The sequence below is a fragment of the Pseudopodoces humilis genome, chromosome 5, assembly GCF_049639895.1.
Source record: "Pseudopodoces humilis isolate 2021_Gansu_Grassland_sample_001 chromosome 5, ASM4963989v1, whole genome shotgun sequence".
Lineage (NCBI taxonomy): Eukaryota > Metazoa > Chordata > Aves > Passeriformes > Paridae > Pseudopodoces > Pseudopodoces humilis.
Genome location: NC_142204.1, coordinates 7,686,067 through 7,830,245, shown reverse-complemented (window position 1 = coordinate 7,830,245; position 144,179 = coordinate 7,686,067). Strand labels below are relative to the sequence as shown.

At 41.8% G+C, this 144,179-nt stretch overlaps 1 protein-coding gene and 1 long non-coding RNA gene across 5 annotated transcripts; one reads left to right on the top strand and one right to left on the bottom strand.

The window, feature by feature from the left end:
* The first annotated feature begins 29,236 nt into the window (after positions 1-29,236).
* WNT7B (Wnt family member 7B) lies at positions 29,237-122,690 on the top strand. Of its 3 annotated transcripts, none has more exons than XM_005527000.3 (4): positions 29,237-29,309; positions 81,371-81,597; positions 108,391-108,662; positions 120,656-122,690. In XM_005527000.3, the coding sequence occupies exons 1-4, from the start codon at positions 29,239-29,241 to the stop codon at positions 121,133-121,135; spliced, it is 1,050 nt and encodes a 349-aa protein (XP_005527057.1). In that variant the 5' UTR covers positions 29,237-29,238; the 3' UTR covers positions 121,136-122,690. The 3 variants fall into 3 exon arrangements, with proteins under 3 accessions (XP_005527057.1, XP_087911587.1, XP_087911588.1); XM_088055461.1 differs by lacking the exon at positions 29,237-29,309 and adding an exon at positions 36,296-36,341; XM_088055462.1 differs by lacking the exon at positions 29,237-29,309 and adding an exon at positions 49,045-49,066.
* Positions 41,201-46,291, bottom strand: LOC148184257 (uncharacterized). Of its 2 annotated transcripts, none has more exons than XR_015772540.1 (4): positions 46,230-46,291; positions 45,633-45,774; positions 44,952-45,061; positions 41,201-43,016 (listed from the first exon to the last, which is right to left on the bottom strand). It is a non-coding gene; the product is annotated as an uncharacterized LOC148184257 (long non-coding RNA). The 2 variants fall into 2 exon arrangements; XR_015772541.1 differs by lacking the exon at positions 41,201-43,016 and adding an exon at positions 44,301-44,734.
* Positions 122,691-144,179: the final 21,489 nt, after the last annotated feature.

The window sequence follows — 144,179 nt, the reverse complement described above, 5'->3', positions numbered from 1 at the left end:
AAATTACAACTAGTCACTTACAAATAGCAAAAATATTATTTCCTCAGATATACAAAAAATAATGACCCTATCATTTGAGCATTCAAGTCTGGTCAGAGAAAAATATAATGTATAACACTTTTATCACTTTCCCTAAGCTTTCCCACTGATGGAACACAACTTTTTGGTTATGAACTTCGCTGCTTCTCTCTCAACTGCAGCCCCTCTTGTTGGATTGCAAAAGACTCAAGGAAATGGTGTTGTTGAATACAAAATTCTATGAATGTCCTAATGGAAAATGTTTCACTGTATAACTTCTAGGAAGTTTAGCCTTACTATGGGAACACTCATGAACTGGGAACTTGATTTTTACTGCCTTTTTGATTAAGTTAATTACATTATGATTCCTAGCAATTTTTCATCAAAACAGGAGGCCAACAGTTTTACCATATCTTTTATGTTTTGCTTCTCTAGAAAGTATCACAAATGTAGACAGAGGATCATTGTTAAACGGTGGTATTTGTGCTTGTAAGTTTAATCCAAAATAAATTTGCCATAAACCAACAATAAAATCGAATATAATACTGACATTAAAGAATTGGATTTTGCCACAGTGAATTAATGAAAAGAGGAATCTTAGAGGTATATTGGGTGAAAAATAGGTAATACATAAAGTTTATTGTTTTCAGTCTCCTACTGCATGTGTTACTTGACAGTGCTTTGGGGTTCCAGCTGTGGACACAAACATGGTCAGATGAGCAACTAAACAAAAATAACAACAAAATAAGCACAGAGACTCTGCTGATGCCAGTGTGTGTGTACAGACTCAGTTTCCTCACCCAAAAATCCCACTGAGGTCTCTACTTCCATCCTACTCACTCTAACCACAGAGAGAATCCCTTGTTATTTCAAGGAAGATATTAAAGTCAAAATGGGCCATATTGCACTAACTTAAAGAATAATTACTATAATTCTTCCTAGTGCAGTTAGAATATGCCCAACAAGCTCTGTTGGTTTATATGTCGGCACTTTCATGCTTGCAGTTGTGTGCAGAGCTGAAACCCTAGGAGCTATTCTTGTATTCACCATGTCCATCTCTGTGTTTTGCCAGTGTTTTGATGTGAAGCTGTTTTTCAATCTGCTTGCAAGTCTCTGAATCAGCACCAAAAGAGAATTAACTGCTTTCAGTGATTAAAGGCAGATACCACTAAACACTTTCAGGACATAATTACAGAGCATTTTCACTCCTCTGCTATTGCTTAAAGGAGTTTGAGTTTCTGCTGATAGTTATCCTCTAACAGCTGGGACCACTGTTGACCCAAACACATGGATCTGATCTATGTGGTACCACCATGGTCCTTAGAGATACCTGGTTAAGGTGTTCTTCAAGATCAGGCCCAGAGCATGAAGGAAAGGTTACTTGACTTTTATGAAATACACAAGTACCATTGTAGAACTATATTCTGTTTTCTCTACTTTTATCATGACTTTGTTGGTAGTATTTCTATTTTTTTCCCCTCTGAAAAGACCACAGTTTAAAGCCTCTCCCCACCAAAGATATATTTGCTTCCAGCGGGTTTATAGCTTGACATTTTTTGGCTTTTATTCCCCTTGAAGTACACCTTTAAACATTTAAATATTTTTGGGCTGTGTGCATCTTAGAAAGAGCCACAGGTATTTCCTGAGACAAGGAAGGTGCAGAGACAACAAAATTCTCCCTTCTCACCACAATGTATATGCACCCTCATCCCCCCCTTTTTTTTTTCCCTTTTTTAATCATCATCTACTTAAAAATATGGATTTAAAAGATCACTCTGTCTTTCTTCAGATGAGGGCATCTTATCACCAGTAAATTGTAAGACTGAGCCACTGCACAAGATGCTATCAAGACAGTTCCTCCCCTGAAAAGCTTACTATAAGACATCACAGTTGGAGACAACACACCCAGAAAAAGAAAGAAAACTGAGACTTGTAGCGGTATTTGGCAAAAAAACAGGTAAATTTTCATGTGGACAGTACCCCCCTGTTAGGAGGAGATCGCTGGTAAGACCTGTATGACTACATTAATTACTGCTCAGTTGTACTTACCCAGCCAAGCTAACATTGGGGGAAAACAAACAACTAATCCACAGAAGTTGTATTCCTGAGTGAGAAGACATGGTGCTGGGCAGGTATCTTGGTTTAGGGCAAATTTGGGAGACAGCAGCATCACAGCAGCTCAGGATTTCGATCTGAACCCTGGAGCCTCCATAGATCTGGAGAAGGCAGCCTCCCTGACCTACCCAAACTGTAGTATTTCAAGGGCTTTTTCTGCTACTGTTCTCTCACTTAATCCTTTTTAAAACCACTGCCAAGGAGGGAAGAAGTTCCAAAGATGAGAATTTTACAGTTCTCCAAGGTCCCAAAGGTGTGAACTTGGCACATGTGGAGAAGAAGGCTGTTTCCTCCTTCTGTGTCCCTCTTCCTACCCCTACCCACATAGTTCCTCCATACTATTGGAAAATTTAGATTTGAGCTTAGCTGTAACCAAACTCTCTACTCCACTAAGGCTCAGCTAAAAGACCTGATGAGGAAATTCTGCTGATGAGAAACATCTGGGCTTTGTTTTATGCAACCAAAGAGTTAAAATTATTGTCAGAAATACCATAATGTATAAAAGCTAAAAACACCCGACTGTAGTGTCAGACTTCCAACTTTTACAAATGTATTTGTCTCTCCTATTTGTAAACGTTATTTGAACAGAAACAGCACATTGTAACAGCCTAACAAGAAGCAGTCTTTCTGATGACGTTTGAGACTTTGCTCCACTGTATGGTAATATTTAAGACTTAAAAGACTTATATTAGAAAATAGCGTTTTAAATGTCTCAGTCCTGTTACCAGTAAAGTCAGAGGAGGTTACCATCAGCTTCAATGAAAGTGGCATAAGGGCCAAAATGCATTTTAACATGATTTTTTTTCTGTTTTGTTCCAAGAGTCAAGAAGTCTTTCCAAAGGCCCCCCCTACTCCTTAAAAAAAAAAAAAAAAAATCAATCTAAGTTATCAAGCATCCATCACTGCCATGGCCAGACATGAACATCCATCGAGACCTCTCTAAGTCAGAGTTCCACCACACAGAGCCTGTTGAGCACAGAGAAACATTGTGTATTTATAAGTGTAGGACTGGAAGGTTTCTGTTGCCTTTTAAGATATTTTCTCACAATGTCCAATACACCATCCCATTTGTTCTGAGACAAAGATTCTAATCTTATGCACACACTTCAGCGAAAAACTGAACATGAACAAGTAAGTAGTACAATCTGACCCATTAAAGGGATTAGAGTCTGAGTAAAGTCAGCAATCTTTGATTAATTTTCTTTTTTTATGATTGATAGATGCTAAATTGAATTATATAAATGAACAAACCAGCCCATAAATCTTTTAAATCCATATTTTAATTTAAATAGCACAAGGACAAACATTTATCTTCAACTGAGTTTTCCCACCAGCCTCCAGAATCAAAATGTTTTTCTTTGTTGGTTTTTATGCTTTATGCTCAGATTTTTTTAATAATTATTTGGATCGTGCATTTTGCATTTCTGTTGATCCTCAGATGTGAATAGCAAAATCATATCTAGCTTCTTGACAAAAGTTTACAGGAAACATGGAAATTACATATACTAATATTTAGTTTATTCTTCTCTTTCTTACTGTTTACCTTCCATTTTAGTAGTTTATTTGGAATGATAAGCTCTGTTGGAGACCTTATACTGTGCATATGTGGGCTGGGACACTCTTTACTAGTCCAGGTTGCTCCAAATCCTGGCTGTGAACACTTCCAGGGATTAGGCAGTCACAGCTTCTTTGGGCAACCTGTGCCAGGGCCTCACCAACCTGTTTCACCTTTGGTGCCATGATTTGGTGTTCTGCTTGAAGTGCCCTAAGTGACTCTTTAAGTTTAAACAGAGCCAAGACAAGTTTCATCCCAGAAGTTTATAAGGGACAACACGGTAATGTCATGCAAACGTGATCCAGTGATTTAATTAAAATCAAGTTAGCAGAGACAGAGTGAAGCTGTACATCTGAGAGTCCTGGGGGAATGCTGCAGGAAGGTGAAGGCCCAGAAAAGCTGGGAAAAGGTACTGCAAGGACAGGGAAAAAAATCTTGCAAACCCAAACCAAAACAAACCGACACGCATTTTATAGGGGGGGAAAAAAGTCAGAATCCAGTTGTATATTTTAAAAGGGAAAGGTTAGAAAAACATTCAAGGAAAGTGCCCAAAGAGTTAATTTCCAGCAGCTCTTGAGGCAGCAAAGCCTGGGAAGGCTCCTGGCGCCCTCTGGTGTGAGGCGGCAGCAGGAGTGGAAATTTCCTCTGGAAAATAGCTTTGTCCTAAAGTTCCGGCAGATAAAATGACTGCGAAAAATGAATGCGTCCCAATGGGAAGAGGGGTAATTTGACTCCCCAAGCGAAGCCTGGATTGGGGTGCAGCTTAGTTTTGGGGTGAGGGGGAGGAAAGGAGGACGGTTGCTTTATATTTTTATTCTTTTTGTTTTTACTTGTTTTTGGTCTTTTTTAAAATTATTTTTCTCTGGAGTCTCACGTTGGGCCGGCTGCAATATGAAGAAAGGAGCCCTGAAAGCCGGTAAATTAAAACCTCGCAGAATCCTTGGAATAATGGTTGCAGCATGACAAACGTTTTTTTAAAAATAACAAAACCTCCCAAATTATGTGTGCCTGTTTCCCTCCCATCTGGAGTTTTCAAGGGAGGGATAGCCTAAAAGAGCACGGAGGAGAAATGTGTTCTTCCAGCATGACTTAAATACTAAAAAGGAAAAGCCTTCGAAAAAAAGAGAAAACAAACAAATAGATAACAAAACAGAAAAGGCATTCTTGACTTGAAGCACTTTTCCGTTAAAATTGAAGGATGCTCCCTAACCCAAATCGACACCCTTAATTTAATTGCCAGGAGAGTGAGGAGCGCTCTCTGCTAGCAGGCTAAGAATTCACATTTTCAAAAATCTTTTTTTACATTTCTACAATCATTAACAGCGATAATAGCTACTTGTGAGGAACAAATACACAAAATGCAAAAGGGCCGACAGAACAAACCGGCAGAGCAAACATCAAGGTTCTTCCTTTAGGTACCTGCTGAGGAAATATACTCTGGTTTTAACCTCTAAAATTAAAAGGGGGGTGGGGCGAGGTGTTCATGCTGATCGGAGACAAATACAGAGCTTTCCAGCTCATCTTTACCAGCTGTTTTTCCTTCATTCCTAGTATCTTCCAGCAAATATATCTTCCGACCCCTCCCAGGAGACGTGATTTTTGGCAGGAGCCGCGTTTTCACGGGGGGCGGTCCGGCAGTCGGGCCGCGGTGGGGGGGTCTCGGCTGCAGGTCCGCCCCCGCGGGGTGTCAGGTGCGAGATGGTCCCGTCGCGGGGATGGGAACGGGGGTTTCAGCTGGCACTGGATTGCAGCTCGTCCTCTCGGCACCCCTTCCATGCGGGCAGGAGCCGATGGGCTTCTCCTTCAGCTGAGGACAAATTTACCTTAAAAACAAAACATAGGTTTATTATTTTTTTCTCATTTTTTAAAATTTAATATTTTTGTTCGTTTGTTTTTGTGTGTTTATTTGGTTTTTTGTTTGTTATTGGTTTTTTGTTTGTTTTTTTTCTTTTAAAAATGAGGCATTTCAGGCAAGTGCTTTCACCTCCTGATCTCACAACGCATGACAAAGTTTGGGGAAATTAGCGGCAAGTCCGCTGTGCTTTTTGCATACCAACCAAAACACGCTTCCTTGGGATAAAAAATGCTAAACTAAACACAGTTAATTTAGTAAAAGCCAGCAGATTTCTGTTGTCGAGATGCAGGCGAGGGTCGGCACCTATCTTAGTTTGTAGACATACACGCGTGGTGCCCTTCCACTTCAAGCTCCCCATCGAAGTGCTGTGACAGGGAAAAGATACTCGTATTTTTTTTTTTTTTTTTTAATTAAAGGACCCATTTTACAGGCAGCGATAAGTCAAAGCAAACCGTAGTCGAATTCTTGTAGGAAGGGTCATGCGCGGGCGGATTTGTCCTATTAATAGGACAGGAAGAGCCGGGAGAGCAAACGCCTGCCCTGAACACAACGTGGAATGTTATTTGAGGTAATAGGATTGAGAGCAGACACAAAACCAGTACTTTGTGGGCGTTCAAACGCGTCGTTACTTCGCGTTAAATAACATTTTAGAAGACTCTAAAACTTTAGAAGGCTCTCCCGGATTTTCTGCTGGAAGGATGCGGGATTAGTTGGAAGCATTTAAAATGGAGAGGAAAAAAAACTGTATCCAGACGACAGCTCCCTGGGGAAGCTAATCAACATTATAGATAGTAAACGTTCTACTATTGAGGGCTACTTTGCCGCAATTGGTTTCAAATCATAAACATATAAATACAGGAGATAATTCTGAGATCACATAGGAGTTTACCTGGAAATGACGAGAGAGCAACAGAGCATTTCCGAAACTGTCAGTACCTTTCAGGGAAGTCAGTGAATGCTGAAGGACTGATAGTTGGCGAAAACAAACAAACAAAAATATCCCCAAAAAACCAGGACACCCCCCGAGCCCAAACATGGCCGCACTTAGGAGGAAACATACAATACGTTTCTAAAAATCCCGCTCCCTTAATTGTTACTTTTGTAGTTAAAATATTGGCTGACACTGCATTAAAGACGGTGGTTACAGACCTATGGAACATTTAAAACATGACCCTACCAGTTTAAGAAGTAAGCATTTTAGGTAAAAAGACCCTGATAACTATTCATTTTCCTTAATTAGGAATTAGTGGACTTTTTAAGGAATTCTTTTTACAACAGAGACTTCACAAAACAAGATTTCAGATTTTTTTCTTGTATTGACCTTCCTCTTCACAAGCAGTAAAAAAAGTAGAGTTCAGGAGGTGCTGGATTTTTGGCTGGTTGTATTTTATTTTATTATTTTATTTTATCTTGAGCTTTTATTGTTGTTTGGTTGTTTTTTTTTTTCAGTATCCACTTTATATCCATGTTTATTACATTATTCCATTACTAAGAATTTCCAGAAAAAAAAAAAAAAAACCAACAAAAACCAAAACTATGGAGGCGACGAGTAGGGCCTTACTGTACTTTTTTAATTAACGAAAAGACAAAATTTCGATTGACTTAGGGTGAAAGGGAACGAGGCCCCATGAGAATCACTACAGGGACGAGGTGTATTTTCCTTTCTCTCCACAGCCTTGAGAAGCTAAGCGGACAATGCGGCACAGCCGGCGGCTGCACCATTCCGGGGCAGGGCTGCTCCGGCCCAAGCGGCACGGAGCCGCTCCCAAACCCCCTCGGGATCCCTCCCCACCGTCCAGGATCCCTTCCCTTGCAGGGGGAGGGCACACGAGTGGCAGGCGGCAGCTGCCCTGCTCGACGGGCACCGAGGGACCGGCGCGGCAGCGGGAGCCAGAACCAAGGCAGGGGCTTTGCGAATATTCCCTTCCAAAGCAAAGCGAAAAGGGATTACACTGAATTATCAAGTACCCCACAACATCCTGCTTCCATTCACGTTTCAAATAAGTTACTTTTCTAATAATCCATTAGCTGCTTTAAAGACCAGTGTTACTTATTCACCAGTGCTCCGTGAAAGTTATTATTCACTTGAAAATTCTTTTCGATTTCCAGTTACTCTCCACATAACATGCACTACTTGAAGAAAGCAAGAGGGCTCTCAAACAAGAAAACTCAGAGTTAGTCCCTCGTTTTGCAAGACGACACGCCACTGGGGCTCCTAGTTTCATTTTTAATATAAAGAAAATTATTTTCCTCCTTGCTAAGCACTCACTATTCCCGTGGATCTTCCTGGCAGGTGCTGGGTGCTGAAGCCTTAGGAGAAAACAGGCCACCTTTTCAGAAAGGCCTAACTATGGACCTAAACAGCCTCACTTGAAGAGCTCACATTAACAAGCAATAAACCCTACGACTTCGTTTCAATCCCAAATTCAATGTACCACGATCAAAGGATCACATAAACAATGTGAGCACTACAGAAACAGTGTAGGAAAGTTACAGCCAAAACAGGAATTAAAAAAAAAAATAAATAAAATTGAAAAAGGGGTTTCATAACCGAAAAATGCTTTTAAGAGATGTGACAGCCGCAGTCTGGAGCAGGACCTGTAGAGTCGTTCGTTCTCTGAGGAAGCACAGGCAGTGCGCTCCGGCCGCCGTCCCACGGCCACCGCAGCGTTACGCGGGCTGCAAATGCCGCTGCCCCGGCAGCCGCCCGCGGGGGATGCTCAGCACAAGGGCCGCCGGCTGAGAACCAAAACCACCGGGGGGAGAGAGCCGAGGCGGCCCCCGACTCCCACCAGTTATTTTTATCCGCGTCCGCCTTTCAAACCCACCAGATATTCGCTGCGAGGCGGGGCGATAGAAGAGCACAAGTCAGCCGGGCTCGCAGGGACACAGAGCCCACCAGCGGGGGCGAGGAGCCCGCGGCACCAACACGGACCCGGGCGGGGCTGTGGCATCGGGCCCACACGCCGCCCTCCCTGACCGTTAAATCAGTAACAGAAAGAGTTAATTACCTAAACCCAAAATACTGAGGAGATATCAGTAAAGCAAAAAAAGAAAATAAAAAAGAAACAAAAATACATCCCCCCCAAATATCAGTTTAGGACAGGCGGGCAGCAGTCTGGGAGTCCGCACTGCTGGCTCCCGGAGACTGAGCTGCTGCTCGGATTACCCTCCGCGACATTCCAACCACCAAGGGAAGGAACATTCTTTTTTTTTTTCCCCTGTTGGCTTAGTTATTTTTTTTTTTAGTTTGGTTTTTGTTTATTTGATTGTTTTCCCTCCTGCAATGTCTCTTCTGTTTTCTGTATGAAGCAGCAACCCCGTCCCTGTGCCCTAGGCCTTGCAGATTCTCCCAAAACAGCTCAATAAAGGGTAAACCCGGGACTGAGAGATTCTGATTGGCATTTAGTTTTTATACATATAATATTTATAAAGTACATATTATATATTTATATACACATATATAAATATATATCTAACCTCGCCCTGGCCTTTTTCAATATATCGGGAAAAAATCAGACTCGAGGTAATGCGAAGTCAGTAACACGAGCAGCTTTTCTCTGGTTCTGTCTGACAGGCTTTGTCTCTATGTCTGCGTCAGACAGCGCTCAGTCTGAACCAACCGGATTAACCAGGACGATCCCCGGGAGATCCTGAGCAGCGTGACAAACCACACTGATAAAATATGACCGTGGCACTCTCTGCAGACACCTCGGGATTGTTTTACAGTGGTACATCCCCGGTTATCCCTCTGCTCGTGACTGCTGGCCGCCGCGCTGGCTGCGGCAATTAAAATCCACCATCGCATCCGGGGAAAGTTTTAAATCCCAGGATTCACTTTGTGTTCACGAGCAGTGAAACAAATGCAGGTGTAGTGACACGCTCTCATGTTAAAATCGTGACACGGGGACAACGCTTTTTTTTTTTTCGTTATTTTTAAAAATAATATTTTTAAATAAAAAATGTACTGTTCAGAAGTAGCGATAAACCCATGTAAAAATCGCGACAAGGGTGCAATGCAAGTATTTTTAAACAATCGGTATGGGTTTCTTAGAAGGGTTAGTATGATTTTCAGCAACCTTGTGATTGGAATACACTTTGGCGGTCCAGAATGTTACGTGCTCTGTTACTCGGGAGGAAAAGGACAGACCGGGACCCCGTGGATGTAACCATTTTGGGGAATTTATGTTCGATCCAAGGACAGGAGCCCCGGGGGGAGCAGCCTGTCCCTGCATCACTCAGCCAGCCTCGCCATTTTACACAGCCACCGCTCCTGCGCATTAAACGGGACAGCGGAGGATGGGGTGGGATCACATCCAGGACTGGCACAAGCGTTAATCCGGGACTGCGGAGGAGCCAGGGAAGCTCTACAGGGGTATGCGAGCAGACAGAGCCCTACGCCCACCGCGCCCCTTCAGCGCTGCTTCCAGAGAGCCCAAGATTTTAAAAAACCTGATTATAACAAGGGAATAGAGCCGCGACCTCTTCGCGGTTTGTGTTTCCAGGCACGGCCCTCCAGGCGAACACGACTGTGTCCCCCCGCGAAGGGGCGACCGAAATGAAAATGCCTGTGGGCCGCCGGGCCCTGCCCCTCACGGCGGAGAGGGCTCTGCGCCTCGCCAGCAGGGGTCCCGCTACCCTGCACCAGGCCTGCGGCCTCCCGGCCGTGCCACCCCGCTCGGCTCGCCGGGAAGAACGGGCTGGGAGCGGCGGGTGCGGTGGCTGAGAACGGTGGCTGAAGACGGGAGGGAGCCCAGAGAAAATGGAGGCAGGCGGCATCGCAACGATGAGTGGCTGCATGGCGGCCGAGGGGCGGTCCGAGCTTCGTGCTGAGGAGGGAGCGAGTGAGCTTCCCCCCGGCCGCCTGGGCTTAACGGGGACACGGTAGCGACACGCCGGCCAATTGTTCCCGGGCTGCGGACACGGCGTGGCCCCTCACGGCGCGGCCCCTCAAGGCGCCCTGGGGATGTTCCAGAAAGTTCCCCGCGCGCGGGCTCTGCCAGCCCGGCATGGCGGGCGGAGGGTGCCCCCTGCTGCCCGCACGCAGCGGCTACGGGCCTCAGGGGCGCCGGGACAGGTAAACACGTAAAATACAGAAATTCTGTGGGGAAAAAGTCATCTTTCAGTGCTGGTTTGGCATCCTTCAGTATATACGCCTTCTCTCCCGCCCCCCACACCTGCTAAGTGTATAATTTTTGTCAGGATTTTACCAGTTTTTTCATTTAGCAGTGTAAATCGAAAGTGCAGAGTTGCCAAGAAAAATGAATGTTGAATTAAACTCAGCTGACAGGCGCAATGCAGTTTATTTTCCCAGGTTTTTTTCCTTCGAAAGTATATGTCCATTTTGTCACCCCTTTATGATGATTTATGGTTCCTTTAAATAGCTCTGAACGTCAGATCGCAAATACTGAAAACGTAAATCTGGTTTGTCTAATCTGGAGTTTAAAATATTCTTGTGATGTCAGAAAGTGATGGCTTATAAAATATTTTCATTTAATTAGGAAACGCTAAGAGGATTTCTGGAAGGAAAAAAAATAAAGGCAAGGAAGCTCAGTTTGAATTATTTATGTGCTATGAACTATCATGATTGCTGCTGCAGCTTTTCAAGTACAAAAATGGAGGATTTTCTCGCTTTTCATTTCTAAAACCTAATTCTTTAATTATTCAGGCATGCAAATTACTGTGAACAGGGATTAATTATGCAGGTAATCAAGGTTTTATTCTAAGTTTACTTTTAAAAAGCAAAGATTGGCTAATACTATGTACAGGGTTGCTGACACTGGACTTGTGCACTGAAATACTCCTTTAAGGTGTGATAACAGTTTGGTATTTCATGGAAGTACATGGGGTAGGAATGAATTTGTGCCTTGCATAAGCTAAAGAACACAATCCACAGCATAAATCTTGTCCTGTGAGAGAGAATGATCTCCTTAGGACCAAGTGCTCATCATCCCCTTTCTTCTCACAGAATCATAGACTATTCCAAGTGTAAAATGGACCCAAAAGGATCATAAAATCCAACTCCTGGCCCTGCACAGACACCCCAACAGTCCCACCCTGTGCATCCCTGAGAGCGCTGTCCAAACACTCCTGGAGCTCTGGCAGCCTCGTGGCCATGTCCATTCCTGGGAGCCTGTTCAGTGCCCGACACCCTCTGGGGGAAGAACCTTTCCCTGATGTCCAGTCTGACCCTCCCCTGACACAGCTCCAGCCATTCCCTCGGGGCCTGTCCCTGGTCCTAGAGAGCAGAGATTGGAGCTGTCCCTCCACTGCTCCTTGGGAGGAAGCTATGATGAGGTGTGACCTCAGTCTCTTCCAGATAAAAAGCAAGAACTCTTCCCCTCAACGGTGTGAAGAAAATTACATTCTGTAGAGTATGTCTTGAAGTGGGGAGGTCAGAGGATGTTTCAGATTGGAAAGAAGTGCAAGTAAGAGGAAAGGGGCAGACATTTAATTCCACCATTTTGTCAAGCTGACTGGCCTCTGTCAGGGGTGGGATCTGGTGCCCTCAGGGGTCTGTTTCCTCTGGGAAGGTGCTGCATCCATTACACTGTCATGGAGTTTTAATTCGCCTGTGCTCAGACTCTCTCTTGGCATTGGCTATCTTGGTTTGGCTGCCAAAGCACACAAATTCAACCTTGGCAGACTGTAAGATGGAGAAGCTCAATTTGTGTGCATAAACACTGCTCTCCGTCATTTAATAAATTATGCTGTCAGAAGTACCACAGAAGTATACCATCACTGAGCACTGGTTAGATTTTGCAGCTGTAATCACACTTAGATGCTTCAATTAGCAATCCCTTACTTAAAGCTGATGGGTATACTCATAAACTTTCCAGATATAGAAGTGACATTATATCTTCAGTATGACTGATTTCAGTGGGATTATAATTTGTTATGAAAGACTTTCTCCCAGCCCTTCAGACTCATATATTCCATTGTAAAGATGAGCATAAGTCGCTTAAGAAAGTGAGGCTTAGGGCAGGGAGTGGTGGGAGGGGGCCAATGCCTATTTCAAGGGTCTCTTACAAGCTGTCAATCACTTCAGTGCTTCTGGCTTTAAGGCATGTCAAGTTAGAAAGTCAAGATTTGTGGATTTACCTGCTTTGGATGCTGCTTAATTACGAGTCCCTTTTGGTCAGTTATGGAAATAAAGCCATACCATACACAAGGCTTTTTTGGTGTTGGAGAAAGAGGGATGTTATATACTTCTGTAAAAAGAGCTGGATCTGTAGAAGTAAGGAGTAAAGTTATCTTTTTCATTGTCCAAAGAGAATTGTTACTTGTTGTCCAAAGAGAAGAAAATGAGAGATTTTTAATATGTCAGAGGAATATTTTGAAATGTTAGGACAAGAGTTAAATGAGAATGGGGCAGCCTGAGTCTTTTGGAGGTGTCGTGACTCGTTTCATCTTCCTCCCTCCCCAGAACTCCCATTCCATTGCAATTGTTTGAGCCACTTTCTGGGCAGCAGGGAGGAGGAGTCCACACCATTAAAAGGGCTATTTTATTTCAGACTGACAAAAATGTGCTACAGTGTCCACCTGAGCAACTAACAAAACCTTTTAGCTTCTCCCTGCCAAAGCAGTTTCTTCAAGCATCTTTCAATAGCCACTCCTTAATGCAGGAGAAAAAAGACCTCAAACACTAATCCCCACCAACTGCTCTGCTGGCAGATAGCCAAAAGGAGAAATGGACCTCTTGCTTGCATTGAAGGTTTACTTTTTTGACTCACTGATGAGAATGGTAATTAAGCAACAGCAGTGTAGTGGCTCTGATGATGTCAGAAGGAAAAGATGGCTTGGTGGATGCTGATACAGCAGGGGAAAAGTCTGCATGCTTGATAACCAGTTATATTCAGTTAGATGAATATCACAGTGCAATTAATTATGTGGAAAATGCTACAGAAGATATTTATAGCAAATATAAATTTACTCCCTACAAATAGTGAATAGCCCTCTCAAAGAATGGAAATAGTAATGCTCATACTAAGCAGTACTGGCGTTAGCATTGGCATAGTGGGGTTGGTTTTGCCAACTTGAAGGAAGACATCCTGTCATGAACAAAACATACAAGTTCAAGCTCCTTCTTTGTTCTGAAGATAAGTCCTGCAATCTAAGAAAAAAGCTGCTTAGAAAAGGAACATGGTCAAAAGAAATCATGACTATAGAATACACGCACTTGCATGTTCTGGTGACATGTACTTAAGGAAGAAAAAGGTGGGCAGAGAGAAAGTGACAAACTCACAAAAAAAATCTGATATACCCCTTTATTTTGTCCACATGATGAAATGTGAACATGGGGAAAAAGCCCATGCACACAAAGGATACAACCATCAGCGTTTAGTAATGGGATTATGACATTTGATTAACTTCCCTGTAGCAGTAAGGTGTCATATAATGTCCTGCTTACTTGGCAGTTTACAGATAGTTTACAGAGCGCTCACCCTCAGGACATGCCAGCCATGCAGTTGGGATACTTCACTGTACTGACATTGATGTAGCATCGTGGTGCAAACCCTCTGTAGGTACCATAGTGTGGTGGGATTGCTGGAGATATTTCCTGCTTAGGGACAGGAGTGGGTCGGGTGGATCAGACATCTCCTCCTTGCCTTTAGTTCAATTTCACAAAGCATTGTTTCTTCTGCCCCAGGGGTGGAAGCCACTTCCAGTTTTGAGTGGATGGAAGAAGAAGGGGTGAGGAACTGATCCTTAATTGTATAGAGTGAACAGCAACAGATGGAAAAGTAGGAGACAAATTATTTTTCCCTTCCCTTTCTGGATATCTCTCTAATAATCCTGGGATTTTATAGTTGTCAACTGATGGATGCACAGCCTAACAGTGCCTGCTGGCTAATACACTTTGGGGCTATGTTAGATTGGTTGAAAATGACTGGATTAGAATAATATTCTGCTGTAACATAATAATGAGAGAATGAAGAAGTTTATGGAATAGGTATTATTGGTGTCAATAGAAGAAACTGTCAATTTCTAAGAGGTAGATCTGAGTTTCAGTAACATTAGTGCAGCAACAGAGACATTTGGGCTTGTTTATATGAGACTACAATTTACATAAAAGACAAAAAAAGGCAGAAAAATTAGAAAAATAAAGAAGATATATGGTCTTGTGGTTTGGTAGGAAACCAAAGACAGGATATTAAATTATGTATGGTCAGTAGCATCTTGTAAACCCAGATGCAGGACATAGAGTGGTAAAACAATTGGAAGAAGAGAAACGGAAAGTTGTAGACCTGTCAAAAGAAATACAAGTTAACTCCTTTAAATGAGTCCTTGGGGTTTGCATAGGTGAAGATATGTCTTAAGCCATGAGAATTCTTACTTTGTGTGAAGTTTTTATTTAATGATTCATGCTCAAGCAACCCACCACCATGGTGCATACAGCTGAGTGTGTTTTGACGTTGTGTGTCCAGTTCCTCGCTTGCTCTCATGAATAAAGGCTTACTCTTAAAGCACTCATTTGGAATTGAGTAAAATGAGAGATTCTCTGTATATGTTAAGGTCTAAGGTTTAAGGAAGCTTGTTTTTATATACATGGTTTTTCACTTTTTTTGTGCTTAGTGCAACAATCACACAGTGGGTCTTTTGGCATAAGTGTGAAAATTGTTTCTGCACCAACGCTATGCTTTTATCATCCTGAATTGTTTCCTTCAAGATATGTCTACATGCCAGTATCACCTTTATGTTGTTTGAATTGAGTATGATGCATTTTCTCTAAGCAATTGGGAAAGAAAAGTATTTTTTCATGCAAAGTGTTTGCAAACTGAGAGAATAGAATAGAATAGAATAGAATAGAATAGAATAGAATAGAATAGAATAGAATAGAATAGAATAGAATAGAAATAGAATAGAATTTAATATTTTCAGTTGGAAAGGAGCTACAACAATCATCTGGTCTAACTACCTGACCACTTCAGGGCATGCCAAAAGTTAAAGCATGTTACCATTGTCCAAATGCACCTTAAGGTCTGACTTTGATCATTGATCACCTCTCTAGGAAGGGTTTTCTAGGGTCTCTGGAAACTTTAATGCTTTTGGGAACAATAAGTAAATCATTATCTTAGTATCTTAACGGAGTTGAAGTAGCCACAGAAATCAGAGTCCTTGTACTTCTGTAAAGCTCCCTGAACAAACCAAGAGTGATTCAGGGAGCATCAGGGATCTCATAAAATACATGTGGTGTCTTTAACAAGGTAAGCCTGACTGGTTTCTCCCCCTGGGAGGAAGTGGTAATTTTCCCTTGTTTCATCCATATTAGTAATTAAACAGATAACTTACAGAAGACCTCTTAGGTGAGGTCCTCTATCAGCAGCTTAATTGCCTGTAATGAGCAAAAACTGATGCAGTCACTGGCATTAACAGATGCTTTCTGTAGAAATGCCTTCATTACAAATTGTGTTGAAGTGACCAATACCCTGCCCTTTATGTAGAAAAGTGTTAACAATTTTCTCAGTAATAGCATGAAAACCTCGATGTTGCTTTTTGCAAGCCATGGATGCAAAGGTTTAGGTCACAGGTTTGCCGTTTCCCATTTGGCAAAACCAGCTCAGACATCCAAAGACTGTGGAACATTTATATCCTTTGGCTTTCTTGTCACTTTTTCCATATCAGCCAAATCTACTGCCACCTGTTTAGCTTTCCCCCCACTATTGATATCCCTGCTGTCTTTTCTAGCACTGATTCTGGGTAGATAGTAAAGCCTGTAGAGAAGGAACTGGCAGGAAAGTCCCCATCTCCTTGCTGAGGCAGGAGGCACTGTGGTGGAAGTGACGCGCAGTCATTCAGTAGGGCAGTGATTCAGCGCAGACTAGCACTTAGGCATGTCAAATTCAGCATGCTCAGGTTTCCTGAAGTCCTGACAAACCACAGGAACAATGATGAGCTGAAGTAATCTGGGACAAAGGATGAAAAGGCAGAAAGCATCCACTTGCCAGTTGTTTGATTTCTATGGTTGTATTATTTCACTGCATTATCAGCAGTATGACTTGAAGGACTAACAATGTAATACACTTAAAATGACTGAGCTGGAGCTGAAATGCATTGTTCTGTCAGCATCTAAAAGGAAGACCATCAGAAAAGCCAGTCTGAAGGAGAGACAGCGTAATAATTTCGAAAAAGGAGCTCTAGGGATGGAAATTGTAAAAGAAACAGCATCTTGTGGATTCTAGAAATACTAGCTTTTCTGTCAGATTACACTCTTGAACCCAGATTTTATTTTTATTTTCAAAATATAGTTGTTGATTTACAACAAATTCTTAGAAATACCAAATAAATGCTGTATTTCCTATATATTTTTAATACAGTGATTGATTTTTTCAAAGTGCTGGATTTTATTTCATTCCAGAATCTCTTTCCTTTACTCCTATTTCAGTTAACTCCTATTTCCTTCAGTCCTCTTCTCTTTCCTCTATCTGCTGATTCTCTTCTGCACACCATTTTTCTCTTATATCACTGTTCTTCAGTTTCTACCTTCCCTTTTCTGTTCTCTTGCAGACTCTGTTTTCTGGTCAATATGTAAGTAGAAATAATAGCCACCCTTAAAGCCCTCTAAATATTTACTGTCCTAAATCAGATTCTTCCAAAACATGCACTACATATAGAAAACAGATTGTTCTGTTTTATGACAGGAAGAAAAGTAAGATTTTTTTGAACAGGCCAAGTTTTACAAGAGCTGCCACAGTGCAGTTCTATAAAAGACAAGTTTTGATTTTCAAATTACAAAGGAAAAGTACCCATACAGCAATATGGTAATAGGAAGGAAACTTCTAGGAAATTGCTTTTCTTTCTTCTCAATTGCCGAAAGTAAGGGAACACCTACAGCTGTCAGCCAAAAGAGGGGCTTTTCTCCCTATATTTATGCCTCATGATTGTGGAAGATGCTGTCCATGGGCCATTGACTTTAGAATCAACCCAAGTTATGTCTTTTTAAAAGAAGAAAAAATGTAGTGAAAAGATATGATAAAAAGATAGCCAAGAGACTCTGTTTAATCAAGGCAGTAAATAGGTTCTCACTTTATGGCTCATGGAGGCTCAGTAGACAATTCATAACAATCAACTGGAGTTTGGAAGATCCCAAATAACAAAGGGCAAAAGATTGTATTAGCTCTGGCATGCACACGAACAAGTCCAGAATGATTCCATGAATAAAGCCTTTGATCACTTTAGAGGGAATAATTTACTCAGTATAAAATAATTTATTTGGTATAAAATCCCTCCTGCATCCAGAGACCACATGGACACAATGCAAAGTAGTGCAGAACATTCCCAAGAGCGATACTGGGTGTTGGAGCTATGCTTTGGATTTGGAAGGATGCTGGGGACAAATCAAGTGCCCTCAGTAATCAGAAATTCTGTGTTCAATTACGTGAAGGTCACAAAGCTAGGCTGCAATTTGCTAACCCTCATAGGAATTTGTAGCAAAAAGTTATTGTCTGCACCCAAAGAATGAAAGAATTTAATTAATACTCTGGGGTGAAGCATGGTCACCCTACAGGAACTGTTTGTACTTCCTCAAAGATTCTCCAATTCTTCGCTTTTCTGAAAGCACAGATAGGGGTGTGCAGGTACAAGCACAGTGGCATCTATTCTTAGTTCCATCCTTCTTTTAAAAAAGCAGAAAGATAAATCAATTCTAGAAATGACAGAGAACTGAAGACTTGCTATGCCAGGGCCATGGCTGAAGACACTAAATAACTGGTCTCTGCTCTGTGCTTGTTTTGCTCTCAGGGGTGGTAGGTATGGCAGGAGCCAACACCTGCCAGCCCAGTGTCATACAGGTTTGGTTTGGTGTGCTTCCTTAGGTGACTGTCTGCATACTGGCAGCTTTCAGGGAGATACTGGGTAGGGGGAGAGACAGACACTATGGTGGCCACACAATGATTTCAGATAAACATAGGATCATAGAATAGTTTGGATTGGAAGGGACCTTTAAAGGTAACCTGCCCCAGAGTAGGACTGCAGGTCTCATGCCAGAAGGGCTTAATGGGGAATCTCCTGCCGTTTTGGGCCCTTGCTCAGGAAGCCTGTGCTTGGTTTGGAAAGAATTTTAAAATTATTTTTATAACGCATATAAGGCATGTTAGGGCTGCATTCAAACAATCTGTGGAAAACCTTCAGCTCCAAAGAGGGTGAAGAAAGAGTAGAGGCTGTCAGCACTGCATGAGATTTAAACTGGTCTCTACAGATATCTTGTACTGAGTTTAAGCAGACACTGGAGTCAAGCAAAGAGTTAAATCTGTAAAGTGAAGTATGCACTTTTAAACATCTCATAAATTGCTTGTAACTGCACAAAATACCGCAGGGTGCATGTGAGCACCCCCACATGAAGCTGAATTGCAGCCAGTTAAAATATCCTGCAGCTTTTGCTGATAATCCTGATGAAAGAGAGGCTTATTGTAATAGAAAGAAAACATAGGAAAGATTTGTAGATAAGTGACCATTCTAAGTCAGTGACCTGGGAGAGGACATGATGCAAACAATGTTCTGCTTTGTCATAGAACTGCAGCATGACAACACAGCTAGGTTAGTCAAACCCTGATGCTCAGAGGCAGTGATTAAAATATCCATGTAAAAGAGATAAATGTTCTGGAAAACACATGAAGGATAAATGAAGAGTAAACTTTGTTGGACACATCCTTATAAAACTATTCACTAGGGGTCATCTCCACCTGAAAAACTCCTTAATGGGGCATTTTTTTTAGATTTAAGACACTAGAAATGTTTCTAACTCCTAAGAAGCAGCCTAATGAATAGACACTTATTTCAGTGCTGACTTTACTGTAGCTGTAAATAAATTGCAGACTCTCTTAGGAACGAGCAGTAGCTACTTTTAAATGATGGCTGGTGAAAAAGATAGCAAGCTAAACAAACCAATGTTCTCATGTTTAGGTTGGCAACATTAATATCATCAATCCTGTGCTTTCAAAAATAATGTTGGGACTCTCCCTTCCCCCACTTCCATTATTAGATTACTTTAAAAATCAGGATAATTTAAAATATTGCAGTTCTAGATATGCTTGTTTTTCTTAGATGGCCACAGTTTCTGTGAGCAGGGGGAAAAAATATCACATTTAGGAGATTTTTTTGGCATCTCACATGTATGGAACAAAATAATCCAGAGGCTCTCGTCATTTAAAAACATCAAGCATTGGAAGGCATATGATTAGCTTTTGAAATCTAGAAATGATGTACTGTCAAATGTATATAAATTCAGATAATCAGAGTAATTTTTAAAAACAACCATGCACAAAATTGAGAGATGATATTTTTATTCCAAACAGGAGGGTTCATATTCACACAGATTTGTCTCAAAATAGTAAGCAGTATACAATAAAACAAATTATTAATTTCAATACGAATAAAGCCTGTAAAGTCCTGTATTTTTATGAAGAGATGATTATCAAGTCTGTTAATGAGTTATTCTTAGGAGAAAAATGAATGTTTAAAGGCTCAATTACAAGATAACAGATATGACCTAAACATAGGTCTGATATTATGGGGTTTCTTACTGGTTGCTGAAAGAAGTTGAATATTTGTTTTTCATATGACAGGGAAAAAAATTATACTCTTAAATCTGCACTATTTGTCTTTCAGGATGTTTCCCTAACAGGAAGCTGCACCAGGTAGCAAGACACAAATAGGCACTTTGACTCTAGACCTGAGATCTCTGGGAAGTGTAGTTTAGAAATCAGAAAGAAAAAAAAGGTTTCTTTTCTCTTTTGTAGATGGTTACTTGTAAGTAGTGAAATAACAAGGGGTTTGGTTCTGCAATTAATGAAGCTACAAGATTTTGTATTTGCTGTTAGTGAAAATACAAGATTTTTGTGTGGTGCTGTTCTGGTCTGGGGGCAATCCCAGAGGCATGTATTTTTTCTGATGACAGAAATGCATCTAAGCATTTATCTGAGAGATTACGAGGAATACCTTTGAAAGGAGTAAGATGAATTGCTAGAGGGATTCACATGATTAAGCTGTACCACCAGTGATGTATTGACAAATGAAAAAAGAGGTATGCTGATCCATGTTGTGGTCAAGCCAGTGGGAACTGTGTAATCTCTGCACTGCTCAAATTAGAATCAAGTCAATTTTCACTCAGTGTGTGTGGCAATGAAGCCAGAACATGGATGGATGAAGATGAGGCAGGATAAGTGGAAACCTCATGATATCTTAGAGCTCCAAATGTTGATGTCTGGCTTGATTGGAAGAGAGAACCATTGTCACATTTGATTTGTCAATTAATGCTCTTCCCTGCTATATTTCTCTTGCTTATTCTTACTAAGGTGCCCTGTCTTCTGGCAATGAAAAGTACATCTCTGGAGGGTTACCTGAGGAAGGAATCCAAAGTACCCTCCAACTCTAGACTCACAATCTCTCTACATACAGCAGCGATAAAACCAATATCTAGTAAGGGGACAGCTACAATGGTGAAAATGCTACAGCAGGACTTGGTAGACTTTCCTCTATGGCAATTAAGAGTAGGAAGGTTTCTGTCATAATTCTGCTAAGAAGCAATCTTCCCTTGATAGAAGCATTGGTAGAAGAGTGCCATGCTCACTATCTACAAGCTCATCCCCAAATTTTGACACTGTGGCCACTTTGGCCTTATACTGGGATGCTGCCCTGGTGACAAACACTCTGTGGTCTCACTCTGTCTGAACCAAGGGGACTATGTTGCTTACCTCAATGAGATTTCAAGGTTTCTCCCTGTGATGAAAGCTGTAATTCTTAGTTGTGTTTGAAGTGTACTATGATGCAATTTCACTGGGACAGAACACCAGACTAAACACACAGAAGAGGTAGACCTTTAGTCTTCTCAGGCTGATTATCAATATTTATTGTTTTGCAACCCAGAAGCTAAAAAGCATTTTGCACTAGATGGAGTGCAAATAGAGAAGATCAGTTAGAAAGAAAAAACTGCTTAACAATGTGCATCTTCCCTTGTAACGTTTACAAAAATTGCAGTGCTCAATAGGCACGCAAAACAAAATTAGTATATCACATTAAACTATTCAGTCCCTTAGCTTTTGAAAGATGATTTTAAAGGTTAAGTGTAATCTAAACCTACCAAAGTATCTTTTGTAATCTTTCAAAACCGTAGATAACCAAAAATTTGTTTCCCCATCTAGAGATGTCTGAGAATATAATAAGAAAATAGGAATGAGCATATAAATCACAGCAAAAATTACTTCTGAGTCTTGATTTTTCCTTTTGTTGCATCATATGTAGTTGTAGGACCTAGAGACTTGCTGATTATAGATTAAATTACTATTCTAAAATTGTTTTATCTTGATTCCAGTTAGAAAACTTGCTAAACTCAATATTTGGTTTGCATTCATTTGGTATAAGGCTTCTTTAGTAGGGCTACCTTTGGCAAGTCATGGACTTGGGGTCAATGATGATGTCTCACTGTATTGTCTGAAGCATACAATGAAAGTTGTTCACAAAACTTCAGAATCTACAGTCTCAAATCTTAAGTGTCTGAATTGCTGCACTGATTAGAAATGTGTAAAGGCTCCTATTATTAGACATTTGCTTCAAGAGGACTGGGGAGAGTGCTTGTTTTGGCAAGACAGGATGAAAGGGCTTACTTCATGAAATATAGCCTAGAGACTACTGCTCTGGATGTTCCTCTAGACTCCTGGATGCAAACTCCATCTCCTCTGGTCAGCTAGATGCTTTCTGGAAAACTTTCAGAAGAAGTCGGGAAGCGTCTCACCATGCTTTATGAAAGGAATTTTCACAGCACAGTGGTTGAAAGCAGAGTCACAGACTCATTGGCCTCATGCCTAAAAGGAACCTGGATGTTTGGAGACTGTGGTAGGATCCCATACTGCTAAATTTCTGTAGATGATTATTTAACCTGATCTTAAATCTTGGCAGTATTTGCCATTAAACTAATTTTGTCTAAATGCTGCTCAAGTCCATTTATCATGAGTACAACAGTTCCTTATCTTGCTGTCTTTGCAATGTGTTTTTGCACGTTTGAAGACTATTTCACTTTCCCTGCTCAGTCTGTGTTTCCATAAAATATGGTAACACAACCTTTCCTCGTGGATCATGTATTTCATTGTTGTAGTGGATCATTTTCCTGTTGTTCCCCTCTGGGTCACCTCTAGCTAATATATGTACTTATTGAAATTCACTGCCCAGAAGACAATTTTGTACATGAGTCTGGACTTACTATGGCTTCAGAGTAAGAGAACATGTTATGTTCCTTCCTATATATCTCAAGCCCCAATAGTGGCGGCGATTTTCAGAGAGTTGGATGAGAATCCACAGTGGCTGATGCGAAGAAGAAGGATGGGCAGGCACACTTTGATGTCATCCAAAACAGAACTGGTTTAATGGGCAAAACAACAAACAGGAATCTGAACTCGGTATGGGTGTACACCGAAAGGGCAGGGTCCAGGATGGATAGAGTATTTATATAAGGTAGGGTTGAGGGACAGGGTCCAATGGGGAAACATGATAATAAATATTCCTAACAATGCAGTAAAAATGAACTAATCATGGAACAAGAAACAGAGAACTTTCTAGACTAATTAACATAGAGGACTCCCATGGGGCCTTACAGGTGAGATTTTTCTCACTCTAATCTCGGACATTTCTCCCACGGCCTTAGGGGTTAGTCCTCGGAGGCTGGAGATTGATGCTGGGGGCTGGATCGACTTCCACACCCATACAACGTGCCTGTTTATTCATAGTGTTTCTCTTTTTTTGCAACCACATATTATTGCTATATTACATTCCTTTTTAACTGCCCAACCTTCTTCTGCAGAGAATTTTTCAAAGTAGTACAGTCAATGAAGTAAGAAATCAGTTCTTGAAGAACAGAGGAAAGAATATATTAAGTCCAGTGCAGCTAAGCCAGTAAAGCTTCAATTATCAAGGGAGGAGTTTGTGAGAAAGTTTGTAAATTCCATTTCATGCTGCTGTATAGACATGTGTACTATACCTCTGCTTGAACAGTGCCTCAGCTTGGGTGACACAAGTAAGCAGAAATTTTTAATCCAGCATTTACCTGTAAATATGAAACATCTGAAGCAACTGAGCATGGACAACTGTGTTACTTATTAATCTAATTAGGTGTCTGCTAAACTGGTGGAGGTTTAGCAGGCTTGGGAATTACAGGAAGACTTATAGCTTAAGAAAGTAGAACATATTCCAGGCAATGAGATATAAAAGAGAGGAAAGAAAAAGAGGGAGAGAAGCAGACAAGGAGCTGAGATGAAAGCCAGTGGTGATCGAAGATGTGACTGGATGCTGTTTTGCCTCTGGAAAGTGTTTTGCACTTTCTCTCAAGTGAGAGAAGAACTAAGAGAGCAGTGGAAAGGTCAGTTACTATGTAAGACCAGATTCAAACCATGACTATGGTGCAGGTTTTGTTGCCATTAAGTGGTGCAGTGCAGGACACTATGCCAGATGGACATGCCAAAAGCATAATCTCTTACCAGATGAGTTTGGTACCCTTCTGCTTAATCAAAGCTCAAAGACCAGATGATTGAAAACACATCTCAGTATCAGAGGCTCACTGAAGGACATCTCGAGTCTGAAAAAACTCTGGAAGCATAGAGTGGATTTGGTAGTCTCTCGGAAAGAAGGGACATCTTAGAATAGGAAGGAGATGGGTAAATAAAATAGTGTGATTTGAGGAAAGACTTCATGTGTGAAGGCATGATAAGACATGTATGAAATATTAATGACTAGTAGTATGTGCATATGCTTAATGTGTACATTTGTTAAGAACATGTGTGAATTGTAAGATCCTGCTCAGATGCAAGATACCTATCTTTGTGTGCTGTTTTTTTTTAAAATTTTTCTTCTCTTAGTCCTTTTCCTCTCTCTTTCTTAACCCCATATGCTCTGGGTGTTTCCCCTAAGGAATGTTTTTGTGCAATTGTTTTCACAGTGATATATGGGGCCTTCATCTACAACTGCATGGAGCAACAGTGCCAGAGAGTGGCTGGCTGGGATAAATGCAGCTGGATTTGCCTTGCAGTTAAGCCTTTGGGACTTATAGCAAGCAAACACAGAATTGTAGAATATGCTGAGCTTAGGATCACTGAAGTCCACCTCCTGGTCCAGTGGTTGATCTGAGCAGTACAGAAAGAAAAGTGGCTTGTCACAGAGTAATTATCTCTGTTGTCTGCGTTCCCTAGAAATATCACAGGATTTACTCTGTTTTTGAACACTGTTCTTGGAAAAATGCTAGGGAAGATTATATGAGCTGTGACCAACAGTTCCTTTTCCCTGCTTGCTCATACTTCCATTTACAGAGCTGTACAGACTGCAGGTTGTTCCCATACTGTGGGGCTTGCTTCTCCTGCTTGGGCAGAGTTCCCTGTTCATGAAACCCTATAAGCCCCAGGTCAGACAAACAGCACTGTGTCCTTTCTGGCATATCCTGGAATAAAGGGGACCCATTTCTGGGCCAGTGACTCTCATTCCTGTCATCGTCATTTTTTCAAGAGATGTACACCTAAGTTGCTCTTGACTACCTGTACCCAATAGTAACCTCCTGTTGACTAACCTTTCAGATTCACAGCCTGACTGGTGACTTCTGAAGGTCTCTTGGATTCTCCTCTCTAGATGAAGGAAAAGGCTCTCCAGTTGGAGTGGGGGTAAATACATTTATGATGGATTGGGAAAGCTACAGCTCAGTAGTGCTTTGATATATTTTACCACAGGAGCCACTTTATCAAAAGGCTATAGGGAGGTGTGGGAGGGGTGTGGGGACCAGCAGCAGTGTGTGTAGGTGACCTCTCCTTTGGCAGGTTTTGGAGGTGGGAATGTCAGCAGAAGGTCAGTGGGTGAGAAAGTGAATTACTGAATTTTTAATTGACTATATCCCCTACTATGCCAATTGTTTAGGATGAGTAATAGATAAGAATTGTATACTAGAAGACCATTCAGCAAATGGTTCCAACCCACATCTACCAGTGCTTTTGTATTTAGGAATATTACCTTGCAACCAGAAAGCCTTTTAGAATAACTAAGGTGGTATTTATTTAAAATAATTCAACGAGCTTTATATATTTTGCACATCATCAGGTGAAACTCTGAATACTAATGTTAAAATTAAGCATTTAAATATTCTACAGAGATCTTTTTTTTCTTAAATCACAGAATTATTAAGCTTCCTTAAATCTTCTTATCCTCAGCCTAAGTTTTCAGGAGTAGTCAAACTGATATTTGAAGGTACGAAAATGTATTATTTTCCCTCAGTCAGGGATCTTCAAATCAATTAGCTGGAGATAACCGTGGAGTAAGGGTCAAAAATACAGAAAATGTTTGCCCTTTAAACGATGTTACAATCTAGTCTAGTTTCTATTGTTGAAACTTCTTGGGTTTGCATTAAGAATACTCACTGGTTAGCAGAAGCAAGTGGGATGTGCTAGCCTGACAGTCACTATGGAGACGGAGATAATGTGAGTTGTATTCCCACTTCCATGGGGTTTGTGAGAAAACAGGAACGAGGGGTCTGTAGAGGAGACTTATAACAACAAATAGTTGTGATGCGGAGCCCCTCGCTCCTCCTAATCTCCCTGGCCGGTGAGTGCCCGGTTCCCGCGCCGGTTCGGAACCCACGCCCGGGTTTGTGCGGCTGCGGGGCCAAAGGGAGGTAGCGCAGGGGCAGCTCCCAGGTGCTGCGCTCCTAGAGCCAGCGGCATCGGGGGTCAGCTGTGCACGTCCCGGCAGGGCTGCGGCTCCTGAGCGCATCCCAGCGCGACAGGACGGGGCAGTCCCGCAGCCTCCGAGCCCCGCAGCGCCCCCGGCCCCGCCACACCGCCGCAGGGTGGCGCTGTCACCCCGCGGGACCGGCCAGGGCCGCCCGGTGCCGGTGCCGGGCCAGCGCTCCGGACACACGGCCGGGCACATCCCCGGGACAGCGCTCCGGACACACGGCCGGGCACATCCCCGGGACAGCGCTCCGGACACACGGCCGGGCACATCCCCGGGTCAGCGCTCCGGACACACGGCCGGGCACATCCCCGGGGCAGTGTTCCGGACACACGGCCGGGCACATCCCCGGGGCAGCGCTCCGGACACACGGCCGGGCACATCCCCGGGGCAGCGTTCCGGACACACGGCCGGGCACATCCCCGGGGCAGCGCTCCGGACACACGGCCGGGCACATCCCCGGGACAGCGCTCCGGACAGAGCATCGGGGCATCCTCCCGCTGCAGCCGCCCGCGGCGTCGCCGGCCCCAGGCGCAGGGAAGATCTTTACTTACTCCGCTCCTCCTGCCACCGCATCCCCGCGACTCTCGTGAGGGACACATTACACTTCGTTTCCAAAAAGTTTCAAAAACGGGAAAAAAGCTTCACAGATGTTGGTGGGGCTGCACCGTGAGTGGCCTTTTGATGTTGGTGGAAGAGTTTGGGAGGCAGCTGTGGGTAAAGTTATGAGGCTGTTGGAGACAGGGTTCTGCAAAAGCGAAACACAGACTCAAGAAGTCACGGAATATTCTGGGTTGGAAAGGCCCCACAAGGATCCAAAAAGTCCAACCCATGGACCTGCACAGGACAGCCCCAAGAATCGCACCATGTGCCCGGAATTCCTGTGATTCTGTGAAACACGGCCTCATCTTACAAAAAATTGCTTAAAAAATAGGGGGGATGAAGAACTAAAAAAAACTTATGTTGGTTCAGGAAAAAAAAAAAAAAAAAGACATTTACATACAAGGAAATGAGTGTGAAGGGAAGACTCAGCATTTTTTAAGAACAAATTGTCTGTAGTTGGGTATTGATGGCAGTGCCGAGTGGACTGGAGGAGATCTGGCTGCCTCTGAGAGCCGGAGTGCTGATTATTAAAGAATAAAACTGTGGAATGCAGGGGGGAAAAGAGCCAAACCGATCTGCAGCAGGGGAATCAGAGCTGGCAGTGGAGTGGGAAGTCTCGGCTGCGTTCGTCACTACTGGGGGGCTCACTCTGAGCCCCGCTTTCCCAACACGGCCCTTCTCTCCCGCTTAGCTTCCCCTTCCCCTTCCCCTCACAGGGACTGACATGGGGTCTCTGCATGATGCCTGGAGAGGACATTGTTCTTGTGGGCTAGGTGGGTGATGTCAAGGTGCGGGCAGCCTTTACTGTGGGAGTCTAAACATGACCTGCGATTTCACACTGCGCCTCTTCAACCACGGCAGCCTGGCTGGCCTCTAAAAAATCCTTTGTTTTCTCGTCAGGATAGATACTTTACGATGAAGTTCTGTGTTCAGCCTCGTTTGCTTGCTTGTCACTGCCTGCTTTCCTTTCAGCCTTTCCTGGTGTGTGTTTAGCCGATTCTCTTCGAGAGATGCCTAGAGCCATCTGTGCTGACTGTTGCTACACGTATATGAATGTATGTGTAGGAGAGGGCAGAGGTGCATGAGTTTTTCCGTATCTGTGTAACTCCCTACAGCCCACAGACTTGTATCGGAGTGCTATTTAAGCGTGCATATGCATGCAGATCTGTGCCTCCGGACAGGCACACTTTGTGTAGTAGAGTGGAATAGATAATTCCACAGAATGCAGGAATAAACGGAGCAGCTCAGAAAACAGTGAGGAGGGAAAACAGAAAAAACAGAGAGAAAGAAATTAAAGGGGAAAAAAAGAGCAACAACCAAAAAAACTGAAACAAAACAAAACCAGAAAGAAGAGGAAGCCTTGCTTCACTGTTTATGTCTGAACACAAAGTGAGGTTTTGTCCCACCGATTAATCTCTTTAGGAGCAGCAAACTGAATATCCTAAGATATTCAGTGTTAAAGGCCAAGTGTATCTGTTTCTCAAAGGAGGAAGCATATTTTCTTACTGCAGAAAATTATATCGAATCTGGTAGCAGGCATTTGTGTCCAGCAGGGTCAAACGGCCGAAGAAGTAGTCTGGACACACGTTGCCTGTTAGGATACGGAGCTACCAGCAAGTGGGGATTAACGCCTGCCTCCTCTGTTTGTTTAGAAGGGGGGGGTGGGGGGGGGAAGAAAAAAGAAAAGAAAAAAAAAAAAAAAAAGTTTAACAGTTACTGTTTCTTTTGTGAAGTCTGTACATTGCAAATTCAGACGCGTTACCATACTAGAGGAAATGAAAAAATGCTTCGGTTTGAGAGGACGAGTCCTTTATTTCCCTTATTGGATACGTTTCATGTGTTTTCCCCGACACTCCGGCTTAAGGACATGCCTTTTGAAACACAAACACACGCACAGCTCGCACACGCACACACAGATAAGATATGAATTAGATCCTGACACATGCGGGGTGGAGGGAAGAGAGAGAGAGAGAGAGAGAGGGAGAGAGAGAGAGAGAGAGAGAGAGATCCTCCTACCTGGAGCCATAGATTGCAAGATACGTAGTGTTACCTGGGGAAGTCAGAACAAGTAAAAACAGATTGAACTTCAGGGCTCTATGAGGCAGTTGATCAAGATCAGTGCTTGCTCATTCTCTCCCTCAGACTGTATGTCTTGGGGTTTTATTTTAGTGTTTTGAGCAGCCCTTTCCGTTTTTTCTTCCTCTTTAGCTTTAATATCGGAGCCGGTTTCGGTCACCATGGCTCTGGGAAGAGCTGCCTATTTGCGCGGAGTTGACTTTTCACAGCTCGGCCGACTTTGCTCCTGGGTAGCTTCAGCAATGTTCTTGACTGGGATTTAATCGACAAGATCAGTTCGGCTTTTTGTGCAATTTTTATGGCTCAGTCCATTTTCTAGATCATGCACAGAAACTTTCGGAAGTGGATTTTCTACGTGTTTCTATGCTTTGGAGTCATCTATGTCAAGTTAGGGTAAGTCCTGCACGACAAATCTCCTTGGCTTTTGGGTCACGTTAGTGCGGAGTTGGGAGCAAAATACTGCAGAGGAGAAGGAAAAAAAAAAGGAAAATATTATCTCTCCGCCCCTTAGTGTCGAAGCGCCGGCAGCCCCCCGAAGTACGGCCGTGGGTCTCCCCCGATCCCGGGCCATGCCCGGCGGCGGGGCGCTCCGCCCGCCCCGAGCCTGCAGGGAGCCGGTCGCGGGTGATGACGGATCCTTTTATTTTGTACTGCTTAAGCGAACTTAAATATTATCTCTGGCTTACAGTACCCTCAGAGGAAAAAAAAAAAAAAAGAAAAAAAGAAAAGGCAGCCTGACAGAGTTAACTCAGGCGCTGCTGCTGGGACAATAGAGCAGAGCTGAGGTATTAAGCTTAAGGGGCGGGAGGAGGGGAATCCCTGCTCTGAACCTGCGCTCAGGGATTTGGTTTATGCAGGCCTAGACACAATTTGCGTTTCTATCCATCACACGGACGTGTTGAAATTAACTTGACAACTGGTCCGGCTACCTCTGCACTGGTCCTCCCGGGAAGGCAAGCGGGCTCAGGCGAAGGGACCTGCCCGGGGCCCTGGAGGGTGCGACGGGGGCTCCCGGGGAGCCCGCTGTTTGCTCCTTGGTGTTTGATCATCGCAATCGAGAGCACACGGTTATTTTGGTTGCCAAGTTTCGCCCTCCTTCCCTCAGCCTCTCCCCCCATTGCCTGTATGCCCTTATTAATATTGCTTGTCGCAGTAGGCTGACTTGAGTTGAATTTCCACATTCCTGAGCCCCAGCCGAGTCCTTACCTGTCGAACTACAAACTCTTTAAAGATCCTGTCCTTGCACAGCTGAGGGATTTTAAATTTTATTTATTTATTTATTTAATTTTTAATGCTCAAGAATACGTAAGGTGAGTTGAAATTCAAAAACGCTCGCTTCCCACCTTGAAAACAATACGTGGAAGAGGACCGGGAAGCCAAAGGGCAGCTCCCAAAGGCAGGAAGACGGGCACAGCTCCCCAGAGCGACGGGCAGGCTGGAGCCCGGTCTGGGCAGCGGAGCGGGAGGGTGCTGGGGAGCGCCGGGACCCGCCGCCGCGGGCGCTGCTCCGCGCACGATGCGCGGTGGGAACAGCCCCGTCCCCGCTGTCAGCAGCCCGGGCAGGGGCGGGAGGAGGGGGCGAAGAGAGGGAGGGAATCTGCAAGAGGAAGCGCGCCAGAGCCGAGGATTAAGGTTAAACAGCGGGGGGAAGGAATTAAACCGGGCTCCTCGGGGATGAGAAAGGGAGCGGCACGTTCTGTATACCACACCGGGAGCTCCCGCAGCTGCGGGCAGTAAGGGCAGAACCGTCTCATTTACAGGGTGCCGGCGAGACCCGCTGGCGGCTTCCCAGAGGGTTCCTAGCGGGTTGCTCGGCGGGCACCATCCGGATCGCATCCCTTTGTGTTTGCTTATTTAGGTATTTTTGGCACGGCTCTCGCTCCTGCAGCCGCGGCGCACGGCGCTGCCCCGCAGGCGACCCCCAAAGGATGCGCGGATGCGGAAGGGGCACGGAAGACGCTCTCCGCTCTGCCCCCTGCCCTGTCCCGATGGGGAGCTCGCGTCCGCCCCTGTCCCGGCTGAGCCACATGCCGGGGGTAGCTCCGAATCCTGCCTGCTGGAGACAGGTCCTTTGAGTGCTCTAACCTTTGCGGGGCCGAGAACCTGCGCCGCCCCTTGTCGTAGCCGGGGTCGGCAGCGATGGGCTCTGTCCCCCTCTAGGCTCGGATTGCCGGGAGTTCAGATGTGTAATGAATCTGTCGAGGCTGTGTATCCATAAATGAAGCTATGACAGGGCACCCAATCTACTTCAATAGTGTGAGGACTTTGTACAGCAGGCGAGCTCAAACAAAACACTTTGCAAAATAAGGGCAGTGGTACAGCTATTGCTTTCGCTGCGGCGGAAGGGAACAGAGGATTGGGCACATGTTGCAGTCTAGAAGGTAGATCTCTTTTAGAAATTGACTTTGGCTGTTTTAGAAGGGGTTTCAGAGCAAAAATCACAAGAATGCTGTCGGACTGAGCCTGGAAGTGAAAATGAGCGGACATCAGGAACAGTAAAAGCCTTTGCGGAAACCCTATCAGATCCATCACCATACCTGTAAGGCGATGAGGATACTTCACTTTCTCTGAACAATAGGAGAGAAATTTGCTCTGAGATCCAGGGCTACTTCTAGGCTAGGCATGTGGGATGCAATTATTTCCTCTTTCATCAGCCACTGGAACTACCATTTTGTTGAAACCATATCCTTTGGGTGTAATGATGCCTTTTCTGGTGAGCTCTTTGCTTTGAAAAGGGGGAGGTGAAGGTGGATAAAATGTCTTCCAGGGCATTCGGTTGATTTTCAGCTGGAAGGAGAGAGCCGTCGTGTCAGCTATGGCAAGGAGGGAGGGCTTGACAGGTTTTGGTTTTTTTTTTCCTTGCTGCTGAGCACGTCTTCGTGTCTTAATAAAACGTGCTATAAACTCCGCTTTTGGTGGCAAACATGACACCGAGGGGAGAAAAAATAACCCAATACATAAGCTGTTGAACGGGCCGGGATGTTGCATGGGGTGACATGACAGTGTCCCATAAAGAAGCCACTACCTCTTCCAGTTAGAAGAAAGCAGAGTCCCACTCAGATAGTCCTTCCTCTCAGGGATCTTCCGTTGTTCCAGTTTCTATTTCCGGCCCCTAAGTTTGCTGGAGAAACAGGGCTGAGGTAAAGCATCCCTTTATATTTCTGTCCATGACGTTTCCAGGCACCGAAGCTTAAAAGCATCTGCAGCCGTGCTGACTTCATGTAACCCCCCTCCACAACAGGTCACATCAAATATTGACCTCAGGCAGGATTGAAACAGAAATATTTTCTACCAAGATCACAGAGCATTCGGATACCGCTTAATTAATGAATATGTAAGAAATTAAAAATCACAGCAGTACCACAGATGCAAATCACAGCGGAAGCTCTGGGTATTAAGTGAAGTGTCTTTTGGAAAGATGAAGTCGCGGACAATACCCGGATCAGAGATCTGGAAGCAAACCCCATCCTTTTCCTCTTTATTCTGGAGGAAAAGAAGGGTGGCAGCTGGGCAGCTCCAAAGAGAGCCGAGAAGACCCCTTTTTCCCGGGGGGAGAAGGTCACTATGACATTAGAGGGATGCGGGCGGCGGGAGCTGGCCCTGACCGAGGGAGCAACGAAAGGTGTCTGCACCCCTTTGTGAGGCGGCAGGGACGCTTCTTGAGTGCCCATCCGAGCTGAGGGCGCAAGGGACTACGGGCGTGGGGGACCTCGGCCCATTCTGGGAAGGCCGGAGTACACCGCGCCCTCTTGGGACTCCCAGGGATGCTGCGGCGGGGAACGTGGGAGCCGCTCTCACTCGCCGCCCCTACGGCGAAGTTCGCCTTGGCTTTCCGGCGTTTGCAGTAAAGGCCAACGAAATCGCGCTGCCCTTGCCGTCCCCGGAGCTGTCCGGCCGGGGTGAGGCCCGCCCGGATCGGCCCTGTCCCCCCGGCCCTCGGCGGGCAGGTCAGCCTCGAAGGCGGGCAGCACGTGGAGCTCCGGGAGCCGGGCGAGGCCGCCACAGGAAACTCGTGCGATTTACGGCCGGAGCGGCCCGGGGCTGTCTGGCGCCGTCCCGCCGCCGGGACTGTAAGCTCCCCGGCCCCTCCACGAGCCCCTGCCGCTGTGCTGCCGCCACCGCCTTGCCTGCCCTGCCGTCGGCCAGACACCGCTCATTCTGTGACCCGTTGCCTTCTTTCCCTCGGCACTGGACCTGCAGCTCGGCTAGACACAAGAAACGCACGGTTCTGCCCGGAAAGGACCCGGGCTGTTGCCCGCCTGGCGCCCCTTTCCGGATTCCCACGTGCCCTTCTGCCGGATTCACCCCAGGCTTGGGGTAAAAAATGAACCGCGGCTGGGAATAGATAGATAATGGAGCGGGGGCGGGGGGGAGAACGGGGGAGGGGGGATTGGAAAGCAAATAGTTTATTAGTGCCTGCCCGACTATAGTGTCGGCAACTATTTCAGTGTAATTCTGCCCCATTTTGTCCAAAATACAGCTGTTTGTGGAAAAAGGAGCGACAGATGCCCATATTGAAGTGCCTATATTAGACGTTACCGACAATACCTCTCTTCCAGTGTGACATTTTATTGAAGGGAATGTTTTCGTCTTCAATCAACAAAATAAGTGTGGTTCTCGCTGCCCCGGCTGACATACGTATATAAACCATTTGGATAGAATTTACAAGGTTATTCTCATCATCATCGTCATAATTGTCATCCTCGTCCTCCTAATCATCATTCATCGTCAGTAATTTTTCGACATAATAACCGGCCCGTGGTTTTAGAATAAAAATTTACTCCTCGGAAAGAAACTGCATGGTTTGGTTTCTTTATACGACTTTTCTTCCCCTACAGAACACATCTGTGGATAAAGTCAGTTTCGACCTGAAAACTGGAAATTGGCAAACCGTCTTCGTTTCAGGTGGAGTGGGTCAAACTTTGCCAGCACAAGTCCGAAGCTTTCCAGTGCCAACATTTACTCTGCATTTTTACAGCTCTCTCTCCCCCTCCTTTTTCCCCCCGGGCAAATCTTTAAAAGCAGACGCACATTTAAAATACCTATCCGAAGCAGAACAAATTCTAGAAATAAAACATTCAAAGTGGCTACTCGTTCTCCTGGTTTCACGTTCAGCAGAGTTGCCCCAGCCACATGTCTAGCAGGGGAAAGGGCACTGCAGGAGATATACATCTCTAACTCTTTCGCTATATATAGACTTACATGCACACTTACAGAAGTGTAAATACGTCCATTTTAGAATCTAAAATAATTATAAATATGACGGTTCTGGGGTGTAAATAATCGTTGAAAGGCTTAAGCGTCCGTCGCTTGTGAATCGAGATCAGCGTTTCTCGGAGGGACATTGACTGCCTCAACGTCTGTGCTGAACTTGCAGATTAAAGTGGTTAAAGCAACCAAACCCCGCGAAGATTTTTATCGCATATTTAGCGGCATACAACGTTTTTGCACCAATTCTGCAATTCTCATTCCATCTGAAGGAATATTTCGTTGTGCCACTGAGACAGCTGCACCCATCTTCTGGGACTGGTTAAGCGGAGGAGGTGTTACCAGGGTGTTTGGTAGAGCTCTTAGCCAAGACATCTTCTTCAGTCATTAGGCAATTAACCTAACTGACGAACATTTACAGACCAAGGACACTTCGGAGTCTGCTTCTTGCTCATTTCAGCTGCATTTCGGTCTAAGTGTCTTTGGTTACCGTTTCTTTTTCGGGGTTCGTTTTCAGCCCCCAGCCCCGGTATCCACAGCGCACGCATTTTACCATCGCTCTAAGCACTTCCGAAATAAAGGACAGACACCCAACAACGCAGAGGAAGAGCGACTGTCTCCTGCACGCCTGGAGCGGGAAGGATCGAGCATCTCTTTGCCGCGGGGCGCGGCGGTGCCAAGGGGCAGGAGTCACTCGGCTCAGGGAAAAGGCGGGGGAAAGGCAACTAACCTGCCGGGAAACGTCTCGTCAGACTTGCATTTTCTCGGAAAATCTTTCCTTCGGAGAGAAGAAGAGGCAAGAGCGGAGACGAAAGCTCTTCCTGCATGGGTGGCGAGAAGTGTGGGGAGCCGGCAGCCGCCGGCAGTCGCCCCCCGCTCGCTCCCTGCAGCGGCTGTTCCACACTAGGCTTTTCTAACTTCCCTGCTCTCACGCGAAACCCAATCTCGCCAGGAAGCTACGAGTGTGCATGTCTTTATTTCTCACTCAGTAAGGCTATGACTACATATACGTCCCTTTTTTCTTGACTTTGCTCCTGAAATCGAAGCCTAATTTTTCACATCGGGGGGTCGACAACAGGCAAACCCCCGCCGAGTCTGGAGGGAAGGCGGAACCCTTCGGTGGAACCGGGACAGCCAGCCACAATATAGCGATTAACCCAGAGTGGAGCTGGGAGCTGCCAGCTCGTTCAGTCTCTCCCCAGGGCGAGCTAAGGGTGCCACGGCAGACGCAGGGAGCTCTCAGCCCACGGAGCGCTGTGAGGGAGTTAAAAATGCCCCATGGAGCACGAAAGGAGCTCTTGCAGGGCGAGGCTTGCAGGAGAGGGCTCAGCTAGGGAGCACGAATTCATTGCAGCCCGGGCTAGATCAGTGTCTTTCCATTGTCATCCTCCCACTGAAAAAAAAAAAAAAGGAAAAAAAAAAGGAGAGGGAGAGAAAAAAAGTAGGCGGATTGCAGTGACTGACTGCCCAATGGCAGCCCCGGGTCTCAGGAGAGTTACAGAGAGAGAGAGAGGGGGAGAGAGAGAGAGGCACTTTCTGCCATCCAAATCCCTTAAACCATCCTCATTCCAACACGAGAACCCACTGTAACAACTTCCAACCACTGAGACATGACAGGCAGGAACCCAGAGGCAGCAGCAGCAACGAGAGCAGCAGCAGCAGCAGCACACACTCTGCACAGGGAGCAGCATTAGCACCAGGGGAATACTACACACAACAATACAAACAAACAAACAAACAAACAGACAAAGCCCCCCCAAGCCCAAGGGACTGGATTCCAACTCAGATTCAAGCCACAACTGACACCAAAAAGGGTGGGGAATTACGAGCAGGGGGGGCCAGAAAGGAATAACCAAGGAAGCGAACTCAAGAGTGTAAACGGGATTCAGCCATGATCCTTTTTTCATCTCGCAGTGTGTTACTCTCAGTGTATTACCCTCAGATTTTCCTCATCCTTACCAGTGGGAGTTACCTGTAAGTGATCCAGATTTTTTTTTTTTTCGAAATACTGTTTGCAATGCCCCCGCTAGCAGCTACCTAGGGGCAACGCGCAGAGCGAGCAGAGGGAGCCGGGAGAAGCCAGCACGGGCGGCAGCTCCGTGCGGTGCGTGGTGGTGAGGATGGTGGTGGTGGCGGAGGAGGAGGAGGAGATGCTGTGCTGGTGGCGGTGCTGGCGCTGCTGGTCGGACCCCACCGGGGGAAGGGACGCACCGCCAGGTAACTCCCGGGGCTGCCCCGCCGGCGAGGCCGGGGCCCGGCGTGCCCGCAGCGGGGGCGGCGCACCTGGGAGGGCGGCGGGGCAACGGGACGCGGAGCGGCCGGCGTCTCCCCTGGGATTCCGACCCCGACTCCTCCTCCTGCCAAACCGGAGATGGGCATCGCTTCGCGCCCATCGGGGGAAGACTGTTTGCTTGCGGAGATCCCGGGGAGCGCGGGGTTGCCGCAGGCGGCGGCCAGTGCCCAGCCCGGGCCGCCCGGGGAGAGCCCCCGCCGCCGAGGCGCTCGCCGGCCCGCTGCTTTCGCTCCGGAGGGATCTCCTATCCCGCAGTTAGAGCTGGCTCCAGGATCTTTTCCTTGTGAGGAAGGGGGTGGAGGTAAGGGTGGGGGAAATGAGAGTCGGTGGGTGGGACTGCGAGGAATTTCGGTCTCTTTTTTAAATATCTATATCTGTATCTATCGTTGCGGTGGATAAGAAGCGGCTGGGCTAGTCCTTGAGGGCTGCGGAGAGAGTGTCCGCCGTCGTTCTCCTGCGGGTCCCCCAGCAGGTCTCTGTGCCCGCCGGCCTCCGCGTTAGGGTGGTGGGGGAAGTGGGTCGGGGTCCCCGCGCCGGCCGGAGGGGAGCCGGGCCCATCCGGGACTGCAGCCGGAGTCCGGAGGGGCTGCCGGGGAGCTCTCAAGGGCTCCTGTTCTCCTGCACTCCGGAGGACACCTGAGCGCGCCGCGGGGCAGCCGTGTGGGGAGGAGGGCGCTGGGGCAGCAGGTACCCGGCGGAGGGGCCGCTTTAAAATCGGGGAGCCTTCTCCCTCCCTTGAGCATCCCTCCAGCCCCGGGGCAAGAGTCTCCGTGCGGGAACGCGGGGATTGGGCCCGGGGGAGCTCTGGATCTGTTCGAAGCCTGCCCAGGCTGCCGGGGCTGCGGCAGAGGGGTTCACCCCTGTCGGTGCTGGGGAACCCCGCCTCGGTATCCCCGGCCCCGCATTTATCTCGGCTGCCGGAGCCGGACGGCGGACGGATTTTTCTATTCTCCCACCCCCATGCCGATCTGGTTTTTGTGCCCCGACGGATGCGAATTTGAGGTCCTGTCCCTGAATTATACATGGATTTATACATATTTGGGTTTTTTTCTCTCTATGCGCACACAGCAGGACATGCACATGAACAAGCACGTGTGCGGGTGCTCCCCTGTGTGTGTGTCCTTCTGTTTTCTGTGGGCTATGGAAAAAACAAATCCCACTTCTATGGGAGAAAAGTAGGAATAAACACACCCATTAAAAAACCCCAAAACTAAAAGTCTATTTCTACATTCTTAATTCTTAGTGAAATGTATATGTCTTGGCCACCGATTTTTAAAAATCTCTTAGATTTCTGGAAGCACTTTTGATTAATTCAGCCAGAGCTGCCTGTTTCTGTTCACAGGAGGGATATGTCTGCTGTGTAGGTGACCAATAGCTTGTAAAAAAGCTTGCCGTGCTATCTTTGGTTGGTTGGGGGTTTTTTGTGTTTTCTTTTTCTTTTGTGGTTTTTTTTTTTTTTTATGCAGGAGGAAGGAGTCGTAATAAATAAATAAATACACCCTTTTAATATAAGTGTAGCCATATTTTTCTCAAAACCGTAGGAAATTACTATCCTACAAAGTTTTCCTTCTATAAATAGTTCAAATCTTAAAACAAAAGTTTGCAACCGCACACCAGATGCTGGGATGCTGGCGGTTTCCCTTGCTGTGTGACATAATTATAAGGTCCGAAAGCAAAAGCTATAGAAGTATAATAATAATACTAAGGCGAATGCTGAGGGGAAATACAAGGGAAGCAATGCCTGCTTTATTTAAAGCCAGCTGCTTGGGATCTTTTGAGCGCTGCCCCGCGACAATGAGAAGTTGTGGTGGATAAATAATGCTCTCTCGCCTTTCCCTGGGCCGTACCCAGTTCATCCCCTCCGCAGCAGGTCACTCGGAGCTGGACCCGCGGAGCCGGGGCCGAGGTGGCTATTGCAGCCCAGCAGAGCAGAAGCGAAAGGGATCAGGAGGTGAAAACCAACAAAGCGGAGCCCCAAAGCGACGCGTACCTCCCTCCATCCATCCATCACTCCGGAGGGACGGAGCCGGCTGCTTCCCGGGGAGAAAGCAGCGCACACGGGGCCGCCGGGGACAGGGTGCCCGTGACCCAACCCCCGCCCCCACTTCTCCTCCGGACCCCGGCCCCAGCCCCCAGTTACACTTGCTCCATCTCCGCTGTGTCCCCCCTCATCCCTCCCAGAGAGCGAGAGCTGCGGCGGGAGAGCCGGGTGGGATGCGGTGCTTCGCCTCTCTCCGTAGGAAGTGAAAAGAAGGAGTTATTTCAGTGCTTAATGAAGAGTAGCCTATTGAACTTGTGGTGTTTGTCTGGTGGGTAAATATACTTCTCTGGGTTACTAATGGTAGCTTTTGAACATTAAACCATAGTAGAGCCTGTTGGAGCATTATCTGCTGGTGTCTGTTTCTGCTTCCCTTGCTCTCTGGAGGAGAGGATGCTACCCAAGCTGCTATTCAGTGAGCTCTCAGGGACCGTCAATGGTTATGTTAATTTTCCCCGAGATCTCTATCATCTTTCGGCTATGGGAATGACTCCTTGGCTTGTGCATTCCTGCTTCTTCAGGGACAGAAGGGGTGACTTTCAGAGGGCAAGCAAATGGAGTACAGGGTGTCCATGCTCAGTATCTCTTGGTGTGGGGAATACAGGCCGAGGGAGATGGGATGCTGCCCTGTTATTCTGTGAGAAAACCTGTCAAGCAAAAATCCCATCGTGATGAAATGGGGTTTTCAGAATGGAAAAGGCAATGATGAAATGAAATGAAATGATGAAATGAAATGAAATGGGCACCACACCTCAGTGTTTTTTGTGCAATAGCTGGGAAGAAAGTTAAATTATAGTCAACAACATCCAAAATTAATTTAAAACCCGACTCCTTTATGAAATTGATTCCTATATTGTAAGTGTGCTATCTGAAAGTCATCTTCTTCAGTGTGCTTGCCTAGTAACCTTCGGCCTGCTGAGGCACTGTGAACATTTTTACAACCAGAAGAAATTAATGTCTGAGTCTGAAAAAGAAAACTAACTGTGGCTTCAATAGCTGATGCATTTTAATGCTGGACATATTTTAGTAATCCAATTAAATATTTAAAGTATAGAGCTGCCATTAAATAATATCACTGTAATTAGTATAAATGTCTTAACACCAGGAATTATACAGAACACTGGCACTGTTTTTTTGCAGTGCATATGGAAGTGTGCATGTGTCTGTACACATACATGTATTTAGCTGCTTCTAAAGAAGATGGTGCTTGTTGGTTTTCCATTGGTGCACCCCTTTCACTGTTCATCTTATTTAGGGCTGGATGCATTCACCAACAACATGAGAGTCAGTTCTGGAAAAGCTTATTTTGGGGATTATCTGATGGCACATAGATACAGTTAATTCAGTTATTTGCTATAAAGTGTTTTGGAATAACTCTTAAAAGAATATGCGTGTATGTAATAACAGCAGCACAAATCTTCAGATACATTTTCTAGCACCATAACACAACAAATCGTTTATATTGGTGAGTAGATATCACTGCTTGGTTAGGAAGTGTAGAGGAAGAAAAATTCTCTGCCTGTTTTGCATTTGTTCTCCTGGCGCTTCCACATCCTTACAATTCTGTATCCTTAACAGCAGGGCTCCTCAACACTTGTGGGAAGCAGATTAGAAGGAGTGCAGATTGTTCATATGCCTACAGGAAAGTGGTCATGCCTAATCCCTAAAGATTAGGACTGCTGGAGAGAGCTCCTGGAGTTTGACTCCTAATCCCTGTCAGTGCTGGAGGGAGCTGCACAGGCAGAGAACAGCCCGGCTGCTCTATGAGGCAGAGCCTTCAAGGGGACAGTGGGCACAGCTTCACCAGCAATGCCAACCAGTGTGACTGATGCTCTCACTTTAGCTGGTACAGTCAGAGTTACACAGGCTCACCCACTCTTCTCATTCTGGTTTGATCAGGGCAGGATCAACATCTGTGATTAAGCTGGCTGTTATGGGAATGTGATTGTCTCTGGCTCAGTCACTGTGCTGCAGTGTAAATCTATCATTTCCCTGCTTTTGCACCTTTTTCATTTTATAACTGAGACTTTAGGGCAAGCTTTCTCTCTCAACCTCTAGTTATGCAATGTATAATGCCCAAGGAGAGCTCTGTTGAGATCCTTAGATTCTCCTTTTAAGTGGTATTGTAATAATGATTCTCTATAAGAGGATTTGTTATAGGACTTCCTTCCACTTTACCATCCCTCGAATATATGTTCATTTATAGAGAGAACAGGTGAGTCTTCAAAGAGTATCAAGTATTTTCAGGCCCATCTAAAGCTAATGCTTTTGCTCAGCAGAAAAGAGAAAGATAAAGAATATTTTTATGCTGGACTGCCATAAGCTTGGCTACCTGCCCGACACAGGATATTTCCATGTGTTGAAGCAGCTACACAAAGATGGGAGAATGATTGTGAAATGATTTCTTGGTAGCTCTAGAAGGTGAAGTCCAGCATTCCACTGTGAGACCCAGAATAAAATTTTCTTCTAAAACCAGAGACCTCTGCTAAATCTGCAGGTACCTCATGCAGTTAGTTCATTCCCCTGGCAATCTGCACTGCCCAATTCACCAATCTGTGACTGACCACTCCTCTCCCTTCCAAGGAAGGTCTAGATTAAGCACCCGGGTCCTGAATATCCTTGAATCCAAATGCATTTGGATGAAGGCAACTTCCTCAATCCTTTACAACAATCAGGTTCCAGCACACCTTGAAATCGCAAAAAAATAATTACTTTAGAAATTATAAGGAAAGGTGGCAGCATCCAGAATGTGCAGGATGACAGTGTGGAATTACTACATATGTTGTATTACTAACATAAAATAAAAAGTGTGTATAAAGTAATGTGAAATATTCAGATGAATAGGTAAGGGTGAATACAGATGTGTTTGCATATTAAACACCCAACAAGGCTAATCTCTCGGCAGAGACTTTCAAAGAAGGTGTTAAAGAGCTAAACAAAATGACCTGCAATTATACAGTTAGACTGACAGACACCTTTTTTGCAATGGGAAAAACCACGTATACCTGGCGATGTGGCATGCTGAATGGTGTCATAGGCTTTGTCAGTGTGCAGGATTGTGTAATTTGGGCTAAAAGACAGTCAGAGAGCCTCCTGACCCCAAAATACAGTTTAACCCTCTAGACCTCCCAAGTTATGCCAAGCAACAAAAGGACCTAGGACAAGCTGTAGATCAAAGGAGTTCTACAGATGTGCTGACACCATGAGTTACAGAACTGGTTAATGTTGCAAGCCCAATTTCTTCAGCCCACAACTTTTGCACGTTGTTTTACCCTCAGTGGACTCTCACCAGTGCCTTTCATGGCTGCTGGCAGAGCACATCTACTTGTTAATTACCTGACAGATGAGTTTTTTGCAATAGAGGTTCACCTGTCTGTTTGGTTCTTCTCATGATTTTTGCTCTTTCTCCCTTGATGCTCCACTGCCCTTCTGGAGAAGGTTGGAGAGCATCTCTCCAACCTACCCCAGGTATGTAACTTGCATAGTGTTACAGTAAAATTCTACAGGGAAGGGTTCAGTGAGAACCAGACAGGCCTCTCTCCATCAGGACCATGACTGAAAAGCAAAATTTCCATGACTTTTTTGTTCTGGAATTGTGCCATGCACATGTGAATACCCTGTTCAATGAGCTGAAGAAACTTGTCACCAAAAGCTTCAGGTTTACAAGCCTTATGTAGCAGGATAAGAAAGTCCAGGAGTGTAGGCACAGGAGTACTTTGGAAGAAAAGCCAAGGAAGGCATGTTTCTGGAGAATGTCTTTCAGTCTTTGAAGGGTTATTAGAGCCTTCTCCTGTTTTGCTGTCCCTTCAATCTTCCCTCAAACGTAGGATATACTTTCTCTCCATTGTGGAGAGCTGTTTAGGACTTGCTGTTAACTTCTTGTCAAGACAATTCCTATGTATTTGCATTTAGGAACATTGCAAATTCTGCACTAGAAAAAATGGAAATGAATTCTAGATACAGTGACTTAAATATTTGCCCAGTAGATTTTTCTGTCCATAGGCATTTCTATGACTTCTCCCTTCCATTACCACCAAAAATATTTTCAGGACAAATCTTTAGATAACACGCTGAGTTGTTTTTTCTATGCTTTCCTCTTGGGCTTTCTTTCTAAAAGTCAGTTTTCTGGATGGAGCTGAAACTTCGCTGCCTTGTTCAGTTCTAATGGAGTATGGGCAGTTTTTCTGAAGTTAGGATAATTAAGGCCAAATAGTTGGTCTCATAAAAACATCTTTCTTCCACTAGGATCTGATAGTAAGATGATTATCACCTACTAATAATTTTTCAGCAAATCATACCTTCTGTAGAAAATCTCAAGACAGAGTAAATCAGAGAGTTATTGTATCTTCCTTTTCTGGGAACAATTTTAGTAGTGCATACAGTTTGTACCCATATCGCTGTTACGGTTTTGAACATTTATTTTTGTTTCAGCCTATGCTTGTGGATTATATTTCCCTTAAAAAAGGATAAACTTCGCATTTATGCAAGAATCCCACTTAATCATCGTGGTGACAGTCTTTGTTCCAGCTCTTTGTCCAAGGTCAGATTTCACCCTGAGTTCCTAATGAGGAGAAAAAAGGCATCCAATGGTATAGCAAGTGTGCAAATGAGGGCAGAAGTGAGGGTCAGGTGTTTGATAGGTGGCAGAAGCATTTGCCCCGTGTAGTGGCACCAAGTCCACTGGTCCCTGTGTGTCTCAAATGTTTTATCTGAAATAGAGCTGCACTGTTACTAGGCAGTGGCACCACTTTCAAAGCTGATGGAACTCTGTGGACTTTACTGGCAGATTTGTGATGCAAAAAGTAATGCTGGTGAGTTGTGTCTCCACTAGCACGTATTTGGAATGCACAACAAAGGCATTCAAAATAATTTCCTTCTGGATGGCCATCACTGTGTTGCATTTGGGAAGCTCTTACATTTTGTCTTTTAAGCACTAAGGGCCTAAGGCTTCTCTCCTCTGAGGCCATATCCACAGCTTAGCAAACTAATAAAGCAGGAGTAACTCTGCTGCAGTCAACGGAGTGGCTCCAGTGCAATCAAGAAGAGTACCAAACAGAAAGACAGCACCAGCCTTGTTCTTATGGTGTCTGTTTGAATGCAGCCTTGACACAGGCTGCTATTTTATACAATTTATAGGTAATCTGGCCATAGTTCGCAAGAACATACACCAAAGACAATATTAATAGGAGGCCATGCCAGACAAACCCCAAAATCAGTTCCATGGGCCACTGAAAGAATCATGGCCTTTGGAATCAGCAAGACCAGACATAAATCCAAAACCTTATTTAATTTTTTGGTGGGGGAAACACACCAAAAGCCTTGCAGCATTTGCTGTTGCATGTGAGGCATTGCAGAGCAGCCCAAAGCTGGAAGTAAGCATAAGCCAGGAAGATAGAAACCACTGTCTGCATGCAAGCAGGGCCTGGGAAATGTTGAGTTATATCTAATTTAAAATTTTCAAGTGCTGCAATACTGGGACTGGATATCATATGCACCTTCCTTGTCCGGTTAAAGTGAGACATAATTACCAAATGTTACTTCTATTTAATAATAATTTCTTTCATTCAGTGATTGTAAGTTAATTAATTCTACCAGTATTGAAGTGAATTGGGCAAGGTTCATTTCCCTCACTGCTGGGGTGGAATGCAGCAGTTGCTGCGTAGCACTCAGCAGAGCTGTACGGACACGCAGGACCAGCACCAGTCCTGACGTTCCTGGCAGCAAGGCAGGAAAGCATCTGAAAAAGCCCAACCACATCTCTAATTGAACTGGACCCTGGCCAGGGCCAGTCCCTCTAAAGATTGTACTTTCCCATGGTGGGTTTCACTCTGTGGTGAAGATAGCAACGGTCTGAGACCAGGCCAATGTCTGAGATGCTGAATAGCAGTATCATGACTTCTGCCTGCCTCAGTTTCCCACAGCTTTAATAGGGCAATAACAGCACTGGCAAGGCTTGAAGGTAGGGGAGGGGCAGGAGAGCAAGAGCTGCCACAGCACTTTTGAAAGAGAAAACGCAGCGTAAGTGCCTCGTCATTACTTTCAGTGACTCTCTTTCTGACCACAAGCACAAAGACAGTGCGATTGCGTCTCATCTGAAACACGACGTCACCACCGCTCTCTTCACCACCGTGACCAGCATGGCCCTGGGGAGAGGTCAGGGGAAAGGGCTGCTCACCAAAGTCATGAGCATCATTTCTGACAGTGGCTTCTCCTTCCATGGGAGCCAGACAGGCACTTTGGGCAGCATGGAGCAAGTCTTTACCTCGGAGAGCTGCTGGCCTAGGGGTACAAGGTGGTGGCTGGCATGCTGGGCCCCAGGCAAGACATGGTTAAGGGAGTGTGGAGGGGAATGGCCACATCTCTCATGACTCCTTTGGCTGCTTGCCAGGGAGCCATGTGACTCCTTGGTCAAAAGAGTCCTCTCAACCATGAGACACTTTTTTCCCCCTCTGGTTGTACCTTTTATTTTCTGAAGTTAAAAGAAAACAAAACATACCCACAAAACTTTCCACATTTCCATATTGAAGTCCGATGACTCAGGGTGAGAAATTCAAGGAGAATGAGGAGGAAGGGAAACATTCCTGAATCAGATCTGTTGTGCTGAGCCTTAAAGAAGAGGATGATTTTTCTGGATGGAGAACAGCTCTGCTGCAGCACAGTGAGCAAGAAGCAAAGGATGGAACTTAAATCCCTCCCCTGCTGCTGTGGACTACTGCTAAATCTCTCAGGGTAGCTTTAAACCCAGTGGACTTTGACGCTATCAAGAGGGCTGAAGGTGGAAGCACAAATAAATACGGCCTCATCTGATTCACAGTAAATTCCTTTTTCTTCACTCCCATGGCCTAAAGGGTACATCAACTAGCTTTAGAGTTTTTGGTTACCTTTTTTTTTTATTTGCACTGCCCACAATAATTACATTGGCACATCCCTAGTAGACTCCCTGGAGTATTTTGTTCCTCTGCCTGCTCTGTCACTGGGGAGCTCTACCCAGGGAAGGTGCTTCTAAGGGGAGGGATGGGATCAGGTTATTGTTGTTAGTGTCACTCTGGTTATGTTGTAAAAGATGTATCAAAGAGGAAGTTCTTGCACTATGACCTAAAGGTCATCAGACTGTGGATTAGGCTAATCTCTAAAACTTTCTTCCCCAGACAGATCCTTTTGACCGAGAGTAACTTACCTCTAGGCACAGAGCTTTGTCATGTGTTTTATGATATCCATTGTTCCAGAGAAGCTCCACAGCTGAGGCAGAGGTTTGTTCTGTCTTCTCTTGCTGGGCCATGATCCATTCATTGTGTTGAGGTTAGGCTTCGCACCTTGAACTAGGGATGAAAGAGAGCAGGGGAGATGAGAAGGACTTGCATGCAGAGGTGACGTGCCTCACCTGGACATATGCTCTCTAGTTTGAAGTCAGTATGCTGTATTCATGGTCAGAACAATTTGGAAGTCATAAAGTCTGCATCTCTCTGTGGCTTTGTCCTCTCTTTGGAGAAAAAGGGCAAAACACTTTGAAAATTGCCAGCCAAGAAGTTTTCCAGGCTTGTCTGTCCCTTTAGGACACTTGTAGGCTGCACTCAGTGGCTGGAAAAGCTGTGGATAGAGAGTGACAAGTTCAGGGATGTCCATTAAACAGTAACACAGAATGCAAGCTGTGCCAAGGGCATGGAAGTGCAGGACAGGATTCAGAAAAAGCAGCTTGCTCCTTCCTTTGTAACCCCCAAATGCAGACATGCTTCTGAGCAGAGCCAAAGTGTAAACCCTTGATGTAAACACCCACTTTTAAGGAATGCACTTAAAACAAGCATGTGTGCCTGGCCCTGTATGCTCCTCTCCTCTCCCCACCCCAGTTATGCAGTGTGCCAAAGCCAGTTCCTCAGCAACAAGACTTGGCAGGTGGCACCTGATGAGATAATTGTGCCCCTGGGACATTAGGAGTCATGAGGTGCATCCAGGTGCTCCTGATCTGTCCATGGGTGTGATTTTCTGCCATAACCACACCCTCAAGTGTTGTCTTAGTGCAATTAGTAAATTTGTTCAGTTTGGGTCAAGTACTTCTATTAGGGTGCTCTTCACACGTAACATGTGTTGGTATGGGAGAAATGTGTGGATGTCCAGGGCCAGGAGATGCACTAGGCTGAGGGGTGTTCCTCCAAATAACAAAGAAGAGATCCTACTTTTCACCACTTTAATCTCTGCTTATTTCCAAATCTACACCTTCCCTTCAAGAAGACCCACAAATCTGAGCATTGATTCAGGTGCAAAATATGAAATGGCTCCCTTGGATAAGATTCTCCATTTTGTGTGTAATAGATGAGGAATCTTTTAAGAGTTTGCCACTTTTGCTTCCTGGGATTTCCATTTTGCAAGAAAGTCTTTTAAATCTTAAACATATGAGGGCCACACAGCAGGAGAGATCAATTGTAGTTTGAAAATGCCTTGCTGTCGCAAACTGGCATGCCTTCCTATCTTACTCTCAATGTGGAAGCTAGAGGTTGAATCAGTCACACCTTCATATTAAAGACTTGGTGTAGCAAAGTCCAACAGGAAATGAAGTGCTCTGTCATGGAGGTGAATAGGCAAGGGGGGGGCCTTCAGTGAATTGCAGCTTGTTCTCTGTGTCTTTCCTTGGGCAGAGCTGTCATTGCTTGCCATGTTTGCTGCAGTGCTGTGGGACGCAAGAAATGAGACAGCTGAGAAGTGTCTTGAAGTGCTGCCAAGTCTTGCTGCAACTTTGGGGAAGTCTTTCCTGACAGTGCACAGGAAAGTTCTTCCAGCATTGCCTGTTTGATCTGCAAGCAGGGGAGGATGGCTCTGTGCCTTCACGCAGGGAAGCACATGCAAGGCTTGTGCTATTTGCCCTTCTCACAGCCAGCTAGGTACTGCTTAAAGTCGAACTTTAAACTTTTGTTCCACCCAAACATCACCTGAATAGCTTCAGAATTTAGCTCACAGTATTTTGTTAGGAGAGTGCTGCTTTTTGGAAAGAGAAACTGGTGCATTTTACCTCTCCAAAACTGAAAACCTCTTTCAGCACTAAACAAAGTCCTGCTTTTCTTTGATATGCCCAGATAGGATTTTTTGAGGTGTATCAAATCTTTTTTTACATGATAGTTGCCATTGTATACCTAATTAGAAATCAGCTTTAGCTTTCTGACAATAGCTGGCATAGTTTATGTACACTCTAAGACATTTTGTGAGATAATTAAAGTGTTGACTGAAAACATAGCACAGCAAAAGGAATGTTTCTCAAAGCAGAGCCACTTTACAGGTTGGTTGTGTGCATTTTGTTAAATGCAGCCTGGGTATAACTTCTGACTTGGATCAATTCCCCAGAAATTGGTGCCTTAGTTTTTGGAGAAAAAAAAAAGAAAAAAAAAGAATCCTGAAATTCTTTCACTTTCTGTCTCCTTTTTAAATTAAACAGATGTACATGAAAATACTGCTTGTGAAGGGTGCCTGAATCACAACCCTGGAAAATGAATTCCTCTTCTTACCCACAAAACCAGCACAGCACAAGCAGAGGGTGTGTGAGCTTCCCCACTCCACCCCATCCTCATGTCTCATCCCTGACCTAGAGGGGCAACCTCTAGCTAGGCATAAGCGGGTGGCTCAGTCTCTGTACTTATTTAATCCTTGGCCAACCTGCCAAGGCTGCTGAAGAGGGTGCCAATTGTGGTGGTGGTTTCTGTGATGTGGATAGTCATCCACTGGGAACTGGATTAAGACCATCAACTCATTTCAAATACTCTAGGCCACAAAGCTTCTGCCAACCAGTAACCATTTTTTTGGTCACTACCAACTTGGGTCATGTTTGGATCAGCGATGAAAGGCTCCATATCCCAATACCAAGCCCCTGAGCCAAAGTTTCCCGAAATAATTTTTTTAAAGAAGGAAAACATTATTTTTTGTCCTAGATTCGACTTTGATATGCTGATTTTTAATATGCATATTGGCACTTAAAGATACATAATTTTCGTTACTTGACTGTAGAGGGCTCAGATGATGGGAAGGATTTTGGAAGACAGCAGGTGGCAGACCCATGTGGTGTAATTCAAAATAAACTCTCAGAGAGATATCTCAGAAATAGTGGCTACACACTCTGGCACCGCAACTTACATTATATTTTGACCTAAAATTGATTTTGCACCTTGAAATTTATCTCACAGTCCCTCAGGAGAAAAACTGCCATTAAAATTGAAGATCAGATTCTCCATTGTTCTTGTTCTTTCAGAGATACCTAGTTGTGGGTCAGAAATGCTCTAATACTGATGGTCAAAAGCTGCTAGCATTTCTAGCAGCTGTTTATATTGTCAGTGGCCCCTGTTGAACCCAGCACAAATCTCTGTTTATGCCCACTAGCACCCTGAGTTCTTGGGAGGTGATTTATTTCTCAGAGATAGAGACTAAATATTTTTTTCTCAAATCGCATGGCCCAGCAGGGCACAGAAATGGAGTGGAGTTCCAGCTTAATCCCCAAACCATAAATTCTTCTCTTCAGCACACCTGAGAGTGGAATTAGGGCCAGCTGAAATAGTTTTGTTGGCAATAAATGGTGTTGCTTCCTAGGGCTGTAGCTCTTGCCCAGAGGAGACCCAGCCCCAGAGAACATGGAAGGTGAGCAGCATATTTTCAGTGTGCCAAATGGAAGATTCTGGACTTTCTCAGCTAGCTTATAACAATGCAGTGTTGCCACCACCTCTCCCTTGAGCTGAAGCAATTCCTGAAGGGTAGCTGGTTTTGTTTTTCTGGGGTTGATGTGAAGCTAGTATGAGGGCACTACTTTGATTGCCTTCGTTCCTTGGAACAGTGAGTCACCTGTTTCTTTCTTCCCTATTACACATGGGAGTGACGCGTGTTGGGATAACAAAGGAGTGACTGTTAAGATGATAGAGAATTCTGAGGAAATCCATTGCAGCTATGGATATTCAGCAGCAACAAATAGAGGAAAAAATGATGGTATTTAATGGTATTGTGAGGCTGTGGTAGAACCTGCTATCTTACACACAGGTGAAGTGTCAGAGGAATCTTACCAGTGGTTTATTAATCATGGACTGTGAAACATATATTTTGGATTTCCTTTTATTTTGTTAAAAAGAAAATGAAAAGATTTTATGTATCCATCTGCTGTGAAAAGTTAGGTCTGTTAAGAGAAATAAAAGAAGATAAAGAGTAGGGAAGAAATTGTGCTTAAAGGATTACATGTAGCCATATAGATATGCATAGAAATAATAATATTTATTTATGTATTTGTTTATTTATTTTTAAGTGCGTATCTTCTCTTTTAGGAGTTTCGCTGTTATTTGGAGCCCTGTATATATAGTTTCTCTATCCAGAGTAGGAGCTTTCCTTTCAGCAACAGCTGAGGCTTAAGTTCATGGAGAGCTGGAAGCATACAGGCTTTGGAGTGCTTGTAGTTACATCACATATCTAAACAGACCATGTCACACAGGTAGAAAATACAGGATATACACAGTTCCCAGCGCCCTTGTATGTTCCTTGAGTAGAAAGGGATTCCAAAACATGCTTAACTCTTTCCTGAACCAAGCTCTAAATTTGAGTGGCATCTCTCAATTCTACTTTTTCCCTTCCAAACCTATGAAAAATGAACTGAATATGTATCTTGTCAGAAAAATCTCAATTTGGGTCGTATGAGTTTATGTAAGTAAGTCAGATTTTTCCTTTCAGCCTGTTGGCTGTGTGTGAAGACCAAGCTTACCATCCTAGGAGTTTTGAGATGAGAGGTGATGAGGAGTGATGGTGGCATGGCAGGGACAGCCAGGGAAGGGCCTGCAAGTTCCCCAGGGAGAAGGGAATGGAGAGAAGGGGGGTGTGGAAAAACCCATCTGGAAGGAGATTAATAACTGAAAGGAAGAAAGTAAGAAGTCCACAAAGTCTGGAAAAGATGGATCTGGAGGATGAAACAGACTTTAGGATAGCTGCCAGAGAGGGAGCCAGTTCTTGGGAGGTTCAGCATTTAGCCAAATCATTGCTCAACCTGTCCAGTTGGTCCAAGCCATGACCCCATCAGCTGGTCTGAAATTTAATTACCTGACAGCAGCTTTTTTGGCCCTCAGCACGAGGATCACAGCTTGGAGAGGAGCCTATCCTGGAAGCAGAATGCAAGTGGGGCATTAGGAAGTATGATCAGGAGGTGTGAGCAGAGTGGCTCAGGAAACTAAGCTCAGCCCAGAGACACCCACTGTGCTGCTGTGTCTTGTTTGTTCCCAGACAGGATGTGACTGACCTTTGCTGGCCAGGGAGAGAGACAGCACAGGACAGAGTGCAGGTCACAGCTGGCTAGTTTTAGCTAGCAGACCATGATCCCCTTTTTGAGGGGAGAAGCACAGGAGAGGGAATGTAAAAGAGATAAGAGACAAAGCACAGTTTACATCAATAAGAGAATTTGTTATTGGAAGAAGATTTTCTGCATGGCTGCTCCACATAAATTGTGCTCAGCTCTATGGCTGCAGGATTTTGGGGTCTCTGACAAAGCTCTTGAATTGTCCTAAGGATAGTTTTAACTGTTTAACATCCTAGAGACCCAAGGCCATATGTGGGTGCACTTTTAAACTTAGAGATTCAGAAATGCTCTAATACTGATGGTCAAAAGAGACGTGGAATAAGGGCTGTCTTTACAGGTTTTAATTTGTGGGCGTGGGGCAAAAATATTGTTTGTCCTGGGAGTCCACAACTGCAGTGTGTACTGGGAATAGATAGTATTGCAAATCTTTGGTGTGACATTGGTGTGTGAGGCTGAACTCACACAGTCACTGCTGAGGGGATGCTCAGCTTTGCCTTCCTCTAGAGCATGAATTCCTTTCAAAAGCCAGCTTCTAGGGAGTATAGCATTGTTTGTGTGCAGCCAAACCATAAGGGATTTTTTCCCCAAATTAAATTCAGCTCTTTCCTTGCCATCTTTAGAACTATTTTCAATATTTCAGCTGACTGGATCCAGTTTCTAAAATATATATAGGAGCCTTTGCTTGGCACAGAATAGAGACCTTGGCAATTATAGCATCTATGCACTACAAGGGTCCAATTTATTACTTTGTAAAGTGTTTTTGGGATATATCTTTCTTTATATAAAACTGAGTTTAGTACAATTCATATTTCACATCTCTCTTCTCTGTTGTTTTCCTTATAGACACAAATATGTATAAAATGTTTATGAGGTGTAGAAAGACTCCAGAGAAGTTCTGTTGGATTTTGCAGTATTAATTTCAGCTTTTCTTAGAGTCCTCTTTTCAAAGTTACATACCATTTTAGTTGAAATTGGTGCCTCATCCATACATATATGATTTTGGTGTGTGTCCAAGCCCTCAGAGTTTCACTCAGCAGTTTTCACCAAGGACATATATGTGTAGACCTGAAAGCAGGAAAATGTTAATGTAAACTGGCTGTTGTATCTCATCCTTCTTGGTAACTCAAACTCCTTGAGACAAAGATTGGTATCTGAAGTAAGCTATCTTACCAAGGCTTATCTCAGTGTAGCTATGCCATTTCAGTCTTGCCATACAGTCAGAGAGATGCATTTTCTTTTTTCTCCCCCTCATCTCTTCCCTCTATTATTGTTTCTAAAATAAAATGATTAAGGAAGGAGATAACATGAAACTCAGAGGAGGCTCAGAAACCACCTATGATTCCCATTGGTGTATTACTCTGTTTGGAATAAACCTCAAGTCACTCACTTTCCCAAAGATGTGGACCTCAAAATACACTTCCCAGGGATCAGGGAGCACGTGGCAAATACCTGGAGAGAGACTTGCTCCCATGTTCAGTAACATATACAGGCACACACGTGGAGTTGCCCAGGCAGAAGAGTAAATGCTGGCTCCAGTGCTTCCAAGTTGAGAACACATATCTGGGCAAGCATAGGTTATTATAACTTTGGACAGCAAACCACAAAGGCATTCAAAGAATCACCACCACAACATTTTACAGAATATTATTACAACTGTCACTAGGAGTTCTCTCAGAAATCTGGAAATTGCAAAGGACAAAAATTTAACCACTGAGGAGCAGGGAATTCTCAAAAATTTTCTGGCAGTATGCTGGCATATTTGAACCAGACAGGAAAGTGCTGGACTTTGCTGCTAATGATCCTGGAGCATAAGGAGGGAAAGTAATGTCAGAATGATATGTGGGTACCCCTGAATGATACTCATGTGCCCCTCTTCCTTCAAGATCCTAATGCATTCTCATTAGTGTTTTTGTGTCTGCTTGCTCTCCTCCTCTACATTGCACCACCTCTGAAGCTGGACTAGCTCCAAGAACTAACTTGAATAATGTTCAAAATCTCGTATCTCATTAGAGCTGAGATTTTGGAAACAGATTTGAGTTTTAAGAGAGAGAAAGTAAATGGATCTGTTCTCATACAACCTGCACCAGCAAAATATGTCACAACAAGGTTGCATTTAAATTATAAATGGTTGGGCATGACCTCTTGTCTGTTAAAAGCCTTATTTTGTGCATTTGTATATTCTGATAAGATGCATGGCATTTTGTGTTGCTTCAAATTTTAATTTTAAAATATTAATTCTTTCCACTTTCCACTTGTTTTCTTGATGCAAGAGGCTGTCAGAAGAGAAGTAGGTATTTGGACACAAGGATCTGAAAGCTGGCACCTTTGAAACTTGGGAAGTTTCTATAGGAAGGGGTTTTGGTAGTTTGAGTGCTTGCAATATCTTTTAGACAGGAGGTGGAGCAGGGTTATATGCAGAGGTGCAGAGCTTGAATTCCTTCCTTAAGTCCCACATCAGCAATGGCTCTGGAATCTTCTCCATACTGCATCCTTTTTAGATGTTACTTCAGCCCAAAGTGATCCATGAGCATATTGCCTAAAAGATTTTGGTTGCATTACTAGGAATGAAATTATTAAGTGCACAAATTACCCATTTCTTCCAGATTTCAGGAAAAGCAGATTTGTGTCATGAAATAGCCAGCTCACGTTTCTCTTGGAGTTAAGGTTTCAGGCTCCTTGCAGACTGAGGGGAGCAGTCAGCTGCAGTAGCTGGTGTGTTGAAGGGCTAATGAACTCATTGTGGAAGCACTCGCAATCAGAACAGGGCTGCAGCTCCAGCAGTGAGTGAGGACACGTTCATATAGTTGGCCCTGGCTCCTGTCTGGGAGAGCCTGCCAGCGCGTGTGCAGAGTGCTGCTGGGGGTGTGTAGCTGCTGGAAGCAAAGCCTTGTTGCCTCTGTCATCATGTGTTCCAGGGATGGTTTTCTTGGAGCCCCACACACGGCACGAGGAGGCCCTGTGGGTGCTTTTGTTTGCTGGGATGGGATTGCCACACCTTCTGTGTTCTTCTGTGATGCTCTGTACAGAAAAAAAAAGTTTGTCTTGGAAATATCTGAGAGAGTTATGAAACATTATTTTTACTGCTGGTCATGCTAACCTCCCTCCAAAGCCAGGTGTCTTTAATACTGACAGTTCAGGTTCTTGTCTGTAACACAGTACTGGCACTGCAGAGGTGTGAAAGTGCCCAGTTGTGCAAAATCATTTCAGCTGGCACTGCTCTGATGACTTGGCATTTAGTGAAGATTTGGAAACTGAAGTTCAACTCCAGTTTGACAGGACAAGAGGACATCAGCTTAAGCTGTGCCAGGAGGAGGTTCAGGCTGGAAGTCAGGAAGAATTTCTTCAGGGAAAGGGTTGTAGACATTGGCTGACTAGGGAGGTGGTGGTGCCCCCATCCCTGGAGCTGTCCAAGGAAGACCTTGGTTGATAGGGTAGGAATTGGTCATAGGCTGCATTTGATCATCTGGGAGGTCTTTTACAACCTTAATGGTTCTATGATCATATCCTCTCACTTTACCCCATCCGGGTCTAGGACCATTTTGTTGTCTAGTGTAGTTATTTGCAACCAAAAGAAAATGCAATTATATTTTTCTAAGTATGAAAAAGCCTCATAAGCTATAGACCACAGGGTGAATGTGTTGGACCAAGGGTGCCTTTTAGGCAACCTGAGTCCATAAGCTATGTAAAATAGTGGATTGCCATAGAGTCATATGATCCTATAAGGCCTAGAAATGGTCAGAAGACAATTCCTAGCTCCTCAGGGGTGCAGCATACTCTTTTCCAGCCAAAATGACTTATGAGATATTATGTCCATCATCCGAGGCTGACTATTGTGTCTGGGGTAGGAAATACTGATTCTGGGGGGAAATATGTTTATGTATGTGCTGGTGGTTTTTTAACTGCTGCTTAGGTTTGGGGCTTCAGAAGTGGCTCCAGGGAGCCTGGATTAATGGGTACAAGAGGTGCAGGGTAAGTACCGTAGGAGGATTTCCACAGCTTAGCAGCTGATATCACCACAATGTAAGTGGTATCAGTGTCTTGCTGAACAAAGCAATCTGCTGTACTGGGTTCCTGTCTAGGGTCAGTTCTGGTGTTTTGTGGCTTAATTTCACCAAAATGCTTAAGTCAGGGAGTATCCCATTGGCTCTGGTTTGAACTCAGTGGGAGCATATGTGTGTTTAAAACTTTCCACATGCACTTTAGAGCGTGTCAAAAGCCCACGGCTTGTGTGCTCTATGGGGCCAGCACCAAGAGGCTGAGTGCCATCAGCAGCTGCCAGTGACGTGCATGCTTCAGTCACAGCCTTCTCCCCCGGGTGGGAGGTTGCTTCACCAGACTGTTTTCAGTTACATTTCTTTCCTGACCAGGGATATTTTGTTTGTCCTTTTCCTCTTTGCTTACACAGTTTGTGTTGTTCTTTTTAAGAGCTGCCTTTAGAACAGGAGCTCAGGCCTCTAGGGTATCTGCCTGCAATCACTAAAATCGGAAGTGACAAATCTGCATATGTAACATGCTGAATGTGAAAGTTACGTACCAAAGGAGATATGAGGTCTTCAGGAAATCAGACTGCTTCTGTGCTGCTTCAGCTCTTTGGAAAATTTGGTTGCTGGACAGATTTCCTTTTAATTATCTGTCTCTGAAGCCATTCCTACCACTGCTAAAAGCTTAGTGAAGTTAGTCACCTTCTCTGAAGGCCTGAAGGACATTCATTTCCTTGCATGCTTCTGCTATTTCCAGTACACTTAGCCAAAGATGCACACATTCTCTGGCTATGGCTATAGCCTGGATCCCATTTCAGTGCCTCTTCACAGAGGTGTCCCCAGGGCTGCCTCACCACCCCATCCATACGCAAAGATGTAGTTGACCCTTTATTTCTGGTCTTTTCCATCTCTGCTCTAGGGGTGGCCACCCCAGCATTGTTCTTCCCCATTCATTGCCATTCTAACATTTGCTATTTATCTTAAGATAGATTCTACAGCTTCCCAAATTTCTAGCAGACCCAGTCATCAGCACCCATGGGGTCATCATCCACCATCCATCCCCTGGTGTAGCAGGGAAGGAAAGGGGAAAACATTCACTGGCAAGGTCTCGCAGGAGACAAGAGCACTGAGGCAACAATCTTGAGCATGGATACTAATCCTGCCTTCCTAATATACTCATTGCCAGTGAGAGCAATAATTTCTTTGAAGTCCCCAGAGACTTGTAGACTTAAATGGACTTTGTCTCAGGTTGCCTTTTTTTGATACAATAATTTTCTTTAAGGATGTAAGTCAAATTACTCCAGTTTCCTTCCAGTTTGAAATGCAGCTGATTGAAGGGGAAGGTGTGGATTGCAGTAGGAGGGAGGAAGAGGGAATAGCCTTCTTTGAAAGCAGATATATGTTACCACTTCTTCTAACTGCATAAAAATTAAAAACTAAGCCATAAACTGGAGTGTGAGTCTGAGATTACTTGGCACCCTGTTATTCAAATGCAGAATGTTGGAAGGAGCACATAGAGAGGAGCTTAGTATTGGAAAAGGCACTTAGCTTCACTTCTGAAACCCCTGTGTGTATGAGAAGTCATCCCCAGCCTAGTAAAAGATTAGTGCACACCCATCAGAATTAAAAGATATGGACACGAGATATAACACCAGACCCACATGGCCCCTTCATAATGAAACATTTGAAACCCACCTGTCTGTTATGTACTGGTGAACATGTAAAGGAATCATTTTGCTATGAGAACTGACTTCCCAGTCAAATTAACATAGTGGAAAGACTCCTGCTGTTTTCAGTGAGCTTTAGATCAAGCCCAGGAGTGGCTGATAACACACACTGCACATTCCTGCGTGGCCCAGAAGGATAGCAGACGTTGCTGCTAATGTTTGGCACCTCCTGTTAAAGCCAAAGCACACCAGAGTGTGCTCCTCAGAGATGACTTGCTATGGAGTGACAGAAAATTGGCCTGGGTGTTAAAATCCAGAGCTGTTTTCAAAGTAAACTGGAATTTGTATGTCAGATTTTTACTCTGAAAAATTCAATATGCGGAAACCACAATTGCTCTATGATAAGAGAGAGGTAAACGCAGAGAAGAACAAAAGGAGCTGTGAAAGGTGTGAAAGCTGTGAAAGGTGTGAAAGCTGTGATTGCATGTTGCAATCTATTTGAATGTTTATCTGCAGCAACGTGCAGAGGTGGATTCATACAGTCAAATTTAGGCAATGAGGAGAGGTTCTCAAGTTAGGAGTCCAGCCTCTCTGGGTGCCTCCTGTTAATGGAGAGACAGGCAGGTCTATGGGGTAATTCAATCCACCTTTGCTCTGAATCATCCTGGGAGGTGTCTGGTTCTTTCCTTCATGGTAGAGGGAACCTGGTGCACCTGGTTGCTTCCCTCAGGTGTGTCTGGTAGCACTGTGAATGGACAGAAAACAGGACCCAGTGAAGAAGTCTACCAAAACTTGGGATGCTCTAACATTCTGTGAAAAATCTGTTTTTAATTCCCATTAAAATTAATTAAAATTAATTAGACCTAGCCTGGTTGCCTGAATGCTGAGCTGAAACAGAATTAGAAGGGAACAAATGGAAAGCTAAACAAGTAGAGGATGAAACTCTGCTCTGTGCCTGTGATCCACCACATCCAAGGAACCCAAGCAATGCTGGGGGAAATACAGTAATGGCAGTCTTTATGCTGCTTGATTTTTGGGCTGCTAAATTGAAACAGTCCTGAGGTGCTGCACCAGTGGCACCTTTCTTTAGGCTGCTGGACTGAGGAGGGTGACAACATGGACAGGTGGCTACAGTTCTTTGAAAGTGGGATAGTGTATCATCCTGAGTTGGAAGGCACAGACAAGGATCATCAAGTCCAACCTCTGGCCCTGCACATTCACCCAACAATCTCACCCTGTGCATCCCTGAGAGCACTGTCCAAACACTCCTGGAGCTCTGGCAGCCTCGGGGCCATGACCATTCCTGGGAGCCTGTTCAGTGCCCCAGCACCCTCTGGGGGAAGAACCTTTCCCTGATGTCCAGCCTAAACCCCTCCTGACACAGCTTTCACTTGTAACAGCCCACTCCTGTTCCTGAGGCAAAACAGCTTCTCCAGCTTTGTTTTGGTTTATCAATTTACAAGTGAGAAGGAAGCAGAGCAAAGGTGTTTTCTCAAACAATTTAGGGGCTTGGCAGCACTTTGGGCACAGGGAACATAATCTCTAGAGCTGCCAGCATGTGCTTGGGACTTCCAGGCAGTGAGGGTGAGTTACAGGGAGGGACAGAGAAGAGAGAAAGAGAAGGGAGCTCAGATCTGGGAGGGTAGAGAGTGTGGGTGGAAGGCAATTACCATGAAAGAGTGCTGCTGTGTGACTCAGTTGAACCCTATAGATACTAATAGTCATCGTAAATATCAAAGAGGTTTTAGCAACCACAATTTTCAGAAAGTAATAAAGGAAAGCTGTTTCCTGTAGTTAGAAGGACCAGAGAAGATGACATGAGTGGAGGAAGAGGAGATATCAGGACTGCAAATGCAAGGAAAGGAGTATTGTGGAGAATGACATAATGGAATACAGATTAGCAGCAATTATGTGGCATGGGCAACAAGATTGGATGATTAGCTTTTCCAGAAAGATGCTGTGCTGTTTTTCCCAGTAATCTCTTATTAAATGGGTGCTAGAATGCATGAACAATACAAGTAAAACCCTTCTTATTCTAGTGGCTTTTCTTTCCATAACTCAGTAAGTTTTGCCCATAAAGCACTGAGGGATGTGATTTTTTTCCTAGTGCTGCTTTATTTCAGTGTTAGGTCTTGCTTGCTTTGGTTTTCAGGTGGCGCTAAATGTGAGACAGTCAGCAGAAACATTTTTAACTCTTGAAATTTCTTTTTGGGAGTTTCTGTCAGTGCAGAAATCACTGTTTACTGCTTTTACTTGCAACATTATCCCTTACAAAGACCTGCACTGTGGGGTGCAATAGTCTACCAGCGATTTATTTATCTTCTTTCCTTAGAAAATTTATTGACAGGTGAATAAGCATGAAAACAAACTTTTTACTCAGCTTTTAGATTTTAGTAACAAAATAGACATTGTGTAATGAAAAAGATAAAGTGCATCTTTGAAGCTAAGCCAGCAAAACAGTGTCTAGGACAATGCAGAGTTTTCTCTAACCCTTGTAAAATTTTATAAAACCCGAATTTTGGGCATCCCAAAATTCAGAAGTAGGTTTTCCCCCCCATTTTCTGCAGGACAGAATGCAGTGAATTTCAAATGAAATGGTCAATAATGCACCTAAGCCATTTCAACTGATTCCATTTACAGGTGAAGTGCAGCGCTACTCAGAATGGATTTAATCATAGGAAAATGGGTCACAGATCTAGGTGAGGGCTATGCATACAAACCTGAGCAGGGAGAGAGAATTTTTATCTGAAATCATAGGAGGGATTGTTATGCATTTGATATCGTGTCAAGATTTTTCTGTTCTATGCATGAAATTTCTGCCTCAGAAATTTCAGGTAAGACAGTTCAGAAGATGCTTAGAAAAGAGGCTGCAGAAAGCAGGACAGAATGACCTTCATATTTCTGTCATAATGTGCTTTTGGACAGAGAGTTGCAGTTGGTATCCAACTGCCAGTGGGTCCTTAATGTGGTACCCACCTACATGTGCATTAGTGTCTGATCTCTAGTTAAGTCATCTTTTTACAGTATTTCAGGGACATTTACTTCAAGTGGCTTTGAACTGTAGGCTTTCCTCCAGGGGCTGTGTCTTGGCATGGGCTGTGCAGGGGGAGCAGAAGGCTCCTCTGAGTCAAATATTTGAGTGTTGCTATATGAAAGAGTAGTAGGTATTCCCTGTATTTGGTTGTTTGATTCAGGTTCCCAGAATGTGACTTGCTGAAATGGGAAATGATGCCAGCTGAAGATATCAGAAGGATCAGACCAAAAAAAAATGTTTTGAAGGCTGAAGTCCTAAGAGTTGTCAACTCAGCTCCTTGGACTAGTGAATACTTCATAGCTAAATCTTGTTGAATTTCTAGGGCAGGAGGAATTATGTCTCCTGTCCTCAAAGGAGTAGTATGGGATAATTTTTCTGTCATTCACACATTGTATTGATCACTATACAAAAGGTAAGGTCAAGCTCAGAATCTTTCAGTAAAATGGAGTTTGAAATGCTTATAAAGCCTGGGTGTGCACAGTGAACAAGGAGGAAGCAAGACAATGCAATTCCTCATCAAGAGAGTGTATCTACACTGTGCACTAAGTGGATGAGAGGGTCCTGTGGAAAAAAAACCTGTTGTGTTGCTGTAGAACTGCAGGCTGCATTCCTGTGCATGAACAGGAGACAGGTGAATTCAAGTTTCAATGTCAGTCCTTGTCCTGGTATTTTCTGACTTGCAAGTGCTTGACCTCATGACCTGAAAATGTTAGTGTAGAGTTGCTTTCTATCACTTAATATTATGTATGCTAGAGAAGTTTGAATGGAAAGACTGGCAGAATGAACTAGGACATAAAATCCTGATGTAAACTTTTTTTGTCATTTTAAGGAACAGTTCTTTTCATACTTAATTTTCTGAGGATTTATCTAAGATATATAGTAACATGCTCACTCACTTTTAAATTACCAAGTTAATTGAAGCCTGTTAAATCCTAGAGTTTAACAGTTTGGCATTTTAGAGGAATTGCTCAGATTCATCCATCATATTGCTCCAATGACATTGGTATTTGGTGTATTGCACCCCTTTCATTTTGGAAGGCTAATCCTGCTAGTCCTTCTCAGTGAAGAGATACATCAGCTTGTCCTATTACACTGGACTCCTTTGTGCCAACAAATCAGTAAACAGAGAGACATACCTGGATGCCTTTGCAGGGAACAACAACAAAAAAGAACTACTTCGTGTATTGCCAAACAAACAGAAGCATTCACAGGGCAAATGAAAACTTTGCTACATGGGTGATGGAGAACTGCTAAGTGATAATTTTAGTAAGTTTGCTTAAGGTTGAACCCTGCTTACAAACTCTTGATTAAATCCATTCTAACTCCTAAACTCTTGATCTAATAAAAACAAGGTGTATTTTTAGATAAAGATGTTAGAACACTCTGTAATTTCTGTGGCTGATTGTGGGCTGCAAGAGCAGAGGAGGAGGGTGAATGGCTGGGTGTGTATGAGCATATGTACGTGTGTATGTGTGTACCAGTATCTGAAACAAGGTGGAGCTGAGTCTTAGTTGAAAGAAGAAAATCAATCTCAGCAATTTCTGGATTTGCTTTGGTTTTTTTTTTTTTAGAAAAAGACCCTTGTAAAAGGTACAGCCTGCAAAGCAGCTTGGCTGTGTTTCCCAGGTTAAATGAGGAAAGGTGGCACGTAGTAGAAACAGGCTATTGAGGCATATAAATTGATAGAAGTGTGGCTGACCAAAGTCCATTGAACAGAGATCTCCCAGCCTTACAATGAGCAGCCCAAATTCTGTCTAGAGCAGTATTATTTGGGGGACATCACCACACCACAGCTGCTGGGTGGCTGAGGAGAAAATAGATGTGGCTTCACAGCAGCTCCCCCATGGGGCCCATCAGGCCACTTCTGTAACCAGTAGTAATTAACATCCCTATTTCCAGTGTTAGCTCCACGGCCATGAGCAGGCCTGGAAAGGTGAGAGATTTCCCTCTGAGAGGCCCCTGGCTTGTGGCTAAACTTGTAGAGTGAGCATTGTAGTATCCTTTGAGCACACAAAGAGAGTGGGCAGCTGGGAAGAACATAAGACAGGGAAAGAGATGGGTTAAACTTAGTCTCTTGCTATTTAACCCAAGGAAAAGCAGTGAGATCGGTTAGTGAAGAAAGAGAAAGCATCTGTATCTTAGGATGCCACTGTCAGAGTCATAAGGTAGAAATGAATTTTGTATTGCAGATGTTTCAATTTTCTTTCTGGCTGTCATTTGCTCTTCTGAGACAAACGTGTGTGTCTGAATCACTGGCTGGAGGCAGAAAACAGAAAAAAATAATATTTTTATGTTTCAATTGGAATTGCTAGAGCAAACTGCAATGGGAAGTGATGGGCTGTTCACCTTGGAAAGTGCTCATGAAAAATCAAAATCCATTCCAGCATGTGCTTTAAATCTGGGTTTCTCAGATGAGTAATTTGTGACCTCTTCAGGAGTCAAAAGAGGATCTGGATGATACTACAAAGTGTTACATGGAATTGTGTAGCCACTTGATTCCTGAGAGAGAGGCAGTGCAGATATGGGTGTCCTGTAGTTGCACCAGCCAAGGCACAGCACCATGGCTTCAGTGTGTTGTAGGATCTCAGCTCCTTCAGACCTGTGGAACGTGCAGGAGGCAAGGACAGTGTATCAGAGAAGAGGTGTGTTATTGCCAAGTGCAGAGTCAGCACTTAAAAATTCACAAAACTTGTGCTGGATTTACACTTGGTTCATCTATGTTAAGAATTTGATATTTAATATATTCAGGATGTCCTCCTCATCCTTAATGGGAGATGATCCACAAACTAGTATTAGTACCCATGGCATGTAACTAACACGCTAGTTAGTTAGTGTGTGTCTGTTTAATGTGGCTGAATTGGAAAATTGTCCTTAAGATTGTACTCTTGAGCAACCTGAAGGAAATCTTGAAGATGTGCTGTGCCTACACTTCTCTGCAGCTGGAAAGCACTGACACATGTTTGGTAGGAGTGAGGAGGATGGTTTGTTTTAGAATTACTACTTTGGCAACAACACCAGCTCAGCTATGAAAAATCTATGGGCAGCTGGAGAGGCAAGACCAGATTCCAACCTAACATCTTTCTTCTGTGAAAATGAGTAACAGCAGCTACAGCAAAAATGATCATTTAGAAGAGTTTGAAAAGGATAGTTTAGATGGCAGAGGGAAGACTAAAACTGACGGTACTCTAATTTTTTAATGCCTCGCCTTTTTGCTGTCAGCCTCTTTGCTACTGGTGGTACCTATGTGAGAATCAGCTGATATTTATCTTCCAATTAATTTTTCAAATAAATTAATGCCTAGCACTCGGTCTGTAGCATGGAAGAGATTGCAAGTACAGGCAAGTCACTGTCCTGGCTCACACTCTGTCTAGGAAGGTAATACTGCAAAGAAGCAGGAAAGCAGCACAAGACAAGGAGGTGGCGCACTCAAACCAACACAGCAAATCAGAGCCAAGAGTAGGATCAGATTTTGTTACTTTAATCCAGTGTTGGAGCCACTGGAGAAGTGGTTCCCTACTTCTCATCTGAAGATCTCCAAGAAGAATAAGTGAACGTGGAGAGCAAGTTTAGGCTGCTCTTCAGGACCAAGAGACTCTCAATATCCTGCACCTACTGGATGCATCCTTCCTACAACCTGCCTTAGCTTGTAAACATGGGAACTGAGCTGATGTTCGAGGTGTGAACAGAGCAGTGCAAGACCTGAGTCAGGTTGCCTGATTTTCTATGAGTTTGTGACTCCAGAGGACAACCTCAGATTTTCAATTCAAATCCTAACCTATGGGATGAACTGGCCTATCATTCCTCCGATTTGACATTACAGCCCTAAGGTCTTTCACTTAGAAAGATAACACGAACATAAATGTTGTGAAATACTGCTCTCAATGTGTACCATGGAGACTTCCCATGCATTTAGAAGCTGTAAGCCTCTGCAGTGTGGGAGATACTGGTGCAGACAACTAAAACCAGCAGAATGGAATCTCATGTCCAGCAACAGTTTGATCCTGTAAAGCTGTACATCTGCTGGAAACTCTAACATTTTTCTACAAGCTGCTGTGTGGGTTTTCAATCCCTTCCTTTTTCATTGTGCTATAATGGTTGGAACTGTCTCCAAAATAGGAATGGATGATTTTTTAAGTTTCAGTAATCACCAAGGAGCTGAGCAAGAGGTTAGTTGACAAAGATATTGCATGTGAAAGATGTCACTGAGTTAATATGGTAGGGAGCCGATTAACGTACTTTTTGTCGGCTTTTTGATTAAAATTCATTAAAACCTTTGCAAACCAGAAGATGTTTTGGATTAACTGCCACATTCAAATTCAAAACAAACAGCTTTTTGCATAGTTCTGTGCTTCAGTATTCACATCTTAGAGTGCCACTTATCATCTATTGCTGGGAATTTCCATCTCTGATTTTTTAAGATTCTAGACTTTTCTTTATTTCACACAGGACAAGTTTGAGGATTATTTTGTTTGTCTATACAGTGTCTCACCATGCTCAAATGAAGGTTTGGAATGTTTTGGATTCCACCATCAGCTGATGCCAATTAAGAAGAAATGATGGAAGCTAGCACATTTTAGCCAGGATAAGAGTAGAGTTCCTGCAGCACCACTTAATTTCTTGATAAAGTTGCTGTACAAAAATTTCTGGAGTCCGGCTTTGATTCCTGTGTTGGATAACTCACAAGATCTTCTCAGGCACCTATTTCTTCATGTTTTCTTTTTAGTCAGTGTCAGGTTACAATTTGGCAGCTTTCTACACAGCTTTCCTTATAACTATATCCAGGCCAGGACAGCTGTAAGCTTGCAAGTCAACAGCTTGCAATCAAACCCAAGGATCTCAGCCACTAGGAACACGGTCTGTCAATAAGACAAAAATAAAAGCTACCCACCAGTTTACCATGATTCAGTGTCAGGCGTATTCAGTTCCACTCCCTCTAGCTTGGAGTAACAGCAGTTTGAAAGTATTAGCTTACTTCTCTGTGAGTTCACTGAATTTAGTGAAGTGTGGGGAATGTGTGTGGAATTTTGGTATTTTGTTTTGCAAAATTTTTTTTTGTATTGCAGAATTTAAAACCCATGAAGATGCAAGTGGCCAGTGAGAAAAGTCATTATAGGCAAATATAATACAGATGTCTATTTTCACATTTTTGATTCAGATTATGGTGAAAATAGTAGTTTGGAATGATGAGAGTTTGGCCAGCCTTGGGATAATTTCCAGAACCCAGAACATCACAGCTGTTATCTGTCATTGCCTAATTGATGGTCTCTATGCAGAATTCAAGGACTTACTGGTTGTAGAACAGGAACTCTCTCCTCATCCTCAGAGAAGATTTTTCCAGTTCAGCAGTGAATACAGCAGACATTGCATGTGGGTAGGGAAATAAGAGAGGGAGAATATCAGTTTCTAGAAACTTACCCAAAGAAGTGTGCCAGAATTTTTTTCTCTCCTTTCATTCTTGCATAAAATAGAATACACCAGCTATATCTTGTAGAAGCTGAACAAGAAGTTTTCATAACTGGGAAAAAAGCCATCAGGCAAACACTGAATTATCACTTTTTTTTTTAAAGTTGGCTATGCAGAGTTTTATTTTTCTCTGCAAGCCCTGTATTTGTCACACTGAGTCATCTGAGGTCAAGCAGCTCAATCCTCTCTGCCATAGTGCCCATCTTTTCTGGGATCAGTCTTGGCATGCTGGCACAGTGCAGCTGTGTAGCACACTGGGCCTGGATGGTCTGGCTGAGTGCTGCCTCAGGATCCTTGGTGAGAGGTCCTCAAGAGGGTGAGGAGTAAATGATGGACAGGCACGATTCAGTGAGCCAAAAAACAATACTTTATTATAAAATAAACACATGAGCTGTGTGGGGTTCACTAAAAGACAAGGCCAGGGTAGGTTACCAATTTATATAAAGTAGGTTAGGGGCAGAATCTGAGGGAAAGGGTCCAATAAAAAACAGGGATTAGGAATATATAAAACATTGCACCAAATTCTAACCAATAATAACAATCAATAATAACAGAGAAACTACAGAACTTTCTAGTACTATTAACATATAACTTTTCAGGGGGCATTGTGGGTGAGCTTTTGCTCACCCCAGCTACAGGAGAGCCTTCTTCTCAGGGTGTGGGAAAAAGTTCCTTATCAACCCTTTGTCCTGATGGACTCCAGCACAGCTGTTGGCATGCCCAGGCCCAGCTTGGCTTGGGTGCCTCTGGCAGTGCAGTCAGTGGTGCCTGGCACGGACCACACCACATCACCCTTCTTGTGCAGAGCTTCTCCTGGTGTTGTCACAGCTGGGACTACATCATGGACAAAGTGACACTGACAGTGGGGAGCAGAAGGTTCACTCTATGAGACTTCTTTCTCCCAGTATTTCCAGTTTTCTCTGGTCGGTCCTGTTTTATTCCTGGAATTTATTACCATTTCAGCCTTGCTGCAGACTTCAGTCAGTAAAAGTGACTTGAGTTGGCTACAGTGTGTTAGGACCTTATACCACAAGCTATTTGATCTCTCTTTTGGGTTTACATTTTCCTTCTGAATGAGTGATTTTTTTGTCATGGGAAACATTCTTATTCATGATGAACTTTTCTCTGTGTTAGAGTTCCATGCAGTGATGTTGTTTGGACATACATGATGATATACTGCTGAATATTTGGCAGAACTGAGAATAATCCCTTCACCTAGAAACTGGCTGTCAATGTTTGTCTTTCACTGAAATAGCACAATGGTGGTTTTGAGCTAAATAACCAAACTGTATAGGGAGCTTATCATGACAGTTATGATTCAAAAATAGTCCACGGTATAAAAATAATTTTAAGGTCAAGTTTACCATTTGAAGTCTCTAGATCTGTGAATCACATTTTCTTCTGTTGGTGAAACAAGGAGGATCATCTCTTCTGTGCAGTGTGGATTCATTCATTACCATTTCTAGAAAGCCCTGAGTGAGCCTATTTCATACATCTGGCTGTTTTGCCACCTGAAATTCTTCTCTGGTAGGTTGTGGCTAAAATCTATCCTGGCATCACTTCTCCAGCTAGAGAGAGCCCTAAGAAATGCATAAAATTTTACGCCTTTTCTTTTTGTGTTAAACCCACATTCACCTATACTTTGTATGCATTTCATACAGATAAGTCATACAATATTTATGTCCCCAGTGAGTCCCAAAATAGTTGCAGGCCTCTGAGACGTGTGCTCAATTTTTCATTCATGGGATTGTTCTCTTGTGCCGTAGAGTTAAATATCATGTCTAAACTTCTAGGTTCAATCATTTGAATCTGAACTGGAAAATATGAGCCCTTTATTTAAGCCTTTTTACTTAAGTAATCAGCAGACTTCTTACCCCAAAATAAAAAAGCTACTATAGTTTTTATACAGAAAAAAATGCAGTAAAACTGTTTAAAGTGAAAGAGCAGAAGAATACAACATATAGTTAATGCTTACAGGGGTTTTATGCAGGAAAGTTTAATTATCTGATTTCCCATCAGTTCTTTGATTCCAAAAATGCCAGAGGATTTTTAACACCACAAGAGATCAAGCCCTCTGTTTCATCTGTGGGAGGCAACAACAAACTGTAGGACATGTGTCATCATCTATCACCATCTAATTTCATTGTGAATTAGGCATTTGGTATCTCCAGAGGAACTGGATTTTGGGTTAGCATGAAATCTCATTGTTTTGTTCTACAACAAAGATGCTGATTCTTGTTAGCTTTTGGGAGTTGGTTTGTGATGTTTGGATTGTATTATCAGGATCATGCACCATATGGGTTAGTTATCAGATCCTTCATGAAGTTACAGTTTTCCCAACACCAAACAAAAAACCCCATAGGGGCGATTTCCTTACTCTCATATTTCTGTAAGACAGAAGGAATGCTGTTGATTTTTTTTCCTTTCTGGTGACAGAAAATTTTGGAGCATAACAAAGAAGATGCTTAGGAGAGTTCTAAAGCATACTTAAAAACATGGCATTAAGGTATTATTTATAATTCTTTTTTTCCTGAAAGCATACAAAACATTCTCTTCATTAAAGTAAATGAACAAATACACACGTTGATCTGTTAGTGCACCTAGTTTTTCCTTTAAAATAAATATTTTTAGCATTGTGTAAGTATTTTTTAGAACACACCGGAAGACAGAATAAAAACACTCAGCTTGGAAAACAATGGCCAGCCCAGGAAGAGCCTTGGGAAGATGGATTTTGAACAGCATGAACTGTGATTTTTTTCCCTGTCGTTGGGGTGGGTTTCCCCACACAGAAAGGCAGTTTGTGTCTCATGGTCAAATTTTCAAAATAAGTGAGAATTCTGTTGACCCTCCAAATGGGTGGCCAACTCATCACAAAGAATTGTCTGTCAACTGAGTAGATTTGTGAGAGGGGTGAGTGGTCCTACTTACAGACTGAACCCATGACCTCCTAATCCTATCTCATGTGTAGTGCCTGCCAGACTGTTCAATGGTCATTAGACCTGGGTGAACAATTTGGAGAAAAAAATGGAGCCATTCTGGGGATTAAAGATCCAAAGAAACCAAAACTCCTCTCCCAAAGTTACTCTGGGCTTTCAGCTTACACTCAATTTTATTTTATAGTAATATCTTTCCCATGCTTCATGTTTGTTCTCTCATGGCAGTAAACTTTCATGCTGGATCATATAGGCTATGCTAGGAAAACCTGAGGATATGATGCAAATGCTTTATGTGTGAGGTAGAGAAACTGGAGTTTAATGATTCATGTTAATGGTATAATGCAATGGTAATCCAATAAAATCAGGCACTTTGATTTTTACTAGGGATGAAATGCTCAGAAGTTGGATGAAAAAAATGTAAACACTGGCTTAATTCTAGAAGTGTTACTGGATAGAAACTTTCATATCATCCATACTCTATAGATAATCCATGAATTACAGAAAATTTAGAAGCACTGAATGATTTGAATTGTAAATCTTAACTCCTCGGGTCCCTTGAATGTACAGACTGGCCTAGAAATTAAACAAAGGGTGACAGTGTTTAAGCCTGCAACTGAAAGACACTTGTTCATCAACACATGTAGTTCCTTACAAGAAAAACTTCTCTGGCTTTTTTTTGGAGACACAAGAGAATGACTTAGTAAGGCTGGAAGTGATGCCACCTCGTCCTCTTAGTTCACAGATCTCCAGTTGGAGCAATTCTCATTCTCCTGAGCAGTTGCTCCGATTTTCAGACATGCAATGAAAAACACGTCAAGCTTTACTTTGGCTACTGTTTATTGGGAAAATTGATTCCTATGCTGAAATTCAACTCAATACTGCACCAAAACTTGGCATAGATTTACACAGGCTGTGTATCAGTGGGAGGCAATATATGCAATATTTTTATGACTTTTAGGATAGGTACTTTTAAAACACAAGCTTTGTGTATTTTAGGTACTTAGTGAATATACTTTTACTTGACCTGTCTCAGACAGTAAAACCTCTAATGTAAATATTAAGCACAATCTAAGTAAATTGTTTTTCTACACTTTCAACCACACTTCCCTTCCATCTGCCCCATGTTCTTGAAGTCTGATGCTGCAAATCAGAGTGCTCATAACTGGACACTGAATGCTGAACTGCTACTGTTCCACTGATGAGGAGGTGAGACACAAGCAGTCAAAATACTTTTGGACCCATTTTACACAGCAGCAATGCAGTCCATGCAGGAACTGAAGAAGTCAGAAGCAATGGCAATTCACTGTAGAATGAGGACTAAAGAGCCCCTTCAAGTCTCAACTCCATTTTACTAAGTGGAGTTAAAGGCGTGGAATGGCAAAATCAGTTATCTGGTTTTTGTATCCCTGTGAGGAGAAGAGGGGAGTGTAATTCCAGTCATGATGTGGAGTTTATCTTCTTGTGCAGAAGAGCTTGGACCAGTGGGTGGGAACATTAAAAAGGGGGATAGAAATGATCAGAGGTCTCATGCATGAGAGGAAAATTTGAATGAGGGCTGTTTTGCTTTGCAGAAGATTTATAAACAATGTAAAGGACAGTGCAAGGCCTCTGGGGACAAAATACGCTGTTCCCATTGGGTATCAGAGAAGAATCCCTGAGCTTTAATTGCAGAAACTTGATAGACTCATAGAATAGAAACATTGGAATATGATGGATCATCAAGTCCACCTCCTGGCCCTGCACAGGAGAATCTCAAGAATCTTACCCTGTGCCTGAGTGTTGTTCAAATGCTCTTTGAATTCTGTCAGCCTTGGAGGCATGACCATTCCCTGGGGAGCCTGTACATTTTTTTTCAGAAAAAATTTAGGTAGGATGATTTATAGATGTATGAAGTGCCTGTCAGGAGTGGGGAAGGTGTAGCTGATCCTGCCCAGGGAAAATGGGTGGGTTACTGTCTCCTCAAAGTCACTTACTGTCCAGTTTGTTCCCTTCTGTGGATCCTGTGCCTTCCCATCACCACCCAGACAGAAGTGCTCACCACGTTGCTTTCTCACCAAGCTCTCTTGGGGGAATGCAGCTCATTCAGTCCCCAGCATTCACGGTCTCAAACTCTCCCAGCAGGAGCCTTCCCACGTGAGGACACAGGGGCCAGTTCTGCATGCACAGCTGCCAGTCTGACATGCCTTGACATGTGCTTTTGGATTCCTTGGTGCAGGAGTTCTGCTGTAGTGCCTGAAGATGGGCATGCTCTTGGCCTAACACCATGGCATATCACAAAACCACAAAGGCATATCACATCATCAGGGTAACCACTGGGAACTGAGGAGGCAGATTGCAGACTTCACATCTTAGAAAATGTCCATGGCTGTCCTTGCCTATGACCACAACCCTTTTAAAACAAACTCATCTTCTGACTATGCCATAGTGCTATATAAGTCATACAGTTTTAGGAAACGTTGGTAATTTCTCAACTTCCTAATAGTCTGTGATGCTGCTGTTTGCTTAAATTTTTCTTCCATGGAACAGATAAATGTAATTCAGACAGAAAGCTAGCACTTCTCTATCAATTTCTGTTTTACACGAGGGCAAAAAGTTAAAAAGATTAATGGCAAAAGAATGGTAGCATCAGGGAGAAAAATGAGAGTGAACATTTGTTAGCAGTGAAAGGAGATTTCTGTGAGAGCGTGGGGCTGACTGAAGATGAAGACTAGACTGTGGCTCAGATGTAGCTATTAAGCCAGGCTTAACCTGCTCTGGGTGCTCACTGGCTGACACTGTGTGTGCCACCATCTGCCTATAGCCCCTGTAGATTGCATACAACTCAGTTTGGTAGAGCTGCTTTAGTACCACCTCTGCAGGCCCAGCTGGGAATCCCAAACAATCCTCATCACTTCACTTACCTCTTTAAATATCTTCATTCTTTGGTTTGCATGGCCATAAAGGTTTTGGTTTTTTTCCAAATGGTTAAATTCAGGAAGAGAACTGGAGGAAAAAGAAATTCAAGATGCCCATAGTCAGCAGCATCTTCAATTTGAAGGCAAGAAGCAGTTAAATTTGGGTCAATATGCCACCTAACAAAAAAGTAGGTGAATGCCTGCATGTGCATGATTGACAGTGTGTGTGGGATCTTTTGAGAGAGGATTTTAGAAGAAGTATTCCATCCAGCTGCTTTCACAAGCTTATAGTGATTTGCAAAACACCAAGGACACACCCAGCACGGGCCACTAGGATAATAACACAGATGCATGACTTTTATGGCTGCATACCAAATTTAGAAACTCCCTCTAGAAAAACAACTCAAAATTACTTTTGCTAATCCTTCTGAACACCTAGAATAGACTCAACAAGCCAGGGAACTAGAAAAGTTACTGTGTGGTTTACCAGGCCTCTTACATCACTCATAATTAAAATTTTGAAATAAGTAGCTGAAAGAAACCTTAGAAATTCATAGATATCCCTGTTTGGTGTCACATTATTTTGTGCCAGTGTTGACAGTTCAGATTATAAAACAGAGAGTTTTTGTTCACAGAAACCCCACATGCTTTAAATGCTTGGAAATCTGTATAGAAAATAAATTTTTATATTCTGCAGTTTCTGAGGGGTTCCTCCTCTTTTTTTCTACACTTGAGACTTTCTCCAACTACAGCTATTTTATAGTAATATCCAACTTTTAGGTATAGATTTTAAGATCTGATCAGACAGGTGATCAAACCCTGCTTCCATGTCTAACCAACATGTATAATTTCAAGTAGACAAGCTGTCTCATAACTTCAGTAGGATAATTCATGTAAGGAGCTAACTATAAATTATCTATCTGATGGATAAGAATTTCTCTTGTTGTGATCACCAATAGCCTGTGGGAGTTCTGCTGGATGCAGGGAATGCAGGTCTGCTCCATGGAAGTGCCAAGCAGTTTTACTTACAACTGGTGTGGTGATACAAGAGAGGCTGCAAATAATTTTCTCATCAAGGAACAGACTCAGAAAACAAGAGACAAAATTAGTTAACACAGTGAGAGACTATTAAAAAAATATTTCCAATTGCTGTTTGCATTATTGCATATTAAAAATATTTTGTATTTTTTTCTTTTCAATAACTATTAATTAAAATTATACAAAACCTACCAAATGAGCATTTCTGCACTCTGCATTTCTTAGGCAAGTTCTTTAGTGTAACAGCTCTACTTTCTTAATTTATTTTGGGTTCTGGTATTTAGCATGAAGTCTTTACAGGGACATATTCTGGTACATTGACTTGGGCTGACTTGCTGCTAAACAACTTTTCCATGGAAGCAAATAGAACCACATGATCAGGAAAACACAAAGAGTGTCAGCTATACATCTAGTGCCTTGAAATCTGTGATAGATCTCTTGTGTTTAGTAAGATGGTACTAAAAGCATTTTCCTTTCTAAATCAAAGCTTTGCAAGAGCTTAGATGAGCTATGCAGGCTGAAAGGGACTTTCAGGGCACTTTTGTTTGAAGTGGCAGCCAGCCCAGGGAGTTCATTTAAAGTTGCCTGTCCAGCCCTAACGTGACCTCCTGTCTGCCAAACCTGTCCTGGGAGCAGAACATGTACCCAGGCAATCAGCCTGTGCCAATCTGAGCAACCTGCTTCAGTGGAAAGTGGGACTGGCACAGCTTGCCCAGAGAGGCTGTGGCTGTCCCATCCCTGGAAGTGTCCAAAGCCAGGCTGAATGGGGCTGGGAGCAACCTGGGCTAGTGGAAAGTGTCCCTGCCCATGCCATGGGACTAGGTGGGCTTTAAGGTCCCTTCCAACCCAAACCATTCCATGATTCTGAGGAGCAAAGCAGCATCTGTTTCTTTTTGAGTGATGTGGAAGGTGTATCCTCCTTCCTGTCCTTGGTGCTGGAGATGGAGAGTAGCTGTTCATTCCGTCTGTGTCTCAGCCAGAGGTATGCCTGCACCACCACCCAGCCTCATGCAGACACACCACCCATGTCTGATGGGGTATTGCAGTTCTCCTGTGAAAGAATAAACTTGGAAATGAAATATAAAAAAAATTTAAAACCCCATACTTTTCCTCATTCTAACCCATTCATGCAAAACCTGGTGAGGTCCACGGTTTCTGCTTCTGGGACTTGGTGTTTATTTTCCAGTTTTTCCCACATCTTGAGAACAATGCAGGTGTGTTCACTATGAATGAGTGTCCCCTAACTACTGTAGATTGAGGGAAAGGTCAAAGTGGGTAAGTGAGGAGGAAAAACACAAGGGCTCAAGGCTTCACAACCAAACTGGGGCTATGTCAAGGCACCAGTGATCTGCCTGGTCCCACTTGGGTGGTGCCAAGGATGTGCCCAGTCCTCACTTCCTCACCTGCTACACACCAGAGCAGGAGGAGCTGTCCTTCTGATGGTCTGTCACTCCAAAGCTTCAGCAGTTGTAGAGAAACATCAAAAGAACTCATTCTTCCCCTTGTTGCCCCTGACAATGTCCTGCCTGAAGTGAGGTGTTTAGAGCAGATGAGAGCAACACATTTTGTGGCTGGTTTGAGCAATGCACCCATTCCAGATGTAGGAGCAGTAAGTAAAACTGACTGCACCAAGACTATGGGTTTTTTGTTTTAATTTTGTTTCTGGATGTTACTTAATTCCATATCATAATTTTTTATGGCCTTAGGAAAGATTACCACCATGAAAACAGTGGTGAGGGAAGGAATAAAATAAATAAGTTATGGCTCATCATAGTGGGGTGTTCACTGGATAAAAGTTCAGTGTCACTGACAAAGAAAATTTAATTTTTTTCTCCTCTGCTGTTAATTCAAGATCAGTAAGTCTTGTTTTGTGGTCATAGACCCATGCACATATAGCAGCCTTTAGTAGTCATTTAGTCTGAAGTGCACATTGTGGAAAGGGTCAGTGTGGCCTCTCCATCTTAATGATAAAAGAACATTTGAGACAACTTTGTATGGCTTTTCAGGTGTACCTCAGGGCTGCATACAGACTTTGATCCTCATGATTAACAGGCACTGCAATGGAGTCTCAACATTTGAACACAAAAGACTAAATTCTCCAACACAATGGCTCACTGGTAGACTTTCAGAATTTATTCTCATTGGTTGCTCAGATCCTGACTAACAAAATGAGTTCCTGCCTGAACCATGACAGCAGTAAAGCCAGCTGACTTCATTTTGAGAAGGAAGAATCTTCCTTCCTGTCTACTCATTATTACGTGCTTCCCTCTTTCAATTTTTGTATCACATCCAGGAAAGCCCTGCTCATGCAAAGCAAAATATTTAAGATCTTTCATAAATGTTTAATGAAAAATACCATGAAGCATATACTTTAAGATAGATTCCAGTAACAGTCCACCTTAAGGATTTTAATGCCACAATGCATACCTGGTATTTTAGAATGAGCTAACCAACAGATAGGTGCCTCTGTGCAGGACATCTGTGGGGGGACTGTGACAGGCTTTCATCAGATCTCACAAATTAAGCAGGGTATGGTCTTGATGAATCTTGGACTTTGCCTGGAGACTACCTGTTTCTTTCTTCCTCTTAATCTATTTCCCAAATAGAACAGACTGCTAAACTTTGGTCAGAGCCAAAATATGCACTTCACTTAAGTTTAATTAAGGTTTGGAATTGATAAAGCTTGGAAAATGTCATATATATATATATATGTTGTATATGATTGGAGAAAGCTTGTTCTTATTTACTATATGAAAAAATGACAAAACTGTGGACTTTACATATAGAAGTGTGAAATTTTAATTTTTCTATGATATCTGCACAGACACAGAAAATCTGTGAGTTATCTCTTCCAGCCACTTTGGTATCTAGAAGGTGAATTCCATAGCAGGAGAACTGCAATATCCCACCCCAGTTATTCTGCAAGGTAACTTTCCACAGTGGTGGTTTGCTGCTCAGCAAACAGCTCTCTGCCTCCCTGTCAGATACCAGTGTGGCTCTTTCTAGTGCTAAAGGGAACCAGAAATGGGGTGGAAGGCAAATTATAGTGCTAGACATCAACACCAGCTGTGAGTGCTTCAGGGGCATCTTGGCACTGGGGAATGGACTTTGTTGTTACTGAGGGTGGAAGCTGCTTTGTACTCTGCAAGGTAAGGCATGTGCAAGTTTGCAGAACCGAACTGCTAGGTCCTGCTAATGGTGTTTATAGAGATAAAAGAAAAAAACTGTGCAAATCAAAAGCATTTCAGCTTGATTTCTAAATCTGATAAAGTTGTTTGTAAAAGGAATCAAATAATTTTTTACCCACACCAATTTTCATTAAGCCTGTTCAGATAAGTTCAGTTACACCATGTATGTCACCACATTCATCACTGACAAGACCAAAGCAGGAGTATTCCAGCTTTTCATGAATTGCCCAGGAGAATGCTAGAATTGCTGCCTTCCTGCAGCTTTCCCACACTGGCCTATCAGTTTTCTCTGGTTTAGCAAACCAAATACTTCTTGAAACACAAATTCCTTTGGAATCATTGTTTGCCACCCTTCAGATATTTTAACACCCGATTTTATTTTTATAAATTTTTATATCCACAGGATGTGTTTTCCACCATTTAACAAGATGCCCCTAGAGTAAAGTGATTTGAGACAAGAAAGAAAATCCTCATTATACAGTAGTTTGCCATGAAAATTCTGGAGGGCAGTGAATATCCAATGAAAATGGAAATGTAAATTTGCTAGTATGGCCATTACAATAGGACACATCAGGCCTGTGAGGCATTTCTGCTCTCCATGAGCCTTTCTTTGGTGTAAAAACATTGAATTTAGGTAAACTACAGATGTAACAGTCTTCAAGATATCCTGCTGTTACATATCAAACATTGCCTCACTGAAAGATTATTAAAAATTATTGCAGTGGGCCAGTCATACAGCAAATAAGATGTGTGTTAAAATCAGAATTCTCTTGCTCAGTGAACAGTAGGAACTTGCAGGAGACTAGCACTGGTTGCTGGTGCCGATCTGTGAATGGCATCTCAGGCAATGTCTCCCTTCCTTCTGCTGAAGCCTAAGGATTCATTGCTGGCTTCATAGCAACCATCCCAGCTGGCAGGTGGGGGAGGATGTGATCCAAGGCTTTGCTGGTGTTCCCCCATCACTATGGCATAGAGGGATGGGGACCATGCCCTCACTCTTCTCTCAAGCAGGCATTTAGCCCAAGGCATGCTCTGCCCTTGTGTGAGTCATCCCTCAACTCACCCATCCCTTTCATTCCTGACCATGCCAGCAAGCACACTGCATAGGATATCAGGCACTTCTTCGGGTGAGCTCCTTAAAGACATCTCTGCCTTCCATTTGGTGGGAATGGACATGCTGCTGTGTGCAGCCCCCAGGTCTGGGGCAGCAGCAGTGGGGAGAGCAGCACAGGGCTGCACAGCGCAGCCTTACTGGGTTTCTGCTTCAATAACACATGTGCTGAACCATGATTTCCCAAAGCCGGGGTGGAAAACAAAACTGAAAGCCTAAACATATGCAGATGGCAGTCAGAGCCCAGGACAATCCTGCCAATTTCTACAACTGATACGCATTTAAAATATTTACTTAGGAATTCTTAATTAAGTCAACCATTTGGTAGTGGTGTAGGGTTTCAGATGTGTCGCAGTGTCACCACAAAATACCTCAGTGGTTCCTGCTAACAAAGAACCCACTATGTGGATTTTTTGTCAGAGATGGTGGGGCAAGTTTGCGGTACAGTGTGCCAAAAAGCTGCACAGCTCCCCTGCTATTAATAGGGTTCATGTGTTCATCTCTTCATTCCTTGCTGAAAACAAATCCCCTGCCCAGCAGCAGTTTCAGGTGAATATCGAGAAGCAGAGCTGGGGTGGGATCACAGTGACCCTACAGCTGCCTACCCAAGGGCTTGCAGTGAGACTGGCTCGGTGGGAAGGGCACGCTGTGCTGTTGCGCAGCCAGGAATGCAAGTGAGGGAGGGTGCTGGAGGAGAAGTTCTTGAAGCTAGTCCTGGGCTCCAATAAAATGTAATTTGCCCAGGGAGCGTAGATTGGCAGAGAATTTTTAAAGCAATTTTTAGTTTTTCAGTGGAAAGGTTAAAAGAAGCTTGAAGAAGTGTTTCATCTGCATGCAATGTATTGTTGGTTTAATCTCTTATTTTACACCTTTTGGGGTGTATTTGTCAGAATGGTATATTAAACTTCTTGGAGAAATCTCAGTACACATCTATGCCTGTGCAGGAGCTTGGGAACAACTCCAAAGATTGGTTAGGTACTGCTCTTTATCTATAAGAAGACAGTTCAGTTTCATAATTTTATCTAAATTCAGATTCTTTTAATGAGAATGAAATTTAGATTTTTTCTTCTCATGTGTTTGTACTGCTGTTCATTATAAGGATTTACTTTATATATTTTCCACCTGTGCAAAGACTTGTAAACTGCTGCAGAGTTCCACATGATGACCTTCTTACATTAAAATTAATCAGAAGTTGCAAGGACATGATAACACTTGAAACCCATAAAATGACTCGTGCTCAAGTTAAGTGAATGCTTGCTTTTGCAAATATAAAATGGGGGCTCAAGCAAGCCAACAAGGAATGAAGAGTACATTTCTGTTCCAAAAAGCAGTTTTTAAAACTCAAGTGGCCTTATTGTTTATTTTCTGAAGTATTTTAAAGATCTTACTTTTAGACATGACATTAGAATATCTAATAATTATAATAATAATAATCTAATAATTTTCATTTCACTTTGTGAAAAGGGAAGCTGGAGTTGCTTAGGTCCTACAGAAGAGATACAACTGTAGCAGGAAATACATTTGAAGGGAGAAATTTCTCTTTTTATAACAGGGTTCATCTGTCTTTGCATAAGTAAGAAACATTATTTCAGAAAATAATCTGAAACTTGTCTCCACTGCCATGAATTTCTGCTTGCTGTGACACAATCCTAGTTATTTTTTTAAAGGATAAAAACCCTGATGTTTCAGAATTCTTATGCAGAAACCAAGCCTTCCAAAATTTTGTTCATCAGGATTAATTTGATGGAAGTTTGAACTGCAATGTCCTATCCAAGCCCAGAACCAAGCAATTTTTTTTGTGTTTGTGTGTGTTTTTTGGTTTGTTTGTTTGTTGCTGTTAGGTTGTTCTGGTTTTTCCTGTGGTTTTTTGGGTTCTTGTTGTTTTTTACATTTAGGCATAATTCTGTTTATAGATATTGCTCAATTTTGGTGCTGGTGTTTCCCTTGGATTAATGGCATAGGCATGAAGAAATGTGAAAGCTGTTCATATGCCAGACACTAATGCCAGTTCCTCAGGATATGTGCCATTATTCCACAAAGTCTGTTTATGCAGATAAGCCATGTGGAGGATGTTTAATTGGATAGCCCATGTGGATGATCCAGCAGAACTTTCTGAGCCATTTGGAGACTGTTGTGGTGCAGGATGGTTGCAATTACTATAAACTGCATCAGAAATCTTAACAAAGTGCCACACTCAGGAGTTTCTGGTGATAAGAATCAATGCAATTTGCACCACAAAGAAAGATTAGGTGAAAGAAGATGCCAAAATGTGGCATGGAGGATCTGCCTTTTGACAGCTATAAAGTGAAAGAATCTCCATCTTTGAAAAAAAATAATGTAGCCTTCAACCTGCCAAGGGGCAGGAGCACAGCACAACCCTTCTGAATGTGTGATGAATTCACAAACTGAGGGATGCCACAAGAAATAGGGGAGAGGAAGCTTGAAATGCTGTTGGGTGCATTTCTTTAATAAAAAAAGTTTTTCCAAAACCTCAGTTTCATGATTCAGCATTTCTTTTGGCACTGTAACAATTTAAAAGTAGGCTAAACAAGTCTGAGGGAATATGCTGGTAAGTTCAGGCCAGAGAGGGGAAAGTTTCTGGAAGTAATAATAGAAAGACTAAGACCCCTTCCACCCCCAATAATTGCAGTTTAATTGTTAAAATACACTTCACAAGCACACAATAATTATGACACCCTCACAATACCTTCTGAAACAGATATGATCATGCTTATCATGCTTATTTTCTGGATGAATAAACCAACCCACTATATCAAAATACTTTGACCAAGACCTGCTCCAAAAACAACGGGAGACCAAAGAATATACCCTTTAACCTAATTATGAGACAGCAGTGGCGTGTATGAAGGAAGCAACTTAACTGAAAATTATACATTCAGATGTTGTGGCCAATTCTTGCTTTCCTTTGTTTTGAAAGTCGTAGGGTTTTGCTGCTAAACTTGAGAATAATTAATGGAAACTGTGGAAGCCCATCAGTTTTAAAAAAATGATGTCAGGAAGTTATTGCACAGTTTTTGTCAGTTTTTTATTTTTAAAAAAAGTATTTATATATCATACAAATTTTTAGATGTAATTTTTGCTAGTAAGTTGGTGGCATAGCCTCAGTAACTTGATGAGCATCAGGCAGCTACAAGACCAGAACTGTGTGTCTTGTGCACGTGCCAAGCATCACATGGAATTTTGAATGCCTTGTGCGTGTCTCTTTCTTAGGAGTCAGCCCCAGATTTCCTCAGGGTTAGATTTTCCTGGAAGGGTCAGTGTCTGAAGCAGCAATAGAAATGGTTTACCAGGTAGGAAGGTCTTGCAGTATGCTTGGGCACCTGGTCTGTCCCAGGGGACTGGGCAAAGCCAGGTGGAGAGGATGGGGTAAGAATGGGGCACAGCATTTTAGTATCATCAGAGAGTGTATGCTGCTGGATTTGACACATTATTTATTAAGGAAAAATGCTTTCACTTGTGTCTTACTTCAATATTTTCAGAATGTCCATCCTACATCGTGTGGAGAGTGGATGGAGTCAGAGAGAGAAAAGCTCCATGACCTTTCAAAGAAAATAGCACTTTCACTTTTCAATATTGAGAAGTATCTGATTTAAAGAAAAAGAAAAATTAAGTATTGATACTTTCCTCTATGATTTTCATTAGTTTGTGAAGCCAGAGAATAAAGGTCATAAACCACTATAAAGAGAATCTTATCCCTATATCAAACATAATACTTTTTTAAGATGATCACATCTCTTGGAAAGTCCTAATTTAAAGACATCACTATTTAATTTTTAAAAATTTTTATTTTAAAGTGGAGAAATACTTTTTGCCAGAAAGAACCCCTTAGCTCAAAATCTGCATGAACCTCAGGGACTCTCTGGTTCCAGTTGATACTCCAGTTTTGTTGCTCAGCACCCAGAGGAACACAAATAAAAGCTGCAGGTCTGAGCATTCATGCTCCAACACTGAGAGTGCTCAGACTGCAGCTACCTTTTGTTGTTACTTCAGTTTAATAGGCAGAACAACAGGACATGCATGCTCTCTGTGATGCCCTATTTCTATACCCATAACCCCCCTCTGCCACCATAAATAAAAACCCACAAGCAGAGTGGGTCATCATGGAATTTCCATTCCACAGAAATAGCAGTTTCTCATTTTGGCTAGGGAAGAGCTTCCAATTTCACCCTCCTTGCTCTGGCTTTACTGTATCTCATTGAAATGACAAAATTAAACATTGATTTCATTAAAATGCAGCATTTAAGTAATTTTGCAGTTACCTTGTGGTGAAGTTGACAAATTCATATATAATTCTTTAATTTTGTTTAGTCAACGTTTCCCCAAGGGAGCATTTCCAGTAGGAAATTTTTAACACTAAGATGAATGGCTTAGGCTGATGTTCAAGGTGGGAAGTAATATCATGAGGCAGTCAGTCTGCTTGTCCAGAGACAGCTGAAGCATCTCCACACAGGCCTGTCAGGTACTCAGTAGATGTGACCAGAGGCACCACCAAAAGTGTACCCATTGTTGTCCTATTGTTTTCAAAATATTACCATTTAAAATGTAAGCTGTAAAAATGTTGAAAAATGAGCCTGTGAAGATGTTGAAAAGTGAGCTGAAAAATGAAAAATAAATGTGCTCAAGTGAAAACATATGGCAGGTGCAAGTTATATGCAAACTTCATAATGAATTCTGAAAATATACTTGAAGAATGAGAACTGCAAATATTTCTAGTCTGGATTGCACATATTAAGGATCGCTCCTATGTGCTCCATGTTTGCCAGATCTAAAAGCACAGTTATGCTGGTGAACTTCATTAATCATTCAATACCCTGAGCATAATAATGGGCAAGAGTGTTGGTGGTGTCAAGTCATTTCCTAAATTGTGCTTAACAGTTTCAAATGAGGGGTGGATGAACTGGCTGCAGTAACTAAAATACTAAGTTTGAACCTGCATTCAAAATAGACATGAGTTTCAGACATTTGGGGATGATGGCTTATCACTATTTTCTGATTTTAAATGAGTCTTTCTTTCCACATCTCACAAGCTGATGTCTCTGTGTAGGACTGGAAACAAAAGTGCCAAAATTCTATTTTTTGGTTTTTTTTCTGGCACACATCAGATCAGGAACTACTTCAAGATTTCCAGGCTGCTATACCAGACCAGAGACATTGTGCCAAGCTGGCATAATTACAGGAACTTGACCTCCAACCCTTCCCCTTTTGCACAGCGCCTTCCCAACCACACAGCAGCACCTGGTCACCTCAATTTGGTTGTAACGTATCTTTCTCCTTTTTTTCTTCAGAGCATTGTCATCTGTGGTGGCTTTAGGAGCTAACATAATCTGCAACAAAATCCCAGGCCTGGCCCCTCGGCAGCGAGCAATCTGCCAGAGCCGCCCTGATGCCATCATTGTGATCGGGGAAGGGGCACAAATGGGAATCAATGAGTGCCAGTACCAGTTTCGGTACGGGAGGTGGAACTGCTCTGCGCTGGGAGAGAAAACAGTCTTTGGACAAGAGCTTCGAGTAGGTAAGGGTGTCTACTACGGTGCTGTAGGGATCTGTTTGGGATGGTTTTCTTTTGCCTTTCTTGCTATGGTCCTGCAATGATTTATAACCCTCAGAGTTCAACAGCGATGCTTCCAGAATAACTGTGCGTTTCCACTCACTGAAAAGTAACTGGCAAGAGACATGAAGTCTCCAGTGATCTGTAGATGAAGTCACTCATATCTGTGCAACTTCAGACCCAGCAATGGCCTCAGTGCCTGCACAGCCATCCAAGGTTACAGCCCATGAAAAGAATATTTCCAACCATTGTCTTGGTAAAGGTTGTCATGATAACCGTGGTGAACATTCATTATGGCCAATCAAAAAGGAACAAAAAGCTCAGAAAAATCCCTCTGCAGACTTCCCAGAAGCTTAAGTAATGGGAGAGTCCCAAATAATTGATGGAAGTACTGTGCATACCACACTGCTGTTCCAATATGTGGCAATGATACATTTTAATGTTGCTATCATACTGAAAAGAAAATAGTGCTAGTGATTTGAGGCAGGAAACCCATTCAAAGAAAATAATACATGGCCTTGGCCTGACAAGCTGTTAGCTGTCAGAAGTTAAATCAATACCTTTTCATTTACCCTATGTCTGATATTATTTCACTGGGGAGATTATGTAAACTTTTTTTCCAGCACTGAGGTCACTATCTTCCTCATCACCCAGCTGGGTATCCTTAGCTTATTCCTGACCTTTTCTTTCTCCCCCAAGGGCTGCCCACTCTCCTGTCTGCCGCTCTGGGTTGGGATAACATATTGTACTGTGTGGCTCTCTCAAGGGCACTCAAAGTGATACCATCTCAGTGGGGTTGTAGTCTATTCTTCTTGTGTCCCATTTTTCTTTGGGTGATACCTCTTGGATTCAATGGTTTGGGTGAGCCTTGTGCTTCCAACACAGCTGAGTGTGGTCAGACAGAAGATCTCATTAAACCTGTATGAAAAAAGGCAGAACATTTAATTTCATCTGTGCAAAGAGGTGTTGACTCACCTGGTCATGTGGTGCTTTGGTTGTTAGTGGTGGTCAAGGCTTCAGGGTTTTTTTCTGACACCCTTGTGAAATGAACGCCAGAAACTGAGGTATGTTTGGGTCAATAAGGGAACAAAATATTTTTTGAAAGAACATCCAAATTTGAGAGTCTGGATGAGGTCTGGGTGCTTTAAGGCCACAGTGGTTCAGTAAAGTGTTGCAAGGGAAAAATCTGTTGGCATTGGGAAATTGACTTACATTTGTAGTGGATCTGTCATACTCTGAGCTTTACATTACATTCTCAAGGCATCATATTCAGGAATTAACCGAACTTTTGACTCCTACCTTAAAATTTAAATGAACCAGAAAAAAATCTAGTCACTTGTCTTGACTGTTAGAAGCATGGTCTGGTCCTCCTTGGGTGGTGTTATTTTTGCTTGCTTTCGGTTGACAACCAGAATTATGTTCCTGTCAGAAAATATACATCTGCCAAGCATTCTGTACTTCTTTGTGCTCTGTTTTCATCTGCCAAAGCTTGCAGACATGCTCTGACCTTAGATAAGCGAGTTGTCTTACCTTCTGTGAGGTCCCTTATGGCCTGAGAAGAACCACTTTGGAGGGTTGTACCAGAGTTGGTGTCATCACAAAGCTATTCAGTGAAAAGGCTTTCATCACTTCTGCTCTCCTCTTCAAGCTGAGAATCATCTGCACCACTGTGCTCATGGGTAACAATCCTCTTCACCAGAGAGACTCCTTTCATCCCCAAAACTTTGCAAGTGAGTGCAGTTCAAATGCCTAAAGAGGACAAGTTGTAGTTGTGCTTTAATTCTCAATGTTTCTGCACAAAGTGAGAGCTACAAGGAACAGAAATTATTTGTCATTAGGATGGACCAGCTATCAGACTGGTCAGACTATACAAAGTTTGAAGGAAACAGGGTTTCTTGAGCCAGTATTCAAGCCATGTTTGCCAAAATATTTACCAGGTTCTTGACCTCTTCACTGAACCTGGGTGGTTTCTTGCAAGTCTGAAATGACTGATGTGGAATTTGGTGGGTTATTTTATGGGTTAACCCAAACACAGATGAAACTTGGCTGTTGCAGCTGAGTTCTGCTTTGACATTTGTTGGGTGTGAAACCACAGAGACTCTAACAGTTGCAGAAGGTTTACACGACCCCTTCCAGCCGAGCCAGATGAGTTCCTTGCAGGTCTATAAAGGATCTCATAATCCACAAGTCTTTATTTTTTTATTACTGCAGTAGCACCCAGAGATGATGCGGTCAGTACCTAGGAAAATGATAGGGTTAGGAAGTAGTGTTATTACACTAGAAACGGGGAAAAAGGTAAAAAATGGTCAATTATTTAAAAACCCAACTACTTAAAAGATACAAGGTACTCCTAAGCATAAATATTCATATGTGTAACAAAACACACCCTTGTCTGATGCAGAAACACATTTGGTTCTGCCTGAACACACTGGAGAAATGACTAAAACTAAAAAAAAGACAGGCATGTTTTTCACTTCACCCCAAAGGAAAACTTTGTCCCAGAACCCCTTGGGGAGATGAACACTGAAGGTGAGTTATTCAGGTCTCAGGGTGGGGAGGGAAAGTAAGCAGTGATAACATATTAATTACTCTCTTGCTGCATGGGAAGGAGAGGACCTATGCTTTAGCCACTGACCAAGACTCTACCACTACACTGACAAGTACAGATTTACGGTTGTTCTAACTTCGATTTTGATGCAACACTCCCCCTTCAAGATTCAAAGCAAACACTCAGACTCACCCAACATGAGGTTTCTCCAACAGATTGTTGCTACCATCACCTCTTGGGTGCCTTTATGTTCTAGCTGTGCATGTCTTCCACCCACCACCAAGCCAGAAGTCATGACACAGGAACATGTGTCCCCCCTTGTAATTTCCAGGGATCCTATTGTGCCAGGACTAGTCCTCAGTTTAGTAGCTAAGCTCTAAGATGGTTCAGTGAGGAGTTATTTATTCAAAGAGGTACTTCAGTGAATGAGGGCTGCATCACCAATACTGTATATGTAATCTGTATTAAAAACAATTGAAATAGTCCAGAGGATGGAATAACAGTTGTAGAAATGATGGGGCATTCACGTTGGTGTGAAAGATTTATAGCAGCCAGAGATAAAAGTGACAGAGAAATCTAAATTACTAGCATGAACAAAGGCTGTAGCATGGGATGAATTAGCCAAGCAATGTGTGTGCATAGCTTATTTTGATATATTTATAGCTGGGAACTCTTCCATAGTCATGTCATCCCCAAAGAAAGTCAGTCCTACACTTACTTTACTCATGCTGTCCTTGTACATACTTGTATTTGTCACCTTCCTGAGCTCATCCCTAGTTTTCATGCCAACTTCTCACATAATCTTCTGTACTCTCCACTCATTCTTCTTGCTTTAAGTCTCTTTAAAGATTGCCTCCCAAACAAATTGATTCAAAAATAAATATTAAAACTTTTAAAACTAATACAAAAATATATATCAAATGTTATTACTAGTAATCACTGTTGAAAAGATAATTGCCCTTCTAACATTCTGATCTGGATGAATAAAGCCTCTGGTCCTATCAGGTTGTTGATACAACACAGCTCCAGCACTAGGTCTCTATTCCCCCAAATGATGGGCAGAACAATTTGTCACACACTTCTAAAAGCTGCAGATCATTAATAGCATTGGAAACAAAGAACTCCACCCCCAAAAAGAAAGCAGTGCAGGCTCTGTAGTATGAAGCCTTAATCAATAACAATACTGTTGTTCTTTGACAGTGGATTATTCTGGCTAATAATTTGTGCATTGACCTTTTCCACTGAAATCCTTTAAACTGAAGTGCTTATGAACAGGCAAAACTCTTACCAGTGCTAAATCCAGGGCAAAACTGAGCTCTTTTGGTGTTTTGGAAAGTAGTATCTGTCAAGATATCCAAAGTGATCCTTACCTGTCTTTCTCAGACTTATGATGTGGAAAATGATAATGATTTAGCAATATTTGGCTGTGTCACTGGAGCAGTGATTTGGCAAATCATTAAACTGGACACCTGACAGGGAAATACTAACAAGTAGGCCAAACCCAAGGGAGTTCTGAAGTTGGGCTTTTTTTTTTTTTAATGTCTTACCCTTTGTTTTGATCTGTAGTTTCCTGGTGTGTTGAAAGGATGCATCTGAAGGGAAGTTACAGCTCAGCTTGCTAGGGAAGGATTAGGAGAAGAACACGTTAAGAATTTTCCTATCTCTTCCCATTCACTCAACATTTGATCCACTCTCCAGGCAGAAAGGGGGGGTGATAGGAGAAAAACCCTACAGTTTTAGAGACAAACAAAATCTGTGCATGGATTTTATTAACCCCCAGGTGAAGAAGACTTTTAGCAAACACAATCAGAACATAAACTTCAATGTCAGAGTTCTCTACAAGCATGCACTTGTACATATGCACACATAAACCAGGGAGAGGATGGATAATTCCAAACAGAAGACTGGGAAATGCAGGGGGACATCTTCTGAGGGAGAGAAATACTCTCACTGAAGGAGAGAGATACTCATAAACAACAGTTTATTCTGTACTGGAAACAGATAACATTGTCAGTCCACTCTCGATCCCAAGTTTCAACTGCAGGCCTGAAAAAACATGGGAATTGGGCATGAAGAATATCTAAGTGATGGAGTCATGGAGAAGTGGTTGGCATCTTATCATACATGCTGAGGGGTTGTCAGCCAGTAAATTATTCTTGGTTCAGGCCATATATAGGCTTAATTAAATTTGGATTCCACTGGATTTGAATCCAGTAATTTTTATTCTGGGCTATGATGATGGTTTAACCGAGATGCCAAATGTTCATAAAAACTTCCTACCAAAAATGGGAGGAGTAGAGAGGCGCATTATTCTCCAAAAATGGATATTTAGGTCCAAGAAGATGGATTAATCTAGCACAGTAGTGTCTAGTGTGGTATGAATTGGCCAACTTGGAAATCTGGGCTTTCAGTGTGAGCAGAAAACTTCCAATACATGAAGACAGGCGGCATTCTTAGGAATGCTTTACAACCATAGTTGTGCTTTAGTGCTATCAGCAAGTCAATAAAGGGAACCATAAATGAATCCAGACAGTTTGCTAAAGTAAGTACATTTCTAGCTCACTTTTTGCCTTTATTTATTCCTGCCATTTCTTTCTCTGCTACTTTATGTTCTCATTTTCAATTTTTTAAAATCAATTTATGTTGTTTGTTATATGTTTGTTAAGGCTCAGTGATATTCATATATCAGGTTGACTGTATGTTTATTATTCTAACATCTGTGTATTTATTATGGGAAAATCTATCTTTACGAACTTGCACTATATCCAATAAAAACAATATGAGGAAAAACCCGAATTGTACAGCTGGAAACAATTTGGAGGGAGAAAATTAGTTGGAATTAGATTATTTTAAATATGATACAGAGCAGGGTACACACTTCACTGACAGAAAGGCAGTAATTATCTTTGTCATAGCAGTAGGTGCTATGATTGGTTTAGGCATTTGTCAGCTATGGGGAACCTCAATTGCACAGTGGCTTTTTGGACCTAATGTGGAAAAATTTGGGGTTTTTTGTTGTTGTCGTGTAGCATGGGCCCAGACAACAATGTCCTTTGAGCTTTCAAGCAACTGAGCAGAAAAAGATTTGTTTTCAGTAATTTGAACTGGATTTCTCTGTTGGTGCTAGAATATAGTGAAAAACCTTCCAGTGTGAGGGGTGGCTTCTCAGGACGTGGCATCAGCTTTCAGCTCCTAGTACAGCAGGCAGTCAGGGATTCCAGGAGAGAGGTGCACAGGATGCATTCAATTGGCTGCAATCTGTACTAAGGATGTGTGCAGCTCCAGAAGATGATGGAGGATCAATACAGACGGTGTCTTTATTGCTCATGTAGCCAACTTGGAGTGCCTGCTGATGTCCATTTCCCAAGATGCCATGTGGAGTCATTGCATTTGCACGTTTGATTTAGTTAAAGTATGAATACCATGGCAAAATTTAATGATCTGTGACTTAAGCAAGCATAACTCTTAGTAGAAGCACAGTGGTGCATAACAAGGTATATATTTCTTGGTTATTTGGACAGGGAGAGTTTTTTCATTATTAGCTTGAATAAAAAAAAACCCCAAAAACAAGACATGTATTATGAACCTCCAGCTAGGTAAGTGGCTGGCAGGTAGAGGCAGGCACTGAGGTAAAAGAGGTAAAACCTCCAAAATCTGTGGACTTCTTCCACGTGCTCATCTTGCAGGAAGCATTTACCACTGTTCAAACAGTCATTGCAAAGCCTTCTCTTAAAACGTCTCAAACAGCACCTTTATTTTCACAACTGGCATGCTGTTGCTGGAAGGAGAAACTAAAATATGTTTAACCTTTAAAATGTCCAGTCTATTTGTCCTCAATTATTAGCTATATATTACTGCAGAAGGACTCTGGTGTGTCAGTGTCTATCCCACAAGTTGCCTTACAGAGGCAAAGCTGAGCTGTTCCATCCAAAGCCCTGCATGCTGGTCTGAGTTATGCTGCAGGCAGTGAGAAAAGTCCTCAAAGGCAGGCTGCCTTAGCAGAACAGTTTCCTCAGTGCACTTCATCTCAGTTGGAAGCTAAACACTGGAGAAAAGGTGTGATAATGTAGCAATTACAAGGCAAAGTATGTGAGAGGGCATTTCAGTTTGCATTATCATCTTTGGGGGAAATTGAGGAGCTGATTCAAATGGTTCATACTTTCTTGCTGTAGAAGGGTGGATAAGCTTTCTACTATCACAAGTAACAAAGTAAGACAGTAACCCAAACCAGAATAGGAAAATAAACCCTCCCAGCTGGAGAAAGCTGAGGTTGTGAAGGAGCAGTAAAAAAAGTTATGAAACCACTAAGGTGCTAAGAATTTGTATTTTTTTAACTGGGGAGACAGGCTATTGTGGGAGTGTAGGTTCAGACTCTTAATGTCTGTCACGTGGATGTTTTTAGAAGAAGAAAAATATATTTTTATACTGAGAAAGTAGTGTTTTGAAGAAACATCCTATTTTGACAGGATGGAGGATTCCCAGCTTGGTGAATCCATTTGAACATTTGTGGGTGATAATTTCTCTGTGCTTTAAAAATTTCTTAGATGCAAGAACCTCAAAATGATTCAGGGAAGACTTAGTAATGTTTTCAAAATACATTGTAAATCATAGAGGAAAAGACAAACTTAAATGGACAGTACCATTTGTAAATTATGGGTTGACCGAAATAAATATTGTTTTACTTTACTAGAAAAACTGTCAGTTTGCTACATTAATTTTATAATATTTATTTTTTTGTCTTCCTATAAAAGAAATAAAAGCATATATTGTATGCAGCATATAATAATTTCCAGCCACGAAGAGACAGATTTTTATATATCTCGATTTATCTTCTCCTTGTCTTCCTTGTCTTTTTGTAAGGTTTTACTGTTTAGTTCAAGTATAGCTCAATTGTGTTTTTCTTCCCTCAAGGGTCATGAGTGTGAAGAATATTAAAAATTCTCTTAAATTAAAATGTTCTTGTTGCCATTTAAATATTACTTATTTGGCAGCAAATTTTCTGTAAAAGGCAGATATCATTATTCCAAACACAGTATTAATATGGTAATACAATTACTTGGTGAGCTGTGTGTGGATTGCAGCTGGATGAGGAATGGTGGTTATTGATCTGAATGAATTCTGGAATTTCCATTTTAAAGAAAGGGCTTCTGTTTCATTCCATTTCATATAAAAGTGAAGATTTTCTTGGAACTGGTGCTTTTCTGTAGACATTTTCAAATCTAAATACACTGACATACCTGACTGTGAGCAATTCCATTTTTGTTGTCAGAGCACTTAATTTTAAATTTGTTCCATGCATTGATGTAAATTAATGCCAAGAACTGTAACTTGGGAGACTCAAGTCTCTGGATTTCCTGAACTCTGCTCTCACGTGCTTCCATGGGTATTCTGGGACCCAAGGTCCCATAACACTGCACAGCTTGGTAGGAAACATCATATAGCACAACACACTGTCTTCCTGTGACCCTAAACCTCAGATCTCCTGAAAAACCAATGGACTGACATGGGGATGGGGTTTAAAACATAATTTCCATGGTTCACTAACAAAACAAAATGGATGGTTTTTACTGTATGGAATTGCTCCATTAAAGTATCAGTATAGAAAAGCAATATTTTGTGGGGAGAAGAGTGGGTATTCATAAGTTTTGGCATTTGATCATCCTACTGTGTACTTAGGTGTAGTGAAAAGGAAACAGGAACATGTGATGGGGCCTTGGGTCTGTGATGATCGTTTCCTGCTCAGCACTGGCAAGAAAAAAAAAGTCCCCCTTTTCTCTTTTAGCTTTGTCTGTAGCTATCCAGGGTAACATTTTCCATATTACTTTTCTGGTTTCCCTTGGGATGAGTCAGTCAGAGTTCCTCTGGAAAAGATAGTGTGCAAATTCTAGGCTATGGTTTTGCTGAACACTGTACCAAAGCTTGGACACAGGGCTAACTTTGCATAGCAGCTTTAAGCTTGGCATTTCCTTACTTCCGAGTGCCTCCAAGGAACATTATTGTTCATTTAATGTCATTTTTATCACTTTTAAATAAAATTTCTGAGTACAAATGTTCCATAGCACACTGACTCATTAGTTATTTCATCATCCCAGTCCTATTGGTCAATGACTTACAATGTAATGCATGCTTAAACCTGGAAGGCAAATGACATTAAAAGTCAGATAAAGTGGGACTCAGCTTAATCAAAAGGGATGGGGGCCAAGTTCTTGTCCTGTTGCTGTCAGTAGAAATTTTGCCAGATTTCTGGTTTCACCAGAACCACTAAAAAGTCTCCTGGCTTTTGGTTATGAGCAGAAGTTTGAAAGTGAAGCTGAATTTCATTGAGTGAGTGGGCTAAAACCCAATTAGTTAAATGGCAGTCAACCATACAACATTTGACTTTTTGAGTACAGACCAACTTTGCAAACAAGCAGGTGCTGCCAAACCCTGCCACTGCAGGGGAAGTTCTTTATGGAGGGTGACAGGGAGTGCAGGACAGCACCTGCTGGTGTGTGATCCAATAATAACTTAGGGTTCTAATGACTTTGGACATTCCCTGAGCTTTACTACTGCAGTTAAGTGTGTTGTCAAAATCTCTTCCCTAGAATTACAGATGATAGGTTTGGTCATCTAGTCCAACCTCTACATCAAGCAAGACAGGCTAAACATAACATTAGACTTTGGAGTTACATGTGTAGCAGCATCCCTCCCTTTCCTCCTCTGTTCTTAGGGGTAGGTTCTGTTTGGTAAACTATTTAAATTGAAAAGCTTGAAATGCAGAGAAAAGCATGTACGAACATTACAAAACCCACAGCATTTATCTGCACATTTTGCTTTGCAAACAAGTATTTTAGCATTCAGGATTAGATCACTGATCCATGCAGTTTGCCATCGTGCCTCCAGTCACGAGTAATTTCTTTTCCTAACAAAGTGGCTGGTGTATTGCAAAATATTACATCTGACAAATACCTCATTTTCTAATTGACAAATTTTCCTTTGTGCATATCGTATCATCAACCTTTTGGCATTGGATTAAATTGTGCATGACTGTAGTTTATTTCTTACTGATGTTCATACTATGAAGTATAGTATTATTATTACTGATAGAAAAGGAAAATTAAAAAAAAAAATAGAGCAAGCAAGCAAGAGGACTCTATAATCTATTATTTGGAGGCTTGAAAAAGTGAATCTAGCATTGTAGTACATTGACTACAATGACTACAAAGGTAGTCATTCTCTCAGGATTCAAACTGGCCACTGACCTCAGCTGTGCTTTTTTACATGCTTAACTTTAAACCTTCCATTGTAAATGCTATTAAAGAGGCTTTGAAAGTGTTTAATTTTAAAGGCAGAACCAAGTGGTTTGCAGAATATGGAAGTCATAGTGAAAGCCAACATGCAAGATCAAGCCAACGATGGGTCCTTCTGCCCATTCCAGATCCACTTGGAGCGGATCTAGGAGACTGCTTTTAGCCACAAGTGTAATTTCTTGCTATCTGTAATGCTCTCTCCACTGCAGAGGTTCAACCTTCAACTCTGGGGTTGCGTGAGAAGGATGATTCCTGAGACTTAGCCAGTGTCACTTAAATGGGCTTGAATTACTGAGGAGTCTTTTTGGTTTGCTCTCACCCCAGGCAGCTCACTGGTGCACTGGGGGAAGGCACTGCCATCTCTAGATAGAAGCTCAACAGACACCCACAGAGCTGCAGTAGACTTTACTGCTTTATTCAGGTTGCTAAAACAAAAAAAATTACTCATGGATTGTGACTTATTTTTACATGTTCACTCATTTCTTTACCAAAATGTGGAAACTCATTTTCTGTCTGATTCAGCCTCCAGCCATCTTGTTCAGAAGAGATCTCCATTGTAAGTCCCATCAGACATGGTCAGTGCAACCTTGTAGTTCCTGAGGGGAATGGCACAAGAGGTAGAAGTGGTTTCTCTCTGCTGCTGATTTAAAGGGTTTCAGACAAAGGAAGAAAAATGAGGAGCCCCTTCCTCACTTCTTTCCTTTGTCCCAGTTTCACATCACACAGCTCCAGGCATTTGCTTGAGATGGCTGAGATAGGAACTTAGTCAGGCTGTATTCCTTGTATGGTCAAAGAACAGGGAGAAATGCTTCCAGAGGGTGATTTGGATCTTAATTTGACTGCACAATGGTCCCTATTGCCTACCCTGGGAGATTAGACTCTCTTAATACCTAATTTCTCTTTATGTCTGAAATTTTTCTATCTTTATGTATGTAGCTTCTCAGGGGTGCATTTGGTCCTCTGGTAAAATCCTACCTGCTTGCCCTACACAGCAGACATGGAAACATGATCCCTACTTAAAGTCCTACCAACTCTTAGTACTCAACCACCCGTAGTACCTGCAAAAGTTGTCTTAGCTAAGGACTTTTAGACAGATAATGACAAAACCCAAAAATAAATGCTGCAACCACAGGCTCCACCACTGCTCTTTGGAAATTTAAGAAGTGGGAGTCCAAAATTACCACCAGATGGTGCACCTATTTAGCAAGTGACAGAGACATGTTACACAAAAAATGAAAGCCACAGCCTCCAGCAACCCACCAAGTAGCTTCCCCTGCTCTTTACTTTCAGCTGTGATATAAATTGAATGTGTTTGAAACATGGACCTGCTGGTCGTCCTATCCTGTTACATTTAATATGGAGTATGTTTTCAATCTTTGTGATGGAAGCCTTTCAACTCCCCGGCCAGGGAGATGAGGGAGTGGGAAAGAGTGAAGCAGACCTATAAATTCATGTGAAGGAAGAAGGGAAGAAAAACGGATGGACCAGAAGCAGGAAAAAATGATAGCGGTGAAGGGCAATGACAGGATCCAAAATCAGAAGTGGCCAGCACAGAACACCTATGCATTGCTGTTTTAAGTTGAGGCAGTTCTGGCTATCAATGGTGGGTACCTGTCAGTGCATTTCTGAAGGATAATTTTGATGTCTATAGTTTGGAAATTTGCTAATGCCACTGTCTCAGGGAGAATGAGACAGGGTATTTAATCAAGTGCATGGCAAAGGTGGTGAACTTTCCTAAACCATCTGGTGGGTTTTATTCTCTGGCTGCTTCTTGCTCCTAAGCATTTGAGTCCTCCACACTCAGAAGGATTAGCACAAATCAACAAGCATGTATTTACTGCCATATTTGTCACAATGACAAAAGACCATGTGATTCTTTCAACTAGATTTTCTGGACATCAATATATTATCATGTGCAGCACATAAACAGGTACTATTTCCAATCCTTGCTTTAAAGAAAATTCTAAAGTAATAACTATGTTCCTGGAAATCCTATTTCATGAACATCACAAAACTTAAGCAGAAGAAAATATTGTGTCTCATTCCTTTGCTTAGATGAGTCTTCTGCTTTCTGTTGTTATGGTGTGTTTAAAATGATGCCACAAATAGAATGTAGCATATTGCTAAGAATGATTAATTAGAAAGATTGTTCACCAGTGAAAATGAACTGAAAATTTCCTGAGTGAAAACATTTGAATATTCTTTAACTTGAAAAGTATTCATGCAGAATGGATAAAATAATTTTTCATTCTCTTTATCTAAGCTGAGAGGAAGGCATGATGTTGAAAAGCTCAGTACCATTTCCTCCCTATCCTTTTTCACATACCGGTGTCTCCTAGTTCAATGTAAGAACAATCATTTTATGGTGAAAGTGTGGACCTGGAGATAATGGATTTGTTCTCTTCTCCAAACTGTGCCTTTTCTTGTGACCTTGAGCAAGTCACTTCATACCTCACTCTCTGGAAAGTAAAGATGATTAATTTCAATGAGGAACTGAAATGGCTGGGGACTAACCTCCACTTAAACTTTTGGGATGTATCCTTAAACAAAACTGGTTGCTGTTAAAGTCTTACTCAAAGAGGAAAGAAAAAGGAAAAGAAAGAAATGTCGTGGAGGAATCTGGTCTTCCAAAAAAGTGAGTCCAGGCCTGAAAAAAAACATAGTGAAAAATCTCAGTAGAAGAGGCCTAGTAGGATTATTAGCTTGGTTTGCAGAAGAAGGAAGTTTGTAAACCTTAGGTAATTGTCCAGTCAAATTTCACAAAGTGAAAATACTGAACTGATGTTTGGTACTTATATATAACATAACAGGGAGAGAATAAAGCCCACAGGGAGAGTAAATTCAGGTTACTTATTGACTGTGTGCTGTGGTTGTCTGTGTAAATCTTCCCATCTGAGTTCCCTCTTTTTCTACTACTGGTGCACTGTGATATCCTGACACCAGAGATGGGGCATTAACACTTTTTCCCTTTTTCCCTTTCAGTTTCTCCTTGCTGTCTCCCGTTTTTGTTCACTTCAGCAGTTCAGTAATGCTGAAACCAAGTTCCCTCCCCTTTTGTTTGCTTTTCCCTTGTCCACTGATCAACCATGTTGATTATTGCACTGTAGTATTAACTATAACATAAACAGAAGCTCTGAGCAGGAGATTTAGCTAGGTTTTCCCTGCCCTCTTATGCAACTGAAGCAGCACTCCCTTCTTGTTTGTTTTCAGGGATTAGTGGCAATATTCCACATACTGCTAGCATAATGAAGCATAGCCTTCACTCAGAGAACGCAAGACATTGTGTTTTGAGAGACCCTGGACTACTGCGCTGGAAGGGATGGGTATAGAAAATTTGAAAAGGTGGCAGCCTACCCTCAGAGCTGAGTGGCAGGAAGATTGCTGGTGGGGTTTTGCACATCATGAAAGCATTTTCATGAATACTGCCTTCTTCTTCAAGTTGGATTCAAAGTGTCTGCATGGAATATCTCATACAGCAGCATGTGCATGCTGTCAGTTTGTGTTAACCAGAAGAACATGACATCATGTGATAGACAAAAACACTACTTGGTACCATATAGCCTAATCCAAAACTTTTCACGTGAAACATTTGATTTGGTTTGGTTTGAAGACATTTGCCTTTCTAACTGGTCTGTTTTAATTAGAGCTCAACCTGAACCACAAACGATAGATTTGAACTTTCCCAGAGTTCAGCGGTGTTCAGATCTGGCTTTTGGTTTGGCCCATCATAAAGACAGGGGTCAGCTCCAAAGTTCAGATCTGGAAATGAGCTGCTGGAAAGTGGGGGGCTGGAAAGATTATCTAGTGAGACCCATATCTTGCTTTAATGGGGGATTTGCAGCAGAGACACTTGCTAGTGGCTTTTAGAAGCAATTTTACATAAGCAGCATCTCAAAGACTGGTATTAATATCAAATTATCTATTGAAATACTCATGTACAGCAGAAAGGGCCATGTTCCTCCTTTCCTGGTCATAAAACCTGGATCCTGGTCTGAAGCTGGTGTGCCTTGAAAACCTAGAATTTTTTTCTTCTTGTCTTTGTTTAAAACTCATAAAACCCTTTCTAGGGTATAGTGCTTAAAGACAGTAGACTATGGGCTAGAAATTTGATCTTTTTATTCTTATAAAATTAAATTTTTTTAGCAGGTAACCTACAGGGTTGTTATTACATCTGCCATTTGTCAATCTCTTGCAGGTTTGGATCACCATTTTAGGGTGAGCTCTCTCAATCCGTGGCAAGACACAAGCTTAACACAACACAAATAATGAATAGCAACCGCTTGTCTGCTAGATTAGATAACTTTACCCAGTGGGGTTAGCTGGACAGGCTCAGATTAAGCACTGATTCAGTATTTCTCATGAATCCTGAGAAGATTCAGATAACCCTTCCTTGTTTATGTGAATCTTGTCAATTCCCAACTCTTGTCAGAACCAGAAACTTTAGAGCTGAAAAAAACCAGACTTTGCTCTTGTGATGCTTCCAAATTCGTTTTGCAAACCAGAGAGGTTTGGATCAGAATCTAAACTTTGTGTATTTATCCAAACTTCTTTGAGCTCTTTACTCTTTTAAATCTCTTTCATATGTGTGATTTGTGTTGTGTCTTACTCCCTGGGGTTACAAAAGTGACTGCCAGGCAAGGACCTTTTAAACTCCAAGAAGGGTGGACATCATTACTTGACCCTGTCTCTCCTCCCAGCAAGATGTACAGGCAAGTCAGCTGTATCAGAAAGGTGAATGCAGCCACACAAGCAGTGTAAAAGAACATTTGGAAAATATTTAAGCACATTTGGAAGCAAGTCTCGACCCAGCCTTTCCACCAGAACTTTCTCATTTGCTCTCCACAGCCTCTGAGCTTGGGGAGAGGACTGCAGTGACTTGCAGGGTTACTGCCCAGCCCATCTGCTGCAGCCCAGGAGTTGTGACCTCTGAGCAGAATTAGCAAAGCACAGGCACATGCCAGGGGTCTGCCAGCCCAGCCCCTCTGCTGCAGCCACCAGGGAAGGGCTGGGTGGGATGGGCTAAAGCCAGGGAGGCACATCTGCTGCCGTGGGAGACATCCAGAGAGTGAGAACATCCTAAACAGCCACATAAGACTCACTGTTGTCTCCCCTCCCAAACTCTGCCTTGCCAAGAATACACCAAACACATGGAAGCACCCACACGTACAGGATGGGTCACCTGTGACAGTGCAAGTGACTTGCTTGTGGAATTTGACTTACTGAGTTGGTCCTCTAAGGTATCCTGCCAGGCATAAGAAACCGTGCCAGAAATTTTATGTGAGCTACAGATTTGTAGGACAACCTTCATATAGAATTATCCTCCAGGAGACAATCCAACAGCAATTTCTAGGAGATGCAGCAGAAACCTCTCTGCTGTGTTCCTGTGAAGAATTTTTACAAAAGACAGCATTCTGGTATACTATTTGACACAAATTATTTTTCCTTCTTTTGGTCAAATATTTATATTTATGCACTGTTTTGTCTATGCTTATGCACTTTTTAAGAAGGCGGCCACCTTGAAGAGCAGACTCACCAGAAAAGAAAGCATAACAATCTCTGTGCCTGGAAATTGCTGTCCTAGGCACACAGGAACTGTTTCTCCATGACCAGAAGCCTGAAATGGTTTTCAGAGCTCTCAGTCCGGCTGTCACCCTTTCTCAGTTTGGACAGTATGCCCTCCATATTCAGTGCTCTTACCATGAAATGTTGTGTAGAGCAAGGTATTTCTGGAGGTCATTAATTCATAGTTATTTGACATAATTTGACATCTTGTGTTGCTGTTGCAGTCAAAACTAAAATGTCAGTGGTTATTCCATTTCATGATATTTGTCTGTATTTAGATTGGAAGTCTGAAAGATAATTTAAATATATATATATATTTATTAGACCCTTTCTAGGTCACATAGATACCTAGTGTATGTGATTCAGTTTAATAAAAGATACTACTGTTCTTCATAAATCTTACTTTAGAAATCTCATGACTAAGTAGAATTAGAACTTTATATAAACTCATCCTTATTCTGTACTTGATAGAACCAAGTTAAATGATGCTGAAAAACACAACCCTAGAAAAACACACTAGAAGAAGTGATATTATGTTCAGAATAATGTCTTTTTTCTAATCAGTGAAACCAACGCAGTCATCTCCTGGCTTTTCATGTGAAGAAATCTTTTTTCCCCAGTCAGAATATTTTAAGGGTGGGCTCTCCTTTTCTAAAACCACCATGTCCCCCCAGCAATTACACTCAGATGATTGCTGCCAGTATAGTTGGAAAGACTCATTGTGCAGGGAAATCTGGCTTAACTCTGATGGGATAAGTTTAGACTTGCCCTTTCTTTGCATTTTCTACCGCCAGTTTCGGGGCTTCCCCATGCAGCTTGATACCTTCTGGGAGCCTTGTTTTTTGGTTTCTAATTCTCTCAGTGCTTGGTGAGGCTGGATTTTTGTGCCAGCCACATGGAAAATTCTATGTGTAAGAACATCTAAAAGACAGGCTTTTAGAGCCAACACCCTGTTGCAGATTTAGCTCTAGGTGATTAGCTCTTTCCCTGTAGATGTAATTTATTTTGTATCCCATATACATTAGGACCTAGTCTGAAAGCAGTATCTCATACTTGCTAAATGTTCTGGGCTACACTTGCTCTGTATGTGTTTCCAAAAGGAGGTTTCTAGATTTATATATTTCTGTCTATCTATATCTATCTATCTATCTATCTATCTATCTATCTATCTATCTATCTATCTATCTATCTATCAATCTATCACATTTGTGTGGGCTAACATAATGAATGAGTACAAGAAAAAAGTCTATGCTGACAAACAAGATCCAGCTTGAAGCTGCACTTATCCCACTAGTAGTCAAGAAATATTGTCAATTCCAAACAGAGATGTGAAATCACTTGGTATGTCTCTGAAACGGAACGAATAAAACCTCAGCAATTCTTCTGGGTAGACACGTTAGTTATTTTTCAGTCAGTTATTTTTTCCAAATTAAAAGTAAAGGAAGGATATGGATTGATGTTAGGCAGGTATGGCATGTGAGGATGTGTGAAAGGAGTGGACTCCAACAGCCACGTCCTTCTCTGGCAGGCACTGGGATGCTGAGCATTGCTGTGTCAGATCCCTCTGTGTCTCTGGCAGTAGATGTCCAGTTCAATACTGTATTGAACAGTGGACGAGCACAGCAGAGGATTCCCAGTCCCAGGACAGCTACTCCTCTCTGAGAGGGCTCCTGTCCCACCGTGCAACTCCATGGATATTCTCCCTGGCTTGAATTTGTATTTCAGTTGTTGCTTGAGAAGACTGCAACTGAATTACTCCATTATCTCCTCACCAAAAGAATCCAACAAGAGGACAGCTTGTCCTTTTGCAGGTCCTTCTGTCCTCTGGATACATACCTTAACCTCCCTGTGCCCCTGTGAAGGAGAGTTAATGATATCTCTCTTCTCTTGCCCTCTACAGTTGAAAGATGTGTCTCCTTAAGACAAGGACTACCTCTCGCAGAAACAGATTTCTGTCTAACACAAATTTCATCCAAGTATCACTCAGGTATTTGTAATCCAATAATTCTGGAAAAGTGATACTGGCCCATTCATAGGCTCTGTACAGAACATTTAGGTAATATTCATTATTTGACTAAACCACCTCAGGAAGCAAGATCAGAAATTTCATCTGCAAAATAAACAGAAACCCATCCACAGACACTCTGGCATGCTCAGGTATAGAAGCTTGGTGCTTACAAAACCCCATAATTCAGTGGACCCTTTACAATGTGTTGTATTTAACATGTTCCTACAGCAAAGGACAGCTATGCACAGTGATTTACAGAAGAATAGAGACACGACCACTGCCCTTGGGGATTTGTTATCTGGGTTAGAAATGACATAATAGAGCAAGAGATGACTTAATGCAAATGGCAGTGCAGATTTATTTTTATAGAGGTGCTCTTCAACACAGTACAATTATGTCAGACCACTGAGATGATTTAAGTTAATTAAAATACTGCCCTGGAAAAAAATCTACTGAGAAGGTCTGATTCTGCATGGTAGTGGATTTTTAATGTTCATGAGTATAATAGAAGGAATGAGAAAGTATCTGTGAAATGGGGTTCACAGCAAAGCCAAATACAGTCAAAAAATCACAGATTAACTTAGATTGGTAGGATCCTACCTAGAGTGAATCCATTCTGAACTGATTCACTCATGGAATGCTCAAGCCTCTAAAATCTATGCACATGAAAATCTCAGTGATTATGGTAGCCACCTGCTCTGCTTTCATATTTCATTAAACAGAGCATGAAGTTGACTTGAAAGCAATTGTACTTTAAAAATGTCCTTTGTTTTCTTCTCAGGTTCAGAGTGGAGGTTTCTTTTTTGCTTGTTTTTTCTTCTGTTTTTTTTTATTATGTGGCAAGCATATTTTCTATTTCTTAAATCTGAGTGGACAATGTTTCCCTTGCTGAGCACCACACAGGTACCTCAGAAACCTTTAACAGGCCATATTACCAAAGCAAGGATACTCTCAAGAGCAAACCTAAAATAAAGATAAAAATGTGTGCCCACATAGTTAGAGATTTCCTTACCTTTTTCTCCTAAATATTGGACTTATTTTTCTCTGTGAAATGCCCTTTAATAGAGCGACTGTAATGCATTATCAAATCCTACCTAAGAACTTTGGTTAACAGGTTGAGGCAGTTGAATAGAAAAGAACAGAACAGAACAGAATAGAATAGGAATAGGAATAGGAATAGAATAGAATAGAATAGAATAGAATAGAATAGAATAGAATAGAATAGAATAGAATAGAATAGAATAGAATAGAATAGAATAGAATAGAATAGAATAGAATAGAATAGAATAGAATGGAATAGAATAGAATAGAATAGAATAGAATAGAATAGAATAGAATAGAATAGAATAGAATAGATAACACATCTGGTTCCTTACAGATGGATTTAATTTAAGGACATTGGTATACTTTAGAACACAGTTTCCCTGGGATGCCTTCAGGATTCCATACTTTCTGGCAAGGGGTGCAAAGAACTTTTTTGAACCTCAGCACACTGCAAGATGTCTCCAGCTGAGCTTTCACATACTATGACATACTAAACCTCTTGTCACTGTTGAAAAGAAAAGGCACCAAATATTCAGCAGGGAATCATTGAGTGCCCCAGTGGGACATCAGCAGGTCCAGCAGAGAACACAAGCAGGAGACAATCTCTCTGCTCCAGCTCTTGCTTCCCACATGCTACTTTGATAGTATTAGCAGCAGCATTGTGAAAACACAGCCGTCTGTGACACACACAGGCTCCTCTCAAAGGCACAGTGCATCTGGGAACTACCCCCTTGTGCTCCTCAAGCCATGCTCTTGTGCACTCTTTAAATGTGTGCTCAGCACTGTGCTCTGATTTGACAAAAACAAGCAGTGGTGCTTTGGGATCAAAACTCAATTTCACCATTTTCTGTAAGAATGGGATATAGTTTGCTTCTTAGGGCTGAGCTGGTTAGAAATATTTTTTATGGCAAATCTAGTTTTACAGCAGAGAACCCAAAACTTTCATATTTCTCTGGGCACTGCTAAACATCCTTTCAAAGATTACAGCAAACTCACTAACCTCACAGAAACTGTCCCAGAAAACTTCACCAAGGGACATGTTGCCAAAAGACAATCAAAAACACAACAGAATTATGCTCACTGGAGCAGAAATGCTGACTATTGTTTAAGATTGCCAGGACTTAACTGAATAAATTAGGGGGTAAATTAAGTATAAAATCCTCTAAATCCTTGGAAGACTCATTACAGAAATCGCTGTGGAAAGTAACACCAAGCGTTTAGAAAATAACCATGACATTCAAAAAATGTTTGAAAAAATGTGAAAAGGAGAGGCAGAGTAAGTATATCTTTTTAATAGACATGCTTCCGAAAGTATATACCAAGTGACAACAAGAAGCTACAGTAAGTCTAGTGTGAAATAATTCTTGCTCATGTACAGTCCATTCTAAAAGAAGATTTGACAAACCCACATGAGCAACAGAAAACAATCCAGTTGATAGAGCAGTTCTAAACTGATGCCCAAGATCCTGGCACCTCCAGTGATAAAAAGCTAGTGGGAGCCTGGAGATGAAAAATGCTGAATAAGAGAAGAATCTGTAAATAAACCATTATGTCATATCACTACACATACTTAACTTTGAGATCTGCAATTTTCTCTGTCCTGGCCACGTGTAATAGAAAATAGACACCACAGCCAGCCTAGGAAGAAGCTGCTGTAATCACTCCTGCTCTAGGTCTAGTTCAGCTAAACAGACCTATATGGATGAAAAAAAATTAAACAAGACTATTTTAATTAGACTGCAGTAGAAAATAAGGGGTTTAAGGAGGAAAAGTGAAATGAATGAATACTGTAAAGAGAACATTACTGAACATGACCATCAACAGGCTCCATCAGACTTGACCAGAAAGTCCTGCCAGTAAGATATTCAGCCAGTACATTGTTCATTGTTCAGGAGCTCTTCTGAGCATAGGTGCTACAAAGGATCCTTACAACCATGGATGGCTGTATTTACCTTTTTTGACAGAAGGCTACACAGAAATCGAAGAGTTGGCAGTATTTGTCAATGAGTGGATGTAGAACAAAGGCTGATCCACTACCCAGTGGAGTGGACCCCTGAGGAGAGTGCAAACCAAGGACAGTATCAAGGAAGCCAAGCACTTCTTGCCTCAGACTTCACTGAACAGGTGAATGGTGAGCAGATGGCTGTAAACTAATACCATCAACAGAGGAACACCCTCTGAGCATTAGAGATCAGTATTTGTCTGATTGTTTTCCATTCAGCTGTCCCTCATCTCAGGACATTTAATGGAGTCAGTGTATAGCTGTTGTCAGTTGTCCTTACAGCCACTAGTGCTGAAAACCAGCAGAGAACTCTAATTAAGAAGAATTGAAATGGCAAATGTATTGCCTTTGTCTAAAAAAGAATAAATGATAAAAAAAAAAAATAGGAAGGAATTGAGGAATTGTAGGACCAGTCAGCTTAACTTCACTAAATGAAAAAATATGGGAACAACCCCACATTTGTAAGCTCATAACTAAGAATAAGGACATGAGTAAGAACTAACTAGGATCTGTCAAGAGCAAATCACATCAAACCAATCTAATTTCCTTCTTTGGCCACCCAGGGCCTCAGAGACAGAGCAGAAGCAGTTGATGCCATATATCTTGGCCTTAAAGGGAGCTTTTGACACTGCTCTATATGACATTCTCATAAGAAAAATGAGAACACATCACATGGGTACAGAGCATCTGGAAATTGTACTTGGAGGGTAGTTATCAAAATGGAAAGGTGTGCTGACTAAGTTTCTTGTGATCTGTGCTGGAGCTGGTACCAGCCAGCATTATACTCTTGACCAAGAGAATAAGCTGTGCACATGGCATTTGTGATTATAATGAGTTAGGAAGGACTACAAGGAAGCTGGAGGAAGTTGGGGTCAAAATTGAACATGATCATGGATAAGTGATCCAGAAAAAAGATTTAAAGCTAAGAAAGAGGAGGCAAATCCAAAAGGCAAAGATCTGTACGTAGGAATGATCATCAGCACAAATGCAAGATGGGAAACATCTGGTGTGAGAGCAGCTCTGCAGAAGACGGCTGCAAATTGCTAAGAGTCAAAAGTGTCCTGCTGTCACTGCTGTGAAATAAGGAATGCTGGCACAAATAAACAGGACTACAGCATACAAGGCATATGAAGAGCTCCTTCTGCTCTGAACCCAAGGAGGCAAGACCTCAGCTGGAATACCGTGTCACATCTCCAGCACCGCAGCACCAAAAAGCCAGCTGGGAGAGCAGGGGCAAGGAGCAGAGCTTTTGGGGGTGCTGGGCAAGAACTGATGATGCAACACATCTGGGAAGGGGTGGAAGTGTTAACATATTTCAAGGCTGCTGCTAGAAGGAGGGAATAACCTGCTTGTGGCAGCTCTAGAGAAAGAAAGAGTGGATTTGCACTCAGAAAAACAGTTTCAGGTTAATATTAGTGAAATACATACCAGTAGGGGTCCTGAGGTACTGGACTAGACCCTGGAACCTCCTCTACTGAAGAGCTTTAATAACAGGAAGAATAAAAGCTGTTGTGAGAAAGATCTGTCTTATTAGCCTATGTCAGGGTTGAGAGAGTGGAGACCCTCCTGAGTTTCCTGATCTTTTGCCTTACCTTTTCTGCCTGTACAAAGTGTTTTCAGTGGCCTTCAGTTCTGACATGTAGCACTGGGTACATACAGTAAGTTAGAGGGACAGAGAAATTAAATTAAATTAAATTAGTTCCTGCTTTTATAAACCAAGAAGCTCAAAGTTAATTACACTGAAAATGCAAATAAAGGATCTGCTCCAGACAGTGAGAAAACTCCCTCTGACTTGTATTGCCCTTGGATCAAACACAAAAAGAAGAGCCTGCATTGTTTTCCTTCAGAACTGTTAATATGTATGTTGAATAAAATACAGAATTACAAAGGAAATAAACTTGTCTGTAAAAATCTTCATCCAACACTACTTAGGGTGCTGTTGTCTGAGTTTTAGTTTACTCATCTAGAGTATCTATTGTCTTTTGCCATATAAAATGACTCAATCTGTCATCAGCTTACGAGACTTGTTGAAAAGGGTAGGTTTGTCAAAAAAATTTTAGTTCTTCTGTGGTTCATTTCTTTTTCCCATTGACCTATGTTGAATTGTGTAGTATAATCAATCTGGTGTCTTGTGTAAGTGCATGAAGAATTCGTTTTGTTTAACAACAGCGTGTAGTACTTTTTTCTATCATTGCTGATGCAAGATCTAGGAAATTACTGGCCAAACACTGTATGTTCTACAATTTAATATTTCAAGTTAAATTACAGTTCTAAGAGCTGACATTCAGTGGCAGCCTTATTCATCTAGCTGCTGACATGAGTAATTTCAGGATGATGTGTGCAACAGCAGAATTCTCATCTAGTTACTCCAACAAATGTCTTTCAAATAGCTATGGGACAGTTAAATCTTTAACCCTGTGCTCACAGCTGCAAAATTGAATATGTATTTAGCCTGTGTGATTCCCAGCTCATTGTGTCTCCAGGCTGAAAATACTCTGATGAATCTGTGCACGTTTGAGTCTGGTAAACTACAGCAGTTGTGGAACTTGTAAGAATTTCCACATCAAACCATACTAAGTTTAGTGCTCAGTTAGAAGTCTAAAACTTAGTCAGAAATGACATCTAAATGAGGGGTAAAATATAGGCTACTCCATGACTCCAATGACAGATAAAAGCTTCTCTCTGCCTATCTGCCAGAAGACACACGCTAAGGAATCAGTGGTCCAATATCTGTCTGTGTGAGCAGCAGCTGCCTGCATTGCTGGTCATTAGAGCACTTTTAAAGTACAGCCCTCCGTTAAAATGCAAATGAACTCAAGAAAATGACAGTAACTCAGACTGGCAAACCACAGACTACTCTGATGGCCTGGCAGATTGTTAGAAGTGGCCTTGAGCACCTTCACCATAGAAAAAAAAGCTTAATTTTAATTAAAACTGGCAGTCATCTCCTTTTGGAGTTATTAGATCAGACAGTTATCAGATCAGATGGTTATTAGTTCATGTTCCTCGTGAAAATATCCCTTCTATATTTTGGGAATAAAGTCAGAAGTGTCATCTTTGACACCAAAGCAGGCATTTCTAACAGAGAAATGGATGAATCCAAGGGATGCAATAAAAGCCAAAGCAGTGTCTTTTTCACCAAAATAAAAATCTCAACAGAATTAATCTGGTCTATGTGACAGAAAACTTTGTAAGTCAGTCAAGAATTTTTCTTCTGAGACTGAGAAACAGAGTGTATATTGTGCCAGAAAGCTAGATAATCGGGATATTCACTGAAAAAGAAAAATCTAGCCCCCAACTAGGGTCAAATCCCAAATCTGCTGCTACTTATGTCTTCATTTCATGAACATTTCTGGAAAGATTTGTCTTCTTTTTGTTTCAGACCAAGAATATTTTTGAAATCTCAGAAAATTCCGTAAAATGAGATTATTGTTCTCCATTAAGGTATCACAGCAATCATTACTTAAATATTTTTAGCTGCCTAACAAAGACTTGCTTAGAACTGATTCCAAGTGATGACATGCTAATGGAAAGCTTTGTGTACAGCAGAGATTATTTGAGCACAGAGGTTCCCCTCCCTCCCCCATCAGCAGTTTCTTATAGACTCCACTGATCCTGGGACCTTAGCGAACTCTTCAGGAACACAAGTTTTAGAGCATCCTCTAGTTAAAAATTACTAATCCCCCAAAACCTTAATTCTTAGCAGGACAACTTAACTTACTAATTTCTGAGACCTTCTTATTTTAGAGCTGCATCAAAACAGGAGAATAATCTCTTTAAGAGAGTCAGTGTGGTTTCCATTTGATCATATCCCATGACACTGCTATAGCTCTCAAATGGATAAAGGAAAGATATTTTCCTTTATTGTTGATGGTAGTCAGGGGTATAATGGGAATGAGGGACAGAGAAAGGAAGATAAAACCAGGATTTTCTTTCATTTTATAAAATTGATCAAGGGGAGGAATGTGTGAAAATTTACAAACAAGTCACAGACACATAAGAAAATGTCCCATAAGAAAATGTCTTACCATGTACTCTGGAGACATGGGGAATATACTGAGCATAAACACAAAATATGAGCAACTGTCACTAAATCTCTGAGTAAATCTACTGAACTGTAGGTTACAGCTGCTATTTTCCCTCACAGGAATGATCACAGGAATTTCTTCTTGTTAATAAGCCCTTCTACATGTACTTCAAAGGTATCTCACCAAGAATGTCCCTGGGTCTGATTTTGCATTGTTGCTTACCCTCACCCTGAAGAAAAGCAAACTGTATCTATATACATAGCTTCTATTACAGCTCATACTTCCAATATTTCAATTTATAGATTAGAAATAGGATTTTTTAAAAAGAAGAAAGAAATCCTACAAGTCAACAGAACACATTTTAAAGCAAGAGTCCCAGATTAGAATTCAGCTGGCAAGCGGAGAGGAGTGAATATCAACATGTGAAGATCACACTAGGAACTAGAACAGTGGTTCCATGACTGCTTTGGATTGCTATCAACCCTCAGAATTTCTTACGGACCACCAGGCATCATTATCATCAAACTTTTAATTGAAAACACTATTTAAAATAGTGTTTAATATGGCTCTGTGGATTAGCTGTGAACCCTTTACCGTGGCCTCCTGGACCACCAGTGTTCTGCAGACCATGGTTTGGGAAGTGCTGAACCAGACTGCACACATTGTACACCCCAAAAAAACACCCTGTGTCTGAAAGCAGAGGCAGTACTGCAACCACACCTCCTACTCAAATAATGCACATCTCAGTTCAACCTTCTTGGTAGCTGAAGAACACAGAACCCTTTTGTTTTTCCACTACCCCAAGCTTCTTTTTTTATTGCTTTGGAGAAACAAGTAAATAGTGCCAAACCTCAGTTTCTGATTGTTTCTTGTAGGATCTTCCTCACATCTGGCAATGATGTTATTTTTCAGGAAGTTACCTATGAAAATAAGAAATATAATATAATGTGAAGTTATGATTCCAAAATAGTTATGAGATCTATGAATTCAAAAATTAAAAAATTAAAACTAGCTTCTAAGTAGGTTTTTTTCCCCTCCTCTGGAAAATTTGTTCCTTTTTTCCCTTCCCACATCCACCGATGATGCTAAAGCTCTATGTGTTAAAAGCATTTAAGTAACTTTCTGCAAATTCTTTACAATTATTCTTTGGCTGCTGCACTACAGGATTGTCTGTTTATTACCAGAGAAACACATAGAGAAAAACACTGAGGAGGGAATTTGTGGGGAAAGTGTTATAAATAAGAGCAGCAAAACACTATGATCCAGCCCTATGTGAAGTCAGTGACAGTCTGGTCTCACATGAGAGCAGGGATGGGCTGTAGCTTCCCCTCCCATCAATCTGCCCCCTTGCACCTCACAGGCACCTCAGCCAACAAGTATAGAAAGGTACCTCATTCACCTCTCCTCATATACTCATTATCAACAGCTGTTATATGGAATTAGAATCAGGAACCTTCGCAAGTAGCAGCATCACAGAAAATAAAAAACAACTTCCTTTTCTGAAACAACTTTTTTTAAAGAAAAAAAAAAAAGTCTGTGCTTCCATGACAGTATCTCACCTATTTTGGAGAGAAAACTGTGCTGTCACAGCATTGTATGATCAATAGCCACAGTAAGGCAGAGGTTTGGGTCAGAGTGGGAGTGAAAAAGGGTCACTTCAGCAAAACTAATGCACAGGGGGAGTCTGCAAGGGAAAGGGGTAACCTGTACCTTGAAAGAAAATGAAACCTACCCAGTTCTTGTCTCTATAGGCCTCACTTGCTGTCCTTTACACTCAGCATCACTAATGGATGCTACTGGAGCATTTATAAAGTTACATTAATAATCAGCCCCATTTGTATCCTAGGGGTTTTTTGGTTGTTTTTGTCTGAACAATTATCTTTTCCCACGCAGTGCCAATGCTTAGAGGTAGCTATTAACTCACTTTTTATTCATCTGAAACAGATAAAGTTCAGCTTGCAAACCTGACTAGACAGTGTGAAAACAAATCTTGTGGCCTCACCTCACCACTGTCCAGATTCATTGCCAAGTTCCCCTGTGGTGAAGGGGTTTAAGTGGACTATCACAGGGCTGCATACCTGGGGTAATTTGCCCTAGCAGAGCCAAGAATTTGAAATACGTGTGGAATTCTGTAAGATGAGAAATCCACACTGAGGAGTACCAGGCCCTTCTCACTTTGCTGCCTGACCCCCTTGCTGTAGATAATGTGTGTACTTTCTTTAGTGAGTACGTGCTGCCTTTCTGCCAACCCATCAGCTTTTGGCTTCTCTCCACAGGAAGCAGGGAAGCCGCGTTCACCTATGCCATTACTGCTGCCGGGGTTGCACACGCTGTCACGGCCGCCTGCAGCCAGGGCAACCTCAGCAATTGTGGCTGTGACCGAGAGAAACAGGGCTACTACAACGAGGAGGAGGGCTGGAAGTGGGGAGGATGCTCTGCGGATATCAGATACGGCATTGAGTTCTCCCGGAGGTTTGTTGATGCCCGAGAAATCAAAAAGAATGCACGGAGGCTGATGAACTTGCACAACAATGAGGCTGGAAGAAAGGTATTCCAGAAAGGACAAGGGATGGGGATGTGTGTGCTGGAGGATGGGGGGAGGCTGGCTTGGTGGCAGGAGATTCCCTGAGAACTTACCCCTCTCTCTGATGTTATCCTGCACCCACATCAACTCACCAGATGGCATCTATTGTTCACTTTTATTTTTTATTATTTTTTTATTCAGAGCTAGCCATGTATTATAGGTGCTCCTGCAAAAGTTTCTGCTTCCTAAGCCTTCTTTCCAGCCCCTCCCGATAACAGGGAGGACCTGGCTGGATCTGTTTGGCATAAGGATATATCACTGCTTTTCATCCAATTTGCAAAAACCTAGCAAGGGGTGTCAGGGCTTGTGATGGGACAGAACTGAGCTGTCTGCATTGCTCAGCTTCCACTGCACTTCCAGATATTTATTCAAGCAAAATCCCAATCACTTATTTGACCCCAGCTCTAATGAAATACACATAGTAGTATACACATAGTAGTATACACATAGTAGTATACAATGCACTTCTTAGCAGATGCACAACTGTCTCTTTCTAACTAAAAGCTAAAAAGAGCTGCATAAGAAGAAACAGTTTCATGTCTACAGCCATGACTGAACTGATTGTCATGGAAACAATAAACATCATGGAGCTACGCTGATTTATGTTCACCAACAATCCTCATAGCTCTCAAAGCTTGTCCTTTAAAAAGTGCAATGAATCTTTCTGCATCAAATATACCTACCTCAGGAGAGATTATAGCCTTCAAAGTGTTTTCCCCCAGGAAAAGCCCTCCACTCCAGTGTTGCAGAAAAAAATCAATATACCAACATAGAAATCCAATAAAATCCTCCTCCTCTAGTCCCCAAAGTAAGACTGAATTTTCCTCTAAAACCATGTGTGTTTTCAGTCCTGCACTGAGCACTGGGCAGAGAGAGTGAATTGGTGGTGACAGAAACAGTGCAATTATCTTACTGGATCTTATTAGCACAGCTGCATTGGTCATGCACTGATATGGAAAGTTCTGTGTGGGCAGGAGCTCACTGGGATGGAAACCCTACATAAATTCAGTGTGGTGAGAGAGGCATAATCTCAAGTGTACAGACAAGATCAGTACTTCAGTGATAGTTCACACTGAGGTCTCCAGGTGTGCAGGAGAAAGCTGACTGAATAGCCAAACAGAAAAACAGCCTTGAGGGGCACAGTCTTTTCCCCTAAATCTTGCTGCCACAGGTATAAAAGAACTTCATTCAGCAGGTGACCATCACATTGGAAGACCAGCTCCAGGTCTGATCACTTCACTTAGGCTGGGAATTTCAGCTCAGCATCATGAACTGTGTTTGGAGGCAAAAGAAGATGGAAGACAACTCTTAAACTTGCCAGGGAGAGTTTATTAGTGCTAGATCCATTTTCATCCCTGCTTAGACTGGCATCATCTGTGGTGTGTGCTGTGCCATCCCTGTGGAGATCCTGATGCAGGTCCTGCTTGGAACATCAAAGTGTAGATGTGAAAGAGGGATAAAACAGAAAAAGCAGATATGGAGATGGAAAACAGTGAAGTCCCAAGGAAAGAAAGAGCTCATTATGTGAAGCAGGCACTGATCATGGGTCCCCCAATTCTGAATACAGCCCAGTAACCACTAGACCACATTGCTGATTCTTATTAAGCACATTATATTTTACTTTTCATCAGAATTTCATAAGCAGAGGGACATAAGCAGACCAAAGAAGTGCATGTTTTTACTGATACTTCTGGTAGCAGCATTCATGCAAATAAATTTTGTTTAACAATTCAAAAATTATTTTTTGCAAATTTTTGCAAGTGTTCCTGCAAAAAGCAAATTATAATACTTTGATATGTTAAGAAAGGAATAGAAAGGATTGCAATACTGGCAGTATATTTTTTCCCATTTTTAAAAATATAAATAGTATTTTGGAATTTATTAAATTTTTTGTTGCCAGCATTTTTCAGTAGTTATTTATACCCATAGGTATTCAATAATTCATTATATTGCTTTCAAAAGCTAAGAATGACTGGAAGGATTTGGTGTAGTTTTTTGTTTTTAACTGTAATCCATCAAATCCAGAGGAATGTGCTAATATGAAAGATGGTTTTGAGGTCATGTTTAGAAATAATGTTGGTCTTATGATATATATTCCCATTAGTTGAATATTCAGAGTTGTACAGTAAATAATATTTAGTTTCTTCTGAAATAATTTGCTATTTGCATAAATTAGACATTTTGAATTCAAGACTGACTGGGACTTAAGGTTAGAACAAAACTCTGGAACCTAGGATATGCTTTCTGTGTTTCTGGTTTGGACCCTTACAAAAGCAGTTACAGAGTTTTCTGCAATTTCAGTGTGAAATCTGAAGTTCCTTCTGAGAATCCAGGCAAACTTGAAATCTGACCCACATTCACCTGAAATCTAGAAGTTTTGGGGGTCCACAGTAAGCCTGGACTGGACTGTGAGCCTGACACAAAATCTGAAACCAGGAGAATTTGCTTGTGCATGGGTGTCATTTTTACATACTCCATATGGTCCTTATTCACACTCCAGTCAGAAATCACCAAATCACAGAAGCAATCACAGAAACACAGAACGGGTAAGGGTCCAACCCCTCTGCTGAAGCAGGATCCCCTGGACCAGGTTACTCAGGATTGTGTCCAGATGGGTTTTGAGTATGTCAAGAGAAGGAGACTCCCCAACCTCTCTAGACAATTTGTTCAGTGCCTGGGCACTGCTCAGGGAAGAAGTTCTGCCTCATGTCCAGATGGAACCTCCTGGGTATCAGTCCCTGCCCATTCCTCTGGTACCATTTCTGGGCCCCCCAGAGCAGAGCCTGATCCCTGCTCTGAGCCCTCCCTGCTCACAGGGACACACAGGGCTGACGGCCCCTCTCAGCTGGGACTCCTCTCAAGGCTGGACAGCCCCAACTGCTGCAGCTCCCTTGCTCCACACAGGATATTCAACTCCATGATCCTGTGGTCACTACACTCGTGGCTGCACCCAAACTTCCCATCCCCAACAGGACCTTCATTGTTTGTTAGAGTAAGGTCCAGCAGTGCTCCTCCATTTGTCTGGGTACAACACTGAACCTGCATCTTTCTCCTTTTCCCTTCCAAAACTCTCACAACACAGCTCGGAAATGCTCGTAGTGCTCTAAGGAAATCTGTCAGTGACATCCTGCTGATCTGTATGTGGCTTGTATTAACATTTGGAGCCAAGCTTCTGGTTCCTGACTGGTATTATAAAGAACCAAAATATGGATATTTTATCTGTGTAATGAATAGAAATGAAAGGTAAGAAGGAAAACACAGGCAACTCAGTTTATTTTTTAATTCTTTGCTTTAGAAGTTCTCAAATATTTTCAGATAAGGTATTTTCAACCTTAGAGTGGTAATGAACAGTAAAGACAGTAAAGGAAGTATATGCTTTTGTAGCTTCCTACAGAGATTTCACAACACTTTCACAACTTAAAAACCTTGCATTCACATCAGTAATGGTAAGGATTCCAGTTCTTTTTTAGTCATACCAAACTGGCTTTTTGAGTTAGCCAAGAACAACTTTTAGCCAACAAATGTACTACCTTCCTTTTAGGCTTCTTTTTGAATCATAGAGCCTTCTAAGACAGAAACATGAGGAAAAAAGGACATGAAGAACTCCCAACCCCACGTACAGTCGTTCCCAACTTGCTCTGAAGTCAGTGGCAGGCCCTTGATGGCCTCACTAGACATCTACCAGGTGGCCAGAGGTTCATTGCTAGGATCATTAGTCAAGACTCTGGCCACCAGTTTTGCCTCCTCAGCAATTATTTTAATGTTCTCTTATACCACCACAAGGACTTTCTCATGTGCTGCCAGAAATCTTGCCCATTCTCAGTCTCTCCCAGCTCTTGTGCCACACCTGCCTGGGTGTCAGAGGAGTTTATAAGTACCCCAGCAGTATGGCTCTAATATTTTGCCTTCATTGGGATGCTCTCAAAAGCTAGCCTGCTGCTATTCCACTGTTGCTAACAACAGAGCCCAGAGGAATTTCCCTTTGTGGAACAAGCAGCATGCTGTAAAAATAATTGCACAAATTTTGCAAACAGATGATGGGAAAAACAGTCTTGGAGGGTCTTTTACTAGAGTTTAGGGCTGAGATGTTCAATACAACCCTCTAATAAATCATCTCCTTGGAAAAAAAATTACATTTAGGCTTCTCAAGGAATATCTGATGACTGTGGAGTGGGTGTATCCCCTAATTGCCCCGCATTGCATCCTGTATGGCTCTGCATTGAACTTCTAAGAATTGTTTCAGCTAATGCCAGGTTTGCAAAATTTCTGATAAATTTGCAATAAACAGCACCAGTGACAAAATCATAATCTTGCCATTGATGTAATTTGGAATAAATAAGTGCTCAGGGATTCCTGGTGACACAAGACTCTCCTGACGGAAGATTTATGCTTGGTGGCAAAGCGGCACCTCAGGGTGTGGAAGAGCAGAGGAACAAACTTCCCCATCAGTTTCCAAACACCCACTATGATTTGGGATGGAAAGTACCAGTGTGGTAAATGAAAACAAGCCCCCAAAGGAGGACTAGTATATGTCTAACACAAATGTTACTGAAAGAACATTTTGTTGCAAGTCTGAAAGATTATAGACAGATCTGTGGGCAAAACTTTGACAAAGTAATGAAAAATTAAATACCAACAAACCAAGTCAGCTTTGATGGTGTTTTATGAGACAGCTTTCTCCCATCTATTTTTAGAAATAAGTATCTTTATTCTAGGATAAATGAGCTTAGAGTAACATCTGGGAACACACATCATTAAGCTTAACTTTTTGTTGAAATCTTCAAAACAATGACCGTCTCTCATGGGGAATCTCATTTATAAAAATGGAGGTTTCTGTTTGTTTTTATGGGTTGAGTTAAAAGAACAAACTGACAAAGTGGTAGCAGATTGTAGCTTTTACCAAAAAGTAGAAATGTTTCTAACAGTTTATCAATCAATTAGGCTCTTACAATAGACTTACTGTGGTTATGTGTAGAAAAAACTGGCCCTTCCAGAAATAAACCCATCACACTGACTGCCAGCAGCTCAGCCTGACACCATCCCAGTATTTACTCCTTTGTAACAGCAATGGGTTTTTCCTGGTTTTTTTTTTTTGGAATGCCTGGATGACAACAGCTTATTTTACGTATGAAACAATGAGTGTGGGGAAACAACAAATAATTCAAGCTCTCTTCAGAAGAGATTTTTAAATTACTTGGGACAATATTTCCACCTAAGCCATGGCTTTTCGTCATAGTTTCTGGTGGAATAGGCTTGTGGTACTGGGAAGGGGTTTTTTTTGCTCACTTGCTTTGGCTTAGAACAGCTAATGAGGTGATATGTTGATTACCATTCATTACATATATACACATATAAAGATATAAAAATTCTATTCTATTCTATTCTATTCTATTCTATTCTATTCTATTCTATTCTATTCTATTCTATTCTATTCTATTCTATTCTAAATACATACACAGACATAAATATATGTAGTGTGTGTGCACATAACTATGGATATTTATACATATTTCTGTGTATTTTCTATGCATATATTAAGACAGTGTTAGCTCCCTTCACTTTCATTAATTATAATGAAGCATTATAATTAAAAAGATCATTCCTGCAAGATGCACAGGCCTAATATGCTGCAGACTGCCCACACTGTCACTGGACACGATATAAAGATAAGAAGGAATGCCCAGAAAAAGACTGAATTAAATGTTCTGAAGTCACAGTGGAGGCTGAATCCCAGTTTCAAACGTGAAAGATGACTAATTTTATACTCCTATAAGCCTAAAACATTCTTTTAAATGTAACTTTGTTTCCTAAGTCATTTCAGGGATGCAAAGAATGCTACTATCCAGGTTTTACTGCCTTGAGTCCATCATTTGCTGAAAGTTTCTTTCTCTAAAAGTGACAAATTATTTCACTTCCCATCCCTTGTGAGACCACTCATGAAAGAAAAGCTTTCTATAGTTGAGCTTCATGCCATACTTTTCATCTTCCCACTTAAAGTGATTTGCAGACAGTTACATAAATCCAATTTCAAAAATTTTGGTGCTACAGCTTGGGTGGGTTAGATGGATAACTAAGAGCTTACCCATATGTTCTGAATATGCACGCTTTGGCTCAAAATCTCATGAGGATAGATCTCCTGCTTCCAGTTGGGCTGGATTTGTTAGCTTATTTTTTTCTTCCAGAAACACACCCTTAACACAAACTGCCAGCAGCTACATCTGGTACTACCCTACTTTTTGTACAATTTGCTTTAAAATTAGAGGGGGAATAGCCAAATATTTTAGGACTTGTTAAACAGTTTTATTCAAGAAATGTGCATGCCCATGCATACCGTGTAATGCATGCAAGGCATGTACCAAACATTTAGTGAAATATCACTGCACGACCTCAAACCTGACACATCTCTTCTGCCTGTCAGAATAAAACTACCAGTGAAATATTTTTAACTATTTCAGGTGATATTTTACCTGTAAGGTTTACAACAAATTCCATAGAAAAGAGAGTGGAACACAGCAAGCACACTTGCTTTGGGGATGATTGGGAGGATGCTTCTGAGGGAATCTGCTTTGCAACATTTCACAATGAAATGTTCAATATTCATAATATTCAGAACCTTTTAACCAGTTGCAGCAGTTTATTGCTCAAACAGCTATTTTCTCTTCTCCTAGAAAGTAAAGAGGAATCACTGATGGATCAGGCTATTGTTCATCCTGATAGCAGTAGGGACATCCATCTACTGGGCAGCAGGTCCCTAAATACTGGGTTAATTTTCCTGGTAGCTGCCAAGAGGAGAACTTGTGTAGAGTGCAGTGGGCCTTCCTCAGCTTTTTCAGTGCATTAAGTGGGGACGCTATGGAAGAGGCTGTGTTACCTAGGGAAGCAAGTGGAGGACAGGAGAAGGTGATTTGATACCTCCTGGCACCACCAACAGTCCCCACCCCTGCTGAGCTCTGGCCAGTGGCAGGGAAAAACCAGCTCATGCTGCTGTCTGGACTCTGACCTGCTGCAAAGCAGGGGCTCCCTGCTCCCACTAAACTAAACAATAAGAAAAACAGGGATGTGACAAGAGGAGTAAACACAGTAACTCTGTTCCTCATCCCACAGAATATAAATACTGTTATGATGCTTGATTGAACAGCTTCACAGAGGAGCAGAAAGAAAACCATGCAGCTGAAGTACCCTTATTCCTCTCCTGCTGGCTCCATGCTCCCTTTTCACAGGGCTGGGCACAGCCCAAGGAGACACACTATGAACTGCTCAATTTTGGGCCCTGTGATCTGCTATTTACAAAGAATAATTTCAGGACAGAAGCACAGCATTACACCCTACCAATCTTAGTTACACTCCTGCCTATCCAAGATAAAAAACCCAAACCCAAACAAACTGATCTTGGATTCCCAGATGGGTGCAGGAGATCAGCATTTTGTCAGCAGTGGCGGGCCCCAGGCTGCACTGAGACTTGGGTTAGCCAGTGTCCACACATCATCAGCAAGGCATCAGCTCTCGTGGCTGCAGCTGCGTGAGCATCAAAGAAGTGATGACATCTTGTGACCAGAATCCATCTCTTTTGGTAGTTATTACCCAAAACAAAAGTTGATCACTTGCATATTTGATGAGGCAAAACTCTTCTAGTCTTTTATTTCTTTTTGATACTTCAGTCAAAATTTTATATGGATTTTGTTACATTCAACACTTGTTCCAACAATGTGCATTTCCATTAAGGAACAAAAAAATCAGCAGGGCTAAGCCAAAACCCACACACATGCAACATGTAACCTGTTTTGACATACTTTATCCAATTAGGGTTTTTACTATGTACAAAAACTGTGTCTGATGTTATGCAGTTGGGTCTAGATATGGAACTTGAAAAATTGAATTTGTTTTCATACATATCATTTTGTTTTATTTTGGTCTTTGCAAGTCTTTTTCTACTTAACTGGCAGCAGACAGCCCTCAGATTGCATTTTAAATGCATGATTTATATAGGTATAAAAAGATGTGGGATTAAGAAAGCTTTATTGTTATATTTCACAATTCATTTAGCAAAGTAGCAGTACTTAGAAAATTTCACTTGGCAAGCCCATACTGGGGTGGGAGTGAGCCTGTATGTGGAAGAGGGACCTGAGGAATGTTCCTATGATTAATCTGAGGCAGCACAGCCCAGCTATGGGAATTTGCTCTTGGAGGTAGATCTTGCTGTAAACCATTCAAGATTAGATACCAGGCACTGACATATGACAAATGAAACTGCTGAGAGAGTGGCTCATATGAGCTAATGATTTTCAATCTTTAATTAAGCACCTAGCTTGGCACAGTGTCTTAGATTTGAGTAAATAAGTACCTTTAAGGTTCAGGGTCAGAGCTTTGATGGAAATTTTGCCGAGGAAAATTGAGCTGGAGAGACTTTTAGGAAGCAAAATGTTGGTTGCTCTTCATTCAGAGCACTGAGCAAACAAGGCCAGATCTGGCCACCTTTTCCAGGTCCCATGGCACCTCCCTGGCAAGTGGGAAGATGCTCAAGATACCACGCAGAGAGACATTCCTCTGGAGGGCCAGAGCATGCTGGACCGTCAGCAAGGAAGGGCACATCTGGGTGGAAAGAAGGGGAAAAAAATGTTGCTTAGAATCTGCTTAGTTTGGGCCTTGTTTTCCCTGACCTCCAAGTTTTTGGGCACAATTTTATACCCACAGCTGACTGTGGGCACACAAATTATAGCATTCAGGAATTTAACTACCTGATGATTGGGCCTCTTCTCAGTGTTGTAACCCCAAGCATTCCACATTCATGAGAGAAGCCTCCAAAAAAATTAAAAAAACCTGTAAGATTGGCTTCAGGAGCATGAATTAATACTTTTTGAAACTACTGCTTTTTTTGAGTCTGCATGGCTTGCATTTGCAAGTCCTCCCACCATCAAAAATAGTGGGAATCTTTGAAAAAAAACAGCAGTGAAATCAGGTTTCTGGTCACCAAAATGAATCACAAAACTGGACCTTCAGAAATCCAACAGCAAAAGAAAAAAAAAAATCAAGACTTAGGATGAAGTTGCTGGAGGTTGTAATATAGAGGTTGCCAGGCAGTGTCGATAAATAATAATGTAAATACATAATGTATGTAATAATGTATATAGACATCAGCACCTCAACCAAATACACACAGACAAACAATTATTATATAGATAGACAGGCATCCATATATAAATATTAATTTCCAAAGATGTCACCCAAGACACTGAAATGGGTGACATCTCTTTTTCAGGAGTGATGACGCTTTCCAGTCTACCAGGGAAGCACATCAGAGGCTCCTCAGGACAGTACCCACAGTGGTGAGCCCACAGAAGAATAACGAGCTTCATGAACTTCATCTCTTCCCACTCTCTTAGCAAGTTACTGTCTTGGCCTTTTCAACCAAAATGCAGACACCAGAAACACATGAAAAGCATGACAAAATATGTACACTTCACAAGATTTACTGCTCAGGGAGGAGTATGACTCAGGGGTGACAGATCCCATTGGCAACGCTTTCCTGGAAATCCTTGGATCCTAGTGCTCTATGGTGGAGGTGTTGCCTCCCTCCACCTCTTCTCGTCGATTTTGCTGCAGAGACTACAGCTGCAACTGCATATTGAGAAAGCTGTAGGAATGGGTTAGTTTCAACAAAACCAAACATTTTTCAGCAAGCACAGCTTCTAAGCATGTTTATATATATATATCAACAAATATATCTAAATATCAGTAGATTATTTGTATCCAGATTTGTGGAACAGGAGTGAAATCTTATTTGGAGGTATTTGGAAAAATACCTTCTCCATAGGTCAGAAATTAATACAGAGGAGACCCTGGAGACCCCTAAAAGACCCCAGAGTATGTCACAGTGCATCCATCTCCTCACTGCCATTGAAATGCTGCTGCTGCAGCAGAAGGTGGCAAGTTTTCTATCAGTGTGGAAGACAGGAAGGTGATACAGTGCATTCCAGTGTCCATAAAAACCTAGATCATCACAGCATTGCTGATTTTCTTCTTTTAGAGCAGTTGCAACTATAGAGATTTCTTGCCCAGCTCAGTAAACCTTGCTGGGAAGCACCTTTTCTGCCTCTGATCAGATAACTTGACCTTGACCCTGGTAAAGCCTGTGGTTCCAGAAGGTCTAAGGTACGAGCTACTGAGGTCAGATCTCAGCAAGGGCTGCAGTTCCTCCTGAGGGGCACTGGAAGGGAAGCTCCAATCTCTGCTCCCAGTGGCCAGGGACAGGACCCGAGGGAACAGCTGGAGTTGTCAGGGGAGGTTTAGGTTAGGTATCAGGAAAAGGTTCTTCCTCTAGAGGATGGTCAGGCACTGGGGAATGGTCATGGTCCCAAGGCTGCCAGAGCTCCAGAAGCATTTGGACAATGCTCTCAGGGTTGCATAGGGTGGGATTTTGGAGCTGTCCTGGGCTGGACTCTAAGGGTCCCTTCCAACTCAGGGTATTTTATGATTCTTGCATAGGTTGCTCAGCTATCTTATACTTGTTACCGTATATTGTTAAGGGAGAATCAAATCCAAATATTCTCTTTAATATTGAAACCCCAGAAATTTGGGAAAAAACAAACCATACAATTTAAGTGAAACACAAACAACTCAGGAGGGTGCCCTCTATTTGCTGGGATAACCAGATCTGTACAGCTTTTATTTTAAGGCCAGTTTCTGAAGCCGTAAGCATTTTTTACTCCCTCCTACTTCATTATGCCATTGTACTCAGATTTCGGCCCTTTTATCCTTTGCCCGTTTCAGTCATGTTCTGGGATCTGCAGCAAAACCACTACAGGAGATGGTCTGCAGCATCAGTAATGCTTTCAGACAAGCTCGGTAGCTCATATTTCTTTGTTAGCATCCCATTGCAAAGGGGAAAGATCAGCTTGCTTTGTTCTTAGGCCTTGATTTTCATAAGCTAATGATGACTGTGGGTGTAATTATGGTCAGGCTTAAGTGGTAGCGCAAGGGCAGAAAAACAGAGAGGCACTTCCGTGGGGCTGGCTTCCCTCTGCTGCACACGAAGAGGGAAGACATCGCTCGCCTTCCCCCCGGGCACAACCTGGCCTGGGGAAGGAGGGATGTGCCAGTCGTGGCACGGCTTGGCTGCAGCAGAAACGGCAGGAGGACAGTGGAGCATGAGCCTGAGCACCCACCAGTTTGTGTCCCTTCTGACTGTGAATCAAACCCCTCTGGCTGAACCTCCTCTACAACAGCAATACATTTCCTGCTCACTGTTGAGTGGAATTAGTGGAATTATTTTCCCTCTAATGTTGTGTTATCATTGTCCTGGTGGAAAAAAAATGTATTTGTGGCTAATTATTCACTTAACTATTTAAATACTGTAATGAGTGCTGCTTTTAGAGGGGATAGGACATTCTGTGGGTGGAATAGTCCATAAGTTTACCAGGTATATAGGCAAAATCTTTAATTATGAAGTAAATATAGAATCATAAAATGGTTTGGGTTGGAAGTGACCTTAGAGATCATCTAGTTCCAGCTCCCTGCATGTAGGCTTATTCAGTCAATCAGTATATACTTTCTTTTAAAGAATTCTTTAATCATTACTTAAAGCAATTAAATATTTTGAATCTTAAGCCTCTTAGCCCCCAAACCCTTTTTTTTTTTTTCTGTTTTCAAAATGAAAATTATTTGAACCTGTGGCTCTAAAGAAATGTCTTCTAAAATGTAAGTAAATATTCTCTGATATTTGAAAAAAGAATGGAAATGTTTTCCCAAAAAATGACAAAACACTGTATTTCCAACCATGTGCAACTTGAAATAAAATGTTATGAGCATTCTGCTGGGAGGTGAGAAGATTTATAAAAATGCATTTGAAAAATTTCAACCAGCAGTAATGAATATTCATATGAACTGAACAGACTGAGGTTCAGGCAGGCTTGCAATATTGTTTTCCTGCAGTAACAATATGCAAATGTCTGTACACATAGGTTCTCGAAGAGAGAATGAAACTGGAGTGCAAGTGTCATGGAGTTTCAGGTTCCTGTACAACTAAGACCTGCTGGACCACACTTCCTAAATTCAGAGAGATTGGATATATTTTGAAAGAGAAATACAATGCCGCAGTGCAAGTGGAGGTGGTACGAGCCAGTAGACTGAGACAGCCAACCTTCCTGAAGATCAAGCAGCTTAAGAGCTACCAGAAACCCATGGAAACGGATTTAGTGTATATTGAAAAGTCACCCAACTACTGTGAGGAAGATGCTTCCACAGGGAGCATCGGTACCCAGGGACGACTCTGCAACCGCACCTCTCCCAACGCGGACGGGTGCGACATGATGTGCTGCGGGAGAGGCTACAACACACACCAGTACACCAAGGTGTGGCAATGCAATTGCAAATTCCACTGGTGCTGCTTTGTGAAGTGCAACACGTGTAGTGAGCGGACAGAGGTGTTCACCTGCAAATAACAGCGTCACATGCGAACAAACAGAGCAAACCACCATGACTGAGGAAAGTGGAGTACAACAAACAACGACAGCATCATTTTGCACATCTAATCCTCTTGGGGAAAAGAACCCCAGCCAACATCACAACAACCACTCCCCCTCCCACTACTTACACTTCTAAGGATGGTGCATTTTGGCTGGCTGGCTGTTGTAACTGCTTTGGAAACAAGGGCAACAAGATTAAGGTGATGTTGACAACCACATGAAACTTTCTCTCTGTCTCTCTCTCTTTTTTTTTTTAAAAAAAAACCTACAATCTGGGTGTAGTAGAGTTCTTTTAGTATTTTAAATTATACATATCAGAGAAGCTGATTGCATTGCAGCTCCCATGACATTTAAAAGAAAAAGACACTTTCTCCTATTTTACAGCAACAAAACTGTCTAGCCCTGTGCGAACGAAGACTTTTTTTAAGGAAATGAAATCGTCACTGACTAGAACACAGCATTCTCACTGCAAAAACCAAAATTTCTAAGAAAGTAGGTAGAGAGAAAACAACTGTTAGGGAGCAGAATCTATAGCAGAAATACTCCACTATCAGTTTGGAAAAAAAACCCAACAAACAGTCACAAAATTACATCAGCTGCCAGTGACACTGGAAGTCTTTGAATGAACATTAAAAATAATTATTTATGTTTTTAATAGTATCAAAAAATTCTAAGCACTAACGGGTAGCTATGTCTTAACTCTGTACTAAATGTAAACTTATTGGAACTCTGACTTAATGACTTTTGTATTTGGTTCTCCCTAAGTTCTTCAATGCTACTGATCTGTTGTCACTCCACTATTAGAGAGTTCAATTACTGTAGGCTTTAAGCAATTGTCAGAACTGAGCGAAAACATCACATGAAACTTTGGTTACCAATGTTTGATATAGACATTTCCCACTTGCCTCCTGAATAAGAATGACTTTTTTTAGACTCAGGCCTGAGGTGTGGAGCACCTGCTCACAGCTCCTCACAGGGAGTTTTAGGATACAGAGACGTGCTTCAACAAATATCAAAGGTTTTGCTTTGACATTGAATGCACTGGCAGGATCTTCCAGGCCTTGTGTTTTCCCTTTAATGGTTAAAAGTTAATATTTCCAAGACTTTTAAAAAACTTATGCCCAGTATGCACTCAGAAGTCAATAAAAGGCTGGCAGTTGAGCTCTAGGTTGCTGCAACCTCTGAGCTGTCATGGCTCCATGAGCATAAGAAAGCCAAAATTTGGGTTCGTCTGTGTTATCATTATTTTAAGGTTGGCAATAATGTACCCCCTGGTAAGCACATGAATGTTAAAAGAAAGAAGCTCACTTCTTAATAGCACTCAATCCTAATTCCCACACCTTTTCCCTATGAGAGATTTTAAAAACAGCCTCAGATGTTTTACTGCTGTAAAAATCTAGTGTTTTAACCCCAAGAGCCCAGATATGCCCACTTAGAACACAGTCCATTTAACCATGTAATTGTTTTCTTGTCCCACGGGTCCCTGCCTGATTTTCTGAAAACTTGAATTAAAAATTTCCTTACATCTGCATATCTGCATTTTTAGCTTTTGTTTTATTTCATTACTTATATTAAGGGGCTGCAGACAGGCTGCCCACCTGACAGGGAAGCACTTGTCCATCCACATGGTGCTCTTGGGGCAAGGGGTTGGTGGACCTGGAGCTCCACCATCTCCCGTGCTGGACATGTGAATGAGCCAGAATTACCTCTGTAATTTGTGGACCTGTACTATCAAAAGTAACTAATGATTTGGGGACCTTCATTTGAACACTTGTGAGGACCTGACTTTCTGACCCCAAGCACTTACCCTCTGAAAATCAGACCCCTTTGATTACTCCCTCACAGAGCAATGCAAAATTGCTTATTTTTTATGTTGTTGCTGTTGATTTCTAAATACCAGCTTTGGCATGAATGAGTGCAACTACACAGAAGTCAACAGGGGCCCCCAAAATACTAGATTCACTCCATGTAATTGAAAGTCCCTTGGATTCATGGGTATTGTTGTTGAATAATAGTGATAATACTGTACTTTCACTATATTCTTGACAGGAAGCAAATAAAGCTCCCAAACACAGTAATGCACAGTTTTATGGTACTAGATACTGTAAATATATTAGAATAGTATTTGTTAAGTACAATTGAGGAATCCAATTAAGTTATATTATTGTATATCGTTTAAATGTCTATAGAGTATTTTAAATTATTGTGAACTACACTGTGTTTAAAAAAAAAGAAAAAAAATGAAAAAAGGTTATATATTATAAACCAACCACTCCAAAAAGTGGACCAAAGTGACACTTTCTCTCTTCCACACCCCTATTTGAAATAGCTCTGTGTGCTACTGTAAGACCACTGTAACAGTCCCACGACTGGGTGAGCAGTCTGGAATGTAATGTTTCAGAGCATCCTACAGAAGCTTTGCTCATGTGGAGGTGCAGCATTCAAAAAGGTGATGTATGGCACGAAGAAGGGGCTGGCAGTGGGAATGCTTGGACTTTGAAATATGTCCCACAGAAAAGTAGTTTTGGTCAGAAAATACTGTTACCACTAATATACCAAAACACTCCCCAAAATCACGACTTTCAATGAAGGTGTCTGTGAATAGAAGTGGGTTACACACAACTTTTATTTTTGAAAATATAGTTTGATGTCAAAGACTTGTGACAATAGAGGCTGGAACACGACCAGCAACATGTGGTTTAACTATACCTTAGCCATGACAAAGCTCAACATACTTTATGTTATTAAAGAACTTAAGAACAAAGATCAATTTGTTTACTATGTTAATATTTTATGGCAAACAGAAAACAAGAGACTAAATGTGTTTCCATTAAAACTTAATTTTTTCCCCTTCCAATTCTTATTCCTTTCATTTGTTCTTTGTTTAGGGAAAAAAAACAACAAATCCAAACAACAAGGTCTTATGAAAAGACCATTTGTGTACAGGCTTCTCCACATGAGAAATGATAGGCAAATTCCAACTGCTAAGCAGTTTTTGTGTTTCAGGAGAGATAGTAAAGAACATGTCTGTGTGTGGTATCAGTCTCAAGCCGTCTACCTACACCAGTGCTACAGAGAAACCAACATTAGTACAACATACAGCACCAACATTACTGCTACCAGAGACTTAACTGGCTAGAATGAAAAGATAAATTTTTTGGTGGAAGAAAAATAAATATTTTGTGATAGAAATTTGGCATCCAACTCAAAAATTGTGCTTGACCATGAACCTCACGTAACAGGTTAGCAAACAGAGGCCAAATAAGAGCCATTGAAGAGAGGGTTGAAGGCCCTGACTTAGACACTTGTACATGCTCCAGCTTATTCAAGCCAGCTATGGGCACATCTGAAATCCCTACCTGAATTTGACCCTGAAAAATTTGACAGCATTTACCTTGGCTAGAACAGTTACAACCTCTTTGATATTGAGAATAGTGTCTTCCTTACAAAATCTAAAGAAACTGTACGATTTTTGCTGTATTTACCCCTCAGGGAAGATATCCAGCTATAGATAGAACTATAGTGAAATTCTACATGAACTGAGTCCAAAATAGCTTCATTAAATTTAGGTTGGCCTGGGTTTATAGCAGCATAAGTATGCACAGTATTTTACCCACAGATGCCAAAGAAAACACTGCGCCTTCTTTCTAATTACATCATGGGAAACTTGTTAATAGAGCTGCAGGAAGTTTTTATAGCACATGGTAATATTACATTTGTTTCTACGATGACATCTGGAAACTAGATGAAACTTATCAAAAGCTCTGCAAATCTTTTAACAAATCAAAAACATGTTGTAAACAGGTCACCTAAAGTTTCAAACATACTTCCATGGGTTTCTTTCATAGTTGAAGATTAAAACCCCAAAGAGATACTGATGGCAACAAATCAAGACCTTCCCTTACAGCAGCTCTCCTGTGCAAATAGCTCAGTGTAGATTCCACTACTGAAGGCAACATTAGCATTCAGCACAAAGTGCTTTCTATAAAGCTAATTTGCATTCATAGCAATTTTCATAACTGGACAGAATGACTGCACATTTCCTTTCCAAACCTTCAGAGCTTTTGTTGCAATGACAGTTCCCATAGCGAAGGCAATATAGTAAATAGTACAGGAAAGACCCAACATTCTTCTCTCTGAGTGATGGCCACAACAAGATGTGGGATATACACAACAAAAACCATGCCTAAGGAAAAAAAAAATATCAAAGCTGGAAAGGCAGGGGAAGTTGTAAGCAATTTCAGTTTGTGTTACTGATATTGTAAGAAACCTCCTGTGTGCTAAACAAACCGCATTGTAGGCTAAACTTCACCCACAAACTCATTTCCCCTCAAATCCAAAGTCCCTGTCTGCATGTCTACATATTCAGACTTGAACAAGCCTACCCAAGGGTTGGCAAGTATTTCCTTTTTTGTGTTTTATCTGCTATTAGGAAATGGTAGGGGATCGTTTTCTGGCAGGGAACATATATTTGCAAATTTAAAATTTGCATCTCATTTTTTAAATAAAGATTTAGGTCTTCCACCCCCCCCCCCCCATTCCTGCAGAACAGATATGTTTGCTTTAAAAGATTTGTTCAGTGAAGAATGGCAGTTCACATAATACATGGTAATTTTTTGCAATGTGTTCCATAGAGCACAAAGACAGAGGGAACAGTACTAGTATATACTCAAAATCTTCAGTCATGCTCTTTTATTAAAAGCAATATAGTAATTATTAGCTGTTTGGAGGCCCCAGTGTGAGTCTATTTTGATCATCCTTTTCAGAAGTTAGTGCCATGAAAGACCAAAAAATTGAAATATTCAAGTTTGCTTTGTTTCCAGGTCCTCTTATTCTTGATGCAAACATATCCTCAGATCAATAAAAAACCAGCTTAGTGAGACTTAAACTTGCATAGGTAATAAAAACAATTAAGATGTTTGTTCCATATGCAACCCCCAACAACTGGCAACCACACTAGACACTGGAAATGTTTGCATTGAAAGCCAGCTGTATGATTAGCCTCTGCCTTCGTTTGCCCAGCAATTTAGGGAAAACCCTGCATTTTAGATCCCATACAACTAAAAGGAATTCCCAAGGAGATTACAAGATTTTGATCTTATTGTTTAATTCCTGTGGCTGAGAATGAAAAGGAGCATTCCCTCAATCTTTGGGTAAAGGGAAACCCAAAGGCATTTTGAAGGCTATTCACACCACTCAGCTTAAAAGACTAAAAGATGGGCTAAGGGAAGTGACAGCCTCTCTGGAGTCCCTCTACAATAGGGACTTGCTGCAGGGGGGGGCCTTAGTTCAGCTCTGACAGACCTTCTCCCCCTCATCTGGAGGAAAACTCTAGGAAGACAACACTGGATAATTTATCTGCTGAAATTAAACACCAAAAAATTGTATCACAGGAAAAAAATTCCATTTCCCCTCTATCATTCTCCTTAGTTGCTCTTGGACACCAATTCTGTTTTCCTTAGGTTTTTTTTAAGTGCAAGCTTTATTATTTTATATGTTGTGGAATAGATATTCTACTACATCAGTGAAATTTGCTTTGCTTTTGCTTTTTGCTGCCACCCTCTCCTCTCTTCCAACCAATCTCCAACCCCTGTTTAAATGCATGGACTATTTCCCTGCAGAAATTATTTCAAAGAGGATTGTTAAAGTCAGACTCCTATCCAGTCATTTGATTGAAGTAGTTTCCTACAAAGCATCTTATTTATGATTTTGAATTCCTTTAAATATATAAGCAGTCCAGAGGACTCTAATTCAAGGGGTAACCATTTAATAGTGTCATGATACTGGTTGTGGACAATCCTAATGGATGTTCATGGTTCTCTCCTGATTCTTTCACCAGAGCGGATCCAGGCCGCACTGAAAGGCTGTCACAGCAACTTCATCCCAATTACCTGCAAGGATTGCACTCTACCATTGCACCCAGCTGAGTTCAGCTTCCAGGTTAGGCTTGTTCAAAGGGCAGTGAAATTTAACAATAATGTATTTTCAATAGTTCTAGACACAACACATAATTTTCCTCAGTGCTAAGCACCATCTCAGCACTTTGCTTAGGTAAGTATTACATGCTTTTAAGACATAGAAATATACACATAACAGGAAGTTTAGGATGCAAAAAGTTCTTCCCCCAGAGGGTGTCGGGCACTGAACAGGCTCCCAGCAATGGACATGGCCCCAAGGCTGCCAGAGCTCCAGGAGTGTTTGGACAGCGCTCTCAGGGATGCACAGGGTGGGATTGTTGGGGTGTCTGTGCAGGGCCAGGAGTTGGAATTAATGATCCTTTAGGGTTCCCTCTAGTCAGGATATTCTAGGATATTCTATGATTCTACGATATTTGAAGGAATTAGCATACCCAGAGAGAGGGAGAAAAGGTAGTCCTCAAATTGCATCTTATATCCCAAATAAAAAGCCTAAAATGCATGCACTTTATACCTGTATTTCCACGCACACGTACAGATACATGTAAATACATAAAAATACATATGTGTGTGCATAGCTGAAAAATACTCACTGCAGATATTCAGAACAATTTCTGTAAGCTCCTTCTTCAATTTTCCCTTTTCAAGGGGAGTGGATTTTGTGGCCTCCTACTGAAATATAGAGATACAAATTTTCTACATTGTCTTCCATATGTCTGCGTCATCAGCATCCAATAACTTCTGATAAGAAGTTATTATTCTTTTATTTGGAGATATTTTTGTTTTTATTAGTAGGTCTCAATGGAAAGCAGAAGGAGAATTGGATCTAGGTGATGTTTATGTGCCTTTTCTAACCAAAACTGTTCTGTGATTCTGTGATTTTGCAGTTGCTGAAAGGGGCATGTATGAAACCTCTCTCCCTCCACCTAGTCAGGAACAGAAGGCAGACTAATTTAGTTTTAAATCCCTTGCCAAAGGCCCCAGCAAAGGCCAAGAGTCAGGGCTGAATTCAGATGTCGTGGTTTTCAGTGCTATTAGCAGCCCTACCTGCTGTGGCTCCTGCAGTGCACAGGAGCGACAGCTGTGGTGAATATATGTTTATTGGCAAGCACCTCACAACCCTTCCTCCTTATCTCTCTCTTTAAAAGATAAGCTACTTAATATTTGCCCCTGGCTGATATCAACAAATGTGTCATGATATGCACTTGATCTGCACCCATGTTAACCTTTTGAGCAGATGCAGGCACTTTCAGTCAGAAAACCATCACTGGTATGCTCTCTTAGTACATTTACAGTAATGAGTCAGATAAATGCTTTCTGTTTTTAAAAGGCCAGAAGCAATGCAGCAGGACAGGTTTGTCCACCTACTGCATTTTGTTCCAGCAATTCTGGCACTGAGCTGCATCTGGGATCAAACAGTCTTAGGAAGCCAACATGCCAAGCTTGAAGAGTAGGGTAACGTAAATATATAATGGCGTGGGAAAAAAATCTTTTGTTTGTTAATATTAGGTGATATAGAATATCTGTTGTTCAGGACAAGGAACCAGAGAGTTGTTGGATTGTGTTCAACAGTGTCCAGTTGTCTTTTTTTCAGTGCCTAAATCGTTTTAATCTCTGTGCGTGTGCATACATGCAGAGGGACTTGGGAAAAATTTACTGAGTCAAGGCATTAATAAACTTTACTTTTCATGAAAGAAATAAAAGAAGAAGGGGTTAGGGAGAATCTAAGCAAGAAATACCTGGAGATGGGTCGCAGCAGCACGGTAAGGAAATACGTGCTTTGGAAATTTCAGCTGACTACCTAATCCAAACCACTCCTGGAGGAAGGAGAAGGAATGAGGAAGTCAGTTTGTGGTTACCAGGTTCTCTGGCTGTGATATCCAGTACATAATTATTACAGGGCTACAGTTCAGCCAGCTTTTGACAAATGAACTACCAAGAGTTTTCTCTGCGTGTTTTCTATTCAAGTGTGTTTAGTCATAAATACTTGGTTCTAGTGGCATTTTCTTAGTCAAACAGAGCCACTCCTAAGCATTAATGTTCCTGGTATAAGCCTCTGTTCTTTTATTCAAGTTAAAGGTTTTTTTTCAGAAGTTAAATATCCTGGAGTTTTTTTAGCCACACTAATTTTGGCTAATTACACCCCTAGCACTCTACATTTTCAAACCCCTTGCAAGAGTTCATATAGTCTTTGCTGAAATGTTTCCATGAAATAGAAATAATCCCTGAGATACTCAATAGACTTATTAATTAATTTTAGAAAAGGGAAAAAATATAGCAAAAAGACACAGACATCAGGTTAGAACACCAAATTTATTTTTTTCCCAAGCATTTTATTAAAATTCAGCTTCTCTAGTCTTCAGGAGCATAAACCAGAAACTGCTGGGTTTGTAATGCTCCCATTAACTTATCCAGAGGTATCCCCATTTTAGAGGTATCTGTAAATATCAACTTTCAGTCACAAGGACCTGGAAGAAGAAACAATGAGCCATTAACAATCCCTGGTGATGCCACTTTATGCTTTGGCTGTATTTGCAAACTTAATATTAAAATGAAAAGGTACTATGTTAATTTTTAATCAGTGCATATTTTTCAAATCACATTACTTTTTAAAGTGAGATCTAGAGCTCTTTTTGATTCTTTATAATTTTACAAGAAGATAAGAGGTTATACACCCCTTTGGGGATGTTTCTCTGAAGTGGGAGTTAAGATTTAGTGAATTTAATGCCCTTTACTAGTATTTGAACCATTTTTGTAGTTTTTGATTCTGCATTAGGAAGTCAGGTATACATAATACACATTTAGTGAAAGTACCAGTACTGTCAATTTTTGTTTTAGTTAATTCCTGGAACTCTCTCCCCATCCCTAACTACCCACCAGCAAAGAGAATAAACAGAAATAAAATTTTTCAAAACCCTGTTAAATTAATACTTTCCCAAGGACCTGTGTTTGCTTTCCTCTAAAAACAGTACCTTCTGTTTTGTGTTTAAAGCCTTTTGCATTCAAGAGCTGCCTCTTTTCCCTAGGTGGGTTCACTTGAGCTTCTTTTTCCACTTCAGCTTTTTAGTTGGCTAAACTCCCTCACAACCTGATACCTGTTCAAATGTCTCTACTCAAGCTGAGAGAGATCCAAAAGACACTTGCAGAGGGTGTTGGCCACGATCCTGAAAGCCTTTCTGCTGGCACTTCAAAGCAGTGAAGTGTTTGCCTGCTCCCATCGTCTCCAGCTGAAAGAGGAGGGAGCTGAGCTTCCCCTTCCACTGTGGATGACTACAAGGTAAGACACATCAGCTTAAGGAGCAATAAATCAAATCAAAGGAGCAATAAATCAAGTCAGGCTCTGCTCAAGCTCCTGACCTGAAACCTGTCCAAAGCGATGGTTTTCACCAAATTCAGCTCTGACTCTACACCAAGTAAAGCCAGACTAGAGGATGCCATGAACTAAACAAGGAAGTTTTCTAAGTCTGGTGTGCCTCTCAAACTTTCCCAAAAAAATTATTTGGTGACAAAAGACAGGTTAATCAAGACCAAAATAGAATTGTGACACATCTCTCAAATTCAATATAAAAACAGAAGACTAGGGAGTGAGGACATTTTTTCAGGCAGGCTTCCTCAGTGTCCTAATTTTTTGCACTATTTTAATTATATATTTTAATATAGTTTCTCAAAAAGCTTAAAAAAAGGAGGAACAAGATGCAGAAAGATTTCACAAATATCAAACTGAAGTAAGTTGGCTGCCTCAAACCAGGCCCTATCTTAAATCAAGGGATTTTTCTGCTTCCTTGGAAAGAGAACAATTTTCAGGATTATTTTGTTTGTGTGTATGTGTATTCATGATGGGGAAATCATCGTACTCCTAGTTAGAAGCATGTTAGTTTTTTGAACATTTCTGTTCCAATGCAGCCCATAATCTTTCCTTCCTCCTGCTTTTGTAAAAACTCTGACTGGGTGACAGTGTAGAGTTCCATATTTCAGTTCCAAAAGAAAATAGTTCTGTATTTTTCCACTCTCTAATCTTTCTCAGATATATTCTGTTATTGTTATTCTTCCAAATTTAGACATGCAAAGCAAACAAAACTGGAATATATCACCATCTTAATTTTAGAGAAATATATGAAGCCAAAAAGTGTTAGGAGTAGTTTTTAAAGATATTAAGATATAGATAAAAAACCCCAAAACACAGATAAAAGAATTTAAACAACCAAAGCTTATCATTAAAACAGAACCAGGGTATTGTATTCTGTCACAATTTTAAAATAAATACAACAGATTAAATAGTAGCTTACTGGCCTGACCTGAGATGTCACTTGTGAAATACTGCCCAATAATTGGGTAGTTTCCCCTATCCTTCACTCAGCAAACCCTGGTAAGACTCAGTCCTGAGGTCAGGTGTAGCAGGGGACGCGTCAGAGACATCAAAACAAACAGATCAAGGAGCACGTGGCAGGTGCAGCAAGGCACAGACTTAGCAGGGTTTTATAACCTCACCACAGATATTTGTGGAACACAGGAATACTCATACCAACAGTCAATCTATGGCTGGAACTATTTTCAGACATTTTCAGTATTTCCAAATGGAAGATGTTTGGCTTCTCTGCACTTCTTGGTTAATGACTACTTGTGTATCCTCTGGGGATCTTTGATCTTTGAGAGCTACAGGCAAAGTGCTGTGAAGCTTGGTGTGATTGTTTCTGCTTCTCCTGGCACCAGCTCAGGAGAACACTTGGAGGCCAGTGATGGAGAAGTTGTTTAAGACAGGGAGGGACAGGATGCAGTCAGTGCCCCAGCAGAGGCTCCCAAGTGACACTGGAGCCCTGTCACAATGCTAACAGCCCTTTACTGAATCCCACATTATTAAGCCTTATTATTTGACTCATATTTGTTATCTTGGTGCTTTCCCAAAAGTCAAGTGTCTTTCCTTTCAGGACCAGCAACCAAACAGTGAAAAATAAACACGCTGCATGTTGCTTCATAGCTTCAGCACAGGCTGAGGAATCACTCTGAGTGTGGATGAAGCAAACAAACAACTCTTTCCCAAATGACAAAGCAAACATTCTATTAATGTCATTTTGACTGTGGCTTGTGTCAGGAAATCAAAGGCACAGGGGACCCCATCTGCTCAGGGGAATGGGCTGGGATTTCTGGCCTTGGGAGCTGCCCTTGGGAGCTGCCCTGCCACCAGCAAAGAGCCATGGTGTGGAACCAGGAACCAGAGAAGTGTAATCTCAGCCTTCAGCACACTTTGATGCTTTGCCTGCAGCTCACACCAAGGAGATTGAGTTTGCATACTCAGGGCACGAATAAAGGCAAAATCTTCCAAACTATTTTAATGTAAATACAGGGGCGTCCACAGCTAACCAGCACGGCCGTTCAATGGGGACCACTGCCAAGGAACAAATTTAATGCAGTGTATTTCATCTGCTCCTTAACAAAGGGTAAATGGCACTCTCTTGCTGTTTCAGTGGTGTACCCACCAGTGTCTACGTGTCTGCCCACAGGTGTTGTGTCCTGTGAACACTCACGGTCTGTTAACACAAATCTGTTCACTCATGTTTGCTTCCCTCTTCCAGCCTGGCTGCTAAAGCCTATCACAGGTCCCAAGACAAACAAGTACAAACACTGCTCTCAGAGTGTGTAGGCAGCAATTAGAGCCTGCCGAGGTAAGTGCAGCACTCTAGTCATGCTGGCCCGTGGCCAAGGAGCTGCACGAGGGAGCTCTGCTTCCTCAGCCATGCAGGAGGAGGGAGGAGGAACTCCCTTCACGCCTCCCAGTGTGCTCATAATGACAGAACTTCATCGTATCAGAGCTTCCTTGTGTTCTCAGCTGCCAGTGGACATTCACATGCCCCTTCTTAAAATCTGCCTTCTCTGCAACCACTCTTGCAACCCCATTAAATACTTGTAGTAGCTTCATTTTTTCCCCCCACTACTATCTGTGACTAGCAAATAAAATGCTATTGCAGTGAATTAACTATGTTATTTGAACAAATACCAGCAGCTCTTTGTGGGTTTTGTGAAAAAATCATGAAAATTCATGGCCAAATCTAAAACAGAGACAATATTTTGCTATTACGTAATAAAAGGTGGAAAAAAGAAAGTAATTTTAAAACATCAAACTAAGATATTTTATCACTTTTGAAGCCTAAAAATAAGCATGCATAGAAGCATTTTGCTGGATCATAACCTAAATGTTTTTTACCTTCTGGGACAAAACCCCCAGTACAGTAACAATGATGGATAGCAAAACAATCTCCTAATTCTGCAAGTTTTTCTTTCCAGGATTTTTTTTTTCAATTATTGAGTGTATACATTATGAAAGGAAATAGATTCAGCTCATGCACTTTTTCCTTTGGAAACAAACATGGGAAAAAAAATAATAATCACATGGTTCAGTGCAGTGCTCACAAAACTTTCAGCTGTTTGCTCTTCTATTGCTGTGAAACAACTAGAAGTGCATCCCATTTATTAGCATACAAATAGTGTATATAATTCAGTGTAAACTGAATTGTTTATAAACATCAAACATTATTTATAGTGTTCACACAGGTAACCATGGAAACAAAGTAATTGCTATACTTATTAGGACCCAATTTCTCTGTGCAGTGAGAGAGAATGGCAATTTATCTGCATCTGGGTGGTTTCACATTGCTTCTTGCGGTCACAGACCTCCCCTCCAAAGCATCTTTTGGATGTGGAACTAGTTTTGATGAAAGAAAAAAAGATTAGGTCAATATAAGAGTGAGAAGTGCACATGTGAAAACACTGCAATTATTGCACAGGAGTGATGTGAACTATTCAGTGATGGGAATTCAAAGGCAAACTGAGGAATTTCAAGCCCAGTCAAAGGTCACTGTAGGCCAGTGTTTCCCATCTCACCATCGCCAATGGTCAGTGGTCGCTGCTCAGCAGCCTCCATGAAGCAGCAGTATTGATTGCAGATCCAAGAGGTAAAATATTAGCAAGAAGAGACATCCTTGTTTATAATCCTTCTGGTAAGTTGAAGGGTTGAATGGACCAGAGAAATGTTTTTCCTCTTTAAAGAGAATGGAGTATGTGCAGTGTCAATATTTAAAGGCAGACAGAACTTTATCCGACAACTATAGGGGTAGAGTTTGTAAAGGGCAGATACATCTGCATATAAAGAGAGACATTAACTGGGATTTTTGTTTATATGAGTAAGAATATAAGGTATTAAGAGCCCTGTTTTCCTTCTTGCACTTGAAATGGAGGCTATGATACAATGGAACCTATTCTTGGACCTAACAGTGTTAATGGTGAGATTTTCTCACCTCAGCAATAACAGCTTCCACCTTGGTCTTATCTGTCCAACAAAAGCCCTTTAAGAGAGTTAAGAGAAAACAGGTGGTAATTCATCACAGCATCATACCAGACTGCATCAAACCATGGCTTGAACTGATCATGTATGTTTTAACATAAGAAAATACAACAAAACTCTCAGCTGAAATTATTATTCCCTTCAACCAAGATTTATAAAGATGAGCAGACAGGTTCCTTGTACTTTGGATGAAAGGTTCACACTGAGACTAATTTTGCAATCTCCCTGCAGGCACAACTCCTAGAGATGGTAAGTCAATCACAAGGTTACTCCAAAAAGGCTGCATGTAGAAAGTCCCGTTACTCCATGAATTGAGCTTATTCCCCAGCTAGATTTCCTATGTCCTGCATTTTGTCTCATCAAAAAATGCACCTACATTCAGAATGGAGGATTCCTTTGTGTAATCTTTGCAAATAACAGTAAAACAAGAATGGCTTCTGTATTTCTGACAGATATTTTTCTCTAAGGGGAAAAAAAAGTCTCCCTCCTTGCAGATCTAAATGCTGCAAAGTACTTCAGGAGGCTTTAGGATAAAAAAAAAACGTCTGGAGTAAACACAGGGTATAATTATCATCATCTGTCTTCTCTGTGAATCCATACATTTTATATTCCATTTAAAACAGAAAAAAAACCCTCGACGGGATGTCTTCCAGCGAACCAATTTAGTTAATGAGACTGAATATCAATGACTGCTGCTAATCAGAATGGTATTAGCATAAATTTTACTTAATGAGGACATATTTGCCTGGTGCCAGGAGCAAAATGCTACTGAGATAGATTGTAAAATGCAATGGATGGGTAAGTCTCATCTGGAAAAAAAACCTAGCAGATCAAGTAAACAGAACTGGATATGTGGTTCCTGCTAAACTAGATTTTTTTTTTTTTTGCAACCCAGGATTTTAACCCCACTTGAGGCTTTTCAAACTTCTCCATTATAATAGAATGCTATCAAGTCTTTAAATGTGATGAATTAAACACCCTGGGGAACAGCTTGACAAGAGATTCCATTGAACTCTTTTAACCTCATGTGGGTAGGTAGATCACTGAGGGAATTTGCTTTTTTCAATTTAAAGCATGCAATACATGTATTCTGCTGCACAACAAAAGTGTATTTTCCCTTTGTGCATTGTGTAAGGCTCTTTTCTGAAAAATCCTTACTACTCCTCTCAGCTTCAAAAGCAGCAATGGTACATTGCCCTCTGTCTGCCTGTGAGTGATCTTGGGTGGAAAATTCCCTTTGGCCACTATTGTCTTGAAGGAGTTAAGTCCCTGCAGCATCACGGAGCTGTTCAGCACACTGCATTTCTTCCTCTTTATACAGAATCCCTATTAGACAGTCTGAGGAGGCTTCATGAACAATATGAAAGATTTTTGTCTACAGTAACATAAGAGGGTTAGAGTTCAATACCCTCACAAAATATTTAATCATGTGAAATGCTATTTGTAGTGTCATTCTTGTATATACCTGCTTTGAAATTCCTAACCTTAGATTCTTCTATGTAAAGGAATATAGGGCACAAGTGTTCTTACCTTTGATATACTATAGGATCTAACAATATTTAACTGGTGAAGTCATTTTTGTTTCCAAACCTGTGTCTCAAATATGCTTGGGAACGTGGAAACTCACAATGCCCTTATTCATGACATCAAAATCAGTTCCATGGTAACACACTGTGATGACAAAATACACAGATTGCAAGGTCACAAGTCACACTTAAGAACAGGCAGGGGAGAAATTGTTAGTTTAATGAATAACATGAGCCAGTCCCAATAGGAATAAAAATAAAGCAAAAAATAAAGCGCCTAAAGTAAACACCCTTAAATGCACTTCAGAACCATTTCATCTTAAGTAGTTCTTCAAAGGCAGAAGGCTTCCACAGCTTTCACCTCTGCAGTAATGAGATGCCAATGTTAAGAAGAAAAGAGGTGCTGTACATTAATGATGGCCCTATCAGTGCTTTTACATGCACAGAGAGAATCAACAACTGCAGGGAAGAAATGCTGGAAGAAAAGGAGTCATGTTAATTCCAAGCTAAATCCCTGAAAGCAACTAATGATTCTTATGCTCTGCAAGGACTGGGTTTTTGCACCCAGTGAGAAGCCACTTCTGAAACTTGCATGTCCTTGTTCTACAGACAGGTATTTGGAATATTCGTTACAGAACTTGCCAATGACAACTGCAGTATGATGCCTTCTGCTGAATTTGAAGTGATTCTTTCATTGCTTGTTTTCCGAACACTGCACCACAAGAAAACAATCCAGGTTTATATGGTTTTAATGTCCAAAGGCCACCTCTGACATTTAAGCCCTTTTTGCTGCAAGGACCCTACTCTCTGTAGGTATGAGAAATTCCTATAACGAGCTCATTGTCTGAGTTGATAAAGGCTGCAAAAGAGAGAAAGCAAAAACACAAAGAGGAAGTGACCAGCCCAGTATCCGATGAAATGCCAGGCATCTCTAAGTTTTTGACACCGCCATCAGATTTGCTTGTGATTTCCCAGGTGATGACAAGAAAAATTTGGAGTTCTTCAAGAAAATGAACCAGAAAAATCTGTGGTTAGGGGAATGTTCTTGCATATGGCATGTCTTAGTCATTAGGTGGTTGGTCCATGAAGTCACTGCACAAAAAGTAGCAAGAACACATTTGAATGGGTTTTCCCTCCTTACTCTTACATCTAAACCTTCTTTGAAATCACAGCTCAAGTATGTCACATACAATCTACTTGACGTGTCTGTGTCATAAAATTGGCACTGTATGTTCTATACTTACCACAGTCTGAAAGGTCAACAGAGAGGATAGATTTCCTTTAGCCTCTTGTTTAAATAGCATCTTATTTTATTAGAAAATATGGTTTTGGTTTTTTTACCGTATCATGGCAGACAGCCCTATCCCAATAAATCCTTACATAGACAGCAACTGAAGAGCCAAAAAACAAATTGCAACTTAAACTCTGTAAGGAGAACCACCTCAGATTAGTCTTCTCTCCATATATCAAAGCAAAGGATTTGAAAGGTAGGAGCATTTCAAAATAGATCAGGGAGAAGCTTTGATTTTATTTAAATTATGTAAAGTCACTGGATTATTCAAAAACAATGAAGCATGCTTTGATAAGGCATTAACATTTTAAACATATTCTTGTACTCTGGCAGTGAAGGGAATGGTAAAATTCCCTCTATATTAGATAAAACGGCTTGACAGTTGCATACATACTTAACCACAGGTGGGGGGCTCTTCTTAATTTGGTGTCTATCATGTGATGCTTCATAAGCAAAGAATAGCAGGCCATGCTGCTTTATTCAATTGGGTTATGCTTTTACTCTTTCTTCCTGCATGTGAAAAGCATAACAGAGAACTAGCAGAGCAGAAGTAAGATGTGTTTTGTTAGTTGTCTGAAGCCCTGGGGCCCGGAACCGGATAAGTCCTGATATTATACCCTGGATTGAGCAGAATAAATCCATTTTGTTTCTTCCAAACATTTAGCCATTAAAAAAATATGAGATAGAAAAACAGACTTTGCTGTCTGCATGCCTTCTTGTAAAGCTTGTATTGTGGAAATGTCAGAATCATTAGGTCATTGGCATATATTTTGCAAGCTAATGCTTCTACTTTAATTCTCACTGGGGACTGCATGTCTGCTTTTCAAATAAAACCCAGACTGAAGAAGGTGAAGAGAGCTTAAAATGATGCTGGTAATGCTCTATGATGGCTGATAACACGTCAAGATATGAATAATTAGGAAATATCAGCCAAGGCTGATACAACTACAGCTATTAAAGTACCAAACCCCACCAAAGTAATTGGTAAGTGTTAAAATTGCCTCATAAATATTTCTGGCTCCTTTTAAATGCACAGAGAGGCACATGACTGAATAAAGTTTTAAAATGAATTCAGCACAAGAAATAAATTTAATATGTGAAATCATGCACATAATAGAAGCACAGCGGGTTATACTTCAAAGGAGACAAGTGGATGAATTTGCTCCTGAATCACCCAAGACAGATGCAGAACAAGTGGTCACAGAAACACAAGCCCCATTCCAAAAAGAGCTGTTTGTCTCTCAAAACACATATTACTGATAAAATCTGGTATGAGTTGAAGAAAGAGGTTAATAATAGTAGACATAATAACACAAGTAGAAATGCTCTCAACTCACAACTGGATAAAAGTCTTGAACTTGCAGCAGTTACTCTTCTGCTTGAGTGCTCACTGCCCAGACCAGCTTTTCAGCCTTTTGCAGACACCACTCACAATTTATTCTGTGACTGAGCACCAGAGCACCTCTGCTGGGGGAGAAAGGACAGATTGCTCCACTTGAAGTCCTTCTGTGCAGAAGCAGACCCAGCTCCCCTGCACACTCCTGCAGCCCTGCCAAGGGCTCCTGGTAGGGAGCAGGACAGGTTTGGCACCTCCAGGTTTTCCATCTTGAGCTTGGGGCTCGACTGAACTTAAAATAGCCACTCAAAACCCAGCCAAAACCACTGGGTGTTACCTCAATTTTACAGCATGGCCAGTTTAAACTGTTCGAAACCACAAGTTTAGTGAGATTTTGATACCAGTTTATAAATCAGCCCAAATTTACCTGAAAGAAAAATTCAGAATTAGTAGACAAGTTAGTGGATTGAATAAAATTTCAGACTAACACAGTTTTTATTCTGAATTTCCAAACAAATCCTCAAACTAAACAAATCTCATGCAGTTTCTGTTTTCATTGTGGACGTCTTGCATAGCCCAAAGTAGTTGCAGATTTCTGTGTCCATTTTTATGTTTCTGATCCATATTTCGTGGTTGCATGCTCCATAACAGTCCTCCAGGATATATCCTGACTGACTTTCACAGGAACTACATGTACTGTGACGTACTGGCTTAGAGTTACATTCCTCCAAAACACAGGAAAATCAGCTGTGAACACTGGAAAGTGGTATTTCACCTGGTGTTTTTCAAGGTATTAGTTTAACTTACGAGTATATTAACAACCCAAAACTTTACTGTAAATTTCTTTATGGTGGAAAGGCAAGACCAAAAGAGATTGTGAGCATATTCATAAGTCTGTAGCCATCAGAACAGATATATATTGAAAAATATATTAAAAACCTGAACTCTGCTCTCAGGAGTTTTACTGAGCTCCTTCTTCAACCTGCTCACCTTTGTATTTATTTGACTTAAAATCAGTCTGACTCTAACAACCTGTGCAAAACCCATTCTGTGTCTTTCCTCTGGCAGCATTTGCATTATCCCATAAAAGATGAGTTTACAGGCTCTTGGCTTTTACCTGAAGCCTTCCCTTTTCTCCACTGCAGAAGTGGTTGAGATGAACAGTAAATAACTTGTTAGAAATGTTAAATTGAGTTTTACTCTATTATTTTTGTGACTAAGTCTTGTCCTTCAACAAACCATATTGGGAAAAGAAGAATTCCCAAAAGCTTGAATAATGGAATAAAATAATTTTCAAAATATATGCCCCAAAAAACATTAAAAATGTAATCTATGCACTGTAAATAATCCTGTTAAACCAGCAGTGTCTGAGAAAGAGCAGAATGTCATCTCAAGCATTAGTACCTTCAGTGAATGTTTGTAGATTTTTCAGAGAGGAAGACAGTTCACAGAAAAATTTGAAGAATTAACAGTTTTTTTGAAAAATTGTGGAAGGAAAGTTGGTTTGAAAAATTTTTTTAAAAAATGGATACATATTTTCAGAAATGGTTTTTGATATAAATTTACTCTGATTATTAGCTTAGCAGTACATTTATTTAATCTTAGCTGCTACACAAGAAGAGTTTGCCAAGTATTAGCCTCAGGTATTTTCCTTTCCAGCTCAAGCACAGGAGCAACTGGAACACCATAAAAAAGAAGCCCATGTTATTGCTCCTGTGAGCATGATGGCAATGTTTTTTGTGGCTTAGGGCAAAAGAGGACACACACTGTAAGAGAACTGGCCATATAAAAGGCATGGAGCATTTCATTTCACCGTGTCCTTAGATGTTTACTGACTTTGTGGAGAGCCCTCTCTGCCTCGGTTCCTCACTAATTCCCTCTTTTCACAGTTAGCTTATTCAAGAAAAGACTTACGAGTAGCAATGCAAAATTCTCACTGGAGTGGTGACTGAGCATTATCTGGTCCCAAAAACTTGGAAGCAGCCTCTAGAACCCGAGAAGATAAAGGGATAAGTGCAGGGCTCATGTCAATCACAGCACTGCTCCACTACATCAGTCACACAACTGGAAGAGGTTCAAGCAACATTTTCCTCCTTGTGAAGACAGTGAGTGGGGAGAAGGCAAAAGTGGCTATTATTACATAGAACTAGGTCAGAAACACTAGATTTATTGAGGAGAAGAGCAAACTATTTGCCATTCACAATTGGAATCACAATGCTGCAGTTTTGGAAAAAAATCAAGCTATGAGATAGAAATTTCCTAGGAGAGACAAAAAGATGGGAAGACCTCTAATGCATTTAGCACAATTTTTTTGATTGTGACTGATTAAAGCTGTAATCAGATTTTGATTTAGCTCTGTGGATTACAGAACCAAAACTCTAGCCATTGCCTTAGCCAAATACCAAGACAAAAAGCAAGAGATTGTGCATGCCAATACTGTGAGAAATAAAGGAGAAGAAAATGTTGTGGAACTCTTTTCATAGATAGCTACAGGTTTTTATAGGCTATACGTGGGTGCATAAGTTATTCTCACACCCAGACAGTGTGTACAGGATACTAGTCAGCTGAAGTTACCAAAATAATTTTGAAAAGAAAACCTATTTACAGGGAAAGCATTGATAAAATCTTTCTTTGATGACACTAGGGTAAAATCAAACCATACTGTGTGGATGTGAACTTCATGTGAAATGATAACAAAATCTAGAAGAAATAACATTTATAATTGTTTTCTTATAAAACATTTTCAGGAAAAGGAGTACTTACTTAGGGGGTGAAAATGCCAGATATTAGGCTGTTATGACAGTGAATACAGTAGGAAGACAGAAGCCATTAAAAGCTCAAAAATATATTCTCAGATGTTTTTAATGGCATAGAAAAGCTATCAACAGAACACAAAATAAAGTTAACAGAATTCAAATTCCCTGTTATACATGTGCCAACACATACTTAGAAGCATACTTAGATGAAAACTTAAGGAAGAAATTAGACTTCTTGCTCTGAATCCTGAAGAGAGTACTGATGCACTTTTAGAATGAGTCTTTTGTCTACCAGCTCCAGAAGAGGAAGCGGAAACCTTTTACCCACACCTTGAGCTTAAAAGACAGAGGGAGAGGGACTTTTTGCAAGAGCATGGAGTGACAGAACATGGGCAATGGCTTCACACTGACAGAGAGTAAATTTAAATGGATATTAGAAAGAAATTCTTCTCTGTGAGGGTGGTGAGGCCCTGGCACAGGCTGCCCAGGGAAGCTATGCCTGCCCCATCCCTGGAAGTGTCCAAGGCCAGACTGGATGGGGCTGGGAGCAACCTGGGCAACCCCTGACCATGACAGGGGGTGGGATGAGAAGACCTTTAATGTCCTTTCCAACACAAACCATTCTGTGATTTTATGATCTACCTACCTCCTAACAGCCAAGCCAATGCCTGTACAGATCTCCACATATCTACCAGGAAGAGTGTTTCTTAACAAATGCATTTTCCCTGTCTTCCTCTCATCTCACCCTAATTAGTTCAATGGAGTGGTGGAAAAATCTCTATAGAAAGAAAGTTATAGCCCATGAAATTTTAACTTAGACTCTCTAAACCTAGTGCTCCACTATAAGTATTAGGCTGTGTTCTGCTGTTTCCTGAAAGGATATCAGACATGGGAATATACTGAAGTTTAGCAATGGTATTTTGCTGTAGGTACAAACAATAGAATGGTATCACGGACAGGAAGTCAGTGCTTTAAGCTTGGAACATAACAGACAGCAATGTAAAGGTAGGAGTGAATAATTAACTTCTATAGGAAAACCAGGACTGATCTAGGGGCCCTTCTAGGCCTTGGGGGGTTAGAGATGGCTATCAATATTTCTTTACTTACAGAGAAGGAAAGTACACATGAATGATAAATTTGGTTGGAAAAAAATTCTATCCAACCTGACTGCCATAATTGTTGATCTAAAAAACCTTAATCTGAAAAGAAATGTGTACAAAACACATTAATCATAGTAATTAGCCCAGGAACAGCTTATGAAGAAGACACCTTTCCTTTGTTTTTCTGGTGGTAATTGCTATACAGAATCATCACCTGAACCTGCTACGTGAGGTCTTGCAACAACATTTTTGCAACTACGGAAATCATCAGAGACTGTAGGTAATGCTAAAGGAAACCTAACAGAAGGTGAATGCCAGCAAATATGGACAGGAAAATGAAAAGCTTCCAGAGTTTTTGTGCATGCCCAACCCTCCAGCTCCTCATTGCCAAAGCAGGTTGTAAACTGCTTATGCCAGTGGTGGAGAAAAGAATTTCTCAAACAGAAAGATTTATTTCAATTGCAGATGGATGATTTACAGCCAGAATATAAACCTGGAAAAGATCTTGTGTCAGCAGACACACTGTCTGAGTTTTCAGTAAAAGAGAGGTAGTACAAAGACCAGAGTTTGATGTTGCTAATGTAAATAGGTTCAAAATTTTTTTTTTGGTCTCAGGCAGGATGAGATTGGTCACTGCAAGAGGTACTAATGCAAAAATGAGGCTTTGCAAAAGGTAATGCCAGTGGTTAAGGCTGGCTGACTTCTGAGTGTAAACCTATTCCTTTTAACAACTTTGAAGGGGAAATTTATGTGGCAGACAGCACTTTGCTCAGAGATTCTATGTCACTGGTGTGTAAAATTGCAACATAGGAAATACAGAAGTGAGTACATGCAAGGTCTGTGGACACCAGGAGTGGAGAAGACTATTTTAAAGTCATATGATGTTTGATTCAAAATTAGTGCAGATTCAGGGGAGAATAAAACCCTAACAATACAATAGCAAATGTCAAAACCAGGAATATTCAGTAACTAGAGGGGTGGGGGGGAAACTGTAATTTTAAACAACCTATGACCTATGGACTGCATTTGATGTATACAGGTGTACATACATACATGAATAAGTATTCATGTTTTGGTTGGCAGGAGAAGCAGAAGGAGATTAAAGGTGAGAAGAAGTTTAGGTTGAACATCAGGAAGATTTTCCTCACCAAAAGGGATGCTAATCATTGGAAGGGGCTGCCCATGGGGGTGATGGAGTCCCCAGCCCTGGAGGTGTCCAAGGAATGCCTGGATGTGGCACTCCACGCTCTGGTCTGGGTGACAAGGTGGGGATCAGGCACAGGTTGGACTCGATGATCTGGATATTTTCCAATCTTAAAAATTCTGTGATTATATGGTTATTATTAATTTCCAGAATCATGATCATTAGGGTACTCAACCGTGAAATTTGTGACCACACACACAAAACCTCTGTTTGCATAGAAGCTACTTGCCTTGGAAAGCCAAAGATGGTATTAATGCATTTTTGTAAATTTGTATACATATATTGAAACAAGCTGATACAGAAGATATACTGTGACAGCATATCACATGACTAGAAGTCTTTTTATGCACCCAATAGCACACTGAAGATATTTGACAGCAAACACGGTTATGAAAATCACTTGTGTCCTGTAAAACAAGTTCATTTATTTCAATGAGATTATTAAGAAAGTCCACAGAAATAGTTCCCACCTTAAAGATGCACAAAAGAAGGAGGGAGAACAGACATCCTGAGGCTCCAAGATCTGAATCAGGGCAGACTAGAAATGGAGAGATGA

What these genes read in the sequence shown, in the direction of transcription:
- WNT7B (XM_005527000.3), top strand. Translation starts at nt 29,239, where the DNA reads ATGCACAGAAACTTTCGGAAGTGGATTTTCTACGTGTTTCTATGCTTT. An exon ending in TGGACAAGAGCTTCGAGTAG is followed by an intron (nt 81,598 to 108,390) that starts GTAAGGGTGTCT and finishes TTCTCTCCACAG; the next exon opens with GAAGCAGGGAAGCCGCGTTC. An exon ending in ACAATGAGGCTGGAAGAAAG is followed by an intron (nt 108,663 to 120,655) that starts GTATTCCAGAAA and finishes CTGTACACATAG; the next exon opens with GTTCTCGAAGAGAGAATGAA.